This window comes from Trichoplax adhaerens, genomic scaffold, assembly GCF_000150275.1.
Source record: "Trichoplax adhaerens TRIADscaffold_7 genomic scaffold, whole genome shotgun sequence".
NCBI lineage: Eukaryota > Metazoa > Placozoa > Uniplacotomia > Trichoplacea > Trichoplacidae > Trichoplax > Trichoplax adhaerens.
Genome location: NW_002060949.1, coordinates 4,682,753 through 4,794,237, shown reverse-complemented (window position 1 = coordinate 4,794,237; position 111,485 = coordinate 4,682,753). Strand labels below are relative to the sequence as shown.

General features: G+C 31.6%; 10 protein-coding genes across 10 annotated transcripts; 4 read left to right on the top strand and 6 right to left on the bottom strand.

Moving 5' to 3' along the window:
* Window positions 1–4,662: 4,662 nt before the first annotated feature.
* Window positions 4,663–7,572, bottom strand: TRIADDRAFT_58326 (uncharacterized protein; the record flags this gene model as incomplete). Its single annotated transcript, XM_002114120.1, has 9 exons — window positions 4,663–4,872; window positions 4,920–4,958; window positions 5,164–5,303; window positions 5,468–5,575; window positions 5,758–5,824; window positions 5,954–6,041; window positions 6,231–6,319; window positions 6,513–6,573; window positions 7,475–7,572. The coding sequence occupies 9 exons, from the start codon at window positions 7,570–7,572 to the stop codon at window positions 4,663–4,665; spliced, it is 900 nt and encodes a 299-aa protein (XP_002114156.1).
* A 19,548-nt stretch (window positions 7,573–27,120) lies between these two features.
* TRIADDRAFT_27448 (uncharacterized protein) lies at window positions 27,121–27,498 on the top strand (the record flags this gene model as incomplete). The annotated part of the gene is made up of 1 exon (XM_002114432.1): window positions 27,121–27,498. A coding segment is annotated over one exon (378 nt), but the record flags the coding sequence as incomplete, so codon positions are not given.
* A 16,505-nt stretch (window positions 27,499–44,003) lies between these two features.
* On the bottom strand, window positions 44,004–50,204 carry TRIADDRAFT_28070 (uncharacterized protein; the record flags this gene model as incomplete). Its single annotated transcript, XM_002114119.1, has 27 exons — window positions 44,004–44,198; window positions 44,345–44,437; window positions 44,542–44,653; window positions 44,736–44,918; window positions 45,030–45,088; window positions 45,200–45,265; window positions 45,333–45,470; window positions 45,619–45,732; window positions 45,818–45,916; window positions 45,983–46,060; window positions 46,130–46,252; window positions 46,353–46,452; window positions 46,539–46,656; window positions 46,801–46,916; window positions 47,005–47,164; window positions 47,261–47,425; window positions 47,535–47,695; window positions 47,846–47,958; window positions 48,201–48,271; window positions 48,453–48,573; window positions 48,667–48,781; window positions 48,890–48,972; window positions 49,087–49,175; window positions 49,338–49,386; window positions 49,498–49,545; window positions 49,650–49,814; window positions 50,067–50,204. The coding sequence occupies 27 exons, from the start codon at window positions 50,202–50,204 to the stop codon at window positions 44,004–44,006; spliced, it is 3,072 nt and encodes a 1,023-aa protein (XP_002114155.1).
* A 4,125-nt stretch (window positions 50,205–54,329) lies between these two features.
* TRIADDRAFT_27390 (uncharacterized protein) lies at window positions 54,330–55,277 on the bottom strand (the record flags this gene model as incomplete). The annotated part of the gene is made up of 4 exons (XM_002114118.1): window positions 54,330–54,473; window positions 54,850–54,970; window positions 55,098–55,174; window positions 55,239–55,277. Coding segments are annotated over 4 exons (381 nt in total), but the record flags the coding sequence as incomplete, so codon positions are not given.
* Window positions 55,278–59,640: 4,363 nt separating this feature from the next.
* Window positions 59,641–61,843, bottom strand: TRIADDRAFT_27759 (uncharacterized protein; the record flags this gene model as incomplete). The annotated part of the gene is made up of 12 exons (XM_002114117.1): window positions 59,641–59,781; window positions 59,886–59,988; window positions 60,087–60,148; window positions 60,257–60,373; window positions 60,457–60,537; window positions 60,624–60,703; window positions 60,785–60,836; window positions 60,972–61,059; window positions 61,129–61,208; window positions 61,277–61,387; window positions 61,448–61,538; window positions 61,632–61,843. 12 exons carry the CDS (start codon window positions 61,841–61,843, stop codon window positions 59,641–59,643), a joined length of 1,218 nt encoding a protein of 405 aa, XP_002114153.1.
* A 4,317-nt stretch (window positions 61,844–66,160) lies between these two features.
* TRIADDRAFT_58322 (uncharacterized protein) lies at window positions 66,161–75,436 on the top strand (the record flags this gene model as incomplete). Its single annotated transcript, XM_002114431.1, has 24 exons — window positions 66,161–66,218; window positions 66,575–66,702; window positions 68,553–68,658; window positions 68,849–68,967; window positions 69,249–69,408; window positions 69,512–69,643; window positions 69,833–69,940; window positions 70,014–70,129; window positions 70,200–70,271; window positions 70,403–70,486; window positions 70,601–70,662; window positions 70,748–70,853; window positions 70,958–71,024; window positions 71,104–71,131; window positions 71,215–71,326; window positions 71,424–71,564; window positions 71,690–73,354; window positions 73,430–73,605; window positions 73,847–73,967; window positions 74,059–74,174; window positions 74,288–74,360; window positions 74,460–74,996; window positions 75,078–75,170; window positions 75,263–75,436. The coding sequence occupies 24 exons, from the start codon at window positions 66,161–66,163 to the stop codon at window positions 75,434–75,436; spliced, it is 4,554 nt and encodes a 1,517-aa protein (XP_002114467.1).
* A 1,253-nt stretch (window positions 75,437–76,689) lies between these two features.
* On the top strand, window positions 76,690–79,866 carry TRIADDRAFT_58321 (uncharacterized protein; the record flags this gene model as incomplete). Its single annotated transcript, XM_002114430.1, has 10 exons — window positions 76,690–76,785; window positions 77,603–77,790; window positions 77,980–78,051; window positions 78,222–78,253; window positions 78,511–78,616; window positions 78,951–79,002; window positions 79,259–79,318; window positions 79,512–79,528; window positions 79,629–79,683; window positions 79,816–79,866. The coding sequence occupies 10 exons, from the start codon at window positions 76,690–76,692 to the stop codon at window positions 79,864–79,866; spliced, it is 729 nt and encodes a 242-aa protein (XP_002114466.1).
* Window positions 79,867–80,896: 1,030 nt separating this feature from the next.
* On the bottom strand, window positions 80,897–85,649 carry TRIADDRAFT_58320 (uncharacterized protein; the record flags this gene model as incomplete). Its single annotated transcript, XM_002114116.1, has 18 exons — window positions 80,897–80,961; window positions 81,042–81,118; window positions 81,180–81,231; window positions 81,325–81,388; window positions 81,469–81,552; window positions 81,639–81,728; window positions 81,886–81,934; window positions 82,014–82,069; window positions 82,156–82,206; window positions 82,311–82,365; window positions 83,098–83,148; window positions 83,238–83,299; window positions 83,670–83,843; window positions 84,141–84,183; window positions 84,281–84,375; window positions 84,794–84,886; window positions 85,221–85,280; window positions 85,599–85,649. The coding sequence occupies 18 exons, from the start codon at window positions 85,647–85,649 to the stop codon at window positions 80,897–80,899; spliced, it is 1,272 nt and encodes a 423-aa protein (XP_002114152.1).
* Window positions 85,650–87,996: 2,347 nt separating this feature from the next.
* TRIADDRAFT_58319 (uncharacterized protein) lies at window positions 87,997–96,245 on the top strand (the record flags this gene model as incomplete). The annotated part of the gene is made up of 21 exons (XM_002114429.1): window positions 87,997–88,040; window positions 90,195–90,225; window positions 90,567–90,668; window positions 92,108–92,148; window positions 92,233–92,295; window positions 92,360–92,381; window positions 92,491–92,558; window positions 92,650–92,809; window positions 92,882–92,935; window positions 93,056–93,094; window positions 93,556–93,640; window positions 93,721–93,854; window positions 94,088–94,146; window positions 94,387–94,468; window positions 94,563–94,701; window positions 94,860–94,921; window positions 95,000–95,091; window positions 95,160–95,223; window positions 95,316–95,358; window positions 95,459–95,560; window positions 95,899–96,245. The coding sequence occupies 21 exons, from the start codon at window positions 87,997–87,999 to the stop codon at window positions 96,243–96,245; spliced, it is 1,833 nt and encodes a 610-aa protein (XP_002114465.1).
* A 4,278-nt stretch (window positions 96,246–100,523) lies between these two features.
* TRIADDRAFT_17137 (uncharacterized protein) lies at window positions 100,524–101,036 on the bottom strand (the record flags this gene model as incomplete). The annotated part of the gene is made up of 1 exon (XM_002114115.1): window positions 100,524–101,036. A coding segment is annotated over one exon (513 nt), but the record flags the coding sequence as incomplete, so codon positions are not given.
* Between the last annotated feature and the right edge of the window lie 10,449 nt (window positions 101,037–111,485).

Below are 111,485 nucleotides of genomic sequence, written 5' to 3'. Positions count from 1 at the left end.
TCTATGTTGTTTCTACCGTAAAACTTAAGAAAAAAGTTCATAGTTGTCTCGGAAAACTGATCTTGATAAGTAGTTCGAGATAGGAGAAGACCCGGAAATATCTCCGTGTACCTCTATTACAAGAATACGCGTATAAATATAGTTTTATGATTAGCAGTAACAGAGATAATGATTAAAGATACTAGAATATCTTTAAAATTAGTTTAATATATACCTTAGAGTAACAATAGCTTGCAGCAAAAATGCAGTACTCATATTTGACGAAAATATAATCTAGCAAACGTTTGACAAAATTTCTAGTTAATAACAAAATACAACTGATATCATCTCTACCCCACTTTGTATCAAAAAACATAAAGAATATTATAATGCTGAATATTTAATTCTATACAAATCTCAGATATTACGTATACTAATAGCTTTATTGATTAATTATATTACACTTCAAATAACTAAAACATTGGCATTTAGCTGAAACTAACTCCCACATACAATTTGGCAGTTGGGCTTTATAAAACATGACTATAATTTTATTATTGTTCATTCTTTGTGTAGTTACTGTAAAGCTGAGAGAATATTATTGCAAATTAGCAAGATTTAGTTAATTTGACTAACAAGAACAAATTCTCTGCGAATAATTTACGATGCTGTAGTAGTACAATAACAGTAATACAAGGCTTAAGACAATGATATACGAAATTACATCACCTAAATCCGATCCAAAACTAACTAAAATTTGTGAAATAGCAATTTCTCATAACGATCTCCTAGTAATTATGCAATAATTTACTTAAAAAGTTCAGCTCGTAAGACTATAAGACTAATAACCCAAACATATACATATACAAATATAAATATTGTATCTTATTGGATGTTTAATATCAGGTGAGTTACCTGCGGGAAAAATCAAAGTATTAAATGCAAGACTGTTGGAATGATACAAAAGAGAGCAGTTACTCTACTTACGTGTCTGTATTTGTTATTATAATATTCTTTTAGCATATTAATAACTTACCACTCGATATGTTTATGTACAATAGAATGCTATTCGTCATTAAAATATATATGGCATTAATATTTATAATGACTTATAGAGTCTGGTAAATAAAGAGAATAATGCATAAAAAGGTGATAGAAAAATCAAAATATTTCAAACATGTTACTCTTAGTAACCGAAGATTATCTGAATGTAATGGAACAGAAGCAGTCAAAATTTCACTTCCATTAGTGTAACTATGTCAATATGCTAAAGGTAATACTTAGGGTCGAATAGATCTTGTTGATACTTCCAAGTCCTAACTTTGAAAACATGTAAATAATACATATGGCACTCCGGTAAGTATGTAATTCAAGATCGAACAAACAGTTTGTTGACCACTAAAAATCTATATTACCGAGAATTACTTTTACTAATTACAGTAATGCTAAAATTCATTCAAGGAAACTGTTTTTGTTTTAATAAAACATACAGATTGTGGCATTTAATAAAAGACTAAACTTTTGAATTTAGTCAATCGCTCGCTTATCCTAGTCTCCCATATAAGGGAGTTATGGTAATAATGATGATGTAATTCTCAGCAAGTAATGAATATTTTTCCGCGCTTCGACTGGAGTTGATTGAGCATATACTTCATAGATAATTAAATATAAGCTATACTTTTAGATGCTTATTTTATGTTACAGAAAACGAGTTTCATAAGAAGCAGTACCGGCGATACCGGTATTTGAATAATTAAACCCTATCTCGTCGCAGAAGGTTTAAGATTGACATAGTAATTAAAAACCGGTATGGAGTAAGTTTTCTATAATAGCAGAAAGTAACTTGACAGTATGAGTAATACACCGACGCTTAAATGTTGATATCTCCCACTCACCCACCCACAACTAGAGAGTAAACTAGTTTGGTGAATGCTTAAACGATATGTAATACATATACTGCAGCTATTATTCTATTGTATCGAAAGTTCATCTAAAGCTGCTGTGCATAAAGAATAAGATATTCATGTTTTTAAACCTTGAAGAAAATGCTCATGCCATCTGATAGGCATATTCTCATTTAGCTTTTATAAAAAGTATCTGATTTATATGCGTACATTTAGCGATAAGATCGAGATTAAGATAGAAGTAGAATGAATTAATTAATTACTAATTAACACTAATTATCCTGTGATGCGATCATAACTTAAGATCTGTTACTAGCATATTTTAGTAGTTACTACCAACTCCTGTATGCCAAATCTTCTATATTCATATGATAAATTTTAAAGCGCGCTACAATGGACCAACAATATTTTCATTAATTTCCTTTATTATTGGTAGTTAGTGTAGACTAAATCTAAGCACTTCTATTGACATGATTAATTACTCTTAGACTACAATAGTACCAGGCGGCGATGTATTCGATAGCTTCTGATTGCCTTGACAAACACATTTTATCATTTTGACTGTAAATGCAAAACTTGCCCACTCCTACACATGATATCCTTAATCAGCGTTCCACCTAAAGGCACCTGTATTCAAATCGTTTTTAAACCGGATTTATAATTGAGATATTTTCATTTGGTTAATACTGGCAACAGGGCATTACGATAGATACGTTTGGGAATATGAATTAGACCATTTTGAAATCAGTAAATACCTGTCTAACAGGATACACACGTAGACGTAAAGTATTTACATCTAATAATTTGAAGACAATAGATAAATTTCAGGTCGTCGTGTAATGGGAATTTTTATTCAGTGTCACTGTAACATTCATTATAATTTCGGATATCGTTATAAAAATAAATATAGCAGGTTATTTTACCTCGAAATACTGTATAGCGCATCAAAATTAGAAGTGAAGAGGAAAATAAATAACTATTATAAAAGATGGTTAGCATTTTCCAAGTTAAAAATATCTATCATAGGAAGATTATCAATAATTTATTACAATAAGCTTTAGATGAGATCCAGTTTGATTAATTACGTATGCCGCATAAAGTATAAGCGATATTCTTTGTAAAATATTCCTACATCAACTTCAGTGAAGGATGAAAGGTGACAAAACTAAGATAGAATCATTTATTAGAAATAAGTGACAAGAAGATTGAGCCGCGTTTGAGAGACAAAGAGCAGGTATAGAAATTATGATAGAACTTAAATCATAATTGATTATACGGCTAATATACAGCACTTTCAAGCCGATGATGCAAATCGTGTATGAGTCTCATAAGAACGTAGGCAAATATATATTGTATAGCATAATGATATAATTTATAATGTTACAGGGAAATACGTGGTGTACGAGTATAGCTCATGCATCTATAACATGTGGAAATTCAGTAATATGAATAACTTCTATACTGCAGTATTGCTATATTAGGTAGTATTGGTAGTACTTTTTGTTCTGTTAATATACAGTATTCGATTTATTGTACTGCATTGGTATACAGATTGTAATTGCGTTATTAGTGTTCTGCTTGCACAGAATATCTATACAAAAAGAGTACCGTACGTATTATCTCTACCAATAACTTTTTGTATAAATAGAAACGTGCGATCTGGTATTCTACTCTTTATTCAAATCTAATTTAGGCAACAATGACACTATAACGAAATGATAACACACTCTTTCTGTGTTTATGATATTATACACATTGACCCCGCAAGATAATAAAACATATATTTAACTAGAAATAACTTTAATCGAATATCTAATGTTCAAGATAAGCAAATGCTTCTGTTCATATGATGGATATTCTCAGTTATAGAGATGTAAGTGCTTTATACATATTTAAGTCATATTCTTCAACTTAAAGTTGGCATAAGGCGCATCTTTACCTAGTATATAAACAGTCCTTGATATCACTATCAACGATTTATCGCTATGAGGTAATGTTCCCAAAGGAATAACTGTTTAGTTAAATATCATTAATCAAAAATTTTACCCAAGTCAATAATGTTGACAGGCATAAAACGCATAAATATGAAGTTTTTAAAAGTGAATAATCGAGATTAAGAAGCAGCACAGCTTTCAAGTGTATCGAATAATCCTTATATACTTATTTTGCATTCAGTCATATGCTAGCATGTACGGCACGATGGATTTGCGCAGATTTCGATACTTACTAAAATGAGGAAAACTCTAATCCAAGACGCGATCGCGAATGTGTTGTCTCATCAACACAACGTACATTTCTAATTTTTACACTTTGGTAAATTTGTAAATAAACAAGAAAATAATACATCGCCTTTGATATGGTATACTACTATTTACTAGTTAAGTTCAACATCGGTATCCGACAGAAAATATTTCCTAAGCCATCCAATCTATCGAATTGAAAATTTCCCCTGATTAAGAAATAGAGATAGAAGAACATCGAATGAAAAGTTGATTTAAAAGCATCAAGATTCTTCATGTATGAAAAGTCAATTCTTAAGAATACAGTAATCTAGGATAAAAAATAGAGTGTAGTACAATACTATTTGAAAAACCGTTACAGTCATCATAACAGTACTTTAATTATTACCACATGTGCCCACTAGATGACTTCAAAGAAATATGGCTACTATACTGGAATGCCGGCTCTTGCTTATTAAGTACTGGCATCTATGAGGAAATTGAAAATAACGCAGAGAATTGATTTATTCCATTCAATATAGCAAGGTAGTATAACTAATCTATTTCTTGTTATTGTTACGTAAAGCTAAAAAAGGATTAAAGTAGCGATTATAGCATACCATCCCAACAACACCACGTCCGTGTACTTCTTCTAAATTATTACCGCTTCGTATAATCCAATGGCGATTAATCAATCTAACAGGGATAGTCCCTAGATTTTCAATTCTCACGCAGTACCTCCACTGTAAACATTTCTTATAATTAGAATGCTATCGAGAATATCATCAGGGTTATGAGTATCCATTAACGATCTTACCCAATAATAGTGTACATCTTCCTCTTTGGTAACAAAATTCTATTAAATATAATGTAAAAATTGCGATTGATAACTTTTTACGTTATCTTCCCTATTCATCTATGCAGTGTAACGCATAATTCATTTAATCACTACTATTTATACCTTCTGTTTACAATAAATATATACAAGATAGATAACATACTAATTAGGACAAAGAATCAGTTAAATATAGGATTAAATCAATCAAGTAGCACAGCATTACCCTAGATCCCATATAGAATGGTAATACAGTAACTCGTAGATCGTTAGTGACGCAACGGTAAACAGCTGACAATTCCAAAAAATGATGATTTTTGTCGTGCCATGATTTCAGGGACTCTCTTGGATTGAAAGATATCGAACCTATAATGAATGTTTAGATGCTCTTCAACTATATAATCACACTTGGAAAAACTTCAAGACAGTTAAAATGACATATTTGTAGCATTTCAATTGATAAATATTCTTTAATTTATGTTCTATAGTACAAAGATAGTATAAATTTTGGGATATAAACGATAACTTACCATTTCTTTCATCAACTTCAAAAAATTTATTGAAAAAGTTATGTTTAATTGGTTGCTTATCCACAGTTTTATAAGGTAGGACGTCATCGTGACTTAAGTAATCGAATCCTATAAAACAAGACATAACATTGTCAACAAATGAGTATTTATAGTAAAAATATTCGCAGTTAGCGCACAGTCAATAACGGAATTGATTTAATCTTCTTAATTAGTAATAAAGATGCCATAGTTTGATTTATTAATATAAGGTTGGAGGAGTAAAGCAAGGGCATAATAAATAATTAGCAAACCTGGTAAAGAATATAGCGGTTCTTCTGCACTATTTCCTAGGAACGTAATACTGTCACGTTGCATTTTCTAGATAAGATAATACAATTATAAGTTCTTCTTGGAAGTAATATACTATAAAAATGCCTCATATAACTAGACATAGTGGTACGCAAGCAAACTTTTGTGTAGTGTCAATAAATGTGACAATTTACTTACAACATGAGGGGCATCTCGTTGGTCAACTAGAACTTGATAATAAATTGCTTTTTCAGGTTGATGATCTCCTTCCTTTTCTTTAGTATGACTAGATTGGAAAAGATGGTCAATTAGCTTAGCTAAGATTTATCGTTAAGAAAATTACATATTATTCTAGTTATATAAAGATTACGCATATTGAGCTAGACTAAGACAGTATGATGTAAATTATAGTTATACCCTACTATAATAAACTTCAATATATACATGCCCGGCACTAATATAATGTTGAACTAACACAATATTTTCTTCATCTCTATCATATAAGTTAGCTGGCCATCGATATAACACGACACCACGATAGCCAAAGAACCGATGAAGGAACAACTGATGAAGAAATCATAGATAATTTCAGTTAGCAGTAAATAAGATTGTCAAGTGTAGGAAATAGTACGCGTATTTGCAGTACTTTTAGGACGACTAATAATGAAGTTCATATTCGCAAAGATAAATTTTGTTAAACGATCGATTTGTATTAATAATTTACTGTACTACTTTAGCGTAATTAAGATTAACTTACTTGTCCAGGTTGATAATGGTCATCGACCTTTGGTGATGTTAAAACCCCTACAGTAGCTAATCTGTGCAAAGCAAATTGATTTTTGTAATCATCTCAGAGAGAATAAATTTGACTGCTATATTAATTGAAGATAATTTGCAAATTTTTAGATTTGTAAAGTGATAGAAAGCGACATTACTTGCATCTAGGTAACATTTTATTAGAATGCATTTAAAGCAATAAATTATGACATTATCCTGCAATTTGCAGTATATTATCGGCCAGAGAAAGTATTTATTATCTAATTATAAATTAAAAGGAACTAGAAAGTAGTAAGGGTAGCTTTGGATAAAGCTGAGCTAAACAGATCTCACTCGAATAAATATTATAATCTTATTGGTCAATGAAATAAAACGGACCCCGTGTTTATAGTTATTTCGTAAAGCATGCAGTAAAGGAATACCTCATGAATTACCTAGGAAATTTGGTTTCAATAAGCATAGTAACTAATTTCCAAACTGGCCATTGCTGATGGTAATGCACTACAGTAATATTGGCTTCCTACTTAACCTATGCAAACGCCAGCAAGACGAGATAATCATTTCAATATTGCTAGTAGAAAAATAGCATGCAGAAGTCTACCACCAGGATTTACTAAGTGTATCCTTGACACTTGGTAATTGCACGACATGACAGCATGATCGTCGATAACGATTGTAACGTAGTCACTACTAAATTTCTTTTCTCAATTCTTGGCCTACAAATATTGCTAATCTATATCATTTCATCTAAATTATGCAATACAGTCTACACAATTGCAAAGGACACAATGTAAAAAGAATCGAGATAATCCCGACATAGAATGTAGCGTTGAATGGATACGATGACTCAACACCTGGCACAGTGATCGAAATATGCATGAAATGTAGCTATCCTATTCTTGTACAGTGGAATAAAATATCTGGAAACAAGTATAGGCTTACTTATGCATCCTCTTTCGACATAGACGAGAAGCAGGCAATAGCGTTCCTTTTGCATTCAACATTACTGTTGAAGGACGTAGAAGGCGAAGCAACGCCATCTTGATTCCACTGGTGTCTTCGTCGAGCGTCCTGGTAGCGCTTGAAGAGTGCACGGTACTGTACCTGTACTGTACAGTCCTAATCTACAGTGCTTAATGTATGATCTACGACAGGACATTATACTGTATAGTACAATATTATAGTGTACAGTATTGTCGCCATGACGTGTTCTTGTCCATTCCCTGTATCACATGCTGTACAGTGTACAGTACACCGAGTGAGTGTACAGTACTGTACACTGTAGTCTCCTACAGTCTATATACTGTACACTGTACACTGTACAGGACTGCAGTATTTAATATTACAGTATGAATATATTATTTTCGATGGCAGCCAGTTGTTCAAAAATGAAAGTTGTATTCCGTTGAAATTCCTGTATAATATTTATAGGTACCCGTAGAACGGCATTTGTGAGTTATTAGGCTACGATTACATATAGAATTGACCTAGTTTTGGCTTCATTTAACTTGCAGAATTTTATTTTTTCAGGGTGCCATTGTATTAATCAGACTCTCGACGTACAGTACATTATGGTACAGCACCTGTATATTGCAACAATTGTGTGGAAAAACTTGGACTATGCCAATTATGTAGATTGATAAAGATCCTCAGTGTCTTATACTGTACTGTATATGGGAATATTGGCTATTATACCTTGCATGCTACTAGCAAGACTATGGATGTTATGGTAGTAAAGCCAATTCTTACAGGATCCACAATAAATCAGTCTAACTGGATTTAAAAACCGAATTAAGCTTTATTACAATAAAACCAACCGTAACTTCATTTACAACAAACTAGGAAAAAGAAGACCTCGCGATCTTCTCGTTACATACCCTGTTAAATCCTATTAACAACAGTATTCTGATACTTATGTTTGCAACTCCTACTTATTCCGTGACTGTTCTTACAATAAATTCCACAAACTTATCTACTTTCGTTGCTTATTGAGCCCCAAAACGGTACGCAGTACTTCGTTCAAAAATCAAAGTTTATATTCCGTTGAAATTCATGTGTAATAATATTTAAAGTTATTTATATATACTGTATGCCCATAGAAGCATTCAGTACAGTGCGGTACTTGTACAAATGTACACTATAACGATATCCAGCTTCTTCGTTCAAAAATTAAAGTTATATTCCGTTGAAATTCATGTGTAATAATATTTAAAATTACTTATATATGAATGCTGTATGCCCGTAGAAGCATTCAGTACGGTACAGTACTTGTACAATGTATACTATAGCGATATCCAGTTTCTTCGTTCAAATATCAAAGTTATATTCCGTTGAAATTCATGCGTAATAATATATTAACCTTAAGTTGCAGCTACTAGCTTGATTAATTAATGTTAATACCGTAATATGCACTTGTGATATAACCGATCTCAAAATTTCAAAATCGTAGAAAATTAGAGCTTTATTCGTATCTTTATACGCGTACAAAGGTAGTTTGCATACAGCTCAACCCTAGCTGGAGTACAGTACAATCACTGCAAAGATTTTTTGACGCAACTACTGCATAATCTAAAGTTATATATATATACTTTTCATAACGTTTCCAGCTACGATCAGCTCAGTAATATTCTAAGTTATTTTACATTTATTCTCATCAGTAACAACAGTACTTTATAGCGGACCATCTACATTATAATTCGATAGAGCAACAGCTACAGTATTTACGTAGAATTTATTTCTCCAGCTAAAGCAATGTATGAGTTACATATCTATTTTACCTCTAGCATCAATAGCGACTTGACAACCTACTGTATGTGGTCATTTGTACTTTAACATAGAATAGTCCACGACAGTCTACAGCTATGAGCTACTACGAAATATACCTTTAGATAATTATCGAAAACCACACAATGGTGCCGTACATCATACTAACATGGCTAATAATAATGATAAAAACTCGTAAAATCTACGATCCAATACTAAGGAAGTTTACAGCACTTTACAACACAATGAGCGTGATAAACTGTCTCAAAAATATTACGATTAGGTCTTGGCTTATTTTGCTAACTTAACTTTACTAGATGAATTAGTTCTTCACCAGGAGCTATCTGCATAATTATCTATAGTAACAACATAATATAGCAATTTTACAATATATCATTACAATCCAATTACTATCAAGTGACTTATAACAATGGCAAAATTCCTATTTTCTATCTGGTATTCGGTAGATAACATACCTTAAAATTCACTGATAATACTGTATAATGATCTGAAATTCATCAATACATGTATAGATAACAGCATGTTTTATTTTACACCTCAGTAATAGCCACTAAAATCTACTTACTTGTACCATAAATTAGTTCATTTTCTAATAAAAAATTTAGGGTTTCATAGATTGATCTAAGACAGATATGCACAATTACTGTTGCGATAGTAAATTCCTAATATTTAAATTGTATTATAACTAAATGACGAAAGGGCAGACTGGATGATAGACTCGTAGTCTTAATTTCTCCGCTGTAAGTATTGGGCTGTAATTTATTAACCTACAAACACGATGTAAACTAAGTTGTACTAGAACAAGTGTCGAGCGTGTAGGTAGCAGTATTACGACCGCCTTTGTTAGCAGTCATATTAAGGCTACAGTAAAAAGCTACTGGCTGGATTCATACACAGTATAGCTTAACAATAGACGGTTGATTAATAGTGATTAATGATGTTACTAAGGATGATGGCTGTATTACTGGCACTACAAATATTATTATTGTCGATATATCGTAGGATATCATTAAATCTTTACTGTATGAGATGAATTTGAATGGCCAATACTTTGCATCGATGAATAGAATCTAAAACTATAAGTTAAATGAAAAATTTTCAAAGATTTTGAAATACTCATACTGCAATCATAAGTACAGAAGTTAATAAATATCTCTGAAAACGTTCATATGTGCGCTAATATAATACATATACGCAATGATCTAGAAACAATATTGAGCATATTTATGTTATAATTATGATTAGAAACAGAAAATTATTAAAAGAGCTCAGCTATCTTGAAATACGTGACTATAAATAGATAGGTACAAAATTACTAGTGCTATCTTTAAAACCATATACAATAAGTCTATCATTTTGCCTTTGATGACAGTTGCTAGAATAACAAATTGTAAAATTTTGTTACTCTGAACCTAACTGAACTATACTATTTGGTAAGACTATTTGTGTTATCGCCAAAAATAGACGTATAAATATCATCTTCAGCTAAAGGTAATACTTCAGCCATTATAATTATATTTCTACTGTGACAATCCCTATTGTGCGCATTTTACATTTTCAAAATAATCACTCATAGAACTAATATAATACCGTATAAGCTAACAAAAAGTAAGAAATATTTGATATATTCATATTAAAGACTCTTTAATTTATCAGTTAACTGATCGATTGGCTAGTTAAAACTAAATATACAAGGGTGCTTCAAACAATTAAAGCTGTTAACGGCAAATTTCGAATCATATTTCATTTCAATGCCAGCCGAAAACACGAATAATATTACACTGATATAAAGAACGCCTTATCGTAGCTTACATAATATTCTTACCTGTAATATTATTATGTTATCGTAACTACAGGCAATTAAGAACAGAAGAATCATAAAATCTTACTAGTAATGGCGATATTTTAATGAAATCATAATATTAAATCAAAATGATAACCAGATTTACTAATTTCTAACTACAACGTAGTGATACGTAATTTGTACTTTGCTTTTTCACTAGGCTTTATTTGTCTTGGATGAAAGCGGGTTCTTTCAGTTCTCCCTTTTAGTATCAATATTAGCAATTCCAGTCTGTATTAATCCTTAATAATTTTTAACTAATTACTGCACCTTATCACGAGCTCTACCTTCGACGATATCATTAATTATACGAAACTAAGATAACCAGCATGAATTTGATGAAGTAAAATAAATTGGATATTACTATGTATTAATAAAAAGAAATTTTTATTATTTAATTAGAGTGTAGCAATATTAATAGTAAGCATAAAAGTTAAATTGTTTAAAATTCTGATAAGTCTTGCAAAACAATCGGCTAATTGAAATCTATTTTGACAGGAGATGGCATCAATAAGTTATGATTGATATTTAGATAGGTAAATGTTTGTGTCTAATTTTTAATATATTATGGTCGCTTATTGATATTTCTATTCCTTTTATACTTGTATACTACCAGCAGGAGTCCATTCTCGTCACAAAATACCTGTGGCTTATTAGTGATACAAGTTTATAATTTACCTTAAAGTTATGAAAAATCAGCAAGCAGTAATAAATATTGTCAAAAAATAGATATATTTAATAACCATATCTCATCATCAAGTCCGATGTAATTAGTAGATTAAAGTAGATATATTTAAAAATAAACAATTAAAATGTCATGACAGTTTATGAATCATTAGCAACTATTGACTACTAACAATTCTTAATTTTCCAGGCATAAAGGCTTTATTTGCACCTGTAAATGAAAAAAATTTAAATAATACTTTATGAAAATAACCTACTATAATCTATGCTATACAATTAAAAGGTAAATTGGAAATAAATTGTTACAATATCATTAAAGTCCTATTTCATCTGTCTAATTGCAATTCTAGCTATTAAATAATTTTAAAATGATATTTTCATCAATTATTAATTCAAATTCAACATTCAGTCTTTGATCTCATAGTTACAATAAAGTTTTATTAGAAACCGTTCTAATTTATCAGTTCCTTCCTATCATAAATATATTATGTGCTTTTTAATCGTAAAAGATAATTTTTAGACACGATATTGCCGCTTCTTAATTTAATTATCCTACTGATGTTCAATATTGAATTCCTCCTAGTATAAAATTTTTCGTCCCTCTGCTTGAATGAAGAAAATAGCTGTTTTTTGTAATCTTATAAGGAATCTTCCTTAATACATTCGGTGAAAAGTAATTAATATGGACAGCATATTACTATGTTTAATAAATATATATAATTAAATAGCAGTAAATAATTCTTTAGTTAATGTAACCAATAGATCTAATGGTAACATATAATTATGAAATAAGTTTATCGAATACATATTTGCGTTAATTATATACAGTATTTACAGTTTAGAAACTAATAAAATAATCAAGAAATAAGTTTTTATCGTTTTCATGTTGCAAATACGACATGAACAATATCGAATCATAGCTATTTGACAAACCAAACAAGATTATTACGACAATAGTAATTTTATGACTTATTTAATGCCTAGAGTATGCTAATCATAATTTTCCACAGCTTACCTGAATTTGTCATCTCTTTAAGATCATTTTTGTATTCTTTTGCGTTAAGTTTGTCTTGAAAAGTAATTGGGAATCTTAAAAAGGGTTGCTGTTATATTACATTTATCACAGTAGCAATATTATAATATTGAAATATATCCGTATAATACCATGTGCGTCCTCATATAAATGAATACTACGATAGAAGCTATAGGAGGAATTATTTTTTTGGTTCATCTAATCATTTAAAATAAAATATACTGGTCTTATACGTGATAAAATGTAACTTGGATAGATCAAGTACTCAAACTTAGAATCTGTTAGGTAGTTAAATATTAAATTAATTTCTAGCACGAAAATCTTTTTATTAGTTTATAATGTAAACTTAACCTGCTATACTCAAATTTCGGGTAAGAACTCCTTACTAGATCATCTTTATTATGATAATATTGAACATAGATATTATCTTTCGACAAATACTTAATATAAGCGTTTTTATTGACTTTTCTGCACATTAATAGGAGATTCCTAGCATTACCCGATATAGACAAATATATGCTAGTAATATCAATTCAAAGATATGCCGCTATTATATAGCATTTGATATATCTAGATACTCAGCATAGACTAGAAATTTGTACATTAACTTAGTTTCAGTAAAATGGGTTTCAATTTTCAGTAAATGGAAGTAAAAATTGCATTAAACTCATGTAAGTCTATTAACTTCATAAATAGACTTTGCTACCGCAAGACTGCATATTGATACAGATATGTATTGCATATGCAGTATATTACTTCTAATCAATGCCAAAAGCAAAAATTAGTACTTTGCTTCGTATGTAATCTTTTATTGTCACTGATCAGAGATGAAATCAATCCACAACACTTTTAATCGATGCCTTTACGATATTCAAATTATACGTGTAGTACAGATACTTTAAAATTTAGAGTAGTATTTAATATCTCGGCTAAATTTAATCCATTCTCTTATGCTCAAACGGTAATATTTTTCACCTTGCAGAATAGGCAAGATTCTATGCCTAAGTATCTCTTGACGAAGGACATTTAAGTTCTCTATCCACAATGTAGTGTGAAATTTATCTTATTTCGTTTACAAGAAATAAAATAAAAGTATACAGGTTCCTGAAACATTACACTTATGCATTACTTTTTTAAATGCTGTATATCAACAAATCTTGTTAGAACAGGCCAAAACGTAGTTCTATGAGCATATCATACCTAGGTATTCTAATACAATACATTGATTGTTTTGACATAAGAGCCGCAAGTATACATAAAAACTAATTTTGGTTTCATTCAAATTAATCATAATACGTATATATATAGAGAGAGAGATATTAAGATTAACTTGGATGTACTAAATATGGTCTTAGTTTAGCACTTTCATTTACTTGCCATTACTGCAAATTTCTAAGGCTTTAAAATTGCAAGTATTTTAGAAAAGAATGAAAATCTATAGGATATGTTAATAGTGTTTACTAATATCGGAAGATATTTTAAAATTTAGTTTAAAACAGTACAGTAGCTCTTATTTAAAAATTTTCACAAAAATTATCCTTTAGGATCCATAAGTACCATAACCATCACCTCTCAGCACTGATCAGGCGTAATGGATAAATATTGAATGAACTTTATGATTTATCGATAAATAATCTTTCGCTTGTTTTCTGCTGCTAATAATATCATCGATTGAACTGTATCTACAATAAAATGAAATGTAAATACATACTTATTAAACTAACTCGTTTTCCAAAAGATTTCTAACACCTCGCTAATAAGATGCACTTTAAGGCAAATCTATAATTTTTTCAACCGAAAACTAGATGAATTCCTATGCCATCAAATAAAGACCATTTAGCAATATTGAATGCAATAGTAATTTTTTATTTTTAAACTTAAAATATCCTATTTATTCAATCTCATCCATTTCCTATGGATATATCTTCAAACCATCCAATCATTTAGTATAAAGTACAGTATTTAAAGGTTGTCTTAAATATATTTACTATTTTAATAATTTTGAAGCAGTATAATTTATATTTGATTAAATAAATGCACTGCGAATCGATTCGCAGTTCATTAATCTTTCATACAGAATTTTCATCGATAAAAATTAGTTTTTAATTCCTTCATATTATTAAAAACTTTAGTAACACGAGAGCAATGAAGACTGAAGTGATTGAAACTACTAAGTTGACAAAACCAACATATTAAAGAAAGAAAATCTGAAGAATCTTCTATTTTTATTTTCAATTAATATACCGATACCTTCTACAATTAGCAATAAATTTCTAGATTAGATACTGCAAGAATCATCAGGAACTAGTCTAACGGTGAAAACTTTTATTTTTCCTGACTTTAAGAGTAATATTTTTAATCAGACATAATCTCTGATCTTTGTACTGTATAATATTATCATATCTTGATTTAAAATTTTATATTAATTATTGGATCTTATTTTCATCTTCCACTAATATTTTATGATACTTAAACCAAAAGATAACCTCTACATTCGGAATTAATATTACTGTCATACAATGTACGAATTTGTTATGATTTAGAATGCATTAAGACACGTTTTTTTGTATATCTCTTTAAGTAGAATAATGATATCTAGGGTATTAGCATAATTAGCCTCGATGTACAACATGGAATGAAAATATAGACAATAAACAGTTTGAGTGATCAATTAAATTTAAAACTCAACTGTTGTTTTACAGCGGGTGTTATTTGTTCATTTTTAATCAATAACAATCCATTGTTGGTTAGGTACTTCACATTTTATATTGTTCTATCCTAGCATATGACCATAATTATATACATAATACGAATGGTCTCGAAGAATAAACGTCAATAATGATTTCTATACTCATCCTAACTATATAAATTTTATTTATAGAGAAAAGATAGTACTTTGTTTCTTTCGTTAATTTAGCCCTTTTGTTCTTAGCTTTTTATTTCTTAATGATAACTACAGTATTTAAACTGTTATCCTACTATTAGTTTTTATTTTTAAGTAATTATAATAAATCAAAGATAGATCAGCGATACCGATTTTGAAAAATAACAATTTTAATCATAGATAATTTAAAAGTGTCGCAAGCTGTCATGGCTAGAAAAATTCTTCCATTATAGATTTTATTTTGAACTCATATGTCTATCTTAATATGATATTTACAACTCTAAGCCTGTATTGATACTGAAACACCAGTTCATACAGACTATCTGTATTCTTTTGTATTATACTATTAAACATCATATCTGAATTTCAAGTTTACTGTTTATATTCTATCTGTTCCTTGTTTATACTTTTATTTACGCTATATGTTTCTTTCTGGTGTGAATGTGAAAGTGTCTATTTACTAGATCATAATTATTTAAAAGCTTGACTCACAGCTATTGATTAAGATATCAAATGTAACATCTAAACTTAAATTTATTTCTTTACTTAAAACAAAGTACCATTTTCTACATTTAATCTTATGTAATTGGTACCATTCTTCCTTTCTAATGAGAATACTTACAAGTTGAAAAGCTAAGATAATTCTGGTTAAGGAATATTATACCGAATTTCCATTACTATAGATAACTTAAATTATCATTCTCTTGCTAATAATCTCTTTTATCGTTACCAACTGATTAAAATCCTGTCCGAAACAGCAGTGTTGAATAATATTAGATTGATTAGTACTTCATATCCGCATATGATTGTCATATTTATAATTGGTTATGATATTATTAAGAATAGATACGAAAATATGATAGAATGCAATCAGTTTTTGATTATTCTATTATAAAACTATCATCCCATTTTATATTTTGATTCTAATCGAACAGTTTATTCAATATCATGTTTGTGATGAGCTACCGGCACGGTATTTGCTTATGCTGTAGATAGTGTATAATGTGCCTAAATTAGCACAACATGCATACGATTGAGTTTAGTTTATTGAATATAAATTTGCGTATAACACACTCATATACTGTATATATATAGTAATCTTGATATTTATTTTCTGTAACGATTAATTAATGAGATTTGATCTACGTTCAATAATAATTATATATTCTGTTGTATATAGCAAGGAAAACAAATATGGACGAATTTAAGATCAATACTTTGCTCAAACAAAGACCTCACAGGTGCTGAACGGTTCAATTTGATTGACATAGTCGAAAGTAAAAATACCCAACATTCAATATGACGATCATGGATGATTTCAAAATGAAAAAGACAACAACAAATAATAGCATAGTGTGGAATACATTAACCATATCAATTCTACGTCTTTCTACTGTCAGCCAGTACAGATGTTTCTGTCGTTCTTTTAGCCACGCCTTGATGATTAAATTGATATCTTGTCGATAACCTATTAGTTAAGTAATGGATGCTGTACACTGGCTCAATATGTTTTTAAACACACAATGTAAGAGAAAAAAATTAATTTTTTTCCATCGTCAATTTACATTTATTTTACTAACAGACTCTGTATTTCAATTTTAAAAGGGCTAATTATCTAATGATGATTCATTTAATAAGTACAACATTGTGATTAATTATATAATTATCCTATTTGTCGCTCCAACTTTCATCATTACTATGTTGATTTTACGTTGCTAGACTGATGCTGATCCAACAATATCACATAACAGGACAAGTTGGTAGATCGAAATTAGTGCTTAATGTATATAGACTGGCGGTGTTCAAAGTTGTCAATTTTAAATATTATTTTTCAAAATAAATGATACATAGTATGTAGGCATACATCATCGACTTAGATATGTCTACTTAAACCGAATAAGTGTAAATGCAAAGATGATCAATATTTTTTTATACATTGAGCCTATTGACATAGAGTACTATCAAAATTTATCGACTGATAAGTTGTATCTAGTTTAAATGCTTGTCATAGAGCAGATAATGTTAGTATTGTCGCTTACTATGTCTACTAAATACATCGATATAATGGTCAAATATAATATAGAGGTGATAGCAATCAATCAATAAAAAATATACCGTTTAAGAGGATAAAATTAATTAATAATCAACTTTGAAAAATACGTATATTATCGAATCATCTATCAAGTCCAAATAACATAAATTTAAATTTGGATTCAAAATCAATAAGGTCAAGTTTCTCCATCACAGATTGATAAAATCATCTGATTCAATTGCTAACTATAGTGTTTTATTTTATTTTTAACGCTTTAATTAATGCCATGTTTTGAAAGACGTCAATTAATGAATGATATCATTTTAGCAAGTGCAAGCTGGGTTATTGTTGGCAATCTTTCTGTCTTAACAGCCGATTAAAAGAAATGATTGATATGCTAATAGAAATATCAATAGTTTCAATCACAATACGTGTTTAATTTTTATCTTACAATACAATCGCTTATTATCTACTTTAATAGCATCTTTTGGGTATCTAATCTAATACATTAGAAGTTTTCTATCAATTGAATAAGGATAATAATGAGTAGCTAGTTGATAGTGACTACGAATAATCATAACGGTGGATTAAAATATACTTTAATAATGTCGGGTAGAAAAAGATTGAGTAGCCAATTTTTGCTGATAGCTATTTTTTATCAACTAAATTTTCAATTTCAAAAATATTTTAGCTAAAACCTTATGAGAACTCACACATCAGTTAGGCATAAATTATATTTTTTCATTGAAAATTCTCTGTAAGTTATCAAGAAAAAATTAATGACAATTGGTGACATGATCAAATGCTATTAAATAATTTTTAAAAGATCCACTTTGTACTATTCCGAAACTATTGCAATACTACTGCATATATTCGGTAATAGAATACAATCTGTTATAATCATTCCTTAATTGACGTATCTCAATCTTATTCTATGATTTGCAGTTTAGTATTATCTTCAGTTGAGATTAACTGTTCAATATTATTACTACTACATTAAACAATCAAGTATGATAATATAAGTACTAATGTAATCAATTCAAGGTAAGAAATTACTTTGAAATATTTCTTTTATAATTAAAACAAATTGTCATACTGATGGATAATCCGCTGTATTGGCATAGATATTAAATTAATATCCTTACAGGGAATTCTGTTTGATTTGAAAAGATCAATGTTAGTCATATGCAAATGATTTGCAAATTGTATAGATGACTAAAATTTGTAATTATGAAATGATCACTTATGAAAATAGAACGATGGGTTAGCAATGGAATAAATTCTTTGAATTCAAAATAGGTACAGTAAGCCAAATTATTTATCGATTAATCAATCCTAAAAGACGGTCTAATAAGACGCGTTTGTGAGAGATTAGGCACGATATGAGAAATAATGGATATGGAAGTTTTGTTATAATAGACAATTGGCCATCTTTCCGTCATTAATTTTATAGCAATAACCTATTCTTGGACACATGTCATTTCGGAAGTACACCAACTCGTGTACAAGTTATTCCATTAACATCCTATACCATCATTGATTATGATTTGCCATCAAAAGAATGAAATAGAGTTATATTCAAAATAAAATATGCGCGTTCTAGTTGTATCAAAATCGTTGACGTGATGATTAAATGATTAAATTGGAATAAAAATACATAAGAATATATTTACGTGAACATTTGGCATAGATGCCAGAGAATATATCCATTCAATAGCTATTGGAGGACTGTTTACCGTGTTAATTGCTGGTCCAGCCCACAGAAGAAAACAAAAAAACAACAAAACAGGTCCCTATCAATACTAGATAACCCCTGTCGAATATAAAATTAGACCAGGTATTATGCTATATTAAAAAGAAATTAATAGTGATGATGATTATGATGATGATGATGATGATGATAATAATAATCATAATAGTAAAAAAGCTAAAGAAAACGAAGACAAAGAAATTAGGGGAGATTTATAGAATGACTTTCGACTAAAGTCTATGAAAGAATAATGAGTTCGTGGAAAAAGAGAATAAATAAAAATTAAAGAGAGAAAAATAATAACCTGAGAAAACAAAAATATTAATAATGAATCCAACAACTAGGGGAAAAAAAAATATCGATAATTAATTATAATTTGCTATCAGTATCGTCTTGTATCCCAATGCGTTGATATGCAAGAGAAAAATGGAGCGATGACATGAAGTCGAGTGATAGGAGCTACGAGGATTTCAATATGACTAAAATTTAATTTGTCAAATTGTATCTGTCTACAGCATTGCCTACCAATAACGTCCACTGGCTAATATCTATATTTGATCAACCAAGACAGTAGTCAAGTTTGCTTACTGGAAAATTAGAGTTGAAACAGAGATAAATAACGGATGGAGAAAAGAATAGCACAATAGATAAATTAGCCAGTAAAGAATGCATTCATAATAGAATCAAGGTGAATTTTTTTAATTCTTTGAAATTCTTACTCATCTATCTGGATCAAATGATGTTTTATTTATCCTAAATGTTTATATACTATTACTTTTTGTATACTGTATGTGTTGAGTATGTAGAACTGTGTGCATGCTTCTTTTTATCCAATCCTAGATGAATCAAATAATGTAAAAATAAATTGAATGAAATCAATCATTCTATCTAATTAAAAAAAAATTTTTTAAATTTCTATCTCTTGCATTTTGCTTTCTAATCTTTTCAATACACTTTCTATCACTATTCTATCCAACTTCACTTTTCAAGTATGATCAATACAATTTAAAATGAGGATAAAATATGTCTAAAATAGATATTTAATAGATGATGTAACAGAGCCGATAGTTAAATGAGCTACTATTGTCATCGACTGATCACTACTGTCTACATCTTGACACAATGTACATAGAGATGAGTTGGAATAGAATAACAACAACAAATAGGATAAAATAGATAAGCTTGCAATCAAATGCACATGTCAACTGATATTAGTAGAATTGACTGATTAGAGGATAATCTACTGTGGACATTTTGTATATCAAGAGTTTACCAACATATAGTATTGAATCCTATTATACATTACCTGTCAAGCTTTACAATATTGATACAACATTCAAGAGCGATGTGAAAACAATGCTATAGATAATACAACAACAATTTGAATGGTGAAAATAGAGGCAGAGAAATACTGCTGACTGTTGATCAACTCTTAGTCATTGCATCTACATGATTTTTTTTTCTCCTGAAAATCAACTATCATCAATGATTGTCGATAAAGTAAAGTAAAAATGAATAGATTGATAGATAGATTGAGTAACATAGACGTAGGGAAAGTTATCTTACGATTAATGATGAATTAAAAGGGAAAAATCGATAGTAACCCAAATACGTGATCGAACTATTGGTACCATTATTCATTGATAGCGCATACAACTTGACAAAACTGAATTGATCTCTGTCAAAAATGAGCTTATAACAACAATGGTCAAATGGTCTAGTCTAAAAGTCTAAATGGATGCTGATAAATACATTGGATAGTCATATTGATTCACTTCCTGAAATCATTTTGATATCGTTAGCGACAACGTTAGCCTATTATATTAGCAGTCTCAATTTTTTAAATTTTTAATTGTACTAGTGGATAAAGTGAATTGACTTTGTCTTCGGTTCAACTGTAGCAACCAGCATTGGCTTGACTCTAAACGTACAGACACCATTATTGATTGCCTTTTCACTATAGCATTCATAGTATGGCGCCTCATTAAGATACAACTTTCAAAGATGATAATCAATCATCCAGCAGTAGCCATCTGTGATTGATTTATTATCATGACTATTATCCTTATTCAGCAACATTTCCATTTTCCTTTTTCTCTCTCTTTCCCCCCCCCCTTATTATTTTTACGTCATTCAAATCATTTTTTATTTTTAATCATTTGTCCATTTCTACCGAGAGATAAATCATCATCATCGACACGAGTAGGAAGCAATCAATGAATTGCCGACTATATTTTCCAAATCATTTTCAAATAAATCGGTATTGCTTTATGCTACGGTAGCTATGCCATCCATCATAGCATTTCTTTTTTTTTTGTCTGTGGTAGCAAACTGGATCAATGACATCATAACAAGGGATGATTATAATGATCGATCATCTCATTATTATTCCTGCTAATAGATTAATGATAGTTATTTCAATAATTATTCTTTTTTTTCTTTTCTAACAGCAAGAGGTCATTATTCACTGTTGTAGTTATTACTCTTGCTTTAATTGCTTTATTTTCCTACCACTTTATTCCAATATATCACCAAGTGCTCGCTTCATTTTTAACCGACCCAAAAATGATCCTGGAATGACAATATTGGTTTTTATTTTTCTGCTCATTTTTTTGCACATTTTTCACTAGGAAAAAATTTTTTCAATTACAGTGAAATTAAATTGAGCGGGAGAATAAAAGAATACTATTGATCAGGATGAACGTTGACCTGGATGAGTACAGTACGTCTTCTACGGTTGACGTGTGGAACACGGTTGCTGTAGAGTATGAACTTGTCCATGACGTGCGTGGTCGCTTGAAACAATAGGGCCCCCCCATGGTCAAACAATGCCTATGGATGACTGTTCATGATATCATATTGAGATAACGGCAATTGATTCAAGTCAATCCCAACTAATGATACCTCTCCATTGATTCTGAGTTGATTGATTAATGATTGTAGAATAACGATAGGATGGAGTAGCTAGGGCTTGCAAATGATGGTGTTAAAAGGTAGCAAAAGAAAGTCAATGTTTATCCTTAGAAGCATCAGCTTTGCCATTTTTTGGAAACGATGCTCTAACTGCAAGTGTATAGGATACCTTAATTGACCGTATGATGACACAGGCTAATTTACAATTTAATTGAACCAAACGATTATCTATCCTTATCGACAAGCTCATTGATCTTTGTGTGATAGTCGATGGAAAGAAATAACAACAAAAAAAATATCCATTACAGTGGTCATGTTCAATAGATCAATGATTAACAGTCAATCTTGCTATTTTTTTTTATTCCATTATCCTATTTAATAGAAAGCACAAATTCTACTATGCTAGTCATAAGATCGTTAAAATGCGGTTAGCAGGAGTACCATCAGTAAAAAGAATTGAATTGACAACAATTCAAAAAACTGGCACATCTACAAAACTAATCATTATCGTCTCCATTTTCTCTCCATTGATGATGATCGTTGTTGCAATCTTGACAGTATTCTACAGTATCGTGGCATAACTGCTAGTGTTGTGCTTGAATTTGATCTTCAATAACTTACGTTCCATTACCAACTGTTCAAATTACAATCTTTTCTTATTATAATATATATTTTGTATCTTTGATCATCACTTCCTCTCTTTTATCATATAATACGGAAGAGAAAAGCAAAAATACAATGAGACCTGATGTATGTCAATTGAAAACAATTTATACTGATAACATTTTTTTTGTCAATGCCATGCGATGGAATGGAAAACGTCTATTTTAATGACTAGTATCATCTTTGATCAAGATGTTTTCATTTGATATCATTTATATCCAATTTATTCAATTTAGATATTTATTTTTTTTTTGCTTTTTCAAAATGGATAGATAGGATTATGACTTGATAGCCTACCCAATTTAGGATCAATGAGAAGATTACTTTTTTTCCCGTCTCTCTCTTTCTTAGCCATTATCCACTCCATGGACGCGTATATGGATTCTTGCTGTTTTTTGATAGGTAGCCCATTTAATAAAGAAAGACAATAGCCCGCTCATCAAACTGAAATTTTTTTCTTTTTTTCCTGCCTCCGCTATTAGCATAGAAGAGTAGTATTGCCAACTGGTGGAGAGTACAATAACTTTGAATCCAATCGTATTCTGTAATAGAACGATTGACGATGAATAATTAGTTATCTGCTCAAAGGTGCTTATTCTTTTCATCGCTCTCTCCATCTTGACTTTCTTTGCTACCGGTACTACTTTTGCCCACCCTCTACTTATCATAATGACAATCGAAACAGGAGTAGGTACTGTATTGATTACAATAATAATCATTCTATCCTTATTGTTCTCTCTGTTGCGGTAATCGACCCGCCATTACAGGATCTCCCCCCCCCCCCTTCTTTCTATCCCGATGTTGGTCGATAAATGGTGTGAACCTTTGATGCTTACTCAATAGAGAAGAATGGAAGAGGCGGAGTTTGATGATTGCATCGAATTAAAGTATTTACTATAAAAACTGACAGCAAGTTGCATTGCAGAACAGTTGCTACACCTAGTAGGTCAACAACAGCGTTAGTTAGCTAGCAAGAAAGGAAAGGCCAATTAGCAAAACGAAATAACTTGTAGTCTACAACGACAGTCAAGGAAATTGCATTGCAGATAGTTCCCTCGCTGTGTGAAAAAACAGAATCAAAAAGAAACTATTCACAAGTAAGTCATTGATTGTCATCGATTAGCTCGCTATCGACTTGATCATCTGCCAACAGTCGATCCATGGCTATAGCATACGATCATCTTTGATGATCATTAAAAACGATAAGGGGAAAGAAATAAATTAATCTCCCCCAAAAATATACATCGATCGACACAGCTAGAGGACCATCATTTGCATGTTGATATTCACGCTATTTAGTGAGTTTTGGAAATTGTAGAATCAATGTTGTTGTTATCTTGTTGTGTATATAGAGATAGAGAGAGTAAAATAGATATTATTTATACATAGAGAGAGAGAGAGTGAGTTATTGTAGACAGAGAGGTATAGACAACGTGTTAGAATTATTCTGTGTTGATAAGTACATAACCGTATCGATGTTGATAAAGAAAGTGTTTCTAAATAGGAAGAAAGTTTATCTTGTCTTATCACTTGATCATGATCGATAAGCTAAGTCCTATCCAATTATCATCATTATCCTTCCATCGACATAGTCATCATGATGATTTTGACCAGATAAAAATCCTTCATCAATTTATCGCCAACATCTGCCCCTAAGTGATGCCCAGGTGAAATAGTGGATCAGTTGAATCAATTTTTCTCTCTCTTACACACACTTCTTTCCTATTGAAATATTGACCGAGCAGAGACCTATCTATCCCTACTTTCCTTAGTATCATCATTAATTGGTGTCTTTTGTTTTTCAATCATGCATATTACATCTGCAATTTTATTCACTAGCCTAAAGAACAAGATAAGGTAAAAAAAATCGAAAAAAAAAAGAATAGAAATTAAAATTAGTCTACCCTTCATCATATCCCTCCTTAGTATAACTTTCTATCCATCGACAACATAGGATACACACGTTGTAATAGCACACTAGTTGTAGTAGTCTTGCCCAAACTCTCCAATTTGAAAGAATAGAGTTTGATTTACCGCCTCCTTTCTCTTGATAAATGTAACCACGTCGTGTTAAAAAGAAATATTTGGACATGAAAAATGCGACTTGTTTTTTTATCCCTATTTTAACGATGTGTGCTTTACCCTTGAATTGTACACACAAGCTATTAGAGATAGGCAAACTTTTGCTCAATTTATAACAAACTTTAACTCATCTATTTTGTTATAATATTGATTTTATATCTTACTCGACTTTGATTATTCATATCACTTGCAACCTATTTAAAAAAATACATACATAGAAACGATAATTAAAATGATATCAATTGCATTAGACAAGCAATCATATTAAATAAGTAAGCATATTGGTCAAGTAATCATAAATTAAAGCTAAAATAAACCTATTAAAAAAATATTGGACTTATCTATCTATTATACATAACAATTTAATCATCTTTTTTTATTTTATTTTCAATTTTGGAAGGACTACCTTTGCACCCTTAACTCGATCGATCATCATTTCTGTTTAATTTTTCAACTGATTTTTTTCCCCGTCATTTTTTTTGTATTTTCCCCGGAAAATAGCTTGAAATTTTTCATACAGTTGACCATATGATAACTAAAAATAATGATCGAGAGAATATGTTTGACAATTATTCTTTGTAACAGTAAAACGAAAAAAGGAGATCGATATAAAAATATTGATTCTAATTTTTTAAGTCATCTTAGACTGCCTCAATATCGACACCATTATTATGTTGTAATATATCAATCTCCCATATTAGGATTAACTTATCATTGATTTTGATATTCATAATGCGATAGCATGCCATTGAGCCATCTTAACCTGTTCTATGGTCTGATATATAACAGTAATGAAGAAACTGCTCTATACATTAATGTAGATAAAAAAAAATATTAGTAGATAAATAACTAGAGTAAATGATAGTAGATGGATAAATAACATAATATGGCAGAGAAAAGTGTTATCAAAGCAATAGATAAAGAAGAAATAATCAATTGAGATAAATGGACATCACCGGATCTAAACTAATATTATTTTTGTTGATCTTGTTCTTTCTTTTACTCCAATTTTTCACAATGAAGTTTTTATTCTGTATTAGTATAACAGTAAAGACTTTATTTTCTCATACATTTTATTAGGCCGACTAAATTACATCCAAGAAGTAAATAGTTACTGTTCAAGGGAGGAAATGATTTATTTTACTGTATATTATTAGTAGCATAGTAGTAAGCGCTATTTATGACAGTGAGGCATTCTTTAAAAGTGTTAAACTTCCACTTTAATTTCTTTTTTCTCTCTCTCGATAAAATAACCTAATAAGCGTCCACTATTTTAAATTCATAAATAATATCCTTATCTCTACACTAAAGGTTTACCATATCCGCTTTAAGGAAGGAAAAAAATTTTTATTTTAAAAAGAGAGAGTTGATTCAGCGAGACCAAACCAAAGTAGAAAAAAAGAAATCAACTTATTTGCAGATATCAAAAGATAAAAAAATATAGTAGTCAAAGCATCAATAGAAAAGGAGGTAAATAACAATCATATTAGATTTCGATTAGTCTGCAACTGTTAGTATTATTGCTTACATAAAGATCACATCAAGTTGTGTTGAAATGAAAAGGATTAACAAATAATTTAACAACTTTTTTTTTCTCTCAACAGTAAGTGATCATTTCAATATTAGCTATAGAGCACATAATAGCTAATCAATAGTCTAGTAACATTGATAATCGAATACAAGAATTTGATTACAAGAAGAAAAAGTACACCTAGTATAAAGTAATCCAAAGGCAACGCTCCAAACTATTTCAAAACGGAATTTCTAAATATGATCGATGAGAAAATGAACGCAACAGCTGGAGGAAATGCAAATACTAATAGTAAATCAGTTGTATCTGGCGTCGAACACGGAGGTAATCCAAATGCTCCCGCTGGTGTCGTGATGGGTGATCCAAATGCTAACGGCAATGGTACCATGATGGGCAAAGGTAGTGGTAATAAAACTGGCAATAAAGATAAAACTTCACGACGTAACGCAAGTGGTAATAGCAATCAATATGCTAAACCCCCTTATTCCTATATATCATTAATCACCATGGCAATCCAACAATCCCCTAATAAAATGATGACATTAAGTGATATCTATCAATTTATTATGGATTTATTCCCTTTTTATCGACAAAATCAACAACGTTGGCAAAATTCAATTCGCCATAGCTTATCCTTTAATGATTGCTTTGTTAAAGTGCCACGTTCACCGGATAAACCAGGTAAAGGTAATTACTGGACACTCCATCCTGATTCGGGTAATATGTTCGAAAATGGTTGCTATTTAAGACGTCAAAAAAGATTTAAAATTGATAAGAATAAAAGTGGTGGACCTTTAGTTTCCAATGATATCTTGAAAAATAGTTTAGGCCAGCAACAACAAGTACCCAACTCACAACAGCATAAACCACCCAATGTGAACATAGGATTAAGTATGCCACGTTCTCAACATAATGCTATCCTACCGCAACCACAACCACAATACCCAACTTATCCATCGCAAAATCCAGCCGCAGGTGGTGGCCCAACTTCAATGCATCCTTATAAACCAGCTCATGGATTTAATCATCCATTTGCTATCCGTAATATTATACCTAATCATGATGGCGAAGCAATTCACTTACCATATCATACACCACAAGGGACAACAGCCGGCCATTATAATATCAATCATTCAGCACAAGGCATGCAACCACCATTAGGGGGGCCTTCACAATTTGCTATGTCTAAATCATCAGGTTATATGGATCAATCATCAGTGGTAACAAGTGAGGCAGCAGTAGCCGCTGTTAACGCACCTTATTATCCAATGTTTTCATCACAAAATTTCATGAATCCAACATCATCTGGCCAAATGTCTGATCATTTGGGAATAACTGGCTTTAATGCTGGCGCTGGTTTCAATTCTGCTCCAGGCAGCATGAATTCAGCAACTTCCGCATTTGGTATCGGTGGTAGTAATTTAAATAGTAATTTTATGACCGGTAATAATTTCTCTACAGGAAATAACTAATCCCACCATATTGCATATCCACTTCAATAATATCTACCGTATTGGTTATTGTATCCCTACTGTTGATAGGATATGCAGCTTATAATAATAATATTGAGATTATACGGTAATTCCTATTTAGAACAAGAAATTACGCCTGATTATAATATTAACATGATAACTTTTATTTTAAAGTATGATGGTAGTTTTAGATACAGATTTTAAGATTAAAAGCTACAAAAAACGATACAATCATAACATGGATTTTAAGATATAGACAATTATCCGCTATAGAAATCGGAAATATCATTTTTACCATCAAGCGGATAGATATAGCCGATTTTGTCTTAGTTACTATGATTCAATTTCTCTTGCGTAATTACCATAAATGCAAATGGTATTTATATAGTGAGATGTAAACTTTTAATGCAAGGCATCATGTAGGAATTGATAATATGCATATAAAAGAGACGGTTTCGCTTAAATTTTCAGTCAATGAAAGCACTCATGGATTTAGTTATCAGCATTGAAAATAGACACAATGATTCATATTTTGATTTCTCAATATCAAACCTATCAATAATAATCAAAACAAAGGTCTTAATCAGCGATAGAAACGTATACCCGATGATTTTATCAACATAAATATTTTAATGCAAAGACATAATCAGCTAATACAAACATCGATGCGGTAATTTCGCTTGCTTTTTAAAAGATTACAGAAATCAGCATTTAGATTCGATGAACAACCTACAAGTATGGCAATTTATACTATTGACACTTGCAAGATAAAGGCTACCGATAATGCGATAGAAACATTTTTCGAGTTCAAGGGAAGAATCATGATGACGAGAAATTAAGCACGAACCTAGGAGAATTATTTCTCTATTTTTATACTTGCGCTGTTCACTAAGTTATTATAGTCAAGAAGTTATCTAGGACAATATCACTTCAAGATCTAACGCGGATTTCTATTAATATGGCTGAAGATACTTTAGTCAACTAGATCTGAGTAATTAATCATGATTCATAGCATATTGCATATGTATTTCAAAGATTTTATCGAACGCAAGCCATAAGCAAGATTCGATTCTGTTTTTTTCTACAAGATTACATCATTAGGAAAGAATAAGCGAACTTTCAGGAGTAGAATATACATGTGGGGCTCAATATTTATTCTATACAAAATGGCACAGTTATCGATCTCCATAACAATAGGCAATCAACAAAGACTCGTATACCTTTCTATAATATCTATATTATACCAATTTCAATGGAATTAAATGGATAATTATAGAAGATTATGATTTGCTAATTAGATCACTTCTCATAAGCGAATAGAATATGATTGCAAACTCGTAACACTGATATCATCCATTTATAGCGATTTTAATGCCTTAAAATGAAGTGGAATGGGTCTGGCAGACTGATCGAACCTTCAAGTTATTATGACTTTAAAATTATAATTTTATTGTTATTCGTGCTTCAAAGACGAAGAATTTCATTTATTTAGTATGCAAGTCATAGATTCGTCCATGGTCATGAAGATATATATTGCCTGGAAATAAGTTGATCCTCATCTACACTGAACTATATCTTTCCTTTACCCGCTTCTCAGTATGTATCGATGGAAATTTTTGCTGCTGGCTCCCCATCTTTATTTATAATTTTCTCAATAAAGTTCACACCATCCGTTATAAGCATCCTATCCTATATAAATTGACAAATTATCTGAAATAATTCTGAAGTGAAGCCATACAATACATCACTGGCGACAACCGATTACTACTATGCGATACGCTCTACCCTATATCCATCTAAGCTGGTATCTAATGATAATTATACAAAATTATTTAAGAATGATAAGCACTCGGTCTAAAATTTCACTTTTCAAACACAGACTATCGAAGAATACGTCATCAAGTATCGTATTTATTATCCTAACGATAACTTGAACCTCCTATCGAGATGTATTATAATAACTGGAATTACATTGCCCAACAATGGAATTCGATGTGTGTTCATCTTTGTGCAGGATAATATCACACTGCAACCAGGTACGCCAGGGCTAAATATCGTCATTACTCCAAATTTTTAAGTGAGAAGCTATAACGAATTGCCTAATAGTAACGCTAATTAAGATTCGAAAGAAAGCCGCGGATGTTCCTATTTAAAGTCGTTTTCCCGTATTATTTTGTTAATTCATAGTATGGACATATAGGTATTACAGATAAAATGATAGAAATCACGTAATAATAAAAATCGATTTTTGTCCACCTTTACCTATTCAAAAATCTTTACATATTGATTTTTTAAGATCTTCAATTCTTTACTTGTCATGATTTACTTAATATACTTACATAGATGTAATAGATGAACGTTTTATTCGCCGATTTTTACCGGAAATTTATAACCAATATATATATATATATAGTTACAAATTCGTATATCCTCATTCCTCATTTTACCAACTTCTTTCCGTCTTCTATACATCTCTCATTCCTTCTCAATACATGTGTCTCTACCTCACTATTATACCATTGGAATGATATCATATCAGAATCAATTTTTACTTCTGTTAGCTATAGGATATTATTTTACGTAATAGTTAATAGATAAAGGTAATTTACAAGACGATCAATTTTCTGCTTTTATTTCATGTATCACTACGTATTATATATATATATATATAAGATTGCAGTCATAGACATAGAAAATTTGCTTTTTATTGTTATCTGTGGTCAGAACAATCATCTTAAAAACCTGACACTGTTGCCACGCAACTACTTGCTTTGGATCTCAATTGCCCAATAGTATCGTAATGATTTATTGGACAACCAATTTAGCCAAATATTACATTGTGTTTTTCTTAACTACAGCAGAAAATTAATAGGAAATATCATCGACTCTAATGAATAAGCATTATCATATTAAGCAGCATTTAATATCATATCAACATAATATTTCTAAATAATTTGTTGCTATTCTCACACTTTCGATTTCGAATAGATGAAATATGGTATGATTGATTAGATCACTACTGATTCTAGGGATATTATTAGATCACAACTTTGTATTTGTAGATGATCTGATGATCAAAGAAAAAGCTACTGCTGGCTCAAAAATCAAGTAGATCTGTTAAATAACATAACAGAAATGAGTATTATATGTCCATGATTTTTTCCCAAAAAACTTAACTTGAAGATGACTTGTACCCGAGATTTATAATTTTGTTATCCATTATCATCATCAATCATATAAATAAAAATATAGTTAACACCATTTCTTGTTTTAGCCACTGTATTAGTGCTATCTTGCTACTTTAAAGACTCCAGATAAAAGTATTATACAAGCTACCCCTTTCGATACTCTTAAATAACTCTATACTCTAGAGTATGATATATCATGTTAAACTTCCACTGCAATGACTACTCTATCAGCATGAAATTATGTCCAATACGCATACTAACAATGTACCTGAACAATATTTTCCCTCTATCCATTGATATCAATAAAATCAAATACTATTTCAGAATCATATGGTAGTTGTTAATATTGTTAATATTTTCATATACAAAGTCTCATCTATATTGCAGAATCAATTTAATTATCTAACTTATATGCAATTATACAGTCCATTTGACTTTTAGGTAATAATTTTAACTCGTAATATATTACCTCAGACGATACGCTATCTAATATTTTTAGTTCTAGATCAATTTTAAATTTACTATTTTGCTGTGATTTCAGTGGATCAATAACTGCGATGTTGTTTTCAAAATTGTCGCACAATTGTTGACAATCATTTATAGACATCAGCTATTGTTTATTATATAAATAAGTGTTGAACCTCACGTCGATACTTATTCCAAAACTATGGACTGGGCTATCAAGAAAATAGTAGGCTTTTCGTAAAATTCACGTTATCAAAAGTTACGAAAATATTGTTAAAAACGCAATCATTACCTTTTCTACCGCTTAACACGATAATTCTTGCATATACTCTGTAAAAATATGTATAAAGATCAAAATTTTATTTTATTTATTCCTTCATCACACTGTAATAATGCATGATAACTAAATAGATTAGTAATAATGGCTATTGATTTAGCGCTATTGAATTTATTGATTTTGTTTTAAAAACCCAAAATTGCGTTATAGAAATGATAAGAAATACTTCTTATAAGTTTTGTATCGTACATATGTTTAAGATTAAGATGCAATCAAAGAACTAAAATTTAGGAGTTACCAGTAATAGAGAATAGATTAATTACGACTTTAGTTAGGACTAGATCGCTAGCTTAATTTACAAAAGTATATCCGTCTATGTTGATCGACGTACCAACTAATGGTCAGATCTACCAAAATAACTGATATTGTATATGTCAATGTATTTACAACGTATCTTATCATGAACCTACTACAATCTGTTCTTAAATTCGATTATAATTAGCAACTAGCCCTTACCGAAGTATCTAATCTGTATTAGTTAGGTATTTTAATGTATGAATGCAATATTAAAATGATGGAGAAATCTATAAAATTAGACTAAGAGGTACAGTGAAAATAATTACATACATAGTCACTTCGATTTCGTAAACAATAATTCTAATAATCCTATATTAATTAAAGTCGTTTCCTTCATATGAATTAATAGTTATTACTAATATTGACTTCAATAAATTTATTGAACATTGGAGACATACTAAATATGTATCTTGTTTACTACTCTACAAACGAGATATGTAATTTTGGCTAATTTCATTTACGTAGTTCACGGGTTAACTTGTAACAAATGTGATTTTTATTGCCTGTGGCTATTGTATTTGTTGTTTATTAGTGTAGCGATCTAATATTTAACAAACGGTAATTTTTTCGGCACACCGGTTCCATTAATGTTAATAAAAACATCATTGACATACGTAGTTTGAGTTAAATGCTGGAAAGACTTGATGTTGGATTATTTACAAAGATCTTATCTTATTATTGTTATTGTTCAGTTGTAATTAAGTGATTTCAAGAAATGCTATAGTAACATCTACGAAATTAACCCCTATTAATCTACCCATCCCATTCCATTTTATCCTCTTCTCTTTAACTGATTTTAGTTCTAAATCAAAGAAAAGCCTGATCATTTATTGCATCTTGGCATAAAGTCCGCTATATGTTGATTCCAATTTAATTTAAATATTATGGATTTTACTAGTTATTTCCATTGAAATAGAAGCTACAGTATAAAATTATATGTATTATTCCTTCAGTGTAGTCCCGATTGACTAGCAGTATTATATTTAGATGTAACCATAGTATGACTGTATTCGTTAAAAATAAGACTTAAGAGCTCTCTGTAGTCTCTACTGTCTAATTGCATTCCTTGAGAACCATATCCGTGTTTCGGTTATAGCTTATGGTACAAGCTAGGTCAGATAGGGGAATTTAGAACACAGATTATTATAATTTATTCTAACTTTGGACATATAGTAATCGATCGATTAAGTCTATGAAGTGATGACATATGGTATTTCAAAAGACAATGATTATATACTGGCAACACTTCTGCAAATTATTTTGAAGATTTTATATCAATCTGTAGATTTTAGATTGCTGATGTATATCAACGAGTATTGATAATAAACGTGATAGCTAATTCACATACTAGTATTTGATTTTGATATGGTAAACTAAAACGATGCAAGCAAAATGCCGATGCAGATTAGATTGTTCATGTAAGGTTTGATTATTATTCGCATGATTACTAGATTCAATGTCTTATTTTATATTAAAACTATGGCGTATGTAGTCAGCATTAGTATAAATCAGATCGGCGTAGAAAATGATCGATTTGGATAAATAGCAACAACTGTGCAGGTATCATCATCATAATCAACCCTTCAATTCTGTCTTAACGAATACATTTTATAATCTATGTTCAAGTAATTTAATTTTGTTTATAGACTAAATAAAGACAAAATTATATTGCTAAATGGTAAGATGAGAATAAGCTCATCGTTTAATAAAATAGTCTTGAGCTATCGATAACGCTTCAAGACTGACATCTGGTAAAATAGCAATCCTAATACTGTCGAATGCTATCTATTTTTTTCCTTGCTTACTTTATTTTATCATTAATCTATCTCAAATTCAATATAATTATGAAAAGATTGTATAACTATTCTGATCTGATATAATAAGAGCAAACAGCAATAGGAAAACAATAGAAAATGAGTCAATATGTTTTATTGCATTTAAATTAATTATTCCTAATCAATTTGATTGACAGATCAGATAACAGGCTCTACGTCATTATTGGATCATTAGTAGTTGGTACTCCTCAATCATGCGATCAGATGAGTAAATAACGTTGCCGATCAAATTTAATCAAATGACAAAATAGTTATTAACTTATTATCGATTAGTAAATTATTATCCTATCTAATAGATTTATTGCCTACCTAAATAGCGATTTAATTATGATTTCAGATTAGCTATGACGGTTTCTTATTCACGAATATATCGATACATCTATCTACGTTTTCCATACTAAATGCTAAAGTGATGTAATTTTTTATGCACGATGTTCAATAAACCAAAATAAGCCGGGATTTGACATATGAGCAACCTGGCTCTAATTAATGACCACAGTAGGTACAAAGTATACACGGATCTTACTGAAATTTAATCATTATTTAACCTAAAAAGCTTATCGTATCTTATCATCTAATATTTTACTGGTAACATATAGCTCTAATCATTAAAGTACAATCTGTCTTGATTATTCTACTTGAAAGATACTATACGACTGTGCATATTTGTGATATATATAGACTAAATTGACAGTATACAGTGATTAATAATAGCGCGATATCGTACGAGATCGATTTCCTATTTTACCTCATTTTTTAGCACTGTCAACAGTAATACTACAGCTTTCAATACACCTATCAATCAATCAATCAAGTAAAGTCAATATAGTATAATCCTTTTCTTTTGTTTATTCTTAAATGATTTCAACATCTTTCCTTATGATTATTTAATTATTTAACTTAAGAATTGACTTATCACCACAAACTCTCGACATCTGCTACTTCGTACCATACAAGAAATGGCATATAGTCTAAATGATCATTTTCGTAACTTGTATATACATCGTAATCTGTATGTATTTTAATATTCTTAGCTTAGTAACTATCAGGTTGGTTGAAATTTACTAATTACTGACAAAATGATGCTAATTTTGAGAAAATTGTTATACAATTTGCGATGAATTTAAAAGTAATAATAGATTATGCTGAAAGAAGTGATTACTAGTACTAGCTTGATAAGCCTTATGTCAAATCTGAAATGATTAAATTGATACAATATTGAAGTAAGATTGACAGAAGAGACTTTTATAGAAATAAAGACGCAGAGGAGGTGGGGAAAGACAGCAGATTGTATCAAATAGCATATCCAAGATATCGATATTATACTAACTAAAGTAAATAGTTTAGAATGTGCCTGAAGATGAACTAATGTTGATATCTTAATATTTTTTAGGCGATCGCTAGTGATAATATGGAGAGCTATTATCTATAAATTGATCCGATTAATGTTATACAATGAAGATAAGATAGATAAAATGACTCATATAAATTATCTGTGGGGGAGGTGGTGAGGAAAGATAGCAGATTGTATAACAGTCCCTCCAAGATATCAATATTTCAATAGCCGTTTTAAAATATAACTTAGGCTGAGCGTCTCATATTTTTACACGCGAATAGCTGTGCTAAACCCTTTAAACAGTATAGATCATTCAATGTCCATAAGGATTTTAAAATATCATCGTGATAATGATGGAAATATTCATTCTATGTGATTGCATGTAGTGCTGGGCCTAATCTTATTTGAAATAGAATTTTTTCTATATTAATTGCCATGAGTGTGTGTGGGTGTTTGCAGAGTTACCGTCATAACTATCAGACAGATGTCAATTGTAACGCAATGTGTAGAAGCTGTCCATCCCTCGAAATTAATTTCATGCCCATCGACCATTTTTCAATGCACATAGTCCTCAATATAATCAAGCAAAGCCATAAGTTAAGACAATGCAGCGATAAAGTATAGTCTTCAATTAGATTTGAATTCCATTTGCTGATGATAATTACCTCTGTTATCATCAATGTTCAGTAACCATTATAATCCAGTTTAAAATATAGATCAGTCCTTTGAACATTGCAAGTAATAGGACAACATATAGATTAATTACGGTATTTTACCAATTTCTATACCTCCTTTTATGATTATAACTATCTTTTATTTAGCTCTCTTCCTCTTACAAATGCTTTGATTCTGTCGACATTAATTGCAGTCATGATGTATTGAAACTAGCTAGTTTTAATAAGTTAGAGTGATGTTCTAGATATAATATTTTCTTCCATACCTCTTCAATTACTTTTCATAGACAGATGTTTAATATTGCTAGAAAAAAATCAATATAATACAGTACTAAGATTAATCAAGATGATGCATAATTATGGCTTAAGTTTAATAAATCAATAATTATAATTAAACAATATTCTTGATTTACTGTAAACCTTCACGCCATTCCTATGATATCTCATCAATCAATTATTGGCCAATAGTGCAAAAAATAAACATTTTAATTAATCGATAGGCCAAGTAGAGCGTTAGTTACACCTCAATCAAGATCCTCTTACTCAACAGTAAGAGTTTTGATTTTATTATAGATATAAAATTTATCACCCTTACTGCTATATTCTACTTATTAACAATATTGTCGCTCTTTCCATGATCTAAAAAGAGTGGCATGAAAATTTAAAACCAAGTATTAATGATACCATACTAATCAAAAGGAACTTATACTTTGATCAATCTTATGGCAAGTATGATATAATGTTTAATTCTTGAATAAGATTGCTTAGATGAGTTTATCGATGAATTGTGTTAGATGACATTTTACTGGTTAACCTTACGTAATTAAAAACTCATTTGCAATTCATGACCTTATTCTATACATTAGATTAATAATCTCTTCACTCTACCCCTGCATAAGTAAAAATACTTATCCGATAAAGTTACTTATGAATGATCCGTATGCTCTTTCTACGGTAGTTACTAGCAACAGTTTATGCTTTATGGTTGATTAAAACTATTGATTAGCTCGTTTAATAACTTCTTTCTTCATGAGTTATTACTCAGTAAAATTTTATAATTAACATGATAACAGCATAGCTGTCTAAATACCTCTGATAGTATATTGACTTTGGCGTTTGTTAATGGTGTAAAATTGAACTTACCTATTTTATTTACGTTTATTTCAAAATCTTATTCCTGAACGAATTACTTCCCTCAAGAGGAATGGGAGGAGAAAACGAATGCATTAAATCTGCTATCGTTTAACATAAAATTACTCAACGTTAAAAATTTTATTGAGAAAAAAGGTCTTATTCCCAACCTTTAGTCCAAACCGGAAAGCATAAGCCTATCATAGATAGAATGTAACGCATAGTTAATAACATCAGGTTACCGTTTACGGTAGCGCCACAGAGAAAATAATGACTGTTATAAACATAGCTCGGATTAAATTCGATCGATTGTATTGGGTTGGATGGCCTTCGCGGATTAACTTTGTATTGTATACTAAGATAATGTCAACTTGAAGTAGATATAATTTAAGTACAACAAATAGACTTAACAAACATATCACTCTAAACTATTTAATATGGAGAAAAAAGAGAGTCGTCTGTCGATCTATTTATTCTATAATTTAATAGTACAGTTCTTAAAAATGAACTGTCAAAAACCTCAATCAATTTGACAGCTATCATCTGTGCAGATTAACGTTCTTTCAACATTTACAACGGAACTTACTGCAGTCAGCTTTATTATTAAAACTAATACAACTAAGCCATGGAGATTCTATTACAACAAACTGAATGGATAAGTACACTGTGGCTAATGATTAATCAAACAAGACGGAATAGATCGGATAATCCATTTATTCCCTTTCAATAGCTATGCAAGGCAGCATTAAATCCATTCCGTCATTGAAGAGTCGATAGCAAACATCGAGTAATGTATAATCTTAATGTGCTCATATTGAAGCGTGTATAAAGACGGAAATATTAAAATCATTAATATTAATCATTAATTAATTATATCACTAATTTGCAATCATTTATGCAATTTGTTTAACATGGCTAACTTTTGAAGTGATTTATAAATAAAGATAGATGCAATATTTGATGATAAAGAATTAAAAGGAGGGAAAAAGTTCATCTGCTGAGTTAATGGTATTTTCGAGCATGACTTTCTGCCATGCTTAACTTCTACCTCATTAAAAGATAGGAAATTTAGTGAGCACGTGAAAGTATAATCTATCTATTATAGTTCAGTACTTAATAAAAAAAGATTTAGCACTGTATCGAGTTAATGATCATTGCAGGACGACTTCCTTTCTCCCTATCTGTAGCTACCTTTCATTCAAATCTGAATTTGTATTACAATTACTATTCACTAGATTAATTAAAGAAACTAATATCTTCCCAAGAATTAAACAAAGATAGTTGAGATCCGTCATGATACTTGATAGACATGTAATTCATTATTAGCGTTCCGCCTAGCTATATTATTCTTGAATCTATCAATCAAAGAGAGTAAAAAATTCTCAGTAGTAAACCGGTATAACTAGTAATGTAATCGTGCATTGCCGAGATTATTATTATTAAAATGATTGAATTAAGATGAATTCGTTTAATCCTATTTTATACAGTAGCTACAACTAGATTAATCGATAGATAAAATTGTATAACCTATGAAGGCTAATTTAATGTTGGTAGGGTAGAATTATAAACCTATAAGCTTTTAAAACATTCTCTTTATTAGCTTGATCTGTTTTCTTTCATATCGTTCTTAATATTATAAAATGATGGTGATTACTATCCCGACTTACTTAGCCATTCAAATGGATGAATTATAAATTATGAATAGATAATAGGTAATGTATTCATTTATCTTAGTTCAATCAGTCAATCAATCAATCAATCAATCAATCAAGATTTAATCAATTTAATCTTCGCTCCTATTCAATTTCATGTACATAACGTTTTTTCGTCTTATTAATGATTACTAAAAAAGACTAATATTTCGTTAGCTAGAACGATTATTCTATTTAATAGCGTTAAATTATCTATTTCACTTATAAAACTTGCTTCAATTTGATAATTACTTTTTTGTTCTAAAATTGATAATAGAATTTCAATCAAATCATTCGTCATACATTAAACAAGGGATGTTTCTGCCACGATAATTAACCTAATTATCATCATTGGATTCGCGTCTTTTAATTGACTCTAACTTAGAAATAATTAAGAAATGATAAATTAATGATTCTACTACATCACGATGACACCTACTTTTATAGAACTATGTCTTACTCCCATTTAATAGAGAAGTTCCATTCTTTATTTCCTATATTTAATCAATGTTATTGTAATTTACTTCATTGTCATTCCTAAGATAATTAATGGTTTTCCCTTCTGTTTCAGTTACGATGTCGTAATAAAATCCCTCCAAATTGTTGCTATTACGTTATAGAGTGACATATCGAATAAGATGAAGATCATTGATTGATATTATTATTAATTTATTCCAATGTGATCTTAAAAAATTTATCCTTAACAATTTCTATTCTGATTACTATAACAAAAGATTGTAAAGTAAACTAATTTATCAGGATAGCTGGCATAGTGATGATGATGACAACATGTAATTAATTTATCAATATATTCTTTGAATTATAATTCAATTGTTATTAAACATTTATTTTATCGTCACAACTTCAGATGATCAAGAGTTTAATAATTAATTGAACATTAAGGGGAAGTGTCAAATGTACCGATCGATGATGGAAGCTAAATTTAATTTATATTTTACTGTTTCAATAGCCTATACAAACACGCTGCATACCGTATCAAGCTAATCCTAATATATGCGATTAGACTAATATTAAGATAATTCTAGTAATAGCTCGAGCCACATCTTCAACCGCAACGCTAATATCTATAATACTGTATATGTGATTCCATTACTAGATTTATTATAAGGTTAGTTAATATACGATTAATAGGCGCAGTTCAGTTGAGAGATTTAGATATCGAAGATTGGGCATTTTATTAATTCTTCACATTCGCAGTTGCTTACGCAATACAATACAGAATTATTTATAGAATGTTGCAGTACGGTAAGACTAGAGTGTGTGGCTGTATAGATTGGAGAAAGAGGAGAAAAAGCTAGTTCGAATAACTGATAGTGATTTACACGGATGATGAGAGCTATTAATACTTTACTTACAGCTCGTAGTACTATAGAAATACTTGTATGTTTGTAATGACTTCGACCCATCTATAACAGATTCGATTCCTATTTGGATAATTATAATAGAAGAAATCATAGTCAGTAATTACATCATAAAGTTGACATAGCACTATGTCCGATACGAATCTTTAACATGCCATATAGAGGTCGGTGCCGTAGTATTTACAGGGTAAAATTTACGGTTATTGATCGTTGAATACAAGCGAGTCTACGCGAAATATCTACGGCCTACAGGTTAAGAATTATCTATTTCTATAAATTTCATATAGATCATGCCATCGCTATAGTATCGGATTTAATTAGAACCATATACATCAGCCTATATATAGTAAGATAATGAAGATGTAATAAGTTTTGCATCAGGTCTGAGTGATTATATACCATGATAGTATTTAAGTATAACCATTATCGAACGATGAAATGTTAATGACGGAAGCATGTTACAGATTTTGCGTTTTCTTTTGGTTTGTTAGCGTCGCATTATCTAGAAATATCTTTTCACTCAGGGCAATCTAAACAGACTCTGAATAATTGATTCATGCTTTTTTAGATGTTCTTAACAGGTCCCTATACGGTACTCGATCTATTATTAGCATTTTGTATAAATCATCGAATGGCCTTCTTACTTAGTGATATCAGATTATTAGTAGCAATACTAAAACGCATATAAATGAAATAGAAACTTTCTAATGATTGATGTATTCATCATTATCGTAATCTACTCATTTTGTTAGTGTTATATGTTAGTATTGAATATTAATAGCATTATAGCTACGATTAAAAACTATCACATACACTCGTATTATTTTAAGGCATAGGCTTACCACGTCCAATATATTTCTAGCGGATAGAATAGTACAAACTGTTGAACCATCTTCATAGCTGCTAATAAGGGAATTTCTACCTTGAAAAATAGCTTGATCTTGTAATAACTCGTAAAACCGAAGATATTATAGAATTGTTTCCGACTAATTTAAATTATAGCAACTAACTAAGCTCGCTGAAGAAATAAACCGGTAATAACAATTAACATACCGTTGTGCGACTATACTTTATAACTGCAAAACATAAGCTGATTAACATCTTTTATATGGATACTAATATCACTTCCGCAAAATTCAATCATATAGACTGAATATTTATGAGTTTATCAATGATTACATTAATTTTATTAAATAGTTACCATAATTTTGATTTACTAGAAATATTATGTAATAGCATATGTTATTTCTATATAGCATTTTATGATCCTCACTAAATAGCAATGGAGATTTTATAATCAAATTACAGTGGTCATAAATAACATCTATATTTTTTAATTGTTCTCTTTTTACTTTCTTGAATCAGTATTGCTCAGATTTGAAGTTAAAAATATAAATTTTTGCCTTGACTTTGCGCTAGAATTAAATAATTATGACCTTCCTAGTTCTATCAATCGATATCATATTACGGTATTAGGCTAATTAAAGAGCACAAGATGATGTACTGTAGTTAGTTAAGGCATAGGAAAAGATTTATGTCCTATTTATTATTTCCCTTTCCTCCTCATTTCTGATTTTCTCATAGAAGATAGCGAAAGAGCAAAATGTAGACGACGAGATAAATTATAGCAAAGTTCTTCTTATAATAATTATAATTTTAAGGTATATTATAAAATTCCAATAGCATGAAGTTATATGAATAATATTAAAATCTTAACCCTTAAATTCTAATTTAATTCGCTCTACTTATGACCATTCGTCGACTATCCTAAAGTTTAATGTAAATTTTTGAGCAATAAGGAATAAATTATTGTATGAAATTAATTACTACCGGTGAACTACTCCCCGATTCAACAGAAATTTCTATAGTCTATCTAAAATTTAATTATCTGATGACTTTATTTGTAATTACCGATTCTTCGTCACTCTTCTTATTCTAATTTCTGGGTATGTTGTAATTTATAATTAAGTACTAAAAATCAAAATAAAAGAAATGGCTTCAACTGTACCATTATTTAACTCTCCTATTATCTGCATTTGTAGTTAAGAATATTACGTAATCGCTGCTACATTCTTTAGTACGAATAATCTCTACGTTAAATTATTACATGCGACATTTTGAATTATATGGCTGCAGTAAATCAAAAACTAGAATCATATACAATGATAAAGTAATTCAGGTTAATCGGTTAATTAAAAATTTGTAAGCCTATGTATAATTGATAGTATAGTAAGAGATAAGAAAACTTCAAATTAGGTTAATGAATAAAATATCTTTACCAATGATTTTAATTACTATTAAATCAGCTTAGGTATTTCATAATGACAAAGACATCACAGCGAATCTTGCAATGTATTTCTTTAGATCTGTTCTATAATTTATCATTTGGAGAATATTGCAAAATCGAAAACAACTTCTTGTCATTATCAAGCCAGTATTTGCACAAGGATAGCAAATTGATAAGTAGCGATATAGCAGGAATAGCTTTGATTTCTCTTAAAAGAGAATTAGTCCTATGTGCTATATGTACGCGTAAAACTAAGTTGACACTTGTTACAATGTTAACTAGTTTTTACGTTCTATCTGCGTTTTATTTATATGGATAAATAAAATGACTTATTTTACAACGTGTAATTAATGCTATTATATCATCGACCATTTATATAATATAATTATAATCAATGAAATCTTTCTCTAAGATGTTATTAACGAATCATCTCAAGGTAAGTCCTGCCGTCAAATACTCATACAATATCTGCAGCTGTTACAAACCATAAAATTTCATGCGTTACTAAGTTACAACAGATGATCGTTATTCAGCTGGTAAAGCAAAACAATTAACAATTTAGTGATAGTCAGTTATGGACTAAATTTCTCGAAAGGATTCCTGATGAGAACAAATAGAATGCTAACTTGATAGTTCTGTTGCTACTAACATATACATATAACTAGTAAATTTTATTTTACCAGGCCTTCTATTTACTCCATTCATGAACAATTTGCCTAACTGCATCAGGATGCAGGAATTGCAGCTATCAAAAATTTTTCATTTATAGTGATTATAATTAACTGGATGTATTCATATTACACACTTAACAGAACAGTACTGCAATTTGCAGCATACTTATAAAATTGGTTTATTGATTTAAAGTATTTACGAATCAAGGAAAAGCACGCAAATAAGTATTTACATACATAAAGTGTGCTATAATAATAAATATGATTAATCCTGATACGATCGAACATATTTTAATCTCATATTAAAAATGAAATCAAATATTAAATTTTCTTAAAATTATTTACTTAATAACTACCTAGCTGTGAAGTAAGATCGTTTTGCGGCAAATACAGCTAGTGAAATTAGTGATAAAATTTTTAAATTCAATATTTCAGGTATCCTTTGTTAAATACATCAGTCTATTGTACCAATCTTAGTAAAATATTTTAAATTATTTTACATACAATTATGATAGCTCGAAGCCAGAATTTGATTGAATAGCATAACGTAATTTCTCTCTTAATACGTGCTTAGAGTGATAATTAGGTAATTTTAATAGATTAAAACATGTTGAAGACGTCGGTAATCTTGATGTCGATTGACTTTTTCTGTTAGGAATGCTTAACGCTCTAAATAAGACTCGGCTAATAGACTCTCGGTCCTGAATCGAATTTATCAGATAATGAGCGCTATTATTTCATCGTTATCAGAGTCAACAATACAATTATAGTTTATCAGAATCGGGCTTTAAGAACTTTACACTTTTATGTTATTATTACAAGATATACATCTATGAGTAAACCTTACTTCCTCATTTTCAGCCTCTACGTATCGTATAGTAAAAGGTGGTTGTAGATTCGAAAAACCTTGCAAGGGTGGCTTGGAACAACTAGTAACAAACTGTGCAAAAGTAATTACAATTTATTTATTATAACAAATACATATATATCAATATTTCTTACTTTAGCAAATCATTGCATTAAATTCTTTAATAGTTGTCTTACTTTGAGAAATTTACATCGATCCTCTTCTCCAAAATCATTTTTTAATATATCCCATAGCCACTGAATAACGCGATGTTTACTGTGATATCCTCCAAGGTATTTTGTGTATTTTCTTATTAATAATGTATATTTTAGTTCGAAGATAGTCAAAATCAATCTAAATCTCTGAAACTAATTTTCTAATTATTGCATACTTAAGATCTAAAATGCTAATGGTTGTATTTTCTCCAGCAATTAACAGCTGCAGTTCCGGACCGGAAAAAACCTGAAGCCATTCTGGTTTAATAACTGAATGAAAACCCCTAATAAAAGCTGCCGTTTGCTTCTTTAATTGCTTGCGTAGTCGAAAATGAGCCATTAAATGAATATAACTTAATCTGCAGGAATATGCCGAAATAGCGAAAAAAGTAGCACCATCAATATCTATTTTATTTATTAATGCCGAAGCCTAAAAGTAAATAATTTCAATTTTATTTCTTTCAAATTACTTATTCTCATTCGTAACAGGAATGGTACTTCCACCGTATTTTAGATCGTGCGTAATAATCTATTATATGAATCAATCAACGATAGACAAATAAAGAGTATGTATATTATAAACTCGCGATCAGTCATAATTGTAAGCGTCGATCAACATGATTAGTTAATTTCCCATTACCTTTCCTAACACGTCTTCGTCAAATGAAAATGTCAAGGCTAAATCTTCAACATCGTCTTCATAATTCTAGTCAAGTACAACGTTAATCAGATTGCTACTATACCGACCGTTATTAGCTCAAAGTCTCCCTTACTTTAACATAGTTTAAATTCTTGTATAATTCAGGATCGAGAGAGGGCAGCTCATCGATACAGCTATACAAAATGCTATGCTGCCCTCCTAATACATTATTTAAGAAGAACAAAGCCAAAGGAACTTCTACTACTAGGCCCTAATTGATATTATAATATCAGGTTATACAAATCAGAAGCAACTAAGTCAGCATAGGTAAATATGGATCTGAAAATAATTAACATGTACGAGTACATCGTTATATGACCATACTATTAGCAACAAGTTTTAAAGTGGATGACAGATACCTCATACACCGCTTTCCCTAACATACGTCCAACAAATTCAAATAACGGTAGGTGATTACCATGAATATAAGAGGTAGGAGATGGATATAGTCGTGGTTCGTCTCCACAAGTAACCTAAATGATTATAAGAAGCCGACACGATCAAAAACTACTAATTCTAGAAATATTTCTAGTTAACATTCGTGAACTGATAAGTGACCTTAAACAAATTTAATGCTGGATCAAACGCTTTTTTAATAGTTTCTTCTAAAAATTCTTTAAAAACCCCCGATTCGTCAATTCCAGCTTCAGTTAAACCCTAACAGCAATTTCACCATCAGATATCCATGGCTAAGTGTTCAATATCGTTTTATAATTAGATTACCTGTTCATTAACAAACTGTACTTTAATTGTACGTTTAATTGCTTCTGGAGGTAGCTGTGTCAATTGTTCGTATCCATCCTAATTGAAGGAAATAACGCTATTTCAATGGATGAGCTAAGAGTCCAATTGATATCTAGCGTAACATACCTCGAGAAGTCTACTACGATTGATATTAATATATGTGTAATTTGGTCTAATAGCTAAAGTATCAGCGAAAATCCCAAGTGATTTCTTGTCGTCCGCAACAAGTTTTCGAAATAAATCAACTCGCTAGTAGAATAAAATAATGTCATAGTAATGAAAAGAAATTTTATAAACAATTGCAACTAAATATTCTGAAAAATTATATTTCTCAGCCTTGTAAGAAAACCTTTTCGCGTGGAATTACGTGAGCAATTTTGCGTAACAATACATGAGAACGATTAGTGCCTTCGTTGAGAGCGGAAATAAATTCATTAAAATTTAATTCCCTGCAAAACGTTTACTCATATTAGCATTTATTTAATAAGACAAGATATCTACGCTTATGTAACGAATATAGAATTGTATACTGTACTTGATGATCCAGTGATTCTCAGGAGTGAAAGATCGGCGACAGTCCCTATCATATAATACCATTAACAGCATATGACCAGCATTAATCATTTGCCTGTATTCATACGGATACTTAGCTCCTGTAGTCTTGGACGAGCTGAAGACTTTAATAAAAAATTTTAACAAAAGTTGTTAAATTATATCGTTATCATATAAGTTGGTAAGATTACTATGATAGAGTGTTATAATTTTAACTATGCCGTCATTTGGAAAATTATACGTACCATCAAGCTTCCATATAGCATAAAAAACCATATGATTTAGTAATGTCACCATTTTTATTAATTCATCAAGGGTAAATGGTTTATTTTCTTGATACAGTTCAATATCATCAACAATACTAATATTAATCAAAAGTTTCTATGTTACATTTAGCTGATTTCATCATTTCTATACTAAAATTAAATGCATAACCGATTTCAACCTACGTTATCAAATGACAACAGCAATTACAGAACAGAGTCGTTAGCGATATCGTATCGCTTAAGTTTGGGCTATTCTCATGAAAAATTTTGGGTCCTTCTTCCATGTATAGCGTATGAATAAACTTCCATAGTGGCTCTAACAATCCATAATAGTAGCTAATACCTGCAGCATTTTAAACCGAATTAGGTTTAATTTCTAACCTTAACAATTTCACAATAGCACATTCCTATGATAGCAATCGTAATGAACGCTAATTACCAGTTAGAACGTCCGTGCGCATTTCTGGCAGTGTACTTATAGCAGTATTATACATTGCACAGGTACTACAAATTCGCTTTATCAAGTCACTATTAGTCTTCACTTTTGTGGATGAAAGTATGAACCCCTTAATTTGGCTTTTACTGAAAACTCTTCCAAAAAGTCCTATACAAAGTATTGTGTATACGTTATAATAGATATTTGTTGTATCACGAGGAAGAATGTTGGCTCTTAGAGGACATGGTTAAAAGTTTAGTGAACTTATTCTTTATACCTTTCTTTTTCTTAACGCTGTCTCCGGTCTTTACCGATGCAGCTGCTTCATTAGGTGTTTCATCACTTTTTTCGAAAATGTCTGTAAAAAATAATTGAACAGCACTAGGCATCCAGAGGTACTGAAATTGCTTGCCAATTAATGGGACTGAATCCTGCAAACTAAGCAATGGAAGATTGAAGTTATAAATACTAGCAGATATTTTACAATCTAAGGTATTTGAGGGTCTCAGTAATACAAAGACACATTTATTTCTATTGAAGTGTACTGAAATAACTGAATCCATTACCACCAGTAACTTGTAACCTTACTCTGTTGCTAAAGCCTCCGAACACCAACCAAAAAGGGGATGATGAACAGTAGCATTTGAATTTTTAACCGAGTTTTGGTCATGACAATAATTCAGCAGGTACATAATGATGCTCTAATGTGTTAAAGATTATAATTGAGTATTTAAGAATATTCTCACGGACGATAAACTATCACTGATAACTACTATCTTGACTAAAGTATAGAGTAGGCAGACTGGTGTAGGCATTAATTTGTTTTATATTCTTACCTTGAAAATAGATAGTTTATTAATCCAAGGCTATTTCGTAAAAGATATAAGTTAGAATGAGTTTACAGGAGTAATGTTATACTAATCAAAAGAAAATTAGAGCCGACTTTATTTCTGCGAACGTTATTTTCTAAATTACTGACTTTATCAGCATAATGAGACAGTTGTATCAGGTTGCCTATAAAAGTGCCAAAATAAAAAGAGGTTATCATAATCGATTTTTAGTAGTTACCAACTTAAATAGGATGATTTATGTTTAGCATGAATTAAGCTAATTGCTAAAATAACATTGATACCGGCCATTTGCATAATAACAGCAAATGGCCGGTGTCGTTATTATTAATTAAGTTAAATATTACCTAATAAAGAAAAGGTATAGTATCCGCCAAGTTTTGTGGTTAAATTAGATAGATTACTTCCGTCTGCATAGGTTTCCAGCACAACTTCCAAAACGTGACTTTGACGGAATTCAGCTAAGGACTTTACACAAAGAGGAAATCGTCGATTAGGCAACAGTGATAATTTAAACAAATCAATTTTATCATACTGTGATAACTTTTAGTTATTTCAAACTAAGCTTGCCTCGGGGGATAACTTCTTAACATGATATAATAATGCAGGAAAAGCCATAATTGATTCCATAAACTGCTTAAGTAATTTTAAGTTATTTGAGCTTGCACTGAAAGTTCTAAAATAGAAAATTAAAAAGTTAAAACTAATAGTGATGAATAATTACAGGTTTAAAAGTTCTTTTTCGCTTATATCAGCCAGGAAAAATATTAAAAGTAATTGTAACCTTTGTATTAGAACTATAACACCCGAGAGAGTGACTTTCGATAGCTTTAATTCTCCACTCCTTGTACAATTCCACAAGAAGTTCTAACACATTACGCCAAGTCGAGATTAAAGTTACATAAATATTATTTTATTGAAATGTACAATAAAGTTAGATTAGTATAGTAATTATTATTGTTGATGATGTATATCCTATACCTTCATGTTTGCAAAGAAATTATTGTTAACGAGGTGAAGCAGGACTTGCTTACATATCTGATCGAGAATTGGACGAAAATTCTTATTTGCTAAAGCTAAAAACAAGTTTGCATCATATTATAATTTTAGTAATTTCGACGAAACTTCTACGTAAGCCAAAGAATTTTGGACTAAAAATTTTCATATTTAGTTTTATTTTATAGTTATCTAATAAATGATAAATCCATTACAGAATATTTCAATAAACTAACCCTTTGAGCTCATCAACTTCCAGCTCTTAGTACTACTGAATGTGACAAGCTTAGAAAAAGATTAAATAGACCATGGAAATACAAAGATTAGTGACCAAAGAGATTGTAGTTTTTAAATTCTAATTTAGAAGTCTAATAGCCTAAATATGGATAACCTTACCACAGTGAGGTATAACTGCATAGCCTCTAATTCATTCTTTTTATTTATCTGTTTTGTGAATGTAAGTAAATTTATAAATAATTTAATACTTATGAGTACATTGTGCAAATATCGCAAGCCACGACTAGTGAATCAAAGTATCTGCGACTTACCTTCATATTAGCTAGTTGCTCACTACATACTTGAAGTAACTTCTTAGCTTGATAAAGCCACAACGGTAGGTACTGATTAGATATTGCTAAGGTGACGTACCATAATTTTGGAGAATCGCTTACTGTCATATTGGATAGAATTCGGTGACACAACATTTCCAATCTCTATAGCAGTAAGAAGTCAGATGCTATCAATTTAATAACTAGTTAAGGGAACTTTCATAAGAGACAAAGGCGACGATAATATTGCGCAATTCCATTTTCTTACATGTATTTACAAATTATGACACCGCATTAGAATAAAATATTTTTTAATATTTACTATCATTGTATTATAATTATGACACTATGATATTTGATAGTGCATTAGTTTTTAATCTTGAGTTGATCTAATTTAATATTAACGCTAAGCCATACCTTACTATCGACATCATCTTGAAAAATGAACAGCAGCCATCGCATTTTATTAAAAATTTCTATAGCTAATTCATGAATTTCACAAAATATTGTTAGCGTTTTAACACTGTAAACTACATTAAGCAAATGTCGATACATTTAATAAACTGTAGTTGATACAGATTTGTACAAATAAATGACTAAAACTACCATAACTTTATCTGCATACTGTATATTTAGCATAGCGACAATGATGTTTTGCTATTAATTCATTTAAATCCATTTATATTTATACCTGTTGGTTGTGTCTCTTTCTGAATAAATTCATCAATTGAGGATCTATACGTAACAAATTACGCATTTCTATAAGTATAGCCGGTGATTTTAGCAAATTATGAGTGCAGTTAATAGTGGTACTGTACTTTAGTACTGACAAGAATACTGACTATGCAGTATGATAACATTCATACGATATAACTGTTAAATGCAGTTTCCTGTGACCCTTCAAACAGCAAGAGAGCCATAAACTAATTTACTGGCGAAACCTATAATCTCCACTTAAATTTGTATAAATCACGCACATAGGTACATACGTAACGTATAAAATTTTTAATTAATGAATTAAGTTCTTTACTACAGATACCCAATTTTGCGAATAATCTGGATGAAACTCTAATCGCATGTAAGATAAATGTGCCACTAAAGAATTGCCAAGGATAGATTGAAACCAATTTATGATAGTTAACATACAAGAACTCAACAGCTATCAAGTAAACTGGTAATGTATTTTCTATACGAACGCATGCTTACAGTATGTTACTGCCAGTGTGGATAGCCCATACAAATACTTTCCATACGTATAGATAAACATACAGTAGCATAGATTATTTTCTAGCCTATCATGTAGTAATGATTGGCATCAAATTACCAAAATTAATAATATCAACTTTAATACCAACTAGCTAGAATTGCCATTTTTGAAAGAATTTTGTGATATATATTGACCTTACCTGACTTCTTTGCGTAGATTCGTCACATAGATGTATCGACGACAAAGACTCTAATATGGTAGAAAACGAAAGTTACAATCTAGTTGTGACGTTTTTTTTATCAGAATACAACCTTGCGGTAAACACTGTGAGTATTGACATCATTCGGTGATGTAACTAAATTGTTTACAATCTGTAACGAAAACATACAAAAAAATAATGTAATGTAAGATAATTATAGGTAGGATTAATCTCCCCACTACTGTAATGAAATACTGCAGTATTGAGATCATCCTGTGATATAGTTAAGATATTTACTGTTGGTACTAAAATCAGAAGGTGTAATAATAATGCAATTTACTAGTATTTGATAATTATTGGTAGAATCAATTTCGCCAACAGTGAAGTACTGCCTCACATATGCTGTAAATAAAATTTTCTAAAATGTCGTTCGCTTGAAATGGTCTATTTGTCTAGAATGGTGACTAAGAACTGTTTTCAGTTTAAATAATTAAATACCGTGACAATACAGGATATGAGTGTGTAGATGAAGGAATTGTCTAAGCAGTAATTTTATGTGATGATATCAGTCATAGCGTTTGGTATAGCCTGAGATTGAAATTTACTTGTTTACCACTAATCAAATGATATCATCTACGCGTATACCGTATGAATACATGATAAAAACAGACGATTGAATTATCTGAATGCTACTTTATGCAATCAGATCAGTATTTTTAGGTGCATCGATGAATGAATTGTTTAATAAGCAGCAATTTTATGTGATGATATCAGTCATGGCGATCGATATGGCCAGATTGACAGTAACTCTTGAAATTCACTTGTTTACCACTAATTCAATGACATCATCTACAGTATACCGTATATTGTATGAATACATGATAGAAGTAGACGACTGAATTGTCAAAATACTAATTTACACGATCATGCCGGTAGTTTTTCAGGTGTAGTTAAACCATGACTAGACATGGCTTGAAATTATTTATCAACTTACTATCCAATAATAGGTTAATTTACCTGAATTTGTGTTACAATAGTTGAATGATTTTTGGCCAAAGCTCTTTCGGCTCTAGCGGCTCTAGCCTTATCGACAACATCGGTTTTCGTTGAACGTGATTGTGAGCCAAACATAGTCCTTGTAAAATGTGATGGAGTAAGACATAAAACTAATACAACAATTAGTTCCACTGGGTGTTCAAATTTGACCGGCAGCAGGCAAATAATTTAGAATTAAGGATTAGAATCAACTCGAGTTGTAGTTTGAACTAATAATAACATTCAGGATGGACGGTACCAAGGTTACCGCACAGAACTTTCGGGACATACTGTACAAGTGTACAGTACTGTACAGTACTGTAGGTAAGAAAAATACGGTACTGTACCGTACGGTGTACAGTACAGTACAGTATTTTCAGTACAGTACAGTGTGTACTGTGCTGAACGAGATGTACTGTACGGTACTGTACGGTCGTGTAAAAACTTTTGAATATGAAAACTACAAGTTGCAGATTCTCGGTATATTGTGAGTGAATCATGGACTACTAAAAAGAACTGTTTGCTGTATTTTTTTGAGTACAGTATATCTATAGCTATAAGTTCAAGGGAAGAAGGAGCGAGAAAATATAGGAGAGCAGATGGAAAGATGATTGAGAATCGGCGATAAACGGATCAAGCCGTAAACTTGCAATCAGAGACCTGAAATATTAGTACTAGCCTACTGTACTCGGTATCTAACCTACAAATATTAATATAGAATCTAAAATTGAGTCAATCAACTTTGAGGTTGGACTACTGTAGTTTAGTAGTTGCAAAATTGCAATCAGAGACCTGAAATTTTAGTACTAACCTACTGTACTCGGCATCTAGCCTACAAATATTAATATACTGTATAATTGAAAATAGAATCAATCAATTTTGAGGCTGGACTACAATCGCATGTAGCTGATAAACAGCATAGGATGCTTTGACACCCTATTTTATGTTGTCTGCATAGACAGTCTATTCAGAATGTACGAATAGTGCTACAATACTGTAGAATCCCATGATCTCTAACTTAGAATGCACTGTACAGTATATTGCCTCTTGATTTGCTTGTAATCCCTTGTTTCTCTTTACTGGCATACCAAGATAAAAAGTTTTCCCATGCATGTATACGTAATATCTGTCCTGATATACACATCAAGATATTACAACATCGAAATAGATATTAAGAGAGCTATAAATTTGGGTAAATACATGATGTGAAGGCTGAACGAAACCTGAGCATGGCTTCCAAACGGAGTTTTAAGATTGCGATACGATTACATAACAAAAGGTGACGACTGACACAGAACCACAGACTATTAGAAGCACTGTAATCATCATTTTCTAGTAGTCAAGTATTTGTCATCCAACCCTATCGCTATCGCAGTACAACATTCAAAATTAGCAGTAATTCCCTTAACACTATCCTTGCCATAAACTACCAAAAAAAGAGTTATGCCTTAACTAGTTTAATGTTGAGATCCATACATTGACAATAGTCAACCAGATTCTCTATGCACTCTAGTACGTAATTCAAGTTATAATAAGTAGTGCTGCTATTAGTGACAAATGCAATATCTCTTCCATAATTTCATACTCAATTCCTTAACACAATCTTTACGATAATAATATTGATCAAATTCAGGCGAATTCAATACAGGAAATGGTAATGCACATTAACCATACTCAAGCGTAAAGTAAAAAAATTTGATAAATTATAGGTAACTACAGATTGCCCCTTCATCGCTTTTATTCTTATATTTTTAATAAATAGTCCTAAAAACTAATCTGCAACTCTAAAATACGAATCAGTTTCGCTCGAGCAATTTCGATATCGATCATGATGCATGTACAAATAGTGTTAACAATGCTAAGATGCTGGTCATAAAATTTTTCAAAATTGTTCGATTAAAGCACTATAGAAGTTGTAATCAAATATACAAATGAAAAGGTTCAAATCTACAATTTAAAAGTATTAATACCCATTGTAAATGACATTATTTTTTAGTTAAGTTTAGTTGCAATAGCTGGAAATACCCAAATATTTAAAAGGCTTCTTAGGAAAGAAAAGTAACAATTTGTTCTAAATTGTGTAGTATCTCAAAGAAAACCTATATGAATAACAGTCATGATTTAGTATATCTTCGTACATTCACGAGATGCCAACATATAAAATACGCAATTATATAATAGACTATGTTACTATAAATCTTAAATTTAAATAATCGTATCTTATAACCAGTATTACAATCTATAATCTATTGCAATCTTTTGGTACCTCAATTGCAATTAAACCGATAATGCCCCATTCTAATCTGAGAGAATGTTTCTCGCTAAGATGTGTCCTTAGTAATTCCGCCAACTCAGTACAGTGATTTAGTTTTTCATTCATTACCTACCAATATCCCAAAACAACCATATTTTAGATTAATTAATCATACAGCTGTAACAATCCAAAACCTTTATGATCTCTAGCAAGAATAAACAAACAACACTACTAAAGTTTAGAATTTGTATATACATCTTCATCTCTCGTTTTCATTACGTATATAAGTGGAATCCTGTGCGATTTTTTATACGAGCTTGGTTTATATGTTACATAGTGTAGATGCACTTAAACAAGGATTTACAGGCTCATTCAAATGCTTAATCCAGAAATACATAATAAAAATTCAAAATAGTTTTAAACTAAGCCAATCTAAAATATTATATACAAAATTTCGACGACTTTAGGACTCTGCTACGCAATGAATTACTTCGAGAATTGCTACCTTAGTTCTACCATTCATATCAAGATATGTGCAAAGATTAATGTATAATTGTTCCAAATTATCTCGATCCCAAAAGAAATCCGGTATAATTAGAAGATCAGAAGCTAGATTAATTTGGTATCTAGAATAAAGTATATTGTATTGCAGTGAAAATTTTTAGATGTAAATCATATTTCCCTTGCAGATAATGAGTGTGTAAAAATTCCCACCAAGGCTTAAAATTAATTAACTTCCAACTTCAGTCTGACCTTAGTGATAGCAATTCACCAGTCTTTTGTAGAATCTCATTTCGCGACATACGTACTTTCTTTCCCTCCCGGAGGGCCTAAAAATGCATTTACAGTTACGTTATTACTATTAACTAAAATTTATTCTGCATTCAAATTTACCTCAGGAACCCACTGTATAGATGATACATATTTATCCAAAGCAACTTCCCAAATGGCTAACTTGACTGAATGAAATTAATAATACATGATACATCAGTCCAATTCCTCCTATTGTATTTGTTGGTATTGATGACAATGGAATGATTAATGATTACAGTAGTCATTTAGTCTAAAATATACCAGATAGTGCGGTCGCGATAGAGCAAGTCAATTTTTCTAATTTCTGGGTTTCTTCATTTTTGTCGGAATTTAATAGTATAGTAGTGGAGATAGCAATAGAGTGGTAAAAATTCCCAACAACTAAATCAAAAATCGCGATTATAATTAATGAACTCATTATTTGTCATACTTCGTTGGATTCAAAATTCCAGTAAACACTCGAACCATGCCTAAATTGTTAAATATTGTATAAAATTCAATATTATGATACCGAATTGATACAATAAGAATTTGTATATTAATTTGCTGGAAAAATGGGTAATTAAACAATGACCAACCGAAAAAGAAAAACTTCCTTTCTGTCGCTAAGATGGTACGGTTCCCTTTGGATTACCCAAACGTGTAGAACATCTTGTACATCTGAAAGTGTGATAATAATGAAAAAATCACAAAACGTGATTACAGAAACTTGGAATACCTCGAACTTCGTTGCCATAAAATTTATACTTAGGTTTACTATTACTCATTTATATTACACGGTTACATTAATTCATAATTTACAGACTATTTTAGCGTTATATTACATATAATATTAACATGATGTGAATAATTAGCCGTGTTGCAAATTCGTGATAACTGCTGTAATAACCCGAAGTTACTCTAAATGTAACTGTAATAGCCTATAGGCTTCAAGACTACAAAATATTCCAGATATATGTTGATAGAATTGCAATTATTTACATCTACAGCTTACTATTCGAATAGTACATCATGCTACTTCTTTACATTTCATGATCGCATAATGATTAATATAATTATTTGAAATTTAGTTTAAATCTTACAATATAAAATAAGTCACCGCATAACATCTTGTTATAAAAATAAGTATCCTAGGCCTCACCTTCAGGTAATACAGATAATGAGTAACCGTCAGTTCCCTGTAAATAGCGTTTTAAACCATCTAAATCGTATCTTTCTGCAGTAGCATAAGACGTGAAATAACGGACTGAACTCTTCTTAGGCTCTATTAGGTCCTAGTAAATAATGATGTTATACAGTAAAATAGGAAATTATACGAGGGTAAATCATTAATTTCCCCAACTCTACATAGAGAATAGCAGTAAGCATTTTCATTTATCATTTTATCAAATTTCTCAGCAATACAGAGTATTTCTATATACCAGGTACTGTACGTATACTACGTACAAGTCCTTAGAAACAATTCTATAGATATTACTTCTTCTTGTAAAAAGCAAATTGCCATAATGTATGTAATCCAATTAATCTACTTTTCATCTCATTTAATAACATTATTGCTAAGCAATAGTAAGTTTTAATCTTACTTCCAGTAACAATTATAGTCTGCAAAGTTTCAAGTCTGTATGGAGTAAACTACAGCTAGTTCATTATCCGATCTATATGGCACATAATACTTCTGGAAACGAACCAAATTTTTATTTTGCTGACTCTTCTGAGTTACATGTGTTCGTGCTCGGGTACGAGTTGAATTAATAGTTCTTTCATCGGAAATTTTAGCCTCGTCATCGCTATTTATTACAGTACTGCATAACCTCCGTGAATGTGATGTTGTCATATTTTGGCTATGTCTTGTTAAGCTGTCTTTTAACTAAAAAATTAATATGCTGTTTAGAGTAGATCAAATACACACCGTAAAAAGTACCTAGTAGCGAAAACTTATAAAGTTCAAGATGAAATTGCATATAAAAGATTCGTCAGTAAAAATTGCATCTCTGCACTATTACAATATTCTTTGCTCGCGTACCATCCTTCAGCGAGTTTAATCACATGGCTCAATTAAGCGTACAATAATTATTGCTTACAAGCTATCATTATCTGATGTTGCATGCTATATACCGTATACTTCTTTATAATATGCAATAATTAATTACATGCGTCTACAGAAAATATTTATTTCTCCAACGTAAGTCTTAGACTTATATCTACCGTTCAATTCAGCGGAGAACTGAGAGAACTTTCACGATGTCATTATGTTGCAATCCATTGATAGTACAGCACCCATAATACTACTTACTTTACAATGTACGTCACTGTCAAGAGTAGTACAAGTTAAAATAGTTTAATATCAATAACAAATGATTATTTCGTTTTGCGATTATATGCTGGTGAAGTCACATAAATCCACAAGACGTTGCAAACACCGTTAAGCTATGCGACTACAATTAAGGAAGGCATTGAAATATTACGTTGGAATAAGAGTGGAGTAGATACGCGTATCTTAATCTCTTACCGGTTGAGTCCGTAAGTTGCAACAACGTGTATAGCGTGCAACAGTAATCAGCGTTCTCCATCCAGGCGTTGCTGCCAGATATACACGTACAGGTAGCATCTTTATCGAAATCTTTATGGTATTACTCTGTAATCATTACAATACGAGTTCAATTAAGCTTTCAGTGAATCAAGTTTGCGTCAATACAGTTGATCTAAAGGATGAATTTGCTATTCTCATACCTGCAATATTATTTGTATGATAATTTAGCTTGTACTTAATTTTACTTCCATGCTTCTTGCGATGATTAAAACTAAAACTAAGGTCAGATTAGAACTCTTTTTATTTTCAGTAAGTTCACATATGACGGCAAATTGTCTACAGACTATTTTATTCTAATATTTTTAGCTATAGAAGATACAGGGGGGTACACGAGCATCAAAATCGACAAGATCTTCTCAATTCTTGATGTTCTTCGCGATGGTTCTCTTGCAGTAGCCCTTGCCTTAACCAGATGCTTTGTAGGGTTTCTGCACACTTGCACGTTTTGACATATTGTATCACAAATGTGTCAATAATACCATATTAATTAGTAGTCCATAACTGTATGTAAGAGATACGACCCTGTTATATACTATACACTAGGTCGCAGGTCCAGTTTACAGTAGCGAAATGTGTATTGTATTTGTACCGAGTGCAATACGCACTGTACAGCTTTTGGACATTTCAGGATCTCATACAGTCCACTAAAGTGAACTCGTAGCAGGTAAAAATAAGTTCTTCCTAATATCTAGCTAGTGTCTAGTGTATCATTAATAATTCTAATTAATGAATCAGTCGAGAGTTACTACAAAAGTAAGAACTTAGTATACAGTATACTGGATATGGCTGAGCCATAATCAAGGATGAATTCATGATAACTTCGTAACTTCCAAGACTGCATTTGAAGGTAAAGTAATATTGTAACGTAAACGATGCACCTGTCATGTCTGTTATGTACAGTATTCCTGCAGTCGCATTCCTACAGTGGTAGCATATCCAAACCTTGATACATGTCACTGTTTGCTCTGTATATATATCACACTTTGAAATATGTGTGAATATTTTACCATGCATGAATTTATAACGCAAATGCCAACACACAAACGCTTCATCCCATAAGACTGATGAATCAAGTTTATGGATACTATTATACAGCGGTACCGTACAAATCATAACCAAACAGAATCAAACAAAAAATTAAAATAAAGGTAATAACGGAACTTAAATGCCGATATAGATTCATTAACAATAGTTAATTTTACTATACATCCATAACTAGGTAGAATAAATGCTAAATAAATATTGAGACATTAATTTACTGCTAAATTGTAAATTTATGATACTACCTGTTACTAATAGCGAAATGAAATTGTTAAAGTCAGTATTAAAAAACTTGATATGATCTCTTTTTGCAAGAATAAATACAGCCTTCACATGTTATACGTACATTTCAGCGATTAGGTTCTTAAGTTAAAATTATTCGACTGTACGATAACAATACGTGTATCTATGTCACAAATGACCATAAGAGCGTATAACTATCGAAAAATTGCCACATAGTACATACTCCAAGAACCATGATATTTTTACAGGTTGAGAGGCTATATCACCTTTTGATGACGAAAAATAAAACAATAGGAAAACAACCTAGTACCGTACCAGTTACTTAGTAATATAAATACGGTAATACATAAAACTATACATAGTAGACTTGTAATACAACAAACATGGTATTAGATTTACTAGCTGCTAACAGCGGAACAGCGGTCTCGTTGCCACCAAATGATTGATGTGCTCGTCGCAACAAGAAAATATTAATCAACATGTTAAGTTAATCAAGTACCATACTAAATGTTAAATAAAAAGAAATCAATCTTCAAGCATAATACAAAAATATGATTTATTTGAGTCAAACAATCCATTGGTTTCGGTTCCTTTTCACTTATCCACTTTTTATTTATCTTTTACTTTATAACGTCTCTCGTCATCCAACCTTTTAGCATACTTTTGTGCCATCGAATTTACGATTGATAAAGCAAAGAATGATACCATGAAGATGACCAAAACAGAATATAATTGCGTAACAAGGTTTGACTTTTGATAATAGAAAAAGAATCAACTTAATATAAACATCGAAAGAAAGATAGACTCTAACAGAAATTTAGATTGCGCACTACTAGTAAACAAATTAAAAATACCGGTGAGTCCATCGAATTTTCCTCGCGGTGTAATTTATGTTTCTGATGATCGATATAGTCAACGAAAGGCTTTTTAAGAGTATTGCCAACGTGAGGGATATTCCTAGTATCCGAAAACAACCGCTATTAGTAACTAAAAAATACACTCTTATGTAATAACTTGGATTCGATGACAAATCTGTATTGTAACATTTTACTTACCCAATTATTTCAGTTAAACTTTCGACATGATGATTTGAGAAGGTTACAATAACCAGCAGTTTCTAAAGTTAAGCACAACCGTTAAAGCAATTTCAAAGGATATAATTAAAAACGGAATGACGTGTCATAAGTGCAACTTAACGTTACGTCATCGTATATAGAGTAATAACCTGTATATGCATCTTCACGATAGCTTTACCAATAGCAGTTGCGCCAAAAAATGTCCAAAATGGCACCAAGAAGTGTCCGCAAGTAATACCAGCCAAATCAAATAACGGATTGGGGATCTTCAAACGATGATAACATTAGCTACTATTAAAAATCTAAAAAGTACATGTAAAAATTGCTTTCTATGGATGACACTATTTACCGAGGCACATAAAAGTATGCCAAAAAATCCAGCTTTTTGGACTAAATTGTGAACTGCTTTCTTGACTCTAGTCATCACATCCTGCAGAGAACAGAACACTGATCATTAAAACTGAACGTTAAAATTAGATAATTTAACGGATTATTATACCACACAGTACCAATTACCTTGTTCTCAGATGCTAGCATAGCTTCCATCTCTTCTATCTCCTCGTCGTCCATATCAATCTCTGATCCTGATAATCGCGCTATAGCACAAAAATTTAAATATAACAACTAACTACTTAACAAAACATCCGATTCAAGGATGAAATTTATACTTAATTTACCCGCACGAGCCATGAAGTAGGGAGGCAATTCTCCAACCGCTGTTCCTAATCCCTAAAGCATTTACGCCCAATTAAAATAAAGTCACAGGGTGCAAAGACTTCGGTAATACGCCAAACAACACAACAATAGCTGTGTCAGTATAATAATTGCGATACAATGTAGTTCATAGAGTTTTGTCTTACTAACCCACATCATCGATTCTAATCTAACTTTCCCCATGATGGTCCAAAGTGTTAGCAAGTTCTTGTCGCCCTCTTCATCAGGACATATAATACTTGACGAGCAAATAACTAGTATTAATAATTAATAGTAATATTTTATATTTGATAAAAGTACAGCATACTCATTCGGATAAGGAGGCTCAGGGAAATCTACACTTCCACATTCCCAAGCTGCAAGAGTTACTCTAGCTATATGAGGTCCCTAAACGATAAATATTAAAAAAATATGAAGCCCCGGCATACTTCAGGAGAATTTAAAACAAAACTTACAAGATATAATATGAACGTATGCAATCCTGTTCCAAGGCCAATACTTGACAACACTCCTAAACCAATCCAGTAGAAACACCAGAAAATCTGTTTCTGAGCAGCTACGTAATACTGGAATAAAACAAATGGTCAACTTTATCTTCAATATTAGAAAGATTGCATTAGACGTACCTGCTGATGCTCGCCATCAATTAAATACAATAGAAATAAGCTAAAGATCATTAGACCAATTGCACTGAATTTTTTTCGATTATGATAAACCCTAAGTTTTATTGATATAATTAGAAAAAATCGTAATTAAAAAAACACCGATTGGTACATTATACTTCGTAAAATAAAACTGCACCACTAATACAACCTGTTGCTTTGATGACGGATATCTATAAAAAGTTCACGAAAGAAATAAGATAATGTCACTAGTGGCTTTCTCCATAGAACGATCTCGGCGCGTTTTTCTCTTTCCCTATGTAGTTCCTCTCGTTCTTCCTGGCTACGAGTAAGGAAAGGAGATGGAGGTACCTTTCCATTATGATCTTTGGTCTCTATTGGTGCATAAGTTGAAGACATCAACGATTACTTTTAGTTACCAAAAATATCAACTGCTGATGTCTGTATTGCGCGTAAGGCAGAGTTATACAAAAAGAAGCTAATCTTTATTATGGTACTGTACGCTAGAAATCCTGAGAGGCTGAGTCTCTTAGGGTCTCTACTGTGTACCTATTGTATTCGCATTAAAGTAATACAGAACGAATGCTATTTTCAATCGTTTCTTCTACGACTTAATAGTTATGTAGCTAGCGCTTGGACTATTATAATATTCATCCATATTTAAGAAAAAAATTATGTTAGTCATGAATAACCTCTGATAGGTATTTTAATAGGCTCGGACATATTTGTGGATTCTTCTTCTGGTCTAAAATAGGAAAAGTAGTGAAAAGGCTTAAAGGTAATACTTTATAAACAACCTCGTTAACTGAAAGTTGTCTTGCGAAATTATATAAGTATACAAGCGTAGGATACCGAGTTGATTCAAGATGTTTACAAAATATTCATCTTTTAGACGTAAAAGGAATATAAATATTCACTGTTTATGAAATTACTGTACATCGTCCTCAGTCACTGTCGCTCGTATGAATGACAACAAAAGGACAGTACAACTTAATTACAGATAATACACCTATCACATCAATATATCATTAAATAAAAAATGAAATTTATTTCTCAATTGCGAAATATGTCAGTGTAGAGTAGTCTATGATATACAGTACCCTACCATCCGTATCAAAATCTTCCAATAATTGATAGGACAATAAATGTACTATATACTATAAGTTACCTACTCTACACGGAAGCAGCCATTACAACAACACATATTGATTTATGTTATGCGAGTATGTAGTAAAACAAATCTAGATACCTTTCTCTTACATTAAATGAACTCAAAATTATAGGGTAAATATTTAAAGGTTGGTAATCTAACTGTGCAAGCTATTTCTGAACTATAGAACATGGATTACTAGTTCATAAAATTCGTACAATGCTGCTGTCGGTATGATAGGATGTACATTCGTCTTTACCTTTCCTTTCGATCTGTACTAACTTCTGCATCGGTTTCAGTTAAACGTCGTACCTAAAATTATCAAATAGTGGACAATATGTTAACATTTTAGTTTCTATAAATTTAGGGACAAATGAAGGAACTGATTGAACACATCAGTGACTTGCAGATAAACGCAATGACTATAGCCGGCATTGCATTGCATTGAAAGAGTGTGCACCAAATAGCGTACAATTTACACTACTGCACTTACTTGTAGAGTGAATGACTCCCTCCCAAAGATAGCTTGATACATACATACTGTAATTAATTTACTGAATCATTTCCATAAGAAAATTTTATTTTACACTTTCAGTTTAAGTGATTAAATGAAATAATAAACCGTAGTAATACGTTAATGGAACCTATTGCTCGATCATCGATCAATCCACCGACAATCCGAAGTAATACAAGGCCAATCAGATCACACCCGCCCGCTATATTTAACTTACAGTTAATGAAAGCATTTGCCGTCTCCTCTAAAAAGTACGGTACTGTTCATACTGTATTGTTATTACTCACTGCGTAGTGTAGTATACTGTACTGTATTATAGGTAACATGTCCACAGACTCTTCAAGTCTGCGTGTTCCTGTTGGTGCAGTACCGTACTGTAGCAACACATTTCTGTTTCTACGCAGTAGCGGCATCAGTACAGTACTGTCTCTGTAACCGTACTGTACAGTATGTTCTGTTGTACTGTATGGACTACAGTACTAAATACTGTAATCTCCCATAATCATGAAATCATGAGTTGGCAATGACGTCTACTGTCCGTACATCTGCAAGTCTGTGTGCCCACAGTACTGTAATCAGGTAGATAATTAATTCATTGGGACTTGTTCGAAATATGGATACGACATGTAAACGATTTTAAGGCTTTATTATTAACTTAATTGATCGATCCCAGATTAATTCATGAATCAAATTATTCTAAAAGACAGGCTTATATTACACAAATCATACTAATTGAAACTATGTGTTTGATACATAAATTCATCATACAGTACTGCACTGCGAAATCAAGCAATAGTGTAGGCACGTCAGCAGAAAGCTGCAGAATTTCTGCATATACTGTAAAAGTTGGTGGAGTATGACATAGAGGAGGATCTTGAATACTCAGTAGACTACGTTGATAAATCGACTATATCCCTTACCCTAATGTTCGCTTGAGTATAGTTAGTATGAGACAGTGAGTAAATGGATTGCTAATAAATCTTGCTATCTTTAGTCTAGTCAGCGAAATCTACTGACCATTTGATATTTGCATATAGTACAGTACAGTATACGGGATGCGAATACTGACTTGGAACAAGCATCTGTAGCGTATTGTACTGTATATGTAGGCTAACGATAAGTACGAACTTGAACTTTTCCCAAGACAGAGTACAGTACAGTATTCATTAATGTACTGTATATAATTATAATGTAGCAGTTATTAACTTCGTTGAGAGATCCAAGGTACATAGAATCGTTTGCGTTTATACGTACGTATATGTAGGAAATTTCAATGAAAGCAAATGATCAACACAAAGGAACCAACGTTTCACTGATGTAGTATTATTATTGTACATTCTCAAAGCCTACAGTAATTTAACGCATAATTGTATGTCCCCGCAGGCTCACAGTAGTGTATGATAGATAATATGTGAAATAAGATATGCGAAGTCGCTGAATCATTCAATGGCTTGATAAAACTTTCAAAATTTTCCTCTTAACCGAAGTAGGCATGACGTAGCCAAGCTGCTGTGCACACGTAGACATATTTCATGCACAATACAGCACAGTGCTGCAGCGCATACCGTACTGACAGTGAACACTAAAAATGTACACTATACAACGAACAGTATACTGTATAGGCGTACGTATACATATTGTACAGTACAGACATGCAATGTACAGTATGTACGCACACAAGTGATTAGTGATCAACTTCTATGGCGACATATGCTATAGTGAGCTGCTAAATTGAACTTTTCTGCCTACATTGTTTAATGTAATCATTATGATGAATCACTGTTATTCATGGCTAAGATTATACTGATGACACGCGGTTCTCGATTTCTATCAGGCATTTGTAAAACTTGGTCACGCAAAGAAAAAGCACCTACCAAGTCTGCTTTACGACCTACGACTTTCAATCCACGAGCACGTAGTTGACGACGTAATTCTACCACAGTGAGGTCATGGAAAGTCTGTCCTGTCGGTAGTCGATCTTCATTAGAATCCATATTTGTGCATTGACTTACTGTTCACTCTTTGCAGTCATCCAAGGAATGCTATGTAAAATATTCCAATTCGATTTCAAGGCTCGGCCAAAAATGTCAAGACGAACGATCGGATGCCACTCGATACCAACAAAGTGACAGTAATTAAAAACTGAGAAACCTACCGGCTACCGTGTACAGTACACAATCCAGTACAGTACAGTCGTTTAAGCGTACTGTACACTGTGTGTACAGTACACGTGGACAGTACAGTACAATATCGGGAGACACTAGTACAGTACACAGTACTGTACTTTACAGTGTACGGTACTTTACACTACAGTACAGTACTGTAGACTGCGTACAGTAATCGTTGCCATGTTTTAACTTAAGTTACTGTCATGGTCGGGAAAAGTACTGTCCCTAGTATGGTATAGTGTACAACTGCAGATACACTACAGTGACATTCATTTTTCTCAGCATCAGTCCACGCGTCAAGAATTGACCGACTGTATGGTACTGTAGTAGCATTATTGGAAGTCCGTTACCAATGTCGTAGTTGAAGAAAAGTATATAGTAGTTTGTAATAGGTGGACAGGTTATCAAGTGAAAGAACTAAACGACAGAAAGAAAAGTCGGGCCTAGGTATACTGTATAGAGATCCTGTTAGAACTGTGCATATAACTTGACAATAGCGTCATTGCAACCATCAACCCCACTGGTGGTTGAAGGCAGGGAATTTTTCTCCTATAAAAGTCTCTGTTGAAGGCTACTACATCGTGCGCATACTAGCTATACTGGACTGCGCTTTGTACGGCGATACAGTCGTCGGTGGTGTCATACAGCCTGGCTACAACTGCTACACCAGTCCAAGGTGTTTTAGTATTAGTTCATGTTCAATCTGTGTTCATGTGAGCGCCTTGCCTTGTGTTATGGATATCCATGTTAAAATTAAAAGTTAAAAATTTGCATGTGTTTCTACTTGCAAGTCGACGCTGGCGTAATTTTGGTTGGATATTTTGATTTAATTAAGTCCTTTAACGCTATATTCATTGAAAAATATTGGATCAAACTTTCAAGCGATGGGTTTAAAAGAGTCGAAACAGTTCTACTTTAATTGGGAAGAAGCCACGAAACGAGGTGTGTCATATCTTCATTTCTATCGCTTCTTTCAAAGCCTATATAGATATCTATAACATGGATAGCATTGTATCATACAGTAGACTGTCATTGTATGACGTCAATGAAAGAGCGCATCAAAAATTCACAACAATATTATTCCCATACTCGTTGAAATGGAAAAAGTAGTGAGAGCTACTGTGTATCTTATTCAAGTCGTCGATTTGATCATCATGATTAGCATGGAGATCATTTTATACTCGACGCAATAGTTTGAGAGACAACTACTTTATCCTTCAATTCCTTTGATTGTAATTCTATAGTAGACACTGTACATAACACGAGCTAACCCTATTTACCAATCTCTTGACCGACAGTCAACGAAGCTGATCTGAAAAGAATTAAAAGTGCTTTTAAGCGCTCAGGCGGTAGTTCCGGATTTATTAGCAAATCTTCTTTTATGCGTGATGTCTTGGGCGATGCTGTACCATCCAATATTGCCGAGGTAAGAATCAACCAAATAACTTCATTTTTTATAACCCTATTTTCTATCATTCACTGCTACTGTATTACGTCAATACCCGTCAAAGTCAATGTCCGCAAGAACAGTGTCTAAATCTTGACCAGCTAGGCATCATTGCTATCGTTGAAATACAGCAATGATGGCGTAATGTATTACAGTGACTTTTAGTGGATGCTTAATCGCCTACTTTATCATGACACCAAACTATTCTTTAGTTAATTTGAATGAAATACTATAAGCTAAATTGTCTTTACTACATGTTTATCACACGATCGATCGATCGATCGATTCTTCCTCTCCCCGTGTGAAATTCACTCGATTGTATTAATATGCATCAGGATGATAAATGTTTATAGCTTATGCGTACAGTCATTGCTATATACAGTACTGTATTCTTGATTATTCGAGTACAGCAGAGGTAGTTAGTTTAGTTTTATTACAACAACCGATAACTATCCGTTAAAAGTTGATCATATTCATTATTCTATATATAATAATAATAATAATAGTAATAATATTATAATGCCCTGTCTACTCTACAAGCTGATATGATTAATCCCTATTTTTCAACATCATTGGATAATCCGATGAAAAATGACCCAAAAGAAAATTGTCTTCACTTAATTGGACATGGTTTTTTTTACTACTCTATACTGTAGTGTAGTTACATATAATGATTGCTCGTAAACTGTCGTTTCTAAAGATTCCCTCGACTCTACTTTCATTCGAGAGACCAAGTTACGGTATATGATGACATCATAGGCTCATCGTAGCGACCATGCTGTGGTGGTCTGCTAATAGCAATTACCTGCAACAAATAGATCCTGAATAGCAAAGCCCAATAGTGATGATATATTGATATTCTTATACCATAACATCATAGGCAAGAATAGTTATTGGACAACATTCAATTTATTGTACGAGGCTAAAATATACTACTGTATCATACAATAATCATCGTTTTTAGTATACGGTTAATATCTTAATGATGTTCAATATGCAATGGATTGTATACAAGTAATCATCAATTCTAGTTTTTCTAGTTAGGATCGGGTTGCTAACAAATGAGCGCCCCTTAGTGACTATAGTGGCTTAATTTATCAAGGATTATAACTTTTATTGAAGTACAAATGATGATAAAAAAGTCATTTTTGTCCTTGATTGTAATGTCAGTTATGCCAGTCCCCTACGCTCAAGTAACAGTCATTTCTCAAGAATAGACATTGTTTAACACAAGTATCGATACAAAATTTATGTAACAAGAATTAAAGATATAGATTATGATTTAAAAAAAGGGGTTATTTCATGGATTAACATTTTTATGTAGTGATGATGATAGTTAACGTCGAGTCTTCTACTGTATTGCAATACTACAGTATCTAGTTCAATTTCCTTAGCCCTTTCGTTCCTACAGTATACTGTATGTATAAATTGTCAATTGATTACGATCAACGTTGTTATCAAAATGGAATATTTACGATATCTTGATTTTGTATATAATTCCGGATTACAACTTACATCTTAAAATTACGAGTTAAGATGCCATCATAGATACCCGTTGAGTCATACTAAATTGTTACCTTATGGGCGATTTGTTGCATATTTCGGCGGGATTGACGCGACATTCACTTATTGCTTCCTTAGCCGTGAAAGTATTGAATGTAATGAGCTATATTAAATGAAAATGAAGTGAAAATTAATTTCTCTGGTAAATGGCGACATGCACAACATTTATAAATTGATAGCTTTAATCTATTTTTACATCAGTAATTACAATCGCTATGATTACAGTAAAGACTGACTTAAGCGATCAAATTTTTAATTTTTACCAGTTGATGTACATTGCTTTTGGTGGGACTAGCAAGGGAATCCATTTTAAAGATCTATTGAGTGGTTTACTGGTCATCACGCAAGGGAGTCATGAAGAAAGAACTAAATGTTTGTATTTGACCATTTACATATTCAACATTCTTTTTTATGTCGTACGCTTTAATTGCGTTAGCCTAATTTATGTAACTACAGCCCGTAACCATTAACTGGTGTAAATTGATATAATTATATATGTAAGTTGACTAATTACTTCTAAGCTGTAATCTCATTAGAACTCCCTTTTTAATCGTCGATGTAGTTATTTTCAATGCGTTCAACACTGATGGCGGTTCTAGTATATCTAAATACTACTTGGAAAATACTATTAAAGCTTGCGATTCCCATGTTCCTGATTCGATGTTTCGTAATTTCTCACATGTAAGTCAAAAAATCTTTAATAAAAAGAGTACAGTGATACCGAGCAGGCACTGTACAGCACATAAGTGAAATTTTTAAGGAGAGGTATTACACACTTTGTTAACTATATTTATTATTACAACTATACAGTAGTTCGTATGGTGCTTCATAAATTTTAATATGCATGAGTAAATTACTAGCGAAGTAATCAGAGATTGACTTACATTTTTAGCGATTAACTACAATAGCAAAGCTAAAGTAACTTAAATCTGTACGTAATATTATATGTTATTTTTGTAAAGGGAGATAGAATTACCTTCGATCAATTCTATCAATGGATATCTCTTAATCCCAAAGCCATACAACTGTCATCTTGGCTACTATATGATAATAGCAAAATAACACTCACTGATACAAGTGCTACACCAACATTTTATCAATCAGTAGCAAGTATCACTCATTGTAAGTAATTTTTGGTTTTCACTGCTATTTCTCTTAGTAGGTAAGATAATCACAATAGTATAGGTGAATAAAAATGCTGCCTTTGATGCTTTACCTCTCTTAGTTACGGAAAAGGACGTTATGGAACTGGAAAAAAAATACTGGGCTCTAAAAAACTGCTCTAAATCTGGCAAATTCGATCTAGAGACCTTTAGTCGCTTTGTTTGCCCTCCACTTCCTGAATCTTTAACTAAAGGTACGTTATTCAGCTGTTAACTATTCCAAAGTAACTTCTATTTTGTATACTTGAATATTATGATCGCTATCTGTATTATATTCAACTCAGCCTTTTACGCTCTATCGTTACCTAAATTTTACTCACTTATCAGTAAATGTTGTACTCGAAAATTAATATCGTATATGCTTTGTTGCGATGACACGATAGGGCTTTTCACTGCATTTGATGAAAATGATGATGGCCATATCGATTTTAAAGAGATGGTTTGTGGACTATCATCGTTGTGCCGAGGGCCGCATAACGAAAAGCGAAAATGTATGAACTAATTATATTATATTGTATGTTAAAGAGTACAATCCGTGTTATAGTCGTTGCTTTTCATTTTTAGTTTGCTTTCAAATCTTTGACGTTGATCATGATGATCTCCTGTCTAAAAGTGAACTCTGTGATATGGCATTAGTGTTATTGGAAATTCGTGAACGTTCGGCGTCCCCTAATCCAAAAGTAACGCAAAAGCATTGATTATATTTAGTTATGCGCTCTTCTCAACTCAACTTTCTCATAAATGCTTTAGCCTGTAGATAGCTTACGAGAAACTGCAAAATCCATGGTTACTGAGATTTTACATCACTACGATAGTGATGAGGTTTGTAACTAATATCAGTCCAATTTACATTACAGCTTTAATCAGTTGTAATACTATCCCAATGGAAAATGGATGTTCATATTTATAATGCATACCTTAATAATATATTTTTGATGATCACACTTAATTAGGATGATTGCATTACAATTGAAGAATTTCACCTCTGGATGATAACTAGCCAATATACAAAAGAACTACAGAGTCTGCTGCAACAGGTATATTTTGATATTGATAGTAGTTAAGAAATTCTATGAAAGTTACGGTAAAGCTGGCACCATGTACTTCAGCTTATAGTTGTAATTAACACTCAATAATCTTTTCTTCTATAGGTTGGTCACATAGTTCTAGGGGTATTACCACTTACGCGAGAAAAAGAAAAGCAAGTAATCGTGTAAGTTACAATCTGAATACTTTTTAGATTTAGAATTTACAGCTACGATAATTGTAGCTAAATGCATTATGTTGGTTGTTACTAGGGGTTGGCTTGATCGAGCTAATCGTCATGGCTTTAAATCGAATGACATATGGTATCTAGTTTCAATGTCATGGTGGCGAAACTGGTTGGAATATGTTGGAGCAAGTGTAAGTAGAAGAACTATTATGTAATACTGTATCGTGTTCCGTGCATAAATAAAAAATTTCGACAGCGTATAGTTCTTTAATATACTTATGTTATCGTTTAATAGAAACAGAGCAACCATACCAAAGCTTTGTCATCAAGCAAATTGAGTATGCCTCCACTTAATCGGAACGGTAAAAATATTCACAGTTTTTATTTAATATTGGAATTGCTTAATACTAAGGTATTTATTCCCTTTTGATCAATGTTTAGGAAATCCTGCTAATAATCGACCTTTAAGGTTAGATATATTTGACGTTATAAACATCAATTTCTTGTTATATGCTAGTTTACTAACTATATGTAATGACTATCTTTATATAGTAAATCACATTCATCACAAACATTTAATCAACGCCCTGTTAATCTAAATGGTATCCTACCAGCTCCTGGGCTTATTGATAATCTATGCCTTGTTGAATCGCCCAATAGGAGAGTGAGTATCAGAATATTTTAGATATACACGTTTTAATGAATGAATGATTCGTTAACCTACAAAATTAATCTTTACGTTTATTTTCTGACCATCATAGATCCCCACACTAACAAATGAAGGGGGAAGATTAAAAAAGAACGTCAACCTTATACCTAGACGTGATTATCAACTACTTCCAGAGGCTGTATTCAAAGCGCTATGTCAGTGGTATGGTTGTAACTTATCGCTACCTAGACATGTAAGTTAATTTTTGATTTTCAAGGATATCATCGCATTCTTATTTGGGTATACCAAAGATACTCGAGCCCAATTTTTGAACGGATATATATAATGTATCTTTAACATGCCATTAAATTGTCACAGGTTACTACCAACAAAGATGGAAAAGCCGAATTAGAATTATATCCGATTTGTGTTAAAATTTTAAGGCATACCTCACCAAATCGAAATAGCAATTCTTCAAGCCTATGGTCAACCGTCACCGGATTTTCTGGAATAACATTTGGTGGTTTCGGTGGTTTTGGAGTAGCTTCTGTCAATACGAATGAATCAATTCCAAGAAAATACCTAGCTTATACCGCATGCTACAGTCGTAAGAACACTTTAAAGCAAGTCCTTGAATTTCTAGGTGCTCGATTAAGGATGAAAGTGGAGGACCTTCGCTTATGGAACTATAGCAATGAAGATTATCCACAATTATTAGAAGATGAGCAGGCTACAATAGAAGAGTTGAAGTTAGAAGACGGCCAACAAGTCCTTATTGAAGTTCGAAATATTGATATGACTTGGCCAGAAGAGATGTATCAACTTGCCAAGCGAGGTAAAGAAAAGGATATGCGGATTGTTGCAAAAACAGAGAAAGGTGTTACAGGGTTGAGCAATATGGGCAATACTTGTTTCATGAATTCTGCGTTGCAATGCGTTAGCAACACTCAAGCCCTAACTAAATATTTTGTAAAGCAAGCTCATCTACACGAAATCAATCGTGTAAATCCTTTAGGAATGAAAGGTATTATTGCTAAGCGTTATGGGGAATTAATTCAGGAATTATGGAGTGGCAATACGCGATCATTTGTACCGTTAAAGATGAGGCTTACTATCTGTAAGTACGCTCCAAGATTTAATGGCTTTCAACAGCAAGATTCTCAAGAATTACTTAGCTTCCTTTTGGATGGATTACACGAAGACCTCAATCGTGTACACGATAAGCCATATGTAGAGCTGAAAGATAGTGATGGTAGAAGCGATGAAGAAGTAGCTCTGGAAGCCTGGGAAAACCATATCAAGCGTAACAAGTCTATCGTTGTTGATCTATTTCATGGTCAATTAAGGAGTGCTGTCGCATGCAAAACTTGCGATCATGCTAGTGTCACATTTGATCCTTTTACATTTCTATCCTTACCATTACCAATGGATAATAGTATCTTTATAGAGGTTACTGTTGTAAATATGGATGGTTCTACTCATACGAAGTATGGTCTTTGTTTAAATAGCGAAGGAAGATACTATGACGTAAAAGTAGCATTGATGGATTATACCCAACTGGAGCCATCCCAAATGTTGTTAGTTGAGCTTTTTGGTGCTCAAGTTAAAAATTTCGTATTAGATACAGAAAAAATTCGCTCTGGTTTTATGGGTTTATTATACATTTACGAGATTGATCTTCCAGTAGACGAATCTTTCTCTTCATCGCCTACAGTTGTAGAGGTAGTTGAAGCCTCATCACCAGAGGCAACCAATGAGATCGACAATAAATCAACCAATGAGATTGACGATAAATCAACCAATGATATTACAGATGTGGATAGTGAAGAAGCAACATCCTCCAGTTGTAAGAACGAGCTCATTCCTACTGCAGATGATCCTTTATCAAGCAATGATAGCGATCATGATGTGACAAAAATTTCAAAAGATAGGGGTATAATTTTTGATTGCACTTCAAGCAGCCCATCTATTGATGATAGTAGCGGTCATGAAGCGATAAAATTTCCTCATGGCAATTATGTTGTAGCAATGAATCGTAAAATGGTAACGTACTATGATAAATTTGAATTTATTTAGCGTAAATTTCATTTCTCATCATTATGTATTTGTATTATTTAGATGAGAATGGATGTGTATTACCTAGCTTGGCAATCTCAGTTGCCTGGTCTATTCGGAGTGCCTGTAATAATATCTTGCCAACCGAATACTTTAAATTCAGATCTATATGCTTTTGTTTGGGTGCAAGTTCAGCGATTGGTTACTCCTGTAGAACGTAACGGCGGCAGTTCTAGAAGGTATACCTCTAAAATTCATTTCACAAGAAAACTACACTATATATTAGCTTAACAAATTCCCATTGTGTTTTGTAGTAGTCTGAGTGGATCTTCGATGTACCCATTTGAACTGAAGATTGTGCAGAAAGACGGATATGGTTGCGCCCAATGTTCATGGCAGAAGTAAAGTTATGATTTTAATTATAGTAATTCTATACAAAGATGTCATATTAACAGCAACCTTCATGAACTTGTTATTTAGATTTTGTCATGGTTGCAAATTAGAATGTAATGATGAAAAATTTAACTATAAGAGTGGATATTTAGCTATTGATTGGGATCCAACTGCTCTACATCTTCGCTATCAGTCGTCACAGGAAAAGGTAAAGCGAAATATTGTTCGATGTGATGAACGCTACTGTAATAAGTTGCCGTAATATGTAAATAACTATACGTTACTTAAATTTGTCATAGCCAATCTGTCACGAAAGCGTTGAGATTAGCCGTCAGCAACTTTCTCAGCCTATCGACTTAGATAAATGTTTAAGAGCGTTTACATCAGAAGAAGAGCTTGGAGAAGATGAATCATGGTATATTTACTAGCAAAGAATGGAAGTAAAAGATTTGCAAATATATTTAACAGATATCATATTTTATTTTTTTTATGTCCTACATGATATCGCGGTATAACTATGTAACAAAGGTATTGTTCAAAATGCAAGCAACATCGAGTAGCTACTAAGAAGCTAGAAATATGGAAACTCCCTCCTATACTGGTAATTAAGTTACTATAGTGATTCTTTGTCTGTTGTCTCACATATTTTAAGAAATAATATTATATGAAATCTAACTTATTGAGTTCCATAATGCTATAGATTGTACACATGAAACGATTTCAGTTTGTTGCGGGTCGTTGGATCAAATCGCAGAAGAATGTTAAATTCCCGCTTATGAATATGGATCCATATAAATACGTGGTCGGACATGATGATTCTTACAAAGCAACATTTGCAAGTTCTGAAATTATATCTTTAGCAGACAGTCACAATCCGAACGCTAATACTGAAAAATTAACATCGGAAGAGCATAACAATGAAGATACAATGCATAATTCCCATGGTAGTGGATCAGATGCAAATGTAGAATCGCCAAGTACATCCGATGCTAATCTTGACTCAAACGAAATACTTGAAGTTTCAGAGACAATAACTAGCGATAATGAGCAATCTGTTGACAATAACGACTTACGTAACGAAGTAAAAGATAACGTAAAAGAAAACGATGATAAAGAAAAAGATAGTGAATGCAATGATACGAATCACATTAAAGCTGACGATGCAGCTGAAATTTCAGTTGAAGGTGCCACGAGTGGTATTGAAAAGCGTCCGCTGTATAATCTTTACGCAATAGCGGTAGGTATTCACGATATACCCCATACGCGTACTGTTTATATTTTAGTAAACTATGAATTATTATTTTATTGACGTAATTAGAGTCACTCGGGAATACTTGGCGGCGGCCATTACGTATCGTTTGCGAAAAATCCGAATAATAAATGGTACATTTTTAACGACAGTAGTTGCAAGGTATTAAGAATTATGATCGATTGATGAGTAATATTAACAATTTATTGAATTTGGATCTTGACGATTACTTCTCTATGAATTACTGAATTAAGGAAACTACGCCTGAACGTGTTTCGGAGGAGTCTCCTTACTTATTGTTTTACGAACGTGAGGATTTGTTATGCGATAAGGTTATCCCAGATTTCTCTGAAAAGGAAGCAGTTGTTTTTCCAGATGAAGAAGATGATGTAGATGCGGAAGTAAAGAAAATTTGTACTATTCAATAATCAATGTGTATAGATAGTGATACAATACTCATACATACGACGGCTAGTTTATGTCTTGCCTCGGTATGAAATCATACTCTATTTTCTGAAATTAGGAAAGGCATTTAATGTATAATAAAAAAAATAGAGCGCTGTCGTTTCTGTATTCATATATAATGAGATATTTTAGCTTTGTACAGTATCATCATTGAGCTTTTTCTAAAAAAGATGCATTTGTCTAAAACTGTGTATAGAAATAAATATTGTTTGTCATATAATTAGTATTAAGATGCTATATACAACATTATGAGAGCGACTGGACGCAATATGAAAAATTGATGGCAAAAAAACTATTATTCAGGACTACTAGCCGTATGATTGATTCTGGCTATCAAGCTTTCTGTATTTGAAGATGCAAATGAAATAATAAAACCTTAACAAATCATTCTTGCGTGTGACTAAAACTGGAGTTGCTGTACGTATTTGACTATATAAGACGTATCCATGTTCGGATTTAGTTCATAATCATACCGCGCTAGAAATATTATTGCTGTTAATTATCCGTATCTTCCATGATACATTAACCGAAGCTGTGAAGTACAGTATCGTTTCTGATCCCATGTCTAAATATATTACTTTTAGTAATCAGAAACCGTCCATTGAGCAGTTCACAAGTGTTATGCTGGATATGTGTGTGCTGCGCTTGTATTTATTTTAGGAATTTAAACATATTGACTGGCATTTATCATAGGTAAACCTATCCTTAAGCTCAAAAAGAAAGCTACAGATGATTACAGCATCTAATATTAAGTTGCTGTAGGTTTTATTGTAGATAGACGTAGCTTGATAAGCATACTACAGGCAAAGAAATACTGAGCCTATATTATAAGTACTAATTCATTATGGAGTTGGAGACTCTATCCATGATATCAGACTATACCAATAGCACTCCTCAGCGAGACGCCCCCATACCAGATCGCATAAATTATGACATAATATAGCTACAATATGGCTTTAAACTCTCATATCTCAGTACTAATATAGCTTATACTATAGTCGTTAAGAAGTACAGTACAGTAGATCCAAATCATTCAGCAATCAGGAAGCGATCTTCTCTTAAGCGTAACTAAAAAGGTTTTTCTACTCTCATAGTTTATGATTGAGATTCGATTGCTCTATCCTGTTTATTCATTATTCTTATAGATCGTAGTATTAGTAGCTAGTGCAGTTGGCTTATTTGCTAACCGGATCAAGTGAAAGATAATAAGATCAAAATGTCGGCCTTAATTCATCGAATTGTCAAGCAAGCTTACAAAACATTTTCCAGATCTGATAGCTATACAGCCAATTATCACAAATTGAGTACACTGGTTAGTCTTTCATTCGATTTGAACAATTTAACGAAGAATTTTCCTTCATGTTGATCGTGAAGTTTTCTGCTAACTGAAAACATCAATCGTAGTAAATTACCTTGTTGCGTAACTAGCTCCCTTCAGAGTATATGACTTTACCCGCTGTACTACTAGCGTTTACATCAGATTCTTCAGCTGAATCGGCAACTTTCAATCATAGTCGATTCGAGTACATTGGACTTTACTGCAAATTTTGCTACTAATGATATTAAAGAGCATCATATGCCTGTCGATCAGATTTTCTAAACCGATTCTACTATTTCATCGAAATGATTACTCTGAATTTTTTCGCACCCAACTTGGGCTATGAGTTATCTTAAGGAATACTTGTAGATGCACTAAATGTAGACTTTCCATCTAATCCAATTCTCTTCTATCGAAATTAAAGCGCAGGTCTATTTCTCTTACGTAATGTATCCAGTATCTGTATGGAAACCAATATTGCCACTTATAGATTAGCTAATTTACAAAAAGATTAAATTTATGATGTATATCCAACGAGAATTATGACGTTATGATACTAATCACAAGCTGAACAACTTATTCTAAATGATACATGAATACTGTATTCTTACGGATATTGTAAATCTATAATATGCCTATCGGCTCCTTCTTGAGAAGAATAAGCATGGCGATTATATATATATATATATATATATATATAAGAGTTACGGATGAATACTTATAAATACTAAATGATGAACATTTCTAATTGACTTCACTGACAATTTTGTTGTACAGTATATTAATAATGTGTTTCTGATGTTTAACTTAGCTAACTGGATTACGAGCTAAAGATATTGCTTTAGAAGAAGCACTCGATGCATTCTTACTTAGGCCCCATGGAGCTCCAGCTGGCTATATAGCAATTCACGAATGTCAATATTTTAACTTGTGTGTTTTTATAGTCCGTGAAAAGTGTTCTGTTCCACTCCACGATCATCCTGAAATGACTGGTTTAATGTAAGTAAATGCAGATTGGACCTGTTTGTGTCAAGATGAAAAGTTCTAGCGTATAAAAATTAGTTCTACTTGAAGTACCGGATCTTCCTTGCTTCAAGCATGACTGATGATATACACTACCAAACGGCTTATCATAGGAAAAATACAAACTAGATTTAGTCTAATTCTTCCAAACTCTGATCATACTAGTAAAGTATTATATGGAAAAGCGAAAATTACATCATATGATCGCCTTGACAGCGGTGGATGTGCGCGAACAAGGTACGAAACTTTCAATTATCAACGATTTTACATTAGTAATATCCTTACTTATTCATTACGTCAAAAATATCATGATGAAATTTTAAAATCTTATTTAAGGTTTATATTAATAATTATTATCAATTTTATCTCTTTTGATAAATCTACTAATTACATGGAAATACACGTAGCCTAATGAAATTAAAATTTCAACGTCGAATAGGTAAGATATTAATTACTCTGTAAGTAAAGCTATAAGAATCTTATACCCTATTAATATTAAGAAAGTCATAGTAATAAAACCATTCAATACTTGACAATAATAATTATTATCATAAGTAATTAATTACAGCTTTTGGCCTCTGTTGGCAACATCGTATGCATATTCGTGCTATTCATAACTTTATTCTTGGGCTGAAGATATATTCCTTCTTTTTAAGATTTACTAAAATATATTTTTACGCTTTTCTTACCCGGTAGAACCAATTAAGTGCATTCATAGTGGACAATATATTATTAAAGATGATGATGAAGTGCAGACCTTACAAAGTGACCAGGATAATTATCACAGCATCGAGGCTGTCAGGTCTATGATTAAAATACTTGTTGTACCCGATCTTAGATAATAGCTAAATATTTTAGATAAATTACTTGTTATAGCAAAAGAACACATACATTTTACAATATTTGAACGTTCTATCTGTTGAGAAAACTAGGTTATGGCCATAATTGCTTACAAGAAAAAAATTTGCTATTAATACATTGTGATAATTATAATAGGATGGTAGTCAATATATACTGTTGTACAATAAGTGCATTTAGAATCTTCATGTTTTCTGTCTAATAAGTTGTTTTGCCCACTATTATGGAAATTACGAGAATTTCTTTATTTAGTTATTAATATTTCATCTTAATTACAGTGGTCCAACGGCATTTATCGATATTTTAGCACCACCTTACAATGCTAGTCAGGTCTGTCTATGTACTGGTAAAAATTATCATTAGGCTAATAAAATCGTAAATATGATTCCCACTATTATATTCAATGAATCTTGTATAAAATTTACAATTACAATAAAGAAATTATGAATAATAATGTTAGGGCTAGCAAAGAACAAGATTAAATTTATTCTGTTTATGATAGCTATTCTTATTCGTACCACTTAATTATCATTTTAGGTAGTTTACTATTTTTGATAACTTTGTATCCTTATATTGATACTATTAGAATCGAAATTGTCATTACTATATTCCTGTAGAAAATGTCTATCCTGAGGAACACTCGACGGTATAGTATAAATAATAGTATTACCAATTAGATTTTTCATGATAGTTAATACTTTTAAATTTATATTATGCCTTTTATCAATTACAAGGATAATTTTAATACTGCTTGATACTTTTCTATTTCTACATGTATGTACGCGTATGTATGAATGTTAATAAATATAGTTAATCAATTCTTATTTGATCAATTACAGGATACAGAGGATGATAAGTAGGAAATTGCCTGGCCTATTAATTTTCCATCACAGTACTAACTCCTCATCATTTTATATCATTTCTAAGTGAACGATTATTTTCCGTCATTTCCGTAGAATTTGTTACCTCCAAGAAATTTCACCACCTCGCACTTTCTATTGTGATCCAGTGGTAAGACAGTTACTAATCATATAGAATATATCTACACGTATTTCTATAACCGAAATCGTATCTACTTCGAATCGAAAACTAGTAAAGGTCTTACTACAGTAATGCATTTAAATGTTTATCTAATATTCATAGGCGTATCGAGGACCACAAATCGACATTAGAGACTTGAATGTTGATGAATAATACAAAAAAATATTAGAATTCTCTTTTAAATTATCAGGAAAAAGCAATATTTTAACCAACGCTTCGGCTAAATTACGATCTATAACATCATTTTTAATTTAAGAAGTAACGACGTAGTGAAGTTTCTATGCGCTACGTGATAACGAAAGTACGTTTAGATTGATATCTGTCAATATTTCTAATGTGGAAATTAACTTTCAAGGTATTATTTATCCGGCCTATGCATCTACTGTATAACTGTACTTACTATAATGTTAGCAAGCCTTTTTGATAGGCCTCCAATCGTAGTTACGACGGGTCTATAATGTACAATTTATTTTATTTTAATAAAATTTCATAAAGATCTAACATACCTTTAGAGAGGAAGCTCTCAAATGTAATAATATAATAACTAAATTTAAACATGCAGGGCTACAGCGAAGGTATATCTTACAACTTGCACATTTAAGTAGTAAAAGCTCAGATAGGTACTTCAACAACAAAGCTAACCACGTCGCAATTAAGCTGTATCTATGATGGGCATCATAATTCAGTAGCTATATTACGAATGCAAAATGTCTTTATTAAATACAGTATACATACGAGTGTGTATACCATCACAATCTCATAAAATAGTTGTGTACAAGATATATGCTTCATGTAAAGTGAAATATGTATACGTCATTTTGTCTTGGTGACAAATATGCGTACTAAAAGTTGCACAATAATTATGTACTAACACCAGGACATATATTTTACAATAAATACGTACGTATATTATACAATTAAACGGTAAAGCCTAAAATTTACTATATATAAGTACATTAAAATGTATACAGCTTGCCAATACAAACTTACAGTGGCTTATAATCGCGTGCTACTGCTCTACATGTATATTTCATTACAAAGTAGCACAATTCTAATGTAACATAAATTCAGAATAAATGAAAAAGAGAACTATAACTGTAGAGCATCATGGGATCTTTATATTTTATATTTTCTTTCAACTATAATAATTACTTTGAAATCAATGTCAGGTTAATATAACTATTTAAGCCAACAAGGCCGACAAAGCATCGAAGAATTTTCCACGATCTTCGGATTTAATCTCTATAACTGCGTGTTAAATTAAATAAAATGAAATCATTAGTTTTATCGAGTACTTCAAACTGTTAAAAAATAACACCATTAATTACTTGATGAATCAAAACAGTCATGTAGTGTTCTCGCTTTAGTTTTTTCTGCCGCTTGCTCGAAAGCCCTACCGAGAAAACTATATAGCGAAACGAAAGTTATAATCGAAAAACACAGATAAACTCCGAAACTCGACGTACTTTCTAGCTGTGTCTTCTGCTATCGGAGGTATGCCAAGAACTAGTGAAGTTCCTATTTGAATATTACATAAATTGATGACTTAAATCCATTCTATAAAAATTATACTTTTCTGGAGAACATCATCAGTGTATAAAAATTAGTTACCTCGATCTGTATCTAAAGGGGTTACTAGTACCATAGGCAGACTGGCAGCTAATTTATTTCTTGACTATGTAAAATAGACAGTTTAAATTGTTTAAGTTGCTATATGATACCTATAATTTGTCGGACAATAATCCAGCTACTTACAGATGCAACATAGGCAGTTAAGAGAAATCGTGCTAATTTTCCAAGAGTTGTTGGTTTACAAAATATCTTTTTATCTGATGATCCCTTGATTAAACAATAAAATGTATGTTACCAAATTGAGGTAATAGTGCAGTACCTATACGTACGTCAGTATGTTATGGAAATATTACCTCATCGATGCATGCATACAAAAATGGTCCAGCACAAACTACTTGTCGCATATCGATAAAGTTTCGAACTTGCTTAAATATCGCGATTTGCTATTAAAACATCAAGTATTATTAATATATAGTTAGTTGTTACCGTTAGTATTTACACTCTAGTGCCATATGCTACTCGCGTTAAAAATTGTAACTTGACATCCTATTATGATCATTAGTATGTTCAATATATAATACACTTTAAAATATAGTATACCTGTAATTTTGCTTTTCGTATTCCTTCCGATAATGTCTTACATTTTGATCTAAAAGTAAATTAATTTACTAATCAAATAATCAAATTACATTTTATTTACATACATTGCATTAATAATTACAGCCAACCTGGAAAGCGAATCAAGAGCTTCTAAAAATTTATCCGATAAAGGTTTGGGATTCTCCTAAACGAAAGCGATATCGATAATGTTTCAATACCCACAATCTATAAGGGTATAAAGTACCACCATACTAATTACTAAAAAATTACCATGTCTTCTATTATTGCTATAAGTCCGTAAACTGCATCGGCGGCAGTAAACTATTCAAAAAAATTCAAAGTAATAACAAGAAATAAGGATAAGATAATAATTGTTAATAATGAATAATGTAGTAACCGAAAACAAAAAATAGAATAGAATCTACCTTTGTTTTATAACCAAACTGAGATCTAAATGAACCAAACGTAATATCCGATAATCTATATCAGGAAAATGATAGAAGGTGAATTAAAAAAATGTAATAATCTAATGTATAATTTATGGCAATTTAAGTATTAATATTTTCGCACTCCCGTACCCAAACTTTTGAGCTAGATTTTCTATCCATTCTTTAACATTTATCTTATACTCCATATCCATGGAAGAAAATTTTTGCATTGCTTGTTTAACAGGGATACTGAAACAATCGTAATATATACTATCTTATTCGATACTCTAAATATAAAATGCCTACCAAAAATAAATTTCATGTGAAGTTTTACCCTATTTCAGCTAGTAATTCGTGTAAATTCTTTTTCCCCTTCATAGTCCAGATACGAAACTTACACGCAGTATATAGCGAGTAATAGAAACTCTCATATAGCGACCAATGCTTATATAGTACAAGTCGTAAACTGTTAAATTTAAGTTAAGGATAACGCAATATGTAATAATTTAAAGTTAACAATATTGTTATCTATTACAATAATGGGAGAAATCTCTTGGATACTCATTTTCGAAACCGATTTTCATGCAATTAATAGATAATCCAGATTCATCGCTAGTACGATTTAAACGCATAACATGTCCTTGAATTGTACTAACATCAAGCACGTATTTGTCCCTTTTAATTTACGTAATAAAAGATAAAATTTATCAATTTTTAAGTACTTGATACGCGGTATATGATTCAAAATTTCGAATAGCACGTTGATATTTAAATCGCAACTAACCTATCAATTTTTTGATGCAGATATTGCTCTGTCAATCCAATTATGGTCCACCTATGTAGTAGAACAGTATACCATATCATTCTAGCTGATAGTTTGAACTAAAGATAACTTAGAAAAGCGTAGCCATATGACTGGCTTACCATAAATTGTCGTTATTATCTTTCGACAACTTCCAAGCGAGATCAAATGCAATCATTGCCGACTAGTAAAAATAATACGCGTGCAATATTACTATTACGATGTATATTCAAACTGTAGGCTAATTCTGATATTAGCAATAACAATTTAGAGCACTTACAGCAGTTCCATAATAAGCAAATTCGTAATAACTGAACAAGATTTCTTTTCTAATACGCACAAAGAAGTAAATCAACATGTTACGTATCAGTACTGTAAGCAGGAAAAGACATGCTTGAAATAAGAGACGGTAGAAAATCAAAATATGCGTAGAGTGTAAATGTTACCTTCTCTGGAGCCACCTCCTTTTCGATAACTAAGAAAATAGAGTAACCCAATAAATGTCTACCCATTTGGCCTTAACTTTTATCTCAATTATAATTATTAGTACTAACCGTATCAGTCTTCATTCTTTTACGCGGGCTTCCCTCAATCTCTTCATCGGCAGAACTACCGTTATCAAGATTATCACGATCATCATCGTCATCTTCTTCATCTTCATTTTGACGAAAAACATCGTCAAAATCCGGTATATCAACTGTTTCTCCTTCCATTAGAATTATTTTTACCTGTATCAGTAAACGCAGAGTGTTTTAATATCTGCTCACGAAATATAGTATGCATTAAATTACAGTACATGTTCTCTAGTAAAGAGTTAATCAATTTTCAGTACAGTGATCTTTATAATACATCACATCACTAAAAATTAGTTTTACCAAAAATCCCAAAATTAGAAAGTATTGATTAATACGCATCATACTAAGAGTGTAGTTATTAACTAGCAAAGATAGTTGCTGTATTGTGTCAGGATAACACTGTAACGAGATAGTGTATAGTGTAGAAGATATGCGATTGGACAAACTTACTTGGTCTTGATTAAATACATTATTAAGATCGAAAGGCCGATGACTGTAGAAAATGTTGTTTAAATAGGTTAGAATAAAAAGAGGCATATATGCGTATTAAATGAGAATGTTTCGACACAACCACTTTTATTGAATCTTACCTATCGATTACGTAAAATTTGACATCCTCTTCTGGTTGTAAGATTTCCACAATATTGATATTACCACCACAATTGATGAGGATAATATTTTTAAACTAAGAATACATTAACAGAAAAGTATTTAACCAGCAGCAGCAATATACAATATACGCGCACTGCGAAATTAATTTTTGATTAACGATAGATTTGATTGTCTAGCATTGTAATTTCACAATATAATCTGAAATGAGTAAAAATTGATAGTGCCAATCGAGCCACGATAAATCTACTTACTGTTAAGTAGTTTGACTAAATTGAATTAACTGAATCATGATAGTGATATCAAGCTACATTGACAACTATTTTAGTCATTTTTTAACGCAATTTGAAATAGTGAAGCTTAATAGCATCATTCTGCATCATGTTAGCACAAGACTATAGTAATACTGTAATACAGCTATTGCAGTATCTTTTCAGATTATCATTTCTACAGGCACCAGTATTATTTAATAGCTATTCAATTTTTGAACTTACCTGATCGCTATATTCGAGATATACCCGTTCCAATTCTTGTAATCCGCTAACAGGTACTAACGTGTACCCAATATTATCAGAATGGAGGATAGACTGTTTTGATTTAAATCAAATATTAGTTAGAATGGACAAATAACGAGAAGTGTGATATTTTTTATGATCGACTTTATATATCGAACATTGTCTTCTGTATAATGACTGGTTATTAAAGTCGTAAGCTGTATGCACTACAATAATAGTGTTTTATGTTTTGAGGGCATTCGCAAGTAGCATGATTGTAATCTCCATGTACATAGTCTATACAGTATACAATATACCTTTTAGAAGATGACGAATAGTATTACTATAGAGTTTTTCATGGGATACAAGGTTAATAATAAATAAATAATCAATAATTAATCCGTGTCTAACTTGCTACGATACTCACCTGTAAGATCTTGCAGCTACATAACGAATCGCAATCTGCTACTGCAATTATTAAAACACGCTATAAAAATATGGATAAAAAAGAATAATTACCATTCCATTTCATCTATTTCAAAGAGAAAATAAGGCTAACAATCATGGGATTGAGTCAATTATAATCATGTATCAAATTGATGCAAGTATGCTTTTCATGGTTACAATCTGAAAGAGGTTATTGGCTAATAACAGCAACTCTACTAGAAGAATGCAAAGTTGGTTGTAAAGTTGACCAAACTGGTCTTTATTTGACTTTTACTCGTAGTATAGTAAAACGCTTCAAGATCGACTTGTCTACGACATCTAAGAAAGGCTCTTCATGAAGAAGTATCCATCATCTTACCTGATATAGAATCGCGCTATAAAATTCTTGCTTGATATTTGCAATAAACATTGGGTTAAAGTGAGCGTTTCTTGACTCTTAGCAAATTCTACTTTGATCGTACTGTATCGGTATGGATCTTTCTACTCTATATTTTACTAATGTAACGTTGAATCTTTTCCAATTAATCACCACAGCAACTCGTAGCAAAACTTAGACCCCCAAAATGCTAGTAGAAAATGGATATTGAATGATTGTTTGCTATCGCAGTTGTGTCAGTCAAGACGATTGTCTCTGTATGGATCTTCTACGTGTTATCTGCACAAAGTGAACTCCACTAGAGTGATAGAATTAAAAGTATTCAAACCAAGAGGAAAAGCAAGCTAACAAATCTCAATCGAAAATGAACATTAAATTGTAGCTTGTATCGTTGTCTTGATCATCTACCTACACTATTGGTAGATCCACACCCATTCACTCACTGACACAAATGACGATCAACTTCACTGGAGTTGCTGCTCAACTTGCAAAATTGACCAATTTTAGACTTGATTAAGGATCTATTTTAATAGAAGAGTATTGCTTAATTAGTAAATTTCCACTAGGTTAATGCTGAAAGGCAGTTCATGGTAGAATTACATGGAAAATTGCTTCTCTTCTTCAACTCAATTCTTCATTAATGGCCGCAAGGAATACGCTGGAGCGCTCGCCAACAATTGTAGCAGTGGATGTGACGTATCGAGAGCAACACACCTGTTATGTTGCTTCATTTCATCATGTCGTTCGTGGTATTGACTCACAACGTATGTACTGCACAATACAGTATTGTGTGACACAGTCCGACATCGCGTCATCCACCAGCACTTCACCAATCTTGAATATGATTTTAAAAAAAGGCGCGAAGAAATGCTCGATTATTTACAGTACTGGGACTGTATCATGTACAGTATGCTGTACTGTACACTGTAACCATCGAGATGGACAGACAGGTGACTGGACTACACGGTAGAAACTTTTTGGAATCGTCAGTCATACTGAGCAAGAAAGCGGCAGTACTGAGCACTTTAGTGTTCATACAGGGTCTCTAGTGTACAGTACACTATACTATAAAGTAGTAGACCAAGGACTGGACTACAAGGTAGCAACTTTCTGGAATCGTCAGTCATATTGAGCAAGAAACCGGCATTACTATGCAATTTAGTGTTCATACAGGGTCTCTAGTGTATACTAGAAAGTAGTAAACCAAGAACTGGACTACACGGTAGAAACTTTCTGGAATCGTCAGTCATATTGAGCAAGAAAGTGGCAGTAACTGTACATTTTAGTGTTCATAGAGGTTCATAGAGGGTCTCTCGTGTACAGTACACTATAAAGTAGTACGATACTGAAAAAATAGCCATCCTACTGCACTGTACAGAGTACAGTATATAACGTCGATCATACTTTTACAGTTTACTAATGACTTCAAGTAGTGAAAATCTTGGGCGAATAAAAACAACTTATTGGGTAAAACTAAATTGATATTTACTGTATTCATTCCTTCAAAAGTATGGTGAAGTAATGTAAATCAAAATCCAAGGGTGTGATCAAGACAAATTTCAGCAATACAATCGATTGGATAGAACCCTTTTTCGTTCCAATTCTACAGTATATTACCATTACAGCAGTGTACAATACAGCACAATCCTAAAATTGGAAAATGTAGCCTAGAAACCCTTGGAGAAGGATCTCTAAAAATGTAGCCCATTAATTTCTACATGTTCAGATTTCTGATACTAAAACAAAGTGATCAAACAACAAAACAATAACATTTGGCTGAAAAAGCCAATAGACGGTCAAGGGCTAGTAAATTCAACGGTGAATTTAGTACAGTCGAGTCAGGGACTTGTGAGACTAACACTGTACTATACAGCGTGTAGAAATTCTATTCAGAGTTTTCAAAATGAAATTAAAGTGCCCAAAATTGATGAATTCGATTAAATTGGCGAATAAATCGGTAGACCTTCCTCTTTCTACACGTATCAAATTTGATGAATTTTGCTGCAAAAATTAACAAGAAAAGTATTCACCCATTTCTCCAAGAAGAAATTCGATGCACTGTACAGTACTACAGTCAGGTCTAGTCTCAGTAGCCTTTTATAAAGAGTAAGAGTACAGTACGACATCGGGAAAGTGAAAGTGATTTGACCCAAACATTCTGAACTCAGTATCCAAACACTGTACACTGTACACTGTACACTGTACAGTACACTAAGCCTCGTGTACACTGTACAGTACAGTACAGTACAGTGTACGCTACAGTACACAGTACTGTACACTACCGCCAGAGTGGAAGTGACGTAGACTGGCGCTTGGTATTTAAATCCATTGTTACTTTCTGCTTGGTCAGTATCCAAAACGACAAGTGCAATCGATCAACATGAGCGCAGCAGCACAACAACGCCAGCGTGCAGCGATGTCCAGGTAAGCTATCACCACTGTCTCTATATTGAATCATTTCAAAATCTATCATTGCTTCAATATGAGTATTAAAAAGGAGATGAAAATATATTCGCTTACCATCGTCGATCAAAGAGATCCAATTCAATTTGACTTGAATAGATAATAGTCATTGAAGATCATGTTATCTAACTCGACCATAGATTACAACCACATCGAAGCTATACCAATATCTTCTCAATGCCTATCCAATGGAACAACTAATGCAATCGTTCATCTATGAGTTATAAAATAATAATATAGAGGCAAGATCCAAATAAACCATCTAGTAAAATATTATGGATTACAGTACAGTAGTATGATGATTGGACTGGATCAGCTATTCGATATCTCGCTAATGAACTGGATTGATTCTAATGAAGACTTTAGAAATGCATGGAGGCCGTGAACATCATTCGTATTCTGTATCGCTCGGTTTTAATCCACATTATTCTTCTTTACTTTACTTTCTCTTATGCATTCCTATCATTCTATCGTTAGTCTACAGCTGCTGACTTGCTTTTTTTTTTATTGGAATGTAGAGTAGGGAGGTAAAAGTATCAACTATCTTACAAACTAGGCTATCATACCTTTTGCTCTAGAGTCAATAGAAAATTGTTCAATCGATCATCCTACGTTAAATTTTCGCCTTTGCTATTGGCGTTTAAGTTAACAGCAAATAATTATTCTTCCAATGAATCTTACATTTGTCCATGGCGTAGATGTACGTCTGTTTATGATATAACCTATGAAGTAAAGTATTCCTTTATGTTATTGGTTGAGTAATTATGGCCTTCTTTTCTATCCTAATTGATCTAAAATCGCATCATATACGTTCAGCGAAAAAGTGATAGCACTAGATATATAAGCGTACAGTATTGTCCCTTTCGACAATTCAACAATTTCTTAATCAACTTGATTCTGATCTTACGACAACTTCGCCTACAATACCGTACATTGACTGTTAGACAAGCATCGCACTTTTTGCTAACTTGATGTTATGAACAAATCGGATAACGGTACTTATTTCCATTATAAGCTTAGACTCTATTCTACGTATAGCGATGATCTCCGAATCATGAAAATATCAATGGATAAAACGCAATCGTAAAATTTCACTTTTTTTTTATTATCATAAACATAACCCCCAAAATCGATTCTTTACCCTACTCTATTATAGTGTAATTTCTTCTTAATTTCTACTAACGAAACGAAACTAAATGCAACATCGAAATCGGCCGATAACTATATTCGTAGAACTAGTTCATAATGAAAGCCCTAGAAAACTACAATATACGAGGAATAACAGCTCATTCTCGGTAACATTTAAACTCAGATCTTTAGTCATCAATGAATAAAGATTTCTAAGTATGCAGTCGACGATCGAATAATATAATATATTTTTCTTATAAGAATCTCCTCTTGACGCTCTATACTATACTATAAAGTAGCCCAAAAGCTTGAATAAACACCAAGTACCGCTAGCGATTGCCATCATGTACGTCTTGGCAATGATATTGGATGTTTTAGCTTTCCAATAACACTAACTGCCCTCAAACCTCAAACACGGATCTTGTTAGACGAGTATTCCCCGATTTCTTTGTTCTGCTTGAGATTTTCATAAGTATTATTTACAGCATTTATACACAAGAAAAAAACAACCAACAATACATTGTCAGAAAGAGACAGCGAGTAATAGCGTGTTATGATCAAGGACCACATCACCTCGTTTAGTTATTTTAATGACTGATCGAAAGACAGCATTTCCGTAATATTGGAATGATGACTTAGTAATCCACAACGATATTAGTAAAAGGAAAAAAATGAAAAGACCTTGATACAGGTATTGCAAGTGGACGCGGCTTGAATTCAAAAAGGCAAGGACAATAAAGGATAAGATATCCATAGTAATAATAGTATCGCTACGTGAAATAGACTACTAAACCGATAGAAAATCATGGTAGTAAAAGAAAGATACAATGGAGGTATTGTTCTTGATTAGACTCGGTTGGGCAACATCCGCTTGAATTCGAATGTTTTACACATTTTAATAATAATCATTCTGTTATAGCATTGAAAACAACGAAATAGAGCATCTACGATTGAATTAACATGATACCAACAATAATGTACATTTAGAGAAATGTGTAATGTGATCGATGCTGTTGCGGTTAGAGTTTCAACTTGAAGGGTGGAGTAACGCAACTTCTTTTAGCCAATATGATGAACTCATCATGACGACTATGAATAGAAAAGGGGCGCGGATAGGACTTTAATCTTAGGAGTAAGAGATGGCAGAGTTAACTACAACAAGATACTACCATGCCTCCCTCTTTACTCAATTTATGATAGATGAAAAAAAAATAGAGCATTATTAGATGATGAATGGTATCAATGCTGTTGTGAATGATAGCATCCTGGCGTCATATTACATGGAACGGTTAATGCGACAGCTGCAAGCCAACAATTGATTTTCTTTTTCTAACACCTACTTTACTTTATACCCTATAGAACATCAAAGATGTATTCCGCTGTTTTATATGTATGGAAAAATTGAAGGATGCTCGACTATGCCCACACTGTTCCAAATTATGCTGCCATACGTGTATGAGGGTGAGTCGACTGTCATGTAGAAATGAAAGAATATTCTATCTTGATATTTTATTTATTGTATACAGAACATATAGAATTTTTCTTCTTCTTTTCAATTTTCTATGTACTAAACGTAGAACGAATCAGTCTTGTATCTTTCCACTTCTAGCGATTGCAAATGACATTAACATATCCACTTTACGAGTATTCTTCTTATTTATAAAATGAAATAAATTAATCCAGTTTTCAAATCATTCATTCGATAATACATGATTTACGCATATAGTATACAAAATTGTAATAAGATTACCTTGGAATAGTTCAATATTGACACACAAGAGTATCTTTTGATACACGAGTACTTCCTTGACTGGCATGAACTAGCAATAACAATAGTATTATTAACCAATATCGTTGAAAGCATTAGTTTGTAAATAAGAGTAATTTCAAGTGTCTCTCTATATATGTACTTGCTTGACCGGTAATTTGTTTAAATCATGATATATCAGTATATGACCGTAAGTAAAAGTAACTATTCCCGATTTAATTAACCGGATATTAAGGAACAGAAGGTGATCTATACCAATATACATAAGATGTTATGCCATTCAGTATACCACTATTGCGTGCGGGCAAGTAGAAGAATCGAATTGATATAAGGATATCTTATCGTACTATAGTAAAGTGTTATACCATATCATTAATAGTTACGATAGAAAATTTGTTCCTAAATAAACAATCAATTGTAATCCGTACATTGCAAACTATAGTATGCTTTGGTCGTGTTATAATTGCGAGAAATCAATTTCGATTTTATACTAGAATAAAATGTCCTTCCCTTAATTACAAACTTTTATCCGATTCCTTGAAATTACTACAGCCAATCCCTAGTAAATAGCATAAATACATTTTAGCTGTTAGAACAAAGGCACACAGTAAAACAGAATATTTCTCCTCGAAAAATATAACTACATTCTTTACTCCTATCTAAACACTTATTGTAGAATAGATATAAACTCTGTCAAACATTAATTCATCTGGGGCTTATATTCTGGTCATGGAGTTAATTATCTATCAATAAGAAAATCTCTAATAATTCAATAATCCCATACAAATATGAATATAATTATAGTACTGTACAACTGTAATAATTGTTAGAACGCATACGATAATCTTAGAACTGTCAATGAAGACTCACGTCATCTAATTTGGTTTTAATTATTGGTGTTAATGTTCTTTAATTAATTTCTTATTAATAAATCAACTAGCACCTCGAATTAGTCATCCTATTAATCGCTACTATTAGGTGTCGAAATAGGAGTTCGTATAGATAATAAGTTGATCATAATTGTAAAATGAAATATTTACACCAGAGTACAAATCTATATGACTAACGTCACATTGTGCATATCTTGATGACAATTTTTCTTTACTATTTCATTGCTGATATTAATAATTAGAGATGGCTCTGTGAACAAAGATCTCATTGCCCTCATTGCAGGTAAGGAATGCAATACAATATTAAGTTACTTCTATACTCAATAAGATATTAAACCTGAATAGCTATACTTTGTTGATACCCTAGTCTTCTTGAGTATTTTTATCTAGCTACTAGCAGTAAAATTAAACATGCTATCTTGAAAAGCAAGTAAGTAGAGTTGGCGTTGTTTTTATAGGGCTCATTTACATATTCACGAATTAGTTAAATGTAGATGGGTTGAAGAAGTTACTGATGTAAGTTATCAGTATAACCTGCAAGAACACCGTTTAATGTTTATTGTATCCTTCAATGATCGGAACGACTATCTTTTCAAATATCATCTTATTCTCTTGACCAATGTAGCAACTGGAGTCATTAAAATTTGTATCTCAAAACAATAAATCTCATACTAAAATTACACCAGAAGATAGGTAATCAAATTAATGCGACGTTTTCGGGAGTGATCATTTTATGATAGCTATAAACTGAAATTGTTTGTCACTGTTGTCATATTTCGTTTAGCTGTGAAATCCACAAAGAAAAATTAACGGTATTCTGTAATACATGTATGAGATCCATTTGTCATCAATGTGCACTATGGGGTGGCGATATTCATCATGGTCACTCATTTCAACCTATCGAAGATATATACAAGCAATGTTCATCAAAGATATCAAATGAAGTAAGCTATATCTATTGCAATTACCTTTCAGTTGATCAATATTACAGCTTGTCTATGTTCTGTATCTTGCAGGTTAACTCAATAAGACAACGCATAGGCAGTTTTGTTAGCAAAATTGAGGAAACAGTACGTCGAAAAAACTTTGAAAACTCTACAATTTTATTAAAGAAAAAGACAACTCCTATATTTACCTTACCTATAGTCATACTAACTATCGTTCAATCATTTTATCACACTCATTTTTAGGATAAAAAGATAGAAAAAATTAAAAGGGCTAAAGACATTGTAAGTTACTATTACTACATGCTTTCATAATTACTTATAATTTATTAGAACTCACATACTGTGGGTTAACGTTTCTTACATAATGCATGGTTCCAAAATTCTAGTGCAATTTGTAATCAGTTTGTAATCGAATTATAATAGTTACCTTATGGTGTTAATATTGATGTTTAAACCAATTAGACGTAAAAGTACTCCAGAAAAAATACTACCACTAATAATTAAGTGTCATACAACGATTTTATACCATTGCCGATAGATGCTACAGCTAAAATTTGGTTTCGTAATAATCTTTACGTATAGCTGTAAAGCCCTTCTTGTTTAACATTCTAATAATAATATTATATCTTATCGACAAAAATTTATGATCTTGGAGATAGTTCGTAAATTAAATCCCCATTCATTAAAAATATCCATCTTTATTCTAATCACAAGATTATATTCATGTTATGTTTTTCAAACAGGCAGTACAGGAAGTGCAAGTTACCTTTAATAATATCACATCGCGTCTTGACCGCCAATTAAAACAAAAATTAGAGAAATTACATAGTTAGCTCATTTTTTTGGATTGCATGCATAATATTCAAAATGATACCAAAGACTCAATCTCTACTTTTTCATATTTAAAGGTCAAAAAGATAACCTAAGTAGCCAAATGCATTCCCTTGAGCAATTTCTTAGTGAAATCGATCGAGATATCTCTCAATCATCGAAAAGTCGCTTTATAGCCAGATCTACAGAATTACAAGAAACAATGGAAGAGGTAGATGATAAACTTAGAAATCTACATTATGGACGTGTCTAATCTCGTATCATTATAATTATTGGGCATACCGTACCAAATATTATACCTCGTTCGTATATATATAAAACATAAAATGAATAAAAATAGTGTGCTCGTTAGTGGTACTGGTTAATTTATTGTTAAGTATTAAAGACATGAATATTAAGCTCTTTTTGATATTATCGTCATAACAACAATTGCGAATTTTTTAGATCCGATTAAAATCGATTGAATCACTCATTACAGAAGAAATTGAAATCGTCTTTGACAGGTATTACCCGCAATTTTAATTATGAATTTAGCTACAATAATATTTTTATTTACATACGATCTAAAATAAATATCAATCTCGTACCAACACTACTATTCAAGTGAGGTAGTACCTCGATTTGCTCATGGGTCTTTCCACATAAAAGATTACACGTAAGAAAATTAGTTTGTCACTATTTCAGCAATTATGAACAAATTTCTTGCTAACTAAGATACTAATTTGTTATTTATGCACTTGTAGAAGGAAAAAACGATACAGTAACCCTTTATATAGTCGAATGCTTGACACTCACGGTTTAAAATGGCGTCTGAAAGTTTATCCGGTAGGAATACCTAACTTAGGCTATCAAATTTATAAACAGGGTCTATATATTTATACTCTTCTAACTGTAGTTAAATACAAAACAATAAATGTAGAATGGCAGTGGATCGTCCTCTGGAGAATTTTTATCGGTGTTTCTCGAATTACATGCTGGTCCACAGCGTACATCGAAGTACGGTATCATCTTACCAAATTTTAAGAGTACAAAGAAAATTAATTTTCCCTCACAACTAGGTATGAGTATCGCATCGAATTAGTCCATCAAGGCACTTCACGTGCAGATCCTAAAAAGAATATAATTAGGGAATTTGGTAACTACTTTCATATCATACACCCATAAAACTTCTTTTGATATTATTATATTAATATTGCTAATGGTTTGATTTCAATAGCATCAGACTTTGATGTTGGAGAATCCTGGGGTTATAATCGTTTCTTTCGTCTAGATTTACTGGTATTTCTTACATCAATTGTTACTTCCTATTCCGTAACGGAAATCAATTATCTGATTCACTCTTGCCTTCTGTTACAGTCTAGGGAAGGTTATCTAGTGAATGATTCAATTCAATTAAGATTTTCCGTTAGACATCCATCCTATTACTCTAAATGTAGCGATCTAGAATGGTAAGTATATCATCTTACGCGTAGCATTGATTAATGTTTGTGTCATAAATAGTTTATATACTTTTAAGGGTTGTAGAAATGTTAGAAAAAAAGCATCAAAACGTTGTAGCTGAACTTGGAAAGCTGAAAGAGGTGATTTTCAGGCGATTCAGTAATGATATTACCTTAAATTATACCTCTGTTTAATTTGTATATCTTATCTTGAATCTTACTAAAATTTCTAGCGCTTATTGAAGGGTAAGCCTGAGGAAAAAATATCAAAAGACGGTATATTATACAGTAAAATTACGGAAAGAATTCAAAATAGTGGACTATATAACTGAATAATTCGAAAACTGAAATTAATGCGTAAACAAAATGTTATTAGAATCTTCTAGTGAAACACGGGTAGAACTTGAGCTGTCATCATTGGATGCATCCATTGATGAATCTAGCGCTCGTTTTGCATTGACGCACAAAAAAGAGGACGGTAATTAATCTGCTTAAATAAGGCTAAAATAATTGTCATGAAATGGACTTAGTAAGCCCTATACTGGCGGTTTATTATCAATACTTGTATTGCTACAATTGAATTGAAAATTAATTATCGAACATGTAATGAACTAACTAGTGAAGATTCACTGACTATGCATCCTCTGATTGTTATTATTCTTACAAAAAAGCATGCTATGTATTATTTGTAATTAGAGCTGTCGGATACTTATTTTTACTCTTTACTCTTACAGTGACGAATTATTTCGAAACTGAATTAGAAATTTATAACTGCTGTTCGCTAAGGGATTACTGTATTTATTTAATCATTTTTAGAAGTTGGTTCTGACGAGTCGTTGAATACCTCTGAAGGGAGAGCTGTCGCAGGTTTAGCAAATACGCCGCAATCAAAGTGTACACATCGTTCTTTAAGAAGAAATTCTCCATCAAATGTAACTATAACCAGGTCCTCAACCTCCGAAAAAGCTCATGCAAGTACTTCCTCATCCCTGGTTACCAACCAACATCAAAATGCAAGACAGTTAAGAGAATCCCAGTTAAAGTTAATAGCTAATGATGCATCTCATCAAGCAAGGAAAGATACATACGTTGTTAACAACCAAGAAATAATAGTTGTTGATAGCGATTCAGACCTAGATGGTATATCTAATGGTGGTTATTAATTTATAAATATTAATTCAATTTTAAGTTAAAGAGAAGTCGTTTAATAGATACTTATATGCTTTGCACGAATGACTCACAGGTGTAGTTTTACGATGCGATTCCATATCGTTATCAAGTGGTGAAATAAATAGTAGATCGGCTTCTCAAGAAACTTCGAATGAATCATGTCCTTCTCCTGTACAGCGCCTTTTAACGGAAGACAACTGTAGCAATTTGGCTACAGGAACGTATTATAACGGAAATCATTTAAGCATGCCTGTTCATCAATGGTAAATATATGAATATGTTATAAATACATGCGTATATATCTATACATTCATTGATAAATTTTTTTAGCTATTTGCAAGATCCGTAATGATAATACTTGTATAATTTTTTCTACTTCTTTTCATACTACCTCTGAAAGTGCCGATGACGAAACAAACAATAACACTTTGCCTAGAACGGAAAGTACCGGTAATCAATCTAGTATATTTTTGATCATTAGACTGTAGATTTTTCATTAACAGTTATTAATATACAATCCTTATCTGATATTTAGGAAACAATTCATTTTTAAACCGTGATATCCTGGAAGAATCTGGAAATTAAGTTAATTTCGTCCTATTAGATTTATCATAGCTTGTGATATCTACAAACATGAATTCATCTTTATATCCCTGTTGTAGTAAGATATCGTCAATTCCGTATTAATAATGCAGCATTTGACTATTTATATACCAACGTGATCATGAATTCCTATTGTGATCTATTTTGATACATTATGTTACATTGGCAACATGCTTGATCTTGCAATCATCTGATTAAAATTTACGCGATTTTCAACCATATCCAAACACAGGAAGGAGTCCCGGGATCTGAAGGTCATAATAAATAGACAAAAGATCTTGCGATATTGACGTTTAAGACGATTTTAAATTATAAAATTTGCTACCTTTATATAACATTCATTTTATAACGTGGAAATGTCTCCGTCTTACATAATATTAGGAAATATCATGTATCTATGCATATTATTATCTAACAAATTTCAGGGAATAATTTACGTGCAAATTTATAATTAGAACAGTTTGTTGCATGCATATATGCCGCTTGGGCATCAAATTTATCCAATTGAATGGCTGTTGAAATTCCTTTGTAATTTAAAATTAGTAATATTTGGACATAATCGAAGTTTGTTTTACGTCACCGTGCGTTGTAAGCTCATGGTGGCTAATAAAATTTTAAACTCGAATGCATCCGTGATTCTACTGTAGTACTATAAATGATCATTTCCGTGTATCAATTATATTTCAATCATGTATAAGATTTGGTTATAATACTAACTATCCCATGCCAATTTTTACTGATTATGTCATCCTGCAAAGGAGAATGGACGGTTAATTTAAGCATAGCTTTTACTTTTTGAATGCTCATAAAAAAATGACGTAGCTGTCGTAGTCTGTTAAACAACTTCCGTGTCGTTATCTTATTACAATCTATTTTACTAAATATTTTTTATGGCGCTTAAAGTAAACTTTATTTCAGATTAGAAAAACATCAACCCTACCATTTGAATGCTAATTCAGTTATAGATTAAGAAAACAAAATATTACAGGAAATTCTGATTCATCTTCACTCTTAATTCGATTGTTTACTATTGAATGATGGAAGTTAGATCCGAAATAAAATAAATATAATTTCAATTAGAAGTGATTACTTAATAGTTCTCCGGTACATTTACATTAAATCGGTAAAAATGACAGGATACCATCGATCAAATACAACCGCAGCACAACTAATGCATATTTGAATCCTATCGGACGATACTCAATCTATAATTAGTAATACAAGAAATGACTGACTATAAACTAATCGAAGGAAATCAGACAAAATGAGCAATTAATAGCATCTGCAACAAGGTTGTTTTTGTGGGTTAAATTAACTTATAAAAGCTAGAATAGATGAATAATGCAGACAAAATACTTCAATTTTTACAGTTGAATTGATAATTTGTTCTATTTTGAAATATAAAGATAGAAAGGGAACAATAAAACGGGAAAAACAAAGAAATTCTGTTATGATTTTACGCTCTTATTTTCATAAAATTTTAAATTAACTTTATATTTTCATGAGGCTTGAGATATAGAATATAGAAATATGGTTAGATTAGAATTCTTATCCATATACCATATTGCAGTAAACATTCCTTTATGCAAATAGGTTGTGCAATGAATCTTGATTAACCTAAAATTAAATAGTTATTATGAACGATGAATTAGAGCTGGTATTAATTTTCCCCAAAATACTATTTTAATTAGGTACCAAAATCGTATGGGAAAAATTTTAATATATTGTACTATCAGTTAAATTCGCAGATGAAATTAACAGGGGAGTTAAAGATCAGTTTTACTCTTTAAAGGCAACACATTAAATTGTCTATTGTAAGCTCTTAATTGATCCTTATTCTATATCATAAGGAGAACTTATCATCTATCGATCATAAAACGATTAATTTATATTCGACGCAATTCTAATTAGCTTAATTGCAAACTTTTAAATCTGATTCATAAAACTAATCAAAAGTACTGTACTTAACCATTTGGCGATTCCATTTAGCAAATTAGCATAATGTATTTTACAACTTTGATACAATTTATCAACTATGACAGCCAGTCTATCAGACTTGGATAGACGATTGGAAGAATATTTTAAGAAGTAGAAAAATTGAATCACGTCTGTCTATTAAAACACTACGGAAGCGTTATATAAGCAACCTAAAAAGCAAAGAATGGCATGACAATACTGATGCTTCTTTCAGCTTTGCATGTGCTTCATTGAAACCTCCTTTAATGCCAATGTTGCATCAGTCAACTGTAGACATTTTCGCTGTTGGTGGCAAATAACTACTGACTGAAGAAATTTAAGAAATAATGGATAATGCTGGCAAATACGGCAACATCTGCAATAGGTTACTGATGTGTACCGCATTTACTGATATTGGAAAATTGGATCGAATTCATCGATCGTTTACAACTGCTGACATTTAACTTGACAGCTAATTGAATTTGCTTTAACCATGGCTTACTTTTAAATGTTGTAGCTATATCCATACATGCTAGCGCTTTTTCACGAGCATTTTGGCCACGATATCTTTCAAAATCTTCTAATGATGTTTCAGATTTCAGCCTAGAATTATATTGTGAAGTAAAAGATGATGACGAAGGCAACGATATCGATTTAGAGAGTGTGGGTGCAGTAGTGGTAGAGCGATAACCTTTGACAAAATCAAAACTAGTTTGTTGCTGGATAGCACCAGACGAAATCGCGGCGGTAGTAGGAAGTGTTGGTAAATTAGTCGATTGTGTTAACTTTTCATCTATGAAATTAGTCTGAACCTCAGCATGATTATCAACATGTAAGAATGCCGGATGAAATGGTTGCTTATCCTTTGGGTTTTGATCGATAGGCATTAATGAATCTGCTGCTGTTTTGGCACGAGTTGCTTTACTAACTTTGGCTGTACGATAATGATAGGTATGACTAGCGGATAATGTTGATTTTTTAGCTTTACGACGATGAGGTGGTGACGATGATGGCGATTTAATAAGTAAAGAATAATCTTGGCCATTTTTCAATGATGATTTATCTATCGATGATCGTTTGACTAACTTGGGTTGGCCATGTTCATCATCCACGACAACAAATTCTTCTTGATCATCATAATCTTGCAACCGATAACGTTGAGAATCGACTGTAAAGCGTGCTTGGCCGTCTTTTTCTTCTACAATTCGTCCAACTTGAGCTAATGTCTTAATTTCGAATAATTTCTCAGGATTATAATGTTGATAACGACAATGATGGAATTTATTCTTGGACGGATAGCGGCTATTTGCTAGACCATTTTGATGATCGGTATAACGTCGTAATTGTGATTTTAAATATTGAACGGATTGTTGGCTGTTATATTTGATAGCTACTTGTAATGGTGTCTGATTAAAACCATCTTGGCATGTGATTCCCACTAAATTATTCAATAGGGATAATCGTAATATACTAATATTATCTTTCATCGCTGCTTGATGTAATGGTGTAGTTAAATGGCCAAAATGAGTTCGATCTAAGCACCAATTGATCGTTGGATGAAAACCAGGTGGCTGACTAGCTAAATAGCCCATGGAAAGCATAGTCCCTGTTAAATCGTAATGGCCATTATGCGATGCAATAAAGAGAGCGACTTTACACAAGTAATGTCTTTCAAGGCGATTAGCTGGCATTAATTGCAAGATATCGCGCACTTTGCCAGCACAAGCTGCGTGAAAGAATTCATCTAAACCTTTAATCGTTTCTAAACGGACAGTCATGCCTTCATCAACAAGATGATCTAATAATTTATCGGAATCGTTCATAACCCGTCGATAAGGTGAAATTAAACAATAACAACTTAGCGGCAAACCCGTTAGATCGGTAATAATCGATCGTAATTGATGGACTGGAGTTTGCGGCACATTTAATGGCTCATTAATATCAATCAGCTGCCTGTTAAAATTGCAATAAACGTAGAGAGAAGGTTTTAACTCTTGGCGTAAATAACATCGAATGGTTGAACCTTGCGGTATACCAATATCCATGATCGGCCATTCTTTCTGTAAATACGAGCCGGCATAATAAGGTACTAATCGTGTATTGCTGCTATCATCGAATATGATGGAAGCTTTCTCACGTAATCGTTCCATCACCGAGCCCACGGTATCAGTTTGGCTGACATTTAATGCAAAACGATAATTTTGGCAAGAAAAGAATAACTTCATGTTGGATACTCTATCTAGATAGGAATGAGAAAGGATGGAATCGATTCCTTATTACTTAACTAGACAGATGGCAATAAAAGTGATTGCAGCTTTTCAATCATTTTTGTGCTAATCAATTATTAAAAGTGCTATAGGCGAATAAGATTATGCTAATAAATTGACATTGTAATAGAAATTGCAAATTCTTGATCTTGTATTTCTCGACTAGATCGAATGCCATTGGATGCGCTAAAGGCTTATAATATAACTATAATCTTATACTGATAACTTCAATTTATAATATGAATTACAGATTCTTTCATTTTTGTATAACAAGATCGGGTAACTAGCAACAGCACTTAGAGGCTAATAATCTTATGCGAATAAGTTTAAGACTGCAGCAGAAATTACAAATCCTTAGAATAGATTTTATCTATTTTGAGCAAATTTTCTAATCATGAAAGAATGAAAATGCCAAGAATCATTCTAGATTAATATCTTCAAGTGATCTTCCAGCCATCAAAGTAAAAATGTGCAGTAGAATGCTAAAACAAATATAAACTAGTATATAGAGAGTGAAATTTTGCGGTTACTTACAGGAGATATTGAATAGAGGCAAAGAAGAGGAGCGAAAGGACCAAAATAGATGGGATAAACCAATTTATAGATTGACCTAATAAAGTTGTTGGGTCATTATCAGCGAAATACTTTTCAAATCAATTTTATATAACTAAAGCAAAAGTTAAAATCTCTTAGAAGCTGAAAATAAATGCAGATGCAGAATTGAAGTGCAGAGAAATTCTTTTTGGATATGAAACTCTGCCAAAAACTATAACTAGCTCTAGCTAAGATAATGCGAATATAGCTATCGAGAGAAATTTCGATATTGCCTGGAGCTCAATCACTCATGAGTTCGATATATTAAGATCAAATTCCTCTAGTGGAATTGATTTTAGTCTGGTACCTAGATCATCAAATATTGTATAATAGCAATTGAAAAGGAATATATACACAATCCGACATTTTAAAATGGAGTCAATTACTCAAATTGAGTAAGTAGTAAAGTGATTGTATGTTAAAGTTATAATAAAATCCTTAACATGTAGAAGAGAGTTTAAGAATCAACTACGTGTCATGAAAGTTATTTCTAAATTAAAATATTGACAGGTTTAGCCGTCTTCAATTGGTCTATTTTCTCTTAATTTATAGTAATGCTACCGATATCTTGTCAAAGATAATTGAAGGGCTGATTATATAATTATCTATCATTGACTTGTTGCTATATTAAAATAAGGACAGATTTAGTGGCCATAATTTTGTCCATTCTCTTACAGTTGTAATAGAACCAATATCATGACGAAAAGAACTAACTTTCTACGACGTATTATACTGTAACTATAATAACTTTAAGACAACTAATTCTGTTAGTACTTTTCTAAAGCAATGACGGATGGTCCTAGAACAGTCTTCGGCATATTATACTAGAACTAGAAGAAGTGAACAACTTTAAGACAGCTAATTAGAGCTTTCAGATAGCTAAGTCTGTCAGTACTCTTAAAATTAAGTAACAGATAGTCTTGTAAACTGCGTTTGGAATATTATACTAGAACTAGAAGAAGTGAGCAACTTTAAGACGCGTAAATCTGTCAGCAGTATTAAAATTAAGTGATGAATGGTCATATAACTGTTTTCGCTCTTGTACTAGAACAGATGGAAATAAATAACTTTAAAACAGTGAAATCTGTCAGTAGTTTTAAGATTAATGGATTAATCCAGTATCATTAAACCTATCTTCTAAGCTAGAGTAGGTAATTTTAATCAAGACGGACGAAAAATGTGCTAAAATGAAGGGGATTCGCCATGTTAAATATAGTAGTTCCATTCCTAACAGTCATTAGCCTTCCACGGTATAACATCTTAAAAACAATAAAAGAAAACTTTATTCTTTCTATTTATCCTTGAACTCGTGAATATCTGGGGTAAATATTGAATTCTTGAACTCGTGAATATCTGGGGTAAATATTGAATTCTTCGTGCTTTATATGGCAAAGTGCAAACTCTATCTCTGATCTTAAATAGATTAATAGCAAAAATCTTGAAATATGGAGTAGATAGGCATTTCTAGAACACTCCTTATTGATCGCTCCGAGCTATGCTATAACGTTTTGAAAGCGAAGAAAGGACTATTTTATTCTACCTATTGATCATCTAATATGTGATTCCTTCTAATAAATATTCTTCTATTTTTTTCTACTCTATTTCTCCCTCAAAAATATACGTTGACCATTAGTAAAGTTTAACGGCCTAGATTTTTTCTGCCTATTTCGACATGATGAGCATTCTTTGTTTTCCACAAATCTTATAAAATCAAGCCTGAACAATTGTGCCATTATGATGGCATAGTTAATGTTGGTTGTTAAGGTATTTTTCATGTCAACAATTACAAGAGTAAACTGAGCAAGTTTTCCTTCCAAAGACTAAATGGAAAGTTTGTCAGGTTGATTGACGATAGAATAAAGTTATGACTCTTCATCATCTCGTTCATTGTGCTTGCAAAGTTATTTATTCTTCATATACATAATGAATGACAAGGGTAATATGAAGATATTTCCTTTGGAAAGACTAAATAGAAGATTGGTCTAATGAATTGATGATAGAGTAAAGTTATGGTTTTGATTATAGAATATGGCCTTGTTTACCAATTTAAATTATTTAAAAGGTTCCAAAGAGTTGCTAATAGGGCAAATAAGGTCAATTCGGTGATAAAAGCTATGCCCACAAATGATACTTGTAACCGAATCAATTGTTTTGAAAGGTATTCCCAGTTCAACCGGAACTAATTGAAATGATTCATTTTTATTGACATAAAATTGTTCCATCGACCTAATAGTAACCCCTATTGAATCACGATGGACAACTAATTTTAAATTACATTATTGTAATTGTTTCATCTTTTAAATTACGCGATAGTTTATTGGTTTTGTTACAGTTTCAAAATTTAATTTAGAAAGGCATTGGATGGTAGAATCAACAGTACCGCAATTAAATCAGGATTAAAAATTATTTTTAAATTACATTATGACAATTTTTCAAAGTATTACGACAGTTTACTGGTTTTATTTCAGTTCTAAAATTAAATTTAAAAAGGAATTGGATCATAGAATCAACAATACTGTAATTGAATCAGGATTGAAAACTAATATTAATCTACATTATGACGATTCTTTCAAACTATTACGATCGATTGCAATAGTTTACTGGTTTTACTTCAAATCAAAAATTCCAATTAAAAGGAATTGGATCGCAGTATCGACAGTAGCGTAATTAAATCGGGATTGAAAAAAAATAATCTTAGATTACATTATGCGATTCCTTCAAACTATTGCGATACATTGCCAAAATTTATCGATTTTATTCTAGTTTAAAAAATGAATTTTAAAAGGAATTGGATCGTGGAATCAACAGTACCTTGATTAAATCAGGATTGAAAATTTATCTTAATCTACATCATCTGATTCCTTCAAGCTATTGCCATACATTGCTGTAATTTACTGGTTTTAGTTTAAAATTGAATTTAAAAAGGAATATGAAAATAGAGTCAACAGCAACGCAATTAAATCAGGATTGAAAATTTATTTTTTAATTGCATTATCGATATTCTTTCATAGTTCACAACTATTCCGATAATTACATAATTTAGCTTTTAGTTTAAAACTTTGATTTATTATAAAATTAATCGTTTTATGACTTTTTCCGTTGATAATATCACTATCCTTTCATTTTTTGGCGTGGTGATTTCTAATAAGAGTGCTTGTATAGCATTGCCCTTAAGTTTTCAATCTATCTATTCACAGTTTTTTGAAAATGATTCTAGTAGTAGCTACTTTACTTTCATTAAGACAAGAGTGTTAGTATACCGTCGCCCTTGGGTTTTCAATCTATTCACTCTAATAGAGTTTTTTCCGTAAATAATTCTAATAGCAACTGTTTTGCTTTGATTTCCACCTTATTTTTAACACAATATCCTACGTGTAAAAATGACATTTTCTAAGAATAATATAGATGTTACTTTATTTGATCCTGTTACCATTAAAATACAATCATTTCTATCTCATGGTTGTGTCTTTTTAAACCATTTTGCTTTACTCAAGTTTAGGGCAGGAAAAGGAGAAGAAGAAATAGGGGGAGCGATAGTTCATAAAATAATTTTAACATATAATTTCAATGCCTTAATGGGTCTCATCGTCAAGATAAAACACAGTTAATTAAAATTTAGCAGAGATTACCCTTACATTCATTTTCAAAACAGTAGTCGTATTCGAGTTTACGCGTATGTCTAAGGATAGCACCGAATCATTCCACACCATCCATTTACAGTTTATTGTTATTGATTGAAACAATCTATTTTTCAAGTTGCAAAAACTAACCTGTTTTTTATCTGATAATCATCAAGAAGGAGATGGATGACTATTTTCTGCTTGACATAAGCGATATCAAGATGGTAAATTCAAGGAGTCAGGATAGAGAATCTAAAGCAGTAATCAGTATTATCGACGATTCATTAATGTCATGAAAGACCAACACTAATCATGACTTCCTGCTTACCGTAATTAAAATTGGCATTACTAGGTTCACCCTAGTCTAATACAGTTTTTTGGTATATTGTTATAGAAAATGGATAGAGTAGGAAAAAATTTTAATTAGACTGCTCTAATTTAATATCTAAATGACCTTCTATCAATGCTGGCCTTAATCATTATAGAAATTGAATTCTTTTTCTCTAGGAATGCTTTGTTCGTGGTTGTAAAGGGCTCAATAAAGTTCTAAACCAAGCCATCATTAGTAGCTAAGTAACAATATGGCACTATGTGGCAATTAAATCGCCTAGACTATAGATGATTTTTTCACCTACTTAGCAAGTCATTGCTGGTCAATCTGCTGATTGGTAGGAGATTGAAGATCGCTAATTCTAGGCCCCAAATTTTTTTGCTAATTGCCTTCATTCATCCCTTCTCTACTATCAATGGGCAGATGTATTTTAATTATATTGTTTATCCAACCATGATGGCACCAATACTTTAAAAGCTTTTACTTCGTCCTATATAAATTTGTTACTGGCCTATAAAAACATCCCAAAATTAAATAATAAGAACAACGAATCAGAAAAATAGTAATCCGACGATAATGTAAAAGGTCAATAACCTTAGACAATATAACCTTGTTTTGAAACGATTTCCCTATTGTTTGATTATCCTGTTCGATATGTTTTTGGCATCGACACCCGACAGTTTTGACTGCATCTAGTCTTTGCATCTATTCTCAATTCGTTTTTCTATTCTATTCTGCTTTACTCTATTTATTAGCTCGATTTTCTATCGCACCAAGACAACTCTATCGTAAATGTCTGTATGGGAAATAGAACATGATTGAACATAGATTCAAAATAGTAATTGATCTGTTTCTGTAATTACCGGTATTGTCTACCAACTCAGTAGTAAATCTATTTACTATGGCTACAATGACAATTAAACAATCGGCTTTAGTTTGGAGAACATTAGTAATATAATTGATTGGAATTGACGTCACTAAATTATTTCATAGATTGCGAAGATAGTGACAGATTCGCCTTGAACATGTTAATCTATCTTTTTAGTAAGACCATTGCTACGCTACTGGTATAGCTTAATTCTACAGATATCTAATATGGACGTAGATTAACTGGAATAGTACCACCTACTTTCCTCATGTCTATCCTACTGTCAAAATAAAATCTGCAAAACGAGGAGGAAAAAAAATGGAATGTTGTCAGTAATAATGATTACGATATTGTAAATCGTATGATATTATTTATTCTATTCGTCCATGTTGTATAATATATCTCAAGCTTGTTATAAACGATTCTAATCTATCAAAAATAGAATTCAGAAAAATCGATAGTAACGAATGAATACAGGTTTGAAGTGACTAGACATGACTATGATGTTTAAATAAATCAATTCTTCGAATATACAAATAGCTTTATTGCCTTCATATCAAGTGCGGTAGTAAATCATATAAATAATTATTGTGTCCCGCTAAAAAATAACGCCAATGAAAGCTATGCAATCATCAGACATATATTATTCATATAAATAATCAATATGAGGAGAAAATTTGGAAGAGACCCCCAAATTACGTTCCAATATTTATCTATGTCTTCTGCAGTTCATTCTATCTTAGATCATATTTCTTTCTATTTCTATTACTATAACTCTGCTACAGCACAAGAAGAACCAAGCATATAAAGCTTAGACTACTAACGCTACCCATAACATTTTGACGTAGTTTTGGATACATTTATTGAAACATACAGCAATGAAATTGTTAATGAATTGCTTTTCCGTCGCCATTTGGTAATGGATTAATAATCGAGTCTTAAAATGAACTATCAAATAAACTACCACCCTGTTTAATATGGTACTAATAATCGCAGACAAGCAATATAGAATCGTACTGCAAATTGAATAACAATAATGAAATCGTCTAGAGATTAGAACGATAATTTTTCAATGGTAGCATGCATTCCATAGTATTAACTATCATCTTCGATTACCATTTTAACTGCAATTGATTACTACTACAGTGCATTATGGTAGAGCCATAGATAGCCCTTGGTCTGACTTAGCTTTTTTTTAGACGACGTATAGACCTGCTGTCCTAGAGGATTTAAATCAACTCGCTTCCACGTCGACCTATACGGGTCCATTATTGAAGACAAAAATATCTAGAATTTCATAAGCTGCTATTGCTACATTCCAAATCGGCACCTCGCTGTTTTATCAATAGCACATGTATCATCTCCATTCATGGCAGTTTATATGCGATTTGTCAATTGCTTGTAATTCGAAGGTAATCGGTCAACGGAATTCCCTAAAGACCTTAATTACAAAAGAAGATGACATCAACGGAAATAAACTATAGAAACTGTATTCTATCTAAGTCAGACTATGTTGAAGAAACTGTTGTGCCGTTGATTACGCAATTTTATGTTTGTATACCGTATAAAAGGTAATCTATCCATCTGTCCTAATAAATTATTACAGGTAATTTAAGCAATTGGGCAAAGTACAATTTATACATAAAGCCTTTACAAAGTTTTGAAAATCTTACGCGTATTATTAGTCGTTGGACTGTTCTATGCTATATCACTTGGCTGTATATTTTATAGGCGACAGTTTCTGCATTTACGCTCGAATTATCACCCATGTCCACCGTTATAGCTACGAAAAGAAAAGATACTATGTTATGATAGCACCATTCATAATTAGTAGTTGGCTCAGCAGAAATTTTTTCTGCATTTAATGCAATGTTAGATTAAATCTTGGAGGGAGTAGTGATGAGCTCGATAGATTCAAGTCTAAAGCCATGCTGCTGTAGCAATACCATACTGTATTTAGTATTATATATTAGTCTTCCACCTGTTGATTAACCAATTTATATTGACCATAAACTTTTAATTACTTCATATTCACAAGTAGAACTGTGAGTACTATAATTCAGACAACAAATAAATGATAAATATTGAGTCATTATAGCGCATGCACTTTGTGCATCATAAAAAATAACTTATTATAAATCTTTACGATACCACGTTTCATCTAGATGTATGCAAGTGCGTGGAGAGAAAAAGATTATGCGAATAATAGATCTCTTTTTATAGGTATTAGCCGCACCTACATACAGGACATTGTTGTGCGAAAGATCTTTACGAGTATATTGCTAGGATCATCAGTATGCATATCTAGTTGAGTCGTAACTTAAGCACAGAAATAAAATGCACTAGCGTGTAGTATCACTGCAACAAATATATTTACAAGCACCTAATAGATCTTTAAGCAATTAATATAACATTATAATTTACACTTACAGAGCCCCACTTTACTGTCTTATAATTACTAAATCGGATCATCACCTTAACTAGATAAGAGTATGCAATGATGACATACTTTATAGCGCTACCAATTTCAAAAATTTCAATTTTTTATTCAGACTTATTCCAATTTTACAGTCGGAAAGGTTTAAATACATTTTAAAAGGGAAATCAAAATTTCTCACATTGGTTGTTAGTGATAAGGCTTGATTTTACAATTTTATACATCGATATATCAATGTAGTATCTTATAATTTCATCATCATTCATGCAATTTATAGGCAAAATCTATTATATGCCATACATCTTAGATATTGTACAGCATGCTATTAGAATATCTAAATCTTCCTTTCGAAAATAATTAAGAAAGAAAGTTACAGAACCGTATTAAAAATGATAGTTCTCCATCCATAAATGAGTATAAATAATAAGAATTAAGAACAGTACTATCTTAACTGTGCTTGATCAAGCATCTGACATTCTAATAAGTATATCAACTTCAAAGAAAGCAATCTAAAAAATGTGAACATCATTTTAAAGCAAGATGTATACTTTAAATATAGATTTCAAGATATGCTAACAATAATCAATATAATAGTCAATAGAATGGAGTACAGCAGAATAAGTTCTGAAACGATAATAGGAAAGTAGCAATGCTATTAATAACGAAATATGTTCTCTATTATTTAATATTCATGTAAGACTAGGAAGGAAGCATATAAATTAATCAAAATTTAAATATAATTATTATTATTGATCTAGTACGATCTTTTCATGTTAAATAATTAAATATCATTATAGGCTAGTGATAATCATACATGGGTTAGACTACAGTTCATGAAAACGAAATTTATCACAGTAAATTATTAATCTTTTGTAAGGCTTCGTCATGAGATAACGTACGATAAAATAGCCGAAAGTTCTTTGACTTGATTAACTAATAACTATAATAACATAGTTTATAATTAAAATAGTCAATTATTTACCATGATTTACATTCAAGTAGAACTGGTCGATAATTTGTGATCAAATTTGTAAGAACATTTTTAATTCCTGCTCAATAAGTAGCGCAAGACATAAACATTTTTAAGAAAAAAATTGTTTAAACATTGTACTGTATATCATCACAACCTGCATAATTATGATTATACTAGTTATGCTATATTAAAAATGATTTGGAGTTCCAAGCAGTTTCATTTTGACTTTTAAATATTTATAATCCTATATATGAATCATTTTTAATGATCCATGGTGTATACACACAGTCGATACCATCTTTTAAAAAATTAGTCTTCTATCTATCTTATTATTTTCGATGTTTTATCCTTTAGACGTAGTAGGAACCAAAAAACTGAATCCTATTCTAATTCTATTCGTATTTGATCGCATTACGTACCAAATTCATGCTGTAGATTACAGATCAGAGGAGACGATAAGCCAAATCCTTTTTTAAGACTAAATTCTTTTGTTAGATGAATACCTACATGGTATACGATATTAAGAAATGGTAACTACAGTCCCAATTAACTTCGATACACGCGATCTCGCGCGATAATAGGAGCTCTACATGTTGGACATATAATCAATTGTTCAGCGCAACTTGTACACGTAACCATATGCTTACAAGGAATTAAAACAATTTCCAATTCGTTTTCAAAGCAGACCTAAAATGTAAAACGTTATCACCAAATATCAGTCATAACGCCGTTGCTTAATGAATTTTGATTTCTTACTTAACTTATAAACGTAGATTCTTTGCATAGATATTGAATTACAAATCACTATAATCTATTATTTTATAAATTACTACAGAAGAAAAGTAAATCGTCCATTGCATTAAATTTAGAGCTTTTCATTATTACTTACTTTACACATAGTTAATTCTAATTTATCTTCTAATAAAGCGATCTTTTCTCGTAACATACTACCACCAGATCCAATTCTTTCAGACCGTAAGTCTACATCATCCGCTAATGCATGAAATAATTAGATTTAAATTATGATTTAAAATGCAATGATAAACCACCATTAATAACCTATGAAATCCTTTTAAGCTCATAGAAGTAGCTTATATGGAACCATTTCTACTTCTATAAAATTTATATTGATGATAAAACTGAGCCATTAAAATATACTATAACGCTTATTTAAACAGGCTCTTTATCGATTCTTATAATACACGCTTAATGTGTATTTTAAAGAGCCCTCTTTGAAATTAAAATTTTTAATATATCCGCTAAATTACCGCTATCATTTGGCAGCAAATGACGAATTATCGGGTTTTTCACTTTGGGCTTTTCATCCTGAGTCACACCAGAAAAACGCAATGGCAGGTATTCAGAATTAATTACAATTAAATATTGATATCATAAAGGAAGTAGTGGAACACAATCTAATATAGGATACTATCAATACAACCGAAATAAAATCTTTTATACCTCACTATTAACTTGTTGCCCATCTAGTTTGCGTTGCAATAGATCAACCTATTAAAATGAATTTGAAGTTCAAACTTTAGTGGAGTAAAAATAGTCATGGTTAGATCAGATACCGGTTAAACT